This window comes from Rhododendron vialii, chromosome 6a, assembly GCF_030253575.1.
Source record: "Rhododendron vialii isolate Sample 1 chromosome 6a, ASM3025357v1".
NCBI classification, from domain to species: Eukaryota; Viridiplantae; Streptophyta; class Magnoliopsida; order Ericales; family Ericaceae; genus Rhododendron; species Rhododendron vialii.
This window is the reverse complement of record NC_080562.1, coordinates 10,012,499-10,139,780: the sequence shown is the minus strand read 5'-3', so window position 1 is coordinate 10,139,780 and position 127,282 is coordinate 10,012,499. Positions and strand designations below refer to the sequence as shown.

At 43.1% G+C, this 127,282-nt stretch overlaps 3 protein-coding genes and 1 long non-coding RNA gene across 9 annotated transcripts; 1 reads left to right on the top strand and 3 right to left on the bottom strand.

Annotated features, from left to right (window-relative positions):
- Positions 1-18,830: 18,830 nt before the first annotated feature.
- On the bottom strand, positions 18,831-20,762 carry LOC131331349 (uncharacterized). Its single transcript, XR_009201366.1, has 2 exons — positions 20,512-20,762; positions 18,831-19,097 (listed from the first exon to the last, which is right to left on the bottom strand). It is a non-coding gene; the product is annotated as an uncharacterized LOC131331349 (long non-coding RNA).
- Positions 20,763-25,088: 4,326 nt separating this feature from the next.
- LOC131331347 (protein SABRE-like) lies at positions 25,089-89,467 on the bottom strand. Of its 6 annotated transcripts, none has more exons than XM_058365237.1 (23): positions 89,153-89,467; positions 85,753-85,864; positions 76,789-77,049; positions 76,143-76,408; positions 74,451-74,664; positions 72,156-72,326; positions 71,978-72,055; positions 48,799-49,050; positions 42,410-44,521; positions 39,579-41,445; positions 39,196-39,296; positions 35,168-35,524; positions 34,891-35,009; positions 33,955-34,201; positions 32,491-32,715; positions 30,819-30,958; positions 30,182-30,254; positions 28,538-28,639; positions 28,266-28,451; positions 27,483-27,818; positions 26,859-27,026; positions 25,878-26,259; positions 25,089-25,489 (listed from the first exon to the last, which is right to left on the bottom strand). In XM_058365237.1, the coding sequence occupies exons 1-23, from the start codon at positions 89,221-89,223 to the stop codon at positions 25,377-25,379; spliced, it is 7,953 nt and encodes a 2,650-aa protein (XP_058221220.1). In that variant the 5' UTR covers positions 89,224-89,467; the 3' UTR covers positions 25,089-25,376. The 6 variants fall into 6 exon arrangements, 4 of the variants coding, with proteins under 4 accessions (XP_058221220.1, XP_058221223.1, XP_058221221.1 ...); XM_058365240.1 differs by having other exon boundaries at positions 39,196-39,327; positions 39,586-41,445; XM_058365238.1 differs by having other exon boundaries at positions 76,789-76,963.
- Positions 65,970-67,894, bottom strand: LOC131331348 (uncharacterized). The gene is made up of 2 exons (XM_058365241.1): positions 66,299-67,894; positions 65,970-66,149 (listed from the first exon to the last, which is right to left on the bottom strand). Exons 1-2 carry the CDS (start codon positions 66,774-66,776, stop codon positions 66,112-66,114), a joined length of 516 nt encoding a protein of 171 aa, XP_058221224.1. The 5' UTR covers positions 66,777-67,894; the 3' UTR covers positions 65,970-66,111.
- Positions 89,468-91,079: 1,612 nt separating the features above from the next.
- Positions 91,080-93,361, top strand: LOC131328374 (uncharacterized). Its single transcript, XM_058361323.1, has 3 exons — positions 91,080-91,195; positions 91,279-92,147; positions 92,298-93,361. Exons 1-3 carry the CDS (start codon positions 91,080-91,082, stop codon positions 93,359-93,361), a joined length of 2,049 nt encoding a protein of 682 aa, XP_058217306.1.
- Positions 93,362-127,282: the final 33,921 nt, after the last annotated feature.

Here is a 127,282-nt window from a genome sequence, read left to right as displayed (position 1 = left end):
CTATATTTTACCAGTTTAAGGCCAGGACTAGTATTGATTACTAGCCTGGACCTTACTGATTCCCCTCAAGAGTCGAAAACAGAAAGCCACACAAAGGTGGTATACCTTTTTGTGTTGAGGTTTGAAGGTGGTTTTGAGCTTTAACGTTGAAGATGGAGGTTGGATGGTGACTGAATGACAATGGGGTGTATGGGAGTGGACTCCTCTTCTTTCTCTTTCAATGGAGGAGAAGAGATAGAGAGCAAGAGAGGAGAGAAAATGGGTTGGAATCTTTAATGTGGTTAACCCCTTGCAAATGAATGCAATAGGGGTATTTATAGAGGAGAGAGGGACTGAGGAAGGGCCTTAACCAGTTGGGTTAGGGTTGGTTTGGTTAAGGGGAGAGCCTCCCATGCATTAAATGCATGGGACTTGGCTTGATGGAGGGTGTAGGAGAGAGGGGGAACGTCCTTGCCGAGTGTAATCATCAGGGGGACTGTAGCCCACGTCAGGGTGGCACAAAAGTCTCGTCCATGTGGCTGAATAAAGTTGATTTGACTAGGCTTTACTGGCGTGCGCCATGTTTTGACCGGCATGCGCTAGTGATAACTGAGTCAACGGTCGATGATCGACACGTGGCAGTTCACTAGCGCACGCCAAGAAAACACCGGCGTAAGCAAGTAGGGTTCTGCTGGGGCCATCTGGCTCAAAGGGTTTGAGGATGGAATTCGAAAGGGTTTAAATGAGAAATGTCCAAAGCTCAAAGCTCAAGACCTGCCATCGACCTTGGAATGTTCTCGACCTTTAATCATCATTGGGGCAACAAAAGACCATAATATAGGCTTATCCGGATAGTTCAGAATAGGGTGTCTACAGTAGCCCCCCTTTAACGGCACTTGGAGTACCATGGACCTAGTACAAGTAACGTCAAAGGTTTGCTAAACACCTCTCCTCTAGGCTATCTAGAGCAGGAAGCACAGGTCAAGGAAGACATGAACTTTAAAGAACCTGATCGGTTGAGTTCAGCCAAACAGATCATTTGAGATAAACCGTCATTGCTAAGGATACTATAGACAGACGGACTGCCGCTTGATCTGTATCGAAAGGGTAGTACAGGCTACCGTAGGAGGCGAACTTCCCTGGGGGATGATCCTCTGCAAAAGCATCGACTCTGCTTGGGGAAAGAAGAGGAAATTGGACGGATGGATCGTCGTTGATTTGAAATTGGACAGATGGATCGTCGTTGATTTGAAATTGGACGGATGGATCGTAGTTGATTTGAAAATTGGACGGATGGATCGTCGTTGATTTGAAATTGGATAGATGGATCGTCGTTGATTTGAAATTGGACGGACTCTATTTGGGAAACATCTTGCCACGGGCCCCAAATCGTTCCAAAACAAATCGAGCTTCCATTTGAGAAAGAATTTCGGCACATGGCATGAATTGGGCTTGAGGCCCAAAAGTTACTAGCGTACGGCACTATGAGACTGTGCGCCACATTTTGCAAAGATCTGAGCCCAGACCCAGCCCAGATCCGGCCCAATCACTCTCTACGTCGTATAGACTTCTGCAGAAGACGGGAAACCGCCAATCTTTTGGTTTTCGAACTCCCAAACTCTCTCAACTTCTCAATTTCTCACTCAATCCTTCCTTCTCTACCATTATTTGCTCAAATCAGTGCATCCATGGCTGAGCCCAGTGAAGGTGGCGGCAATGGCGGTGGTGGAGAAGAGGAAAGGCAAACAAGGGTTGAAATCGAGACTCCGGGGCCACAAATCGACGATCAACCAGTGGAGGAGGTTGTTTCGGGTACCGGTGTAGGGGTTTCAGGCAGGGATAGCGGCGGCGATGGCCATGCAGCAAAGGTGGGTGGCGGTGTTGAGGGGTGTACGCCAGGAGATGAAGGGTGTACGCCAACTATTGTTGGTACGGGGGGTGCACAGGTTCAACGTTTGGATCCAAGGAGTGGGGTAGAGGGTTTGGTGATCACCGGTTTGGGCTCGGTTAGAGCCGGTGGCAGCAGCAGTGGTGGTGGTGGTGGTGATGATCGACTGAGGACACCACCGAGAGACCCGGCAAGGGGCAAGGATCCCGTGGTTGAGGAGGGGGTATCCGAGGAGGTGCCCATGAAGGAGGTTAAGTTTAGGCCTACAGTGCGGTCTTCGGCACATGTCCCTATTACGCGCGGGGACTTTGCTGAGTTTGTGACAGAGGAGAGGCTTGGCCGTTTGCTCCGAGAGAACCCAGGGGTGGTGGCTGCAGTGCTAGCAGCGCGAGAGGATCAGCTCCGACAGGTTGAGAGAGATTAGGAGGAGAAGTGCTTGAGAGCAGAGACCGAGAGAGCCAGGGCCGAGGAGGAGGCCTTTGCGCATGAGACGAAGGTAGCCGAGGAGGCTCAAAATGAGGTATGGTCCTTTGAGCGTGCAGTGACACTTGCAGAGTCCTTACGGCAGACACCCCGTGCTAGGTTTGTCGCGGATACGTATGTTTTGCCAGAGCCACACTTGTTCATACCGTCCGGGGTTGAGAGCCTCGCACCTCTGCGGGATAACTACGACGCAGAGCTCATACTGAGAGACCCACAGAGACACCTATCTGTGGATTGGGCACAGGTATATTTTTGGACTTACTTTGATATTCATGCTTTGTTATTGTAACAGTATGTAGCTTGAACTAGCGTAGCATAGCTTGCAATGTACATAGGTCAAAACCTTGAACTGTAGCTCGACTTAGAAAGTAGAATTTGGATAGTATGCCTCGACTTTGAAACTTGACTTGACTAATAAAATACTCGACATAGCTGAATCGACGTGCAGAGCACCCATAACCTCGACGAACACTGTTAAGGCCAAGCTTGAATCAATCATAAGCTGTCTCGACTGATAACATAGTCCTTTGAACTTGAATTTGACTAAGTAGATTGCCATGACATGATAAGCGCCAGGATGGCGTGCCCAACAGTTTGAATCGACCGGATGATATACAGAATGCCTTTGAAATCGACTGAGAAGTGTACCTCGGGGGAAATAATGCTTTGTGGCTCGGAACCTGTCTGAGAGACGCCCATGATTTGATTCGACCGATAGCAGAATTGGATAAAATAACACGAGCACCTGTACCTCTGATCGACCTTTATAATGCTTGTTTCGACCGTAGAGTTACTCTTGAAATTCTGAATTCGATTGACTATTTGAATTGCGTTTGCTGATGAACCTCTTTTTGTTGTTTGTCTTTGTATGTAGAGAGGAGCAGCCAGCACTCGGGTCACGGTGGTCCTGCGAGCTCGCTTGAGTTGTATCGAGGGCTGCCGGAGCGAGTCAGGGCTTTAGTAGATGCTGCAGGGTTCCGGCCATTCATCCTTACGTTGACGGCAGTGAAGAGTGACCATGCACTGCTTACTGCACTGGCCGAGAGGTGGTAGGATTTCTCGAATACCTTCCACTTTCCGATCGGGGAGATGACGGTGACTCCGTCAAACTTTGCAGCTCTCACTGGCTTGAGGGTAGGAGGAGAGCCTATCCCATTTGACTCAGAGATTTACAAAGATACCGGGGCACTGGAGTGGTTCTTAGGGCAGGCACCGGCGGGCAAAGCAAAGACCATCCATTATGACCAGTTCAAACGGTATTTGCAGGGGAGGGCACCAGACTTAGAGTAGGAGGTGGAGCAAATGGTGAGGGCCTACTTGTTGTACTTGTTCGGGGCTACGTTGTACCCGAACAAGCGATCCACAGTACACCTGTCTTACTTGCCGGCCCTCCACGACTTACGCACAGCTTCGCGCTTTGACTGGGGAGGAGGAGCTCTGGGAACGTGCTATGGTTTTATGGGGGAGTTCTCGCAGGGGAAGAAGGCGACTGCCGGTTACTGAAGAGTGTGAGAGGTAAGAAACGAAGCTTGCAATTCATTTCCTATTTTTCTTTCTTGCACTTGTCTTTGATATGCATATGAACTGTATCTTGATGCTTTGATTGTCTGAACATTTGTAGCTGTGGGCTTACGAAGTGCTGAAGATGTACCCACCGGAGAATAAGTGTCCAAACTTGAGGATGCTCCCACGTGCTATGATCTGGGGGCCTGTGTACAGTGGTAAGAAGAAATCGAGAGGGAGCCTCCTAGCCTTCAGGTCATACCTTGACGAGCTGTCAGGTACTCAAGTAAGCAACACGTCAAATTGACCATTCTGCCCTTAGAATTGCTTTAATGTTGTCGCTGATGTCCATCTGACTCTGAATCTTTGCACTTGTCTCGCAGGTGGAGTGGGACCCATGGAGTAATGCAGAGCCCGAGCCTGAGTACTTGGCGAGGAGCAGAGTGGTGACAGCGAGTCGGGTTCTATTGGAGTCAGCCTTTGGGTGGCAGTGGTACTTAGGTGACCGGGTGACACGACAATTACTGGGCTTTCTTGAGTACCAGGTTCCTGGGCCACTTCCACCTCATGCTTCACATACGGACAAGTACACTCTGGCTGCGCTGCGACGCTTCACTGTTCCGGCTGGCCTTGCTGCTTTCTTGAGGCTCGAGCGTGACTATGCCGTCTACCGGAGACAACGCCTGGCGAGGCCACTTGGGGTTTTGGAGCACATTGCCGTGCAAGGCGAGGCGCTGGAGGCCGGCGAGGAGAGGCGGAGCCGGGAGAGCAGAGCAACTCGAGAGAGAGAGAGAGAGGAGCGACTACGCCATAACGACTGGGCTACCTCGGCTTTCTTGGACCCTAGCAGTGCGGGACGTGCAGGGAGAGGAGGCCATAGTTCGGTTTGAGCCTGCCAGGGCAGAGCCAGCAGAGATCACAGAACCGGTACGATACTCTTCATCCCTTGTACTTTCCTTACTTTACTTTCGGCATGTATATCTGGCTTGCGTTCTGATTTTGCCAAAACTGTAACACAGGCCCTGATGGAGTGGGTGCGAGAGGCGGTGCGCTTGATGAAGGCCATGGAGAAAGAGTTTCATAAGATAGCCGGCGGCACCTCTTTGTAGTTACACTACCTACCGCCAGCTCCATCTCCTGCTGTGCAGCCTCAGGTATAATTTCCCATTCTGCTCTTAGATAGGATTGCTTTCAAAATTTCCTGCACTTCGCATTTCAATATACACAATATGTACAACGTATGCTAAATGATTTGAATGAACATGTAGGGACGCGCTAGGGCGGCTCCTAGGAGGAAAAGCGTGCGGCCTCCTCCACAAAAAAAGATAGCACCGAGCTCCTCTCGGCCAGCAGCGAGCATACAGAGGGGAGTGCAGATCACTCCAGCTAGCGAGGAGCTCCAGTTCCGCCGAGAACTGAGGGACCTTCACAAAAGAGGAGAAGAGAGGAGGAGGAAGAAGAATAAGATGAGCAAACATCCCTCAGCAGCGGCTCTGACTCCGCGGACGATCCTAGGTTTCGGATGGACCCGCGAGAGATGGAGGAGAGCGAGGAGGACGACGACGACGAGGACCTTTTTGATGACTGAGGGCTATCACCGAGCCTCGGTTTAGTTTGCTGTCCTTTTGACATTTTAAGATAATAGATACTTGGCTTTTGGTATAGGGCCTGCGTGCCTTTTGACTTTTGGGCTAGTGTGCCTTGGTACTTTTTAGTTCTGCCTGGGCCGTTGTGCCGCTTTGATACATTTCTGCCTTTGCTTTTTGGATATGGTAGTATATAATTTATGCATTTTCTGTTTATCGATCTCCCTTGCTGTGATGAGATTTGGTAAAGGAAAAGAACAAACCATCCACTAATATCTAACATGCATTAATGAATGTTCTGAATCGACAAAAAGACACTTGCATATGTGCACAATTGACTTAGCTCGAAGAAAGAGGGACAAAGAAATCCTAGGATACGACATATATCCCAGACACGCGGAGGATATGGGAAATTTGGGCATTAGTAAGTCAAAATCCGACATTCTCCTAAGCGAAAGAAACTGACCCTTTGAAAAGACAACATAGGTGCATAACGACTTGTATGAACTACCAAAACTGGTACAATTGTCCCGGTATGAAGGAAATACCGAAGAAAAGCTAAAAATGCCAAAAAAACGGACATAAGACGCAAAAGATGACTCGATATGGTCCCGGACTGAAACCGACACCCCCGTATAGTCACATAAGTCCTATGTAACATGCACGGTATGATAAAACTTGGCGAAAGCCCCTGAAACGAGATTTGACCTCCCGTATCCTTGTTTTAGCTTGAAACGGGCCGCCGAGGGTCCGAAATCTTCATTGGGCGTGGCTTTTGGAATCCAACGCCTCGCCATAGTCCCAAATGACATTTATGACCTGTAGGAATCAACAATCGGCCAAAGCAAGCCCCGGAATTGAAAACGACCATGCGGAGGAAGTAGCTGCTGCAAACTGGTTTCTGGTGAACCTTACTGGCGTACGCCATAAATTTGGCCCCATACGCTAGTAAGTGGGGGACACGCATACGCCAGTTAGAAACTGGCGTACGCCAGGTTTCTGAGAGCCAGATCCACTTGACTGACCAACTGTCCTTTTTCAGGGGGCACTTTGTTTTTATCTTCACATGGTTTGCACACAGTTTCTGAGCTCTCAGAAGGCAGAGTCCTTTGCTGTGGTGTAATTTGGAGGCTAGTATGTTGTCCAAATGAATCATAGGAAATGGAAAGAATGGCCAAGGCCTATAAAGCTGGGATGCATGCATTGTGGCCTTCACAGCTCCATTGCTTCCCCTTTTCTTCAGCATATTCTGGCATTTTCCATGGATAACCCCCTCCCAACTTTACTTAGGCCTTGGTTGGCGCAATTTCTGAGCGTTGACTGGCTCAATTTCCAATATCACGGTCTTGCTTCGTTCCGTTTTCTTCGACACGTGCCGCTCCGCCTAGCGCTTCTACGGGCTGCCCTCAGATTTTGGGACCCTGACGTCCATGTCTTTCGCTTTGGCGATGACGAGATGTGCCCGACCGTGGAGGAATTCCAGGCATACCTCCGAACCTACTCGTCCCATACACTTGTTGTTCCACCTTGTCAAGTGAGCATGTCCAAACTGCTAGCCAGCTCGCTCAACATCTCCCGGGGTTTGGCGAGCACTATCCTTGAGGGTGGCCAAATGAACATCATGCGGTTGATTGAAATGTACAGTCCAGACGGCGATTTGGATAGCGACGAAGCTCAAGCGCGCCGTCGCTTTGCCTTGGTAATCTGCCTGCTTGCCGCCTACCTGCTCATTCTTGCCCACGGGCAGGTCAGCCCCTCGCTTGTGAGTGTTGCTGCCCAGATGGGGGCACGAAGGAACGTGATCCCTTTGGTCCTGGCCGAGACACTCTTGGGTTTGGATCTAGTATACACGGGCCAGTTAGCTGTCTTCAGCGGGAGCCCGCTTTTGCTTCAGGTAAACTCACTCAGCTCACCTTTTTCTGGCTTTTCACACATTCTCGTTTTACCTCGACGCTCAGCTTAGGCTGCTCCCTAGCTCCTTATTTGTCTTTTCGCTCAGGCTTTATCTGACTTCTTACTTGTCTTTTCGCTCATGTAGCTATGGTTGTCGGACAAACTGAACCTACTGCACTCACCGGTGGCGGGCTGGAATGTTTTTCCAAAGAGGATTTATCAAAGGGAGATGCGGTACCCCGACATGGATATAGAAGGTTGGTACGAATTCATGCAGCAAATGCAGCCTGACGAGATCGTCTGGAGGTGCTCCTGGCTGGACCTCCTGGATATGGCTATTCGCTCCGATGGATTCGATAGGATGGTGATTGCAGGACTGTCGAGCTTTACTTTCTATATTCCCGGCCGTATCCTTCGCCAACTGGGCGCTTCTCAGGAGAATCACCGCATCAGTACTGGGGACTTCCATGTCCCTAATTTCAATGCCCAAACACTTAACGGTTACCAGAGGCGCTGGGGCCTTAGAGCCCTTCAGGCTGAGATGCCAGATTTTGCCACAAGGCTAAGGAATCGCTACAGACAGTGGTTGAGAGTGGATGTAAACTTAAGGGAAAACATTAACTGACTCCGGGCCACTTTGCTATGCTTAGAATAAACTGTGAGCCGTTAGGCTTCTTAAGCATTTTGTTCTGTTTTTCATGCTTTAACTATGTTAAGGCTTTTATGCTCAGCTCATGTATCAAAAGTAGTAATTTGTAATAAAGTTGAAAGACGATGGGTTTCCCCTTTTATGATTTTCTTCAATGCGGCTGTGACTTGTGCTCGACCTTATCAAACTGCGACGTGGACCCGAAAATGTCAACCCTGGATCAAAACTTTGATAGAATATGACTGAATCTCAAGGTGAGATTGCCTACGTATCCCTTTTCAAGGAATCAGGTCAGAACGTAGTTCAGGCAAAGGTTCACTCGTGTTTTTTACCTCTCCTTTTACGCTCTAACTTTTGCCTAGAACCGCCTTTTCAGGTTTTCGGCCTAGCCAGCTTTTGACTTTCGCCTATTTATTTTTGCCTAGAACCGCCTCCTTAGGTTTTCGGTCTAGCAGGCTGCTCTAACTTTTGCTTGGAATTGCCCACTGTTGTGGTTTTCGACCCAACGAGCATCTCTCAGGGATAGTAACGCTTGAGTTGATCCAGGTTGACCAGGGCGTTGAATTCGTTACCGTCGAGGTCGATGAGCTTAGCAGCACCCCTAGATAGGATAGTCTTGATGACGTAAGGCCCAGATCGCTTCGGCCTGAACTTCCCGCGGGGATCAAACACTGGGGCGCGGATTTCCTTTGTGACCATGTCTCCTTTGACTAAACCCCTGGATTTCACCTTTTTGTTGAACGCGTGAGCAATTCGACGCTGATACCCTTGAACATGATTCAAGGCTCGGAGCCTCCTTTCATCAAACAAATCAGTTCGACAAACCTCCCGTTTAACCATTCAGATTCCTCGAGACCACTTTCAACCATGATTCTCAGTGGCAGGACCTCAAGCTCGATAGGAAGCACTGCCTCCATCCCATAGACCAAGGAGAAAGGAGTCGCACCAGTTGAAGTGCAGATAGATGTTCGATACCCCCAAAGGGCGAGAGGCAGCTGCTCATGCCAATCCCTTGCGGACTCGGCAGTTTTCTTGATGATCATCTCAACATTCTTGTTTGCGGCCTCGACCGCTCCATTTGTTTGTGGGCGATAGGTCGTCGAATGATGGATCTCGATGCCGAATTCCTCAAAAAGCTCCAGAACCCTTCCTTTGAAATGACTTCCGTTATCCGACACAAATGCCTGAGGAACTCCGTACCGATAGATGATGTTCTTTCGAATGAATTGAGCAACCTGAATCGTTGTCAGCGTCTTGTAGGATTCAGCTTCAACCCATTTGGTGAAATAGTCTATCGCCACCAGTATGAACTTATGGTCGTTTGAAGCAGACGGCCTGATCATTCCAATAACATCGATGCCCCAGACAGAGAAAGGCCATGGTGAGGTCATGCCATACAATTTAGATGGAGGGACATGCTGCAAATTCGCGTGGATTTGACATTTGTAACAGCGCCGTATGTAGTCGATGCATTGCGATTCCATCGCAGACCAGTAATAACCCTACCTGAGGATCTTCCTAGCGAGCATGACGCCGCTCATATGAGGCCCGCAGACTCCCTCGTGAACCTCCTCCATTATCCTTGTTGCTTCGACACCATTGACACAGAGCTTGTGCATCCCACAATGAAACCTTCGATACAATTTCCCTCCACAGATGATGTGCTGAGAAGCTAACCTTTATAAAGCAATCCGATCCTTCTTCGTGGCCCCGGCAGGAAATTCCCCATGCTCCACAAAGTTCCAAATGTCATGGTACCAGGGTAGGCCATCATTGACATCATCAATGGCGTTGACGTACTCATAAGCAGGCAAATCCCTCTGCTCAATCACAATCGGCCGCAGCTTAACGCCTATTGGAAGTTTGATAATTGAAGCCAAAGTCGCCAAAGCATCGGCGAACTGATTCTTCAAGCGTGGGACATGGGTGAAAGTCACCTTATTGAAGCGAGGAATAAGTTATTCCAAATCTTGGTGATAAGGCTTCAGCTTTTCCTCACGAACTTTCCAATCTGCATTGGCTTGGGAGACCACCAAGTTTGAATCTCCAATTACTTCGAGCTTCTCGACCCCTAAAGCCATAGCAGCTTCCATTCCGACAATGCGGGCCTCGTACTCAGCTTGATTATTGATAACATAGAAATTCAGCTTGAAAGCGAGTGGAATGTGAGTGCCGGCGGGCGTGATCAACAACACTCCGATCCCGAACACCTTTTGGTTAGCAGCTCCATCAAAATAGAGCGTTCATACTTCCTCGACCACCGTCAGCACCTCCTCGTTAGGGAAAGTGAAATCCGCATCTTCTGGGCCGTCGATCGGGTGATCGGCCAAGAATTCGGCCACAGCACGCCCCTTTACAGACTTTCTCATGACGTGTTGGAGTTCGAACTTAGCCAGCAGAAGCAACCAACATGCTAGTTTATGGGTGAGCGCGGGCTTCTCGAACAAATACTTGATAGGATCCATCGAGAAATCAGTCTCACCGAATAGGCTAGCATGTAGTGTCTAAGCTTTTTGGTAGCCCAAACCAGCGCCTAACATGTCTTCTCCAGAGGGGTATAGCGCTCCTCAGACCCCACCATTTTCTTGCTCAGATAGTAAACAGCTTTCTCGACCCCATTGCTCCCCTCCTGCGCTAGTAGACATCCCATGGCTGTTGGAGAGACCGACAGATAAAGAATCAATGGTCGGCCTGGCGCAGGCGGCATTAGTACTGGCGGGCTCTGTAAATACCTCTGAATAGATTCGAAGGCGACCTGGCATTTCTCTGTCCATTCAAACGGGACCCCCTTTTTGAGTAAACGGAATAACGGCTCGCAGGTTAGAGTTAGCTTGGAGATGAATCTACTGATAAACTGGACCTTCCCTAGAAAGCTTCGTACGCCTTTCTCGGACTTTGGTGGCTCCATTTCAAGAATCGCCTTGATTTTGGAAGGATCCACTTCGATTCCCCTTGCGGTGATCAGAAATCCTAACATCTTGCCTGCCGTGACTCTAAATGTGCACTTTTGTGGGTTTAATCGTACGTTGTACCTGCGAAGCCTTTCAAGAAACTGCCTGAGTGAAGGAAGATAGTCCTTTTCCTCCTTTGCCTTCACAATCATGTCGTTGACGTAGATCTCAATGGTCTTATGGATAAAGTCATGAAACAAGGTCGTCTGGGCCCTTTAGAAAGTACATCCGGCGTTCTTCAGCCCAAATGGCATCTTCACATAGCAATAAGTGCCCCATTCTGTGACAAACGTCGTTTTCTCTTGGTCCTCGGGCGCCATAGAGATCTGGTTGTACCCTGAGAATCCGTCGACAAAAGAGAGCAAGGCATGCCCCGCCGTGTTGTCCACAAGCACGTCAATGTGTAGCAAGGGAAAACTGTCTTTGGGGCTTGCCTTGTTTAAGTCCCTAAAGTCGACGTAAACTCGGATTCTCCCATCCTTCTTGGGGACAGGCACGATGTTGGCGACCCATTTGGGGTACTCTGCGACCCTTATGAATCCTGCATCAATCTGCTTGGTAACCTCCTCTTTGATTTTCTGAACCCAATCCGGCCTCATCCTACGGAGCTTCTGTTTGACAGGGACAACCCCGGGCTCTAACGGGATTCGATGCTATACTATTTCGGGATCGATGCTCGGCATATCCTTGTGGGACCACGCGAAAACCTCGGAGAATTCTTTGAGAAGCTCGATTGTTCCAGCGTGATTTTTCGGGGACAGATTTGCACCAATTTGCATCATGCAGGGGTCATCCTCGTCTTTCAAGTTTATTAAAATTACTTCTTCTTTTAGAGGCTGAGCACGCCTTTCGTCTCCCTTTTCAATGAGGGAACGCAACTCAGCCGGGATGTTCCCGTCGAAGTTTGTTCCTTCATCGTCAGGGTCGACATAGTTTATATAGAAGCTAGCAAAGTAGTCAGAAGCAGGATCATGCATTTCATAAAGCCCAGCAGGGTTGCCAAGTACAAACGACTCAAACTCAAAGTAAAAGCTACGACGTGGAAGGTCGGGAGGCACAAACTCCGACTCTGAGCTAGACTTAGATTCGACAGACTCTGTGTCAGATTCAGATACATTGTCAATGCATGTCAGGCGTGGAGTGAAAATGCAGTTATTAATACTTCCCTTCGCCTTCGCGATGAGAGAGGTAGGATCCTCGAGAATATTTGACAAGTCGGGCCCAAGCATCAGCACCTCAGCTTTTTCACCCTTGCCAACCAAACCTACTTGGGAGAACAGCATCTCTAGATTCCCCTGATCGAAAGCCCCCAGCCAGTCAAACTTCTCTTTGGTCCGACCCAGCTGTTTCTTGAATTCCCCCTTAGCGAGCTCCTCTTCAGCCATCTCCTTTTCACCGTCGAACCAGGTATCTGTAGCAAAGATTTCAAAGCCTAGCAGCCAAGTGCAAGTCTTTGGATCCCAAAATGGCTCTATCTGTCTCGAGTAAGCAGAGCCTCCTCCTTCCTGAACAAAATAGCTGTCGAGGTTACCAAAAAGAGTTCGAGGTTTTCCCGTGTCTTTCCTCTTTTTGGCGTCTTTGGCCGGCGGAGTGTAACCCAAACCAAAGCGGCCTTCGGTGAAAGGAAAGACAGGGAATCCAGCGATCCCTTGTTGGTTGATCCTGAGTCCTAGGCCAGGCATGAATGACATTTTCCTCATCATCTCGAGGACAGTTGAACTTATGGTAAAATCATCATCCATGGCAATGGCGAGGACTGAGCCCGACGTGTCAAAAGAGAAACCTCCAAAAGTCTGAGTCTTCCTCCCCGTGCATAATTCCCAAAACAGGCGTTCCATCATTTGAGAGCGGGCGGATTCCAAAATCTCCACAGATCGTCAAAGTCCCAGTAGGGAGCCCCAGCATGACCTTTTGGTGCAGAGTTGAAGGTACCGCCATGATGTCGGCCCTATGAAGCCATGGCCTGCCCAGTAGTAGGTTAAAGGTAACAAGGACATCGACGACATGGAATTCTACGTCCATTTCAAAGCCTTCAGCATCGAGTTTCAGAGTCAGAGTCCCTTCCACCACACAGCGAGTGCTGTCATATGCTTTGACGGCTAGATTGGAGGGTGTTAGGTCATTCTTTGTGAGCCCCAAGCGGTAGGCAACTCTCATCGGGCAAACATTGATGGCAGAACCATTGTCGATTAGCACAGTTGGCACCCAATGCCCCCGGCACTTGACAGTGATGTGCAGCGGGCGGTTATGAGCGGTTCCTTCGATGGGCAAGTCCCTTTCGGTGAACGTGACGAAGTGCTTAGAGAGGAGCGGTAGTACAAGGGCAATCATGGCCTCGGGGGTGATGTCCGTTGGTACCGTGAGCCGGGCCAATGCCGAGGATAGCTTTTCGCGATGCTCCTTTGACGATGATATCAAACCCCAGATAAACACAGCGGTCGGGATTCGTTCGAGCTATTTCAGAATAGCATCTTCTTCGGGAACCCCACTTGGAAAGACCGGATCATTCCTCTGAGCGGCGGGAGCGGTGGTCTTCTGAGCAAGCGGATTGGACGAGCTTCCTGTCTGGAGATTAGACGGCTGGAATACGCGGCCACTCTTTGTGACGTTGGCAACATCCCACCATGAAGACGAGTCAACAAAATCCCACAGATCGGCCGGCATCTCTTCTAACTTGCGCTTTCCTTTGTCTGTTGACGCAACTGTTGCGGTCGAGTCTGGCCCCAGAGCTGAGTCCCATTCCAAATCTTCCATCACTAATCCCTCCCAAAAAGAAGGATCCTGCGCAGCATCTTCCTCAAAGGGTGCCCCCGGGTTGGCGACAAACGGAACGTCCCAAAATCCTCTGTCGACAAGGGCAGTGTTGACAGTCCACACTTCGCTTCCCATGTTCAGATCGACAATATTGTCCACATCCCAAATATCGGCAGGCGGTGGAGTTTTGATGGTTTCCTTCGCATTCCAAAAGTCGGCAGGGGGCGCATCCAGGGCCATGATCGAGCAGTCATCTCCGGGAGCCGAAACAATAGGGCGAGGCTGTTCCACAGAGACAATGTCGAGAGTAGGGTCAAATTCATGGATGCGGCGGTCGACCGTGCCAGCAATCGAATTCACCAAAGGTAACATGGCGCCTAGCGAGCGACGGACGTCGGACACGATTTCCCCTTCTTGATAGTAACCCCAATATTCCTCACTAATATCATTTCAGTCCAAATCAGCCTTGAGACCTTGACCTATTTGTCATTCATCAGGTTGTGGATCCCATACGTATTCTTCAGCCTCTACCTCAACTTGGTCTAACTCAAGCTGGTAGAAGAGTGCGAACAAAGAGAGACCGTCTAGAGGGTCAGCCTGTGCCGCATTCCATTCTCCTTCCCACTGGTTTAGCCACATCTGATTGACTTGAGGGTGTGCGGGGAACCCCATGTTGTATTGCTCGATCCAATCGGTACAAAGCTCTTCCCATTCCCTAGCTTTGTCTTCCATGGCCCATCCGGCTGCCATCATGTTAACACTTGGCTCAGAAGGAAAGGGTACGTCTGGTCTAGGTTTGCTGGTTGAGGTAATATGGTCGGTGGGGTTGAATATGGTGGAGCTGAGAGTTATCTGGTTTACTTGAGGGTTGGGGTCGTGTTTAGGCAAGGAATTGGTAATGACATTGGGTTTAGTAGGTGGAGTTAGAAGGGTACCATTGTCCACCAAATCTTGTATCGCGTGACGAAGGCGATAGCAAGAGTCAGTGTAATGGCCGAGCATCTTGTGGTATGCACAGAAAGCATTGGGGTTATGACTGGGGGGTGGATTTTGAGGAAGCGGAGTTGGGGCTAAAGGCCTAAGGTGTCCGATTTTGACTAGCTTCTCCAATACCGAGGAAAGTGGCGCCTCGAAATTAGCGAAGTTACGGGGTTGGTTGCGGTTTCAGGGTCTCTGAGGGGTTTGAACTTGGTTCACATCGGTGATGTGATTGGAGCTTTGGGTAAAGGCATTGTTAGCAGAAGTTGTGTTGGCATAATTATTGCCACCAAACAGAGCAGTGATGTTTCCAGTGTACACACGGGGTTTTGATTTTGAAGCTGAGGCAGAAGAGGGAACGTCACTTCTGGGTAGAACACCGGTTTGGAGAGCTTCTTCGATGGCCAGCCCGGAGTCGTAGAAAGTCTCGAAGTTCGCTCCTTCAACCAACACGAGGTTTTTAGCGAAGTCCGGCTGTACATTGCGGGAAATGATGCGGATTTGGTCCTTCTCGCTCGGGCGATCGGGCATGAGAGCCGCTTTGGCCCTCCACCTCTAGATAAAGTCTGCGAAAGACTCCTTTGCACTCATCTTAGTTGATTCCAACTCCCGGGTGGTCATCTTGAGCTGGGCATTATAGCTGTACTGAGCGTTGAAGGCAGTGCCGATGTCTTCCCATGTCCGTCTTTTGGAAATTTCGAGTGATAAGAACCATTGGAAGGTGGGGCCAGCAAGGGTTTGCGGAAACAGCTGAGCCGTTGCGTCTTCCTCGACACCATGTAGCTTCATTGCACCATGATAAGCCAATAGGTGAGTTTTCAGGTCTCCGGTCCCGTCGAACTTCGCGAAGTCGGGCATCTTGAATCGATCGGGCAACCTGGCGTTCGGGAATGGGCAAAGGCGATCCATGTCTAGCACTCCTGCCCCTTTCCTTTCGGATTTAGCGACTGCTTCTTCCAATTTCGCCATTTTGGCGATCAAATCTGCCATTTCCTCTTGGCTTGGAGCAGGATTTTCGATCAGAAGGTTCTCTTCGGCAGCGACTTCCCGCTCTCGCCTTTCACCGCCTTCCCCTCCTGCTGCAAGAGGGAGTCGTTCTTCGATTAGGGTGCGGAGATTGGCCATAGAGGCGTCGGCCTGGTCGGCCCTTTGCTACATGATGGCTAGGTTGTGCCGGAGATCCGCCAATACAGTAGCGAGATTCGGGGGTGGGACATCTACCATGGCTAGAAACTCTGTCTTAACAAGTTTTGGCGATGCAGGGGGAGACGGAGTAGACAAAGGGGACTCGTGCGGAGTAGTCGGTGGTGAATCCTCCCACGACAAAGTGCAGGCCAGAGCTTCCGTTGTGACTGGCCGAAAGATGAACCCCAAATCAAACCTTCAAACGGACTCGGCGGATGGCCCCAAGTAGGTTTGGCTCTTGATTTCGGACCCTTGCTTTGATATCGGCATGACTAGACAGCAAAGTACAAGAACTCAGTGATAGCCTGCAATCATTTTACTTGAAAGAATCGAAAAAAATGGAAAATGAGCATGCCACGTCGTCGATGTCCTCCTAGACTCTAGAGCTAGAAAGAGCCTGCCTTGCGACGCTCGGACATTTGCCATAAAATCCTCGGATTTTCTTTTCAACGATGTATCCTTGATTGAATCTACTGTCACTAAGAGATGTCAAAACAACCTAAGCCTTTGACTTCTCCATTCTCGAAGTTTCAAAGTTTGAGTTCGGAACAACTCGGTGTGGATGGCGTGATACAGTAACCGAAGTGGCGTAAGTAGCACTGTGCCGGAGCCTGAGCGGTGTAAGTGATTAGCACTTTTAACCTGAGTGGTGTAAGCATCACGACATTCTCTCCGTTGTTCCTAGTTTTTCAGCTTGAAACCTCGATCGGGCGTTAGCTAAAGACTTAGAAAGTATTGATTTCCCGAAGCCTCAATGATTAAGGACTTGAAAACTTTTGGTAACGTGCAACATCGAGATGCACAACTCGTCATCGGTCCAAGGCAACGTCGAACGGGCGCAAGGCAGACTCGACAAAAGACAATCCTAAAAGCCGCCCTGGCATGTTCCTACGCAAAACTGTCATGAATGTATGTACAGGCATGCGATAAGTAAAACAGTAACATGTAGACAGAATATGGGAGTTAGCTGCAAATAATCCTACCCTGTGGGTTCCTGTCCTAGGTTGGAAAGTTCTAGTGCTTTGTAAGCGTGTAGAGGCCGGTTTTGGCTTAAGGGGTTCCTTTGACTAGAGCCGCGATATACCTCCCATTGCGACGCGTAGAGCAAAGCAATGGTTGAACGGTAGTACGACTCATCATCATCCAAGGTTGTTGGGCGTTCGAGGACCCCGGGCTCCAATGAATTGTGCCGGTTACCCAAAACACCTCAACGGGGCTGACCAACCATCGATGCGAACGGAGAATGCCGAAGAATGATTTGATGAGAGAGAAATGCAATGTTCGAAAAAAAAATGCCTTTTGAAGTTTGGCTCACTTTCATTGATCAATACTTGGAGAAAACTACATAAGTGAACAATAGCAAAAGCCCCAGTTCGGATTGGTCGGATGCTGAGATGCTGTTACGTTACCATTTCGTTCTTCAGCAGCGCGGAGCATACTGTTTTGACAGACTTTAAGAAAATTGTTCATTTATGTATTAATTTCCAAAATATCAATCAATGCAATTCATCCCCAGCGGAGTCGCCACTGTGGGCACACGCCCCGAAAAAATTTTATTATGAAAAATTTGGGTGCGGCCCTTTTTGGAAAAAGCGCGGCGAAACACTTCGATTCAGAGTCACCACTCGGGTTTTAGCGGTGAAAAAACCCAAGGAATCGAACTCAAAAACGTTTGCTACGTTCGTTTGATTTTTGAAAAGGCGTAGACTGGTCCGTCGTCACCTTCGATATCTGAGGTTCGGGAGCCAGGTTACGAGAGGGGAAGGATTTTATGGCACCCCTCTCACCCAATCCGGAGATCGGTCTCTACTCAGGCATTTCATAAATCGTTTGCATTTTTCTCTCATTAATCATTTTTAGCCAGTTAGGGAGGGGGAACAGTTAATGGGGATTAAAACTGTAACAAGTTGCAATTATGTGATAAAATGTTTACGGATGATTTGCTTACAATAATAAACATAGATTGAGAACAAGCACCGAGAGCAGTTTGAATAAGGTGGAGTATGCTGCTCTGAAGGGATGTGAGCAGGTATCGCACCAGTATGCACCGGCCAGGCCACTGCATACTAACGCAACCTGCGCACGCCACCTCATCACTGGCGTACTCCACTTACCATGAACTCACAGTCTTTGTTTGCAACCCTCTGGGCTCTGGAATGGACCAGCGCACACCCAGGACAATCCACGCAGTCAATATATCGGCGGTTATATAATTACAGACAGATGAAATGGCTTTAAGCCATGAAAATAAACGGAACACCCCATAAACAGTGTGGGAACATAAAAGAGGCCAAGACTAAGCTAAGATGCAAGGGTCAGCCACTGGATCTCGGCAGAACTGCCGTACGCCGGTTGTATGAAACCGTACGCCAGTTACACCCCTTATCCAATGCTTGGCTTTGCATCATCTGGGCTCTGGAACATGACCAGAGAGATCCCAAGAGCCCTCCAAAGCAAATAAAAGTAAATATTGAATGCTACATCTAAACAGTTCAAGGATACGGAAAGCTATAAAACTGGTTATTAGCATGCTAAGGTGATGGCAGAAGTGTAAGCAAGTAAAAATGGACGATCAATGATCCCCACGCCAGTAGTGCACATACTACCATGACCGGCTTACGGCATGATTGTACTAGCGTGCACCATTTGTCATCTCACACGATTGCTATATTTTACCAGTTTAAGGCCAGGACTAATATTGATTACTAGCCTGGACCTTACTGATTCCCCTCAGGGGTCGAAAACAGAAAGCCACACAAATGTGGTATACCTTTTTGTGTTGAGGTTTGAAGGTGGTTTTGAGCTTTAAGGTTGAAGATGGAGGTTGGATGGTGACTGAATGACAATGGGGTGTATGGGAGTGGACTCCTCTTCTTTCTCTTTCGATGGAGGAGAAGAGATAGAGAGCAAGAGAGGTGTCACGCCCTGCTTTTTAAACATATCTTCAAAGAAAGATACTAATTAACAAATAAAAACAATACTAATAATATTACCAAAAAGATCCTTTGAGTTTAGCATAAGTTGGAGAAAGTTCAAGTATCAAGGTTAACGGGTGGAAATAACAAAGTTAATTACATTCTTCCAATGTCAAAAGTAAACGTCAAAATACGGTTACAGAGCCATCTACCCAATTCCCAAAAGACTATAAGTGTAGATGTATAAATAACCGTCCAATAAGTTCACAAAAGATGCCTTTTCTTTGCAGGCATACACTCCATGCAACAAGAACTAGTTGCCTTGATTTGTACCTGAAAATGTTAAGGAAGGGTGAGCTCACTAGCTCGTAGAGAAATCTTGAAATGAAAAACACGAAAACATGTTATATTCAATTACCGAACAAGAGGCTCATTGAGGAAGGATAGTAATCCAAGATACAATTCAAAGTCGAATGACAAGCCAAACATTAAATTAACAACTTTATCTCTCTTTTCATTTCTCAAGCAACACAGATCATACGTCTAGCCCAACCAATCAACAATGCGTGATATGTGATGCAAAGCAATGCACCGGGCAATGTTGGGCCCCGTAACCCTCGCCAAGGTCCCACCAAGAAGGTGAACCGAGCTCCGTCCATATTGACGTGAATTCCGGGCGGTGTTGGGTCCCGTAACCCTCGCCAAGGTCCCACCAAGAAGGTGAACCGAGCTCCGTCCATATTGACGTGAATTCTGGGCGGTGTTGGGTCCCGTAACCCTCGCCAAGGTCCCACCAAGAAGGTGAACCGGGCTCCGTCCATATTGACGTGAATTCCGGGCGGTGTTGGGCCCCGTAACCCTCATCGACATCCCACGAAATGGATGCGACTCCACATTCCGGGCAGTGTTAGGCCCCGTAACCCTCGTCGACATCCGAAGTTGGATACGACTTCATCTATTGTCCATATGCTATGACATGCCACACCATGATGCATACAAAATTCGATATCACACGTAGCCATAACACTCGAATCATAGTTCCATAAACATCCTTCATTATGCACAATCCATCCATAATCAATCTCACACCCATTATCGAGTCAAAACGATTATACAACATCATAAAAAATTGCATACTCAATATCTTTCAATGATTTCAACGCCAAAATATCACCAACTTACCAATCTTTAAAACCCATAAGGATCCATAACCAATAGCGTCGTTTAACCATGACCAGCGATGAAAAGAACACAGCTCTATAAGCTGCCCAGATTTTCAAATTTGCAAGACAATCTTCTAAAAATCACTATAAATCAAATTCTTACTACTTTTGAGTGATTCTAGTCCCGATAGTTGCGCAATTGAACGAAGTACAAAAGATACAAAAGAACCCTAGTCAGATTCGCACTCAAAATCTGGCTAAACAAGCATTTACTGAAGCAACACGAATCTGTCGAGTAAAAACGTGACAGATTTGTGACCTGATTTCTAAAATCCACCATTAATTCAATTCTCAACGGTTTTGAGTGATTCTAGCGGCATTAGAACGGGCTTTAAGTCTACTCTATTTCATATGAAGGAACCAAAATTCAATTCTGAGTTTAAGAAGGCGTAAAACCCCAAAAACCGAAGACCCTGTTCTGCAGATTTTCGGAAATGACAGGGATAGCTTCAAACAACGATTTTAAGCACGATTTGTCAACATAATCAACATATAAACACATAACAAGCGTAAGAAATCCCTACCTCAAGGTCGTGTGAACTTCCCCCGAGCCAATCGAGCCCTAGATCTTGAAATACTCCGAAACCGAGGCGAACCAACTCCCACCGAGCTAGACCCACGAAATTAAAGCTTGGAGGAGCAAGGATTGAAGGTTTTTGATGTGAGTTTTGTGGAGGAATTGTGGGAGATGAAGTTTGGAGAAGAGGGGTAAAGAGAGAGAGGGAGACGTGAGAGAGAGGGCGAGAGATGTTTTGATTTTTTTTTGTTTTTGTTTAGATTTCCACCCCACCCCTATACATATATACATATTTTCCCTCTCTTACACATTGGCCCCAACCCCAAACTAATTACACATTACCCCCAATGCCACACGTAATATTGACGTATTTTCCATGAAATAATTATCCGGGTCGCTACAAGAGGAGAGAAAAGGGGTTGGACTCTTTAATGTGGTTAACCCCTTGCAAATGAATGCAAGGGGGGTATTTATAGAGGAGAGAGGGACTGAGGAAGGGCCTTAACCAGTTGGGTTAGGGCTGGTTTGGTTAAGGGGAGAGCCTCCCATGCATTAAATGCATGGGACTTGGCTTGATGGAGGGTGTAGGAGAGAGGGGGAACGTCCCTGCTTAGTATAATCATCAGGGGGACTGTAGCCCATGTCAGGGTGGCACAAAAGTCTCGTCCATGTGGCTGAATAAAGTTGATTTGACTGGGCTTTACTGGCGTGCGCCAGTGATAACTGAGTCAACGGTCGATGACCGACACGTGGCAATTCACTAGCGCACGCCAAGAAAACACTGGCGTAAGCAAGTAGGGTTTTGCTGGGGCCATCTGGCTCGAAGGGTTTGAGGATGGAATTCGAAAGGGTTTAAATGAGAAATGTCCAAAGCTCAAAGCTCAAGACCTGCCATCAACCTTGGAATGTTCTTGACCTTTAATCATCATTGGGGCAACAAAAGACCGTAATATTGGCTTATCCGGATAGTTCAGAATAGGGTGTCTACATCATCTTGCCACATTTAAATTTCCTTCTAAGGTAAAGTGTAACGTAATGAATAATCATAATCACAGATTAAAGTGTTAGGGGAACCACCACTGTAATATGATCAGAAAGAAAGGCAATGTTTAACATGAAGGAAACTTAAAATGAAATCAATAATCACAAAGAGCATGCCTAGCACGTTCTCATACTGAAGCATACTAAAAAGAACAGTTATACAACTACCCCACCAAAGTAATAATATCATATGCCAAGTATAACCTTCAATGGGTAATTGGTTCATGTTGTGCTCCCTCATTGAAGTACTGGAACCTATGTAAGATAATTGCTAAAATCACTCCTCTCTCCCCCAAATTCGTTGGATGTACTCCATTCTCTTGCTGTCGATGTGTCATTTCTGCAATCAGAACACCAAAACTTACATAAGGAAGATGCATCAATCAAGTTCAACACAGATCGGATGAATAGCTAGCGAACGATTTTATTCCCAGTTAAAAATTATTTGGCCAGGAAGGTAACAAATATTATAGTTTCCCCTTAATGACAATCTATTTTTCCATGTGAGGGCATCATTAATTCTTGGACAAGCTCCAAACACGAGTAAACAAAAGTATATTGCATGCTTATATAAAGTATAACAAGCCTTGGAAGCCTTTTATCCAAGGCTATGGGACCTCATCAAGAAACCTTCTTCACCTGAAAAAGTATTCACTGTAATTATTGGAGTTGAGTTCTCTCGTGTATCCAAGGATCTTAGTTAGGCCAAGTTAATTATACATGGCATTATATGTAGCCTTTATTATGACTAGAATAGTATTAGTAGCTAAAGAGTTAAAATTTATTATTTTCGGTAAACTTGGGGCGAGATTTGAAGTCCAAGTCATAGTTGGTCTTCACAAGTTTCAAGTTTTCGAATATGTCTAGTTCCTAAAATATATTCATAGTAGATCTTTTTAGTGTTTGGGAAAGTGATTGCTAGAATTTGTTTATAACAGAGTTGTTGGGAGATGGTGTTTCAAGTGCCTTAACATGTTCCGTATATGTTGCCATTTTTCTAGGGCTTTTCCTTGTTGGAATAGTTGAATTCTTTTCCCTTAATCTAGTTTTAGTGTTGCTCAATGCGCATGATGTGATTGTCACTAGTCTCTAGATCAACGAAAACAAAATAATGGAAGGGTAATTCTATTTGCAACTGCAAATTTACTGTATGGAACATGTTTTAAAATAAATCACTTTTGGACAAAAATGCCTTTTAAAAAAATGGACAAAAATACCCTTAAGATTACTAAACACAACCCATCTATCTTCCTCCCTCCCTCCCACGTTTCTACTATAACCACCACTGGTTCCTCTTTCCATCCCAGTTTTCACCATAACCACTGGTTCCAAGTTCCACATCTCATCTAAACTTGGCCACATTGTATCAAACCTAGTTCGAGAGAGGGAGAAAGGGTTGTTCGATGTCACCCACGTTTATTTGGAACTGCAACAAGAAGGGGTTGTTCAACATCCACCTTCTACAGCTCTGGTCGCCGCCAACTTGGAACTGAAACGAAGATCAATTTCCCCCAAATTTTTTTATAGCTCCTGTGTTTGATCGAACCAAAAAATTACAGATCCTACAAAAATGAAACGAAGAAATTTTCTAAATTTTTCAGCTTTCTGTATCCGAACATGTCGGGATTTTTTTTTGAGGGAGGTGGTGTTAGTGATGGTGGGACGCAACTGATGGTGGTGGTGCGGCAGTTACAGAGGTGGTGGTGCGGCAGTTACGGAGGAAGTGGTGGTGTTGGGCCGTTGGTGTGGCTGTACTGGCGGTAGTGAACGTAGAAGAAGGGGACGAGGAAAGTTAGGGAAAATTACTAGGTTTTGGTGTTGTGTGGTGTGGTGGTGGTGTTGGGTGGTGGTGGAGAAGAGAGAACGGTGAGACAAAGAAAGGGGAAGGGGAAGGGGAAGAGATGGCTGGTGGGGAGGGAATAGTAATTTGGGGAATTCATGGATATTTGTTTTGTTGTATATTGTAAATTGTTCCAAGATTTATGGGTTTGGTTTAACATAGGCTACATATAGTAAATTCGCAGTCGTAAATAGTCGGACCCATGATGCAAATGCACTTCTTGTGTGTGTGAGAGAGGGAGAGAGAATACAAAAGCTGCTAAATAAAGACGAGGGAAATGCCTATGTTGTGGGAGTGTGCGCGCGTGGGAGAGTGGGAGGTGCTAAATAGAGAAAGGATTACAAATGATCTACCAATGCTAAGCATAGCCATAGGTTGCTGTAAAAAATTACAATAAAGAAAAAAATAAGAACTGAGGCACTTAGCCAGGTTTTGGGAGGATAAATGCTTTGAATTCAAATTCTCATGGAGAGGGAGTTGACACCATTGTTAATGGGTTTAAAGGGGTTTGGTTAGCTTAAATACCTAGGTTATTTCCAAGGACACCTCTTTAACTATCACGTTTTATCAACACGACCTCTTCACGTTTAAAACTCATCAACCTCACCCCTTCATCTATCAAAACGCATTAACTACACCCCTTTCCCTTATTTCCGTTAAAAACTTGGGCAGAAACACATGAAAAGACTAAGTTACCATTTTCTTTGGTCTGTGAAAGAAATATGGTTCGGGATTTTAAAAAAAACACACGCCTCCCTCTCCTCTTTCCCATCTCTCTCCTCTGTCTCTCTCTTTGCCCGACATGGATGAAACCTAGAAAATCAAAACCCTAGAACCCAACTAAGGACGTTAAACCCATCACTTTTGAAACCCTAAATCAATTGCTCCAAACCATACAACTTGAACTCATTTGAAACCCTAAATCAATCGCTTTAATTTTGGGGTTTTTTTCACAATCTGGGTTTTTGAAATTCAAATTTAGAGTTTGGGTGGAGTTGGAAAGAAGAATAAGATGGGGTTGGGAGAGAGAACTGAGGGTGGCTGGTTTGGAGGGGTTTGGTGGGTTTTCATTTTTCTGGGTGGGGAAATGGGGAGATGGAGATGGAAAAAAACAATAGAGAGAGGGAGAGGGCAGTAGAGATGGATGAGAGAGAGAGAGAGAGCAATATACGTTTGAGTGAGTATAAAGAGTGATTATAAATAGCCCGAGGATATATTTCCTGCCCAAAGCAAGGGCATTTTAGGCTCAAAATTTGTTTTCCCATCCAACTTAGGTTAAAAAGTTAACATTTCTTAACAGAATTGGATGAAAGGGGTGTGGTTGATGAGTTTTGATAGATGAGGAGGTGAGGTTGATGGGTTTTAAACGTGAGAGGGTTATATTGACATAACGTGATAGTCGAAGGGGTGTTCTTGAAAATAACCCTAAATACTTTTAACGTAGCCCAATTTTTTTTTTTTTTTTGGTAAGTCAACGTACCTCAAATCTTCTTTAAAGAAAAAAAGAACGAAATGAGACATGCAATTCATTTAATCCTTTGTTGATCTTGAACATGGACGATTGTTCATACAAAATTTTCCATGGAACTCTTGAAGAGCCCATATGTTTTATTCGAAGGAGATAATCAATAAAAACCTTGATTTTTCCCAACATTTGACCCAAAAAAAAAATCTTGCGTATATTTGGAGGGGAGAAACCAATCGGAGAAACCAATCTTTGATTCCCAATTCTTATCTTCATAATGCCATAAGATGTTTGGCCTGCTTTTGTTTCGTAGGGCCTGCACCATACCTAAGAACTCCTTTAGCTTGGGCCAACAACGCAACGTTACCCGACCATTAGAAAACTGACTTAATTTGGAAATGTCTTGAATTCTCCAAGCATTACTAATCAACCACCACCGGTTTCTACCCTTTCCAACCCTGGCTGTTAAGGGACTTTCACCTGCACACTTCTTTAACCTATGAAGAATTGGCTTCAGGCAACTCTTCTACTCATGAAAATCCTCATAAGGTGGCGATCCACTAGACGAAGAATCACTTTCAGGTAGTGTGGTCTGCCTTGAGGACGATGGAAGCAATTCTTTATGCTGGGAAGATACACCTGATGCAGTATGAATGATCGAGCAATTACTGATCTCGTAAACCTCAAGTTCAAATCTTCTGGAGCTCAATGTAAGAGAAAAAGGGCAACTGGGTTGAAACTACAAAAGCACCTTGGAGGTTTTTAGAAATGACAAGAAAAAACAGTATGGATGAGAGCCATGAAAATGTGGCTAGATCTCCTTTGCTACATTCTAGGCAAAGGATTTGAATTGGGTCCATAATTGGCTAATTGCAACCTTGAAAACGTGTCATTTTACGTTTTCTGTCTTTTTGAGGTTTTCAGTCCTTGTTAAGAATCTCACAAGGACAGACAGAAGAAGAGGGTGAAATGGAAAAGAAAAAAAAAAGGTCACATGGTTTGAAAAATAGGAGTGAGTGTAACTAACCTTTCTGTCCCTTTGATCCGAACTTCTTCGTGTGCCTTCTAATAAGCTTCTTTGCGTTAGTAATAGTTAGTTGCCTCGCAAAGGGAGAGAATTCTGCATCATTTTCACTCCATTCCCCATTTGACCTATTCTCTGTTTGGGACCTCATTGTCCGTAACACAAGTGCCTTGGCCTTGCGGCGCTGAGAATTGAAAAGGCCCTTAACGGATGTGACAAATCCATCACCTGCTCCATCACTGGAACGCCTAGCCCAAGATATTTGGTATTGACCAGGTTTCTCAACTGAACCTTGATCGCTGTCAGCGAGATTAAGATTGATGTCTGATGCAGCAGCTCTGCTGGACTCCTCCTGAGCATGTCCTTTATATTTAAACTTCTTACCCTGCATGTAAGTTGAAAGGTGAGTGTAGAGCAGAGCTCTCTCACCAAGAAATCGGATCAAGACAATGCAAACAATGGGGAGCAAATGTATTTTTCCCTTTTCAGGTGGTTGGCTGCTAGACATCATACTTTGAATTCACGAGCCCAAAAAATTAATGAAGACCCGGCAGAGGGCTACTAAGCGTGTGGTAACCATTGCTATGGTGGTCACTGTGAATCTTGGGGAGTATATAGAGCTTTCGGAATATTAGCAGAGAAACACAATTACTTGTGGCAAGCTGCATACAGCATACCAAAGGTTACAACAGTCAAGAAAAGCGATAAGATTAATACAGGATGGGGGTGTAAAAAGAGAAACGAATTTAGTAAATCTAATCGATTATATGGCCTTGATAGTTCAGAATGGCGAACAAGGATTCTTGTACCTGACTCTATTTCATTGGGACACAAGGTGTAAGATGGTTTGGTTTTGAAATGATGTTGGAACTGAGCAGATAAAATAGAACAAGGTTGTCAGGAACTCACCGGAGTGGTCATGGTAGATAACATTATATGCAAAAAAAAATGAATGAAGGAGAGATATACGTGCACATAACTTACCTGCATCCCCGTGACCGACTTCAAGACACCCCAAATCACATGCTTCTTAACTCGTGAAAACAGTCGCCCCCAAGTTCCAGTGAAGTCAACAAGGTGAAAAGCATCCATCAGTAACCTCAGCTCGGTGATAGACAATGGAGGCCCTTCATAACTGACAAGTAGTTCAACCTACTCCATTGTGCATAGATAAATAATTAAAAATGCACCACCACACCATGTACGTATAAACCAACAGATTAATTTCAGAAGCGCTCACCTCTAGTTTCCTACTGTCTAGTCTGGTCCATTTTTGGGATGGGCCTACAATGGTGATCGGAATAGTTCAATGCATAGACCCCGCAGAGAAGATCACACATAGCCCATATAAAAACGTTGTTCACATTTGTGCAAGAAAACATTGAAGGACAAATAGGAGGTGATCTTACAAAATTGCAATGTGTTCATGTAGCTATAGATGTTCGATCACGCTGACCTTTTTGCATGAATGATCTGCTCTGCATGGTCTACGAGATGAACAGTTCTGATCACTATTGTCAGCTAAGGCCCAAAATTGAAGTGGATTGGGCAGTAAGAAATTGGAGGTGAGCCTCTTTCTAAAATTTCCGAGCGGATGACTGAAGTAACCTGGCTTATCTTGACATTGTGAAACGTCCTCATTTTACGAGGCTTGGAAAGTTTATCATCTGTCCTCTTTCCTACCTTCTTTGCTTTAAGAGAAGAACGACCAGGTCTAATAGGTTTCATCTCTTTTGACTTATTTTCAGTGAGTTCGTCCGGCTGTTCAAGAGAAAGGGACCCACTTTTAGATGGAGAAATGCCAGATGAATGAACCTGTAATACAAGTTCATTTGCCACAGATTCGGCCACATTTTCTTCCCATGTTCTGTCAAACGAAGAGGTTCGTCTTAGATCAGGAGTTGAACCACCACCTTTATCTTTTCTGTTCTGCAACTTCGATGTCTGCATGATATTAAAGGGTTATATAAGTGGTTACTGTTCAAAGGATAAATAAGTTATTTCTTTAAGGCCCGGCATGTTTGACTGGACTAATAGAGAAGGGTCTCACAAGATACGTAATCCCATTGGACTAATAGGGAGGGGCTCAACAACACAATGTTCCCTATATCTTATATAATACCAAAATTATGGGATTTCATATCTGATAAATCTTCAATTTATAGTCCAATGTGGTGCTTTAATCCAGACAAACAAACAAACGGGGCCTAAGAGTAAGCATTCAACATGAAACCACCCAAAATCCTGAAGATCATTCTGACAAACAGGCCAAAAGGCATTAATTCTTAAATTGCCTCGTACTCAACATTTCTAATTTCCTTACACGTAAAAGACCATCAAAGCCATCCAGAAACAATTATCGAATATGGAATAGGCTCCAAAAAAACTTACTTGCGAGGAATCTGCGTGAAGAGAAGATTTCCTAATCCCAGAAATAAAGGGTACCAAAAATGGGTTTGGTTTCGAGGAAACCTCAGGCTCTTTTGTTGGGGGACTGCTTGATGCAAAAGCTTCAGCCAGAGATGAAACTTTCTTTACACTTTTTGGTCCTGAAGCGGTGGAAACCTTCCAAACTTCCTGATATTACCATATAATTTGACAATTGTATTAGTTCTCAAATAGAAAACCACAAACCAAAAAATTACAAACATGAAAGGACTAACCTGCCGCCTTTGGTAGTCTTGTTGTTCTTCTGGGAAGAGATACCCCCATATCATATGGTACAGTGTCTCGGTCAAGTGTATCTTTAAGGGGTAGATATCTACCTGCAAGCATGGACAGTCCAAGCATAATCGTATGCAGAGTTAATGAACATCCATAAGTTGAATCAAACTTGAAAGTGTAGGACCCAGAGTTTGAGTACAAAAAGTGGGGAGTACTATGTTAAATAAACTCTTTTGGGGGTAACAGTACAAACAGCAGGACATATATTGATCACCCCAGAAACAGACTGTTATATTGTGGATTCCATGAAAAGATTTTATATCTTCAGCTTTATAATCAACGGATAGGGACAGGTATCCCATTTATTTTACTTTTAGTTTTCACTTTGATATGAAACATCATCAAACTTAAACTGTGTATGATGAATACTGTTAGAAGTTGGCTTCCGGACCCACAATGATGTACTATAATGTATTGAAGTACCAACAACGATGAAGCATTGAGCTGCATCTGGTTTCTTCACTTAAGAAGTGTTATTATTTCCACATAGAAAAAAAAAATAACACATTAATAAACCAAACTGAACCTTTAAGTCCCAATTACTTATAAACCAAACTGAACCTTTAAGTCCCAAATACTTTGGGTTCGGCTATAACCATCCATTTTCTACAATGAGCTCTATCAAGAGCATCATTGTTCTGTGATATCCAAACAACTTAGTTTCTGTCGAACTACCACCTCTTAAGTCAATTTTGGTCTATCCCTCTTAGTGCTCAGTGCTAACATCTACCATAATCATATTGCTCCTCCTAACTACTGCATCTACCAATCTACAATAGACATGTCCAAATCACCTTAATCTATTTTCTCTTACCTTCGGTGTTACCCCTACCAATGGGTGAAGGTATTCGTTTCAATTCTATCGTCATTCAAAAAAAAAATTGTTTCAACTCTATCTTGCAAAGTCTTACCACTACACACATATCCATCTCAACATTCTCATTCAACTACACTCATTTTATTCACATATTGTGGATACCCGGCCGTTGCGGCACGGATTCGCACACAGGATGGCCAATCAGCGAAACACTTGACACCCGTTGCCGCGTGTCTGTATCAGAAGTGCCCGTTGCGGCGCACTAATTTGTTTGGAGTTGCTGCTTGGTTTTAGGAACCAAGAAACCATGTTGAGATTCTGTGCTTGGGAACCAAGGGTGCAATGAATAAACCATTCTCCATTTCTTCTAACGAGGCTAAATCAGACTACAAATCCGAATAACTAATTTTGGAAATGAACATAATGCACTACGAGGAAGATAATACATAATTACAAAACCAAGAGGGACTATAATGAAAGAGAAGTACTATGATTTTTTTCACTTAGTAAAAGAGATTAATTCAACACTACAATGCCAAAGGATTAGCGAGTTGACCCTAACTAGCTGATAATTAATTTGAGGCTGGGTAACTTATGACAATCATACTTTCATGGTACATTTTCAGATTGGATCAAGAAAAAGCAACTTGAACGTTATGATGTTTAATTTGATTCTTGACATATACGCTGATAGTCTATAAGAAGGTACCCTTAATCATTGGCCCTCTGATAGTGAAGTAATCAGTTCAGTTGCAAAACTGACTACCTGGAAGTTTTCAAAAGGAGTGTTTCCAACCTTTGGAGCTCCTTGCCTTGCATCTACCTGGAGCATTACTTTTCTGCAAGATAAATTTCATGACATAAAAAGAAAGGACAAAACCTCATAAACCCTTGAAGTACTCTCTTATGTAGGCACTGGAATAATGGAACTGAAGGAGGACAATGGAAAAATATTTAGACTGGAATGTCATATAAAACAATGCTCGTAGTTCCACTTCAAAAATCAGTTTCACTTTGAAAATCAGTGAGACTTGAATTCAAGTTACTGATTATAGCTTGATGTAGGTTCTAGAACCATGTTTATTAGAACCAAGATTGATGGCATTCAACTAAGCATTCAGACTATTTCAAGCAAAAGAAAAAAGTAAGGCATTTAAGGGTTCAATAACTAATGGCCAAAATACGTGTATTCACAAGAGAAAAAAAAAACATATACTATATTCCAAAACAAAAAATCCTATAATTAGAGCCCATGAAAGACATGTGGTTCCATTCTATACCGCCAGAAATGAAGAACTATAAAAGAGAATAAAAGTCTTAAGCAATCGGAGTGCCTTACAACTAGAAGGAAATAAATTACAGCCATTTCTCAGTGCAACAAGAAGGTAGAGAAAAGTGCATACTTTCCCCATTCAGGAGGAGGATTCCATGGTGATAGAAGCATATCAAACTTGGCATTGGGCAAGCAATTTCTCACGACAAAATACTTGATTGTGAATCGAGCTACAGCAATATCTTTGAAGTCCCTGTCAAACTCATATTTCTGTATAGGAACAGGGAATTTATCAGATGTTCTTCAATGAAACCAAAAACTTCTGGAATAAGGATGCATACCTTATATATCAAAATCATCACTAAGGGTTACAATAGCCATCCAACAAGTTCAATATCAATAAAAGGCAGTTAAGGAGAAAAAAACTGAATTCTTGAAATCAAATGAAGTTTTACAGTATTCCATAACATCACTAAGTAAAAACTAAAAGCAAATAAACTACTTAACAGTTGCTGTTAGGGACAAAGAATGCCAATCAAATAGAAGGCGCACATAGGAGGTAATAGTTGCTGGTAGGGACACCAGCTTTGTTCAAGCAAATTGAGCAGGAATCTTCAACATCATTAAAAACTGGAGTAATATTTTAGTTTATGAGAAGGGTAACCAAACTGAATGCATTGTGCTAGTTTATTTCATTTCTACCTACACATATAGTCATCATTAGCGGTAAAACTCACAGTGACGTAGTCACATAAAGATTATACAAACAGCATCTAACATTTGGATGTAAAAAATACTTTTATGGTGCCTGAATAATCAAACTCTATGTTTGCCTTCATCTCAAGCGTAAGGGGCTTGCAATTCTAACTTTAAAATAATCTCGACTCTCACAACAAAGTGTAAGTATCTAGATTTGTTAACGCATCCAACTCAAAACCAATTGGCAATAAGTGGAGAGGCCGCCGAGACTCATTTACTAGTTTGGGAGGTTATAATTAATCAGTGTGGGACAACCTCTAATAGTCCCTTCACATGGAGAGATAAACAAAGGATCCATACTTTGGGATCATAACGAAACAAGGTGCACTTATGGCACAAACAATGGGGAAATCAATCAAGAGAGTCTTGTCCAAAAGCTTCCTAATGCCTAGCTGTGATACCACGTTAAAGTATCCAACTCAAAACCAATTGACAATGAGTGGAGAAGCCGCCCAGACTCATATACTAGTTTTGGAAGTCATAATTAACCAATGTGAGACAAGCTTCCTAATGCCTAGTTGTGATACCATGTTAAAGTATCCAACTCAAAACCAATTGGTAATGAGTGGAGAGGCCGCCCAGACTCATATACTAGTTTTGGAAGTCATAATTAACCAATATGAGACAAGCTTCCTAATGCCTAGCTGTGATACCATGTTAAAGCATCCAACTCAAAACCAATTGGCAATGAGTGGAGAGGCCGCAGGCATACTAGTCTTGACCAAAAGCTTCCTAATGCCTAGCTGTTATACCATGTTAAAGCATCCAACTCAAAACCAATTGGCAATGAGTGGAGAGGCAGGCCGCCTAGGTTCATATACTTGTTTTGAAGGTCATAATTAACCAATGTGAGACAAGCTCTAACAAGATCAGGGTTTTGAAAAGGAAGAAGCAAAGAGAAAAGGAGAAGGAGAAAACAGAAGAAATATGGTACTGATTACAGAGCTTAATGAGATAGTCTAACAGACAAGAAGATCATTACTAGAATACCCTGGCTAAGTCCAAGATAGAAAATAACCAAATATGACACTCTTAACACTTACCATATCATTTATCTCAGCTTCAACAAAACATTTCCCATCCGCAAGCATGCTCCAAATCACTTTGTTAACTTGCACAGAAATACGCATGGCACAGGATGGACTTTTGTTTTTCTCTTTTTCCATAAGTATTAGCTGTGCAGCATTGTGCAGAGCCATTCTTAGTGAAGCAGTGGCAGTTTTTCTCAAATTTTTTGCATTCCCAAGCTCTTTCTTTAGCATGTACACCTGTAGAGATGAAATTTGTAGAGTTGAGAGTCAAAGACAAACCCGTACATTATTGATACAACCCTTCTTTTTTGTTATCTTATCAATAAAACACATTTGGCAAGACTGAAAAGACATATGCAGGAGATGTCTACATGTCTTCATATGGACCTCATGTCATAATAAACTTGAAGATGCAACAGATTCATCAACATTTAGTTAAAGAGAGCAAGGTGAAGAAATGATGAGGCAAAAAAAAAATGCATTAACAGAAGACCTCATGCGTGTGCATCAAAAATCCAAATTTTGTTCCGATGTTATATTTAGATTTAAGTAGAACAACAAAAATCCATTAAAGGAACTCCAAAATTATGAGGTGAACTTCTGCCAAGTGCATGTTTGAAACAAAAAGAGTACCAGCCTTATATGATGGTTTTGTAACAAAATGACCCATCAGCCTAGATAATGAACCTCAAAAATATTTAATGATCTATGTTGAATACACATGAGAAACAAAGTTAAGAGAATTATTATACAGAAGAACCTAAATCACCTCAAACCAAGCTTCCTGCACATCCAAAAGGGAAAACTAATGGGTTCAAAAATGCTAACCATATTCTAAAGATGTAAGTGTTAAAGCATAAAAAGTGGAGTCAGGAAGATTTCAAACGGGTTGGCAGCCCCACCATGGGGTTAAATCACATCTCACTAGAGTTGAATTACGGAAATTGGGGCCACCTTAAAAAGGAGGATCAGAGGAGATTGTATGAGGAACTTTAACTTGAAGACAAACCATTAAGAACTGGAAATGCATGAAAGAATGAAACATTGAAGGTAGAGTCTATAGAAAAAACACAACCATGTTTGGTTTAGAAAATGATCGATCAAATCTATCATGAAGCAATCTAAACCCATAAAAAAAATTCAGTCAACAACAACAATGGAAAAATAATCCACAAAGCACAAAGTTAAACTGCATGAAGTACATAAAAATCTGCCAAAGCTTCATCCGAGTGTGTAATGTGTATGAGTATATAAAGTGTATTTTCTTGTAGTATGGGATTAAAGGCTAGAGGAAATAAAATAGGTTTCCAAAGAATGTCAATTTTGAAGTGTCACAGAAAACGACACTTGAATGACAGATGTAGAACATAATGGCTATGTATTCACATAGAACCAGTGACAACTAAAGAAAAACAATTATGACTACATATTATTAGGGCTTCCAACTACTAAATACTTCATAGATTCATCTCTCACCAATGTCGACCTTCCACCAGTTATCATCCATAGATCACCTTCCTTCTCCAAGCTTTCATCTCCAGACGTATCAGAAGATGAAGACAATTTCCTAATGTCATCTAGAATCATCTTCTGCTCCCGCTCTTTTTGTTCAAGATTGATTCTCGCAAGTTCTACCTCTTCAACACCTTCAGGAACAACCTCATCTGCCTCTTCAATGCCTTCATCATCTTCAGCAAGATATGACAGACTAGTTTTTCGAGGCCTGAATCACAAGCTTTAATCAAACTACTTCTCAAAGTAAGGAAACTATTGCACAAATCAACACACCTTCTCTGACATCCAAATCACATATTCCAGTCAAAGTATGTCTACAAAACTTAATGAATTTCACATCATGATAAAATTCCTAGGCAAAGAGCGATTGGCGATTGCAACCAACCAAGTGACGAAGCAAGCATGCTTTAATTGAATTTTTTCTGAAATAACAGAAGTGTGGAAATAAAATTATGTCTATAAAAATGTGAAAAGGCCCAACTGTGAGCATAAACGGAAATAATGCCTGTGAAAAGGCAGAATAATGTTTATGGTTCACTATCTATCTGCAATGTCAATTAATTACAGCATTTACCCAAATCTACATCAAACCCATAAAGAGATGGAAAAACATAGTAGGCCAAACAGTGGAAGTACCTAAAAATTTATGCCGGGAAAGGTACAAACTACAGCTATATAGACACCTGAACTTTTTTTCCCCCCTTCTTTTGAATAAGTGACACCGGAACTCTTACCACAACATGCCTTCATCTTACCACACTTCTATAAGATTTTTCAAAAGAAAGCAAGAGTTGATGACAATAATTCAATAACCAAGAACAAGCATATTTAAATGGAAAAAGACAGTGGCAATAATTAAAAAGAAAACGACATAAAAAAAGAAAAGACTATCCTTACTTGGGAAGCCGAGCAAAGAGAAGATTAGTCAACACATCAAGCATAACCTGATATTGACGGGATGTCATTGTCGCCGTCAAATTGCGGGAATTGAAAGACAGCTCTTTCAAGGGCTTCATCTACCAAAATTCCATTAGAGAAGAATTAGCAAGTAGCATTCAAAAGACTTGCCATAAAAGACAAGATAAAGAAAAATAAGAGAATATAGCAAATATAAATAACGAGTGGAATTATAGAAACTGTTTATTCAATTTAGAGAATTTTGTATGGTGTCTACCTTTAAGTCTGTTGTACCGCCGTTATGCCTTGTGTAGCGGAAGTACATATCACAAGGCACAAACACTCTTTCAAGTAAAGCACCAGTGCGCTTTCTGTTGGGGGAACTCCTACGGATTTTTGGAAGCCACTGAAGTCCAGCCCCAGGGTCAACATCAGTTGGTGCAACATGAGCCTGCACATGCTCCAACATCACCGAAAATTCCTTGCGGTTCCATGTCATTTCAGGTTGACATTCTGGAACATGTAAATTTCCAGCACCAAGAGCTTGTCCAATTATTTCATAGCCAATGTGAAGAACTGAATGGAATGAACGGGCTAAAACACGACCACTATCAGCAGCAAGCAGAAATCTACCCTGTTGTCAAACAAACAAAAAGTGTACCTAGTACACAAATGTTGTATGGAAAGAACTTCTGAATTTGTAAAGCAGCTTCATTGATTCATATACTTCAAAATGGGAAAGGCAAAGGGAAGTGGAATCAAAATTGCTGCTTCTACATATGCAGCCATTCAAATTGTTAAATCAAAGTTCCAACTACTTGATACAAAGTTCTCTTAGAGATCCTATGTCATCCTAATTTATGAGACCAAAATAGGAATATAACAATGGCCTGTGTTTTTGCGAACATATATTACTATTTTAGGGATTTAAGGTTCTTGTCCTTTAATATATTGTTTTTAAGGGTAGTTTAGTCATACAGTAAAATAGGGTTTTTATATTTAACCTAGTTAGTCTTGTATTCTTTGTAATATTTTCATTATGCAATAGACTTTATGTTGTTCCGCCTTTTGCAAGTTATCATGGTATCAGAGCCCCCAGTGGGGGTAATAATTTGTTTCCACTGCCGCTGTTGTTTGAATTAAAAGTAGATTCTCTCTCTCTCTCTCTCTCTCTCTCTCTCTCTCTCTCTCTCTCTCTCTCTCTCTCTCCATTGATTGTTTATTCACTTTAGCACTTTGTTTCAACACACACTGTTCATCAGAGTTACTGTTCAAGCAACCCAGTTCACGCTACCGTTCACACAAAGAATTGTTCAATCAAGGCACTGTTCACGTGACACATTAAACTTCTTTTGATTAGCAATAATAATCTCTCTTCTTCTTTTGGTACTATTCTGCACTGTTTGGGACTGTTATGCACGGTTCGAGGCTGTTTGGGGTACTGTTTCTCACTGTAGCACACTGTTTCGGACTGTTAGGAATGTTTTGTGCTATAAAGGATTGTTTGGGGCACTCTTGCACTGTTGGGCACTATTTCGGGCTGTTTAGAACTGTTTTGAGCTTTCGGTGCATCTGTGTAACTCTCTTGTGGGTCTTGAATCATTTTTTTGGCTGATAAAATGCAAGCAATCAGTGCTATCCCGTCTGCTCCGCCTAGTTTGTCTTCAGCACTTGCCTACTCCAGTTTCACGTGTGATTGAGGTTATGTGCAAGCCTAAGCCTCGGGTTTCTATAGGCAAGTGTAGTTTATGCCGTCAGAAGTGACATTGGAAAAATGAGTGCCCTCAGCTTTTATTTTTGAGCGGCAAAAAAATTTCATTAGTCTTGAAATGGTTACAAGACTAATAGATGCATGACCTAAGCTTCTGCAACTTAAAGGACGTAATTCTTTTCCTTCGACTACACCATCATATTCTCGGTCACCACCACAGATTTTTTGACCTCCCGCAGCTTTAGCAACTCCTACCACTGGCAGAGTTCCTCCATCCCATCATCTACACAGTATCAATAGTATCATGCATTTTTTGCTGCCACCCAGGAGGATCATTCAAAAGCTTATGCCATGACCACTATCTAGAGTTAGGTTTGCATGGTTCTTATACCACAGGTATCTTACCCACCAAATGGATTGTCGATTCCAGTTCCTCCCATTGTACGACCCCCAATTTGTCTCTCCTTAATAATTGCATTTCCCCTACCTCTCTAGTAGTATTGCCACTACAAATAGTTCCCTTATGCAAGTTGTTTCCATTGGTTCCATTCTCCCTACCTCTGGCTCTCTCTTGTCTATCTCGGATGTGTTATAAGTTACTCAATTGTCTTTAAGTTTGCTTTCTATTATTCAATTATCTGATTCCGGGTTTGATGTCTTATTCTCCTCTTCTGGTAGTTTTGTGCATGATTGGGTGTCCAAGAAATAGATTGGGACCGGGCATAGGGCTGTGATCTCTATATTTTGGAGAGCTTGCACGTTCCTATAGAATCTACCTCCACTGACATGTCGTCTTTTTGCTTAGATCGTAATTCCTCCCTCCTTCATCTTTGGCATTCTAGGTTAGGACATTTGTCTAGTGAGCATTTAAAATTTTTGGTTAAGTCAGGTATGTAGGGAAAATTTCTATTAGTGACATTTATGAGTGCAATGGTAGTAAGTTTGCAAAAATTTCCGCCTTTCCCTATAGTAAAAGCACCTCATTTTATACTTCTCCTTTTTAGGTTGTTCATACCTATTAATGGGGTCCATCTCCGATTTCCACTAAAGGTGGTTCCGTTTATTATCTCTTCTTTGTTGATGATTATAGTTGATCTTGGGTTTATTTATGACGCACAAATCTGATTTTCTTTTAAAATTTATCGTTCTTTTCATCCCAGGGTTTTTTTTTTTTGGTCAAAATGGTAGGAGATTTCATTCATACGAAAACGCATACAACCAAAATGGTAGGAGTTGAAACCCGCTTTCTATTAAAAATCTTTGTTCTAATTTGGGTGGGGAATATTTTCTTTCTGAGTTTGTTGCGATCTTAGATACACATGAGACTATCCATCAATCTTCTTGTTCTGACACTCTTGCCCAAAATGGTAGGGGTGAAAAAAGCATTGTCACCTTCTTGATGATGCAAGGACCTACTGTTGTTGTCCTTTGTACCTTCTCTGTGTTGTGGGAAGAAGTTGTATTCACTGCACCTTATCTTCTGAATCAGATGCCCACTCCTATTCTCTCTAGTAGTTCCCAATATGAGCGGCTCTATGGTCATGTTCTTAACTACTCTCTCCTGTGTTTGGTTCTAGTTGTTTTGTCCTTCTCCCAAAGAAAGATCGTATTAAGCTAAGTACTCGTTGTGTCTTCTTAGGGTATAACACTAATCAAAGGGGCTATCGGTGTTATGATCATGTGACAAAGAAGTTGTATGTGTCTAGGCACGTTACTTTTCTCGAGCGTCTACCCTATTTCTCTCTTCCTCCCAAAACTGCACCTGTAGCTAAGGAAGACTTGGTTAATATTGATCCACTTCCTTCTAATGTACCTACAAAGTACATTTCTACTCTCGAACTTCATGTGGTGTCCTTTGCTCCCCCTCCGTCTACTCTCCTTCTGCCTCCGTACTCATACTTTTGCCGTACTGCAGCTCCTCCCGGCTATACTGCCCCTCCCACTACCTTTTTGGGCCTAGTCTATGTGCTGCAACCAACTCTGGCTCGTTTGACCGCCAATATCCTTCTCACGATTGTCATCCACTGGTAAGACTTGGTTTTACCAATACTTGTCTCTCTTCTTCCTATTGTTCCTTCTTATCTCATCTACATACCTACTTTGAACCTCGTTCTTCCAAAGAAGCTTGTAATGATCCTAACTGGGTGAAGGCCATGAATGATGAGCTCACTGCTCTTCCTAAACCACAAACGTGGGAGTTGGTTCCTCTTTCGGATGGTAGAATCTTATTGGCTGCAAATGGGTCTTCAAAGTTAAGACTCGTTCTAATGGCTCTTTGGAGTGGTATAAAGCCTGCTTAGTTGCCCAGGGGTTCTCTCAGGAATATTTGCAAAGATGACCATCGTCCGTTCTTTGATTTATATTGCTGCTATGCACCATTGATGAATGTTAAGCACCAATACAAAAGTGGTCAGAAAAAAATCAATATAGAAATTTTGCAAGTGGTGTCTAAGGAGAGACGGAAGGACAAAAAAATAAAGTCAGGTACACATATCCCACTTATCCGACCAAAAAACAACTATGAAAAGAGACATGTAACAATCCAAAATTTACACAGATGTCAGCTCTAGTGCTGCGATTTCTATGCAACTTACATTGGAATCTTCTGAGTGAAGATTGAATTGTGGTTCTACTATATTCACCATGAAATGTCGAGTACCCTCCTCCTCAGAATCATGATTGCTTCCGTTATTTGCTGGTGGTAAGGCAAAATGAATCCTCCTTAACTGAAATCTTTTGTAATGCAATGCATTCAAGAAATTAAATCTTTTATAGTCAAATATAGCTACAAATAGGCCTATACTATTGCAATGATGGCATCATGCTGATATTTACTGCGTAAGAGCTTAGTAAACCAGATCAGACGAAAAAGACTCGTTATAAAGAGAAATGCCTTGGCATAAAATTACATAAGTGGACAAAGAAAAAACTAAAATTGAAGTCCAGAGGAATGTTTTTAGGCATGCTTCGAACTTACCAACTGCACCAGATGGAGAGTTCTCTCTTTTAACTTCCTGAGTTAGAGATGAAGGCGATCCTGAAGTCACTACAAGCATTGGAGTAGGGGAACTACCACCTTGATTAATTAAAGGAGGATTTGTTGAATCATCTTGAGGCATTTCAGGTCCATTAACAACCTGTTTGCCCTCATTCAACTTCCTCTGTGCATACAGCCGAGAAGGAGAAAGTTTTGGAGGTTCAAATGCCTTGGATATTACAGCAATCCAGGAACACACAGCATCTCTATTTTCAAAATTCCACAAAAGCTTGAGGCCGTAAACAAAAATGCGTAAACAATTGTCAGCTATTGCCACATTATAATCATCATCACTTGGATCTGATCCAGTGTGGTCATTACTCTTACTCTCGTTTTCAAACTCAGACCTGATGTATGTCATCTCAAGATTTCTTCTTCCTGCTTCCTGCCATGCTGATAACCTTGCAGGATCGGCTTTTGCGGCTTGCCGTCTGATTAGGAAATAATCTGATGATAGCAGAAATCCATCATCACTATTCTTCTCTGTGCAGCTGCTAGTATAGCTACGTTTTTCATTGGTAGCTTTACCCATTGGCACATACGTAGGATTTTTCCTGCTGATTTGGATTGCTTTTGCAACACTCATGCAATCTTCTTTACTTAAACTTGCTTTAAGCATGTTAAGGTCAACACCCAGGTAAACAAGATCAAGAGGATCACGCATGCATTCAAAGGTATATGTTTGCTTACCCCGACCAAAGTAGAGTTCACATTTGAGTTTTGACATCTTAAATTTAAGTCCTTTAGCCGGATCATTATCATCCAAAGGCATATGCCTTATACAGATCGGAGTTACATCAATCCGGAACATGAATTCCGTCATCACCCTTTCTAACGACAGATTGCCCGATCTGGAGACTCTTGGAATTCCAAAACGAGGCCACCGCGAAAAGGTTCTCAACTTATGAGGAGGTATGAAATTCATGTTCCAGAATTTTATTAACCATACTAAATCATGAGCACCAACTACCATGGTTGCTGAATCAGTTGAAACATATTCTGACCTGAATATTTTACCATAAGTAGCACCGCTCACGATAGCATCATCTCGCATGGTGGAGGATAGTGATTGATCCTCACTTGAGGGCAGAGAGGGCCTCAGTGAGAAATCCCACCTCAGGGAGAGAGAAGTAGATCTGAAGGGATCAAAAACTTTTTCACGAGGTACACCTTCATGTGGGAGTGCAAACAAATAGTGATTTATGGGATTGCCTGACTCGCAATCCCATTCCATTGTCACTTCTAGAGTAAAGGATGGGGCCTCTAGGAGAGCATCAGACATGCCAATTGGAAGTTTTAGGTTGCAGTTGTTTAGAAAAGTCTCCAAAGTGCTCAACAAAATCTTAAAATCCTTGACAGAGAGATAAACACGACCATCTGACTGCTGGATTTCCATATGGCAAGAAAGGATTTGAAGCTTGTCACACTTCTCATAAGGATCAGTAGTGGCAAGAAGATTCCATCTGGTCTCAGACATGAACAAAGTTATATTCCCATGAATGTAGTTTCTCATATCATCCCACCATGGTAAGCTTCGTTCCTTTCTTGGTGGTTGAACATCGAAACTATTAGGGTTCCTCATGCTTAGATTAGCCCTACGAAGAGCTACAGTAAAAGCATAGCTGATATCAGCAAAAGCTGGCTCAAAACCCACTCCAAAGGCAACATCTGTTTTCTGAAAATGTATAGGCAAATCTAAGTATGTTTTCATTGGTGGAGTAGTGCCAGTAGCTGAACGAAGCATGCGAACCTTCCTCCATCTCCCAATGAATACATTTTGGTAAATTTGGGGCTGAAAGCATGTTGCCTGCAATAAATTGAGGACCATCCAATCACGAAGGTACTAAGCAAGTAGTCGATAGTCAAGACTAAAATATGATAAAAAAAGACATCATTGTCTCCTCTGAAGATCACCAATCACAAAATGACGTCATCGAGGTAGCATTCCCTACAAAAACAAAAACCAAAAACAGAAAAAGAAAAGCAAACATGGAAGGAGCTCCTACTGCCTGAATACTCTTCCACAGAAAGTTACCTCCATGAGACCAGGCTAAAGCCGTAGAATGGTTTTCCTCAAATCTGCCTTCCTGGAAGCTAGCCCATCATAACTTACCATCCTTCCTACTAAACTGCTGATAACCATAAAGAAGACCAACAAAGTCCGAGACTCCAGTACCCAGTCTTGCAATCCACCTCAAGCTAATACCCCCCAAAAGTAACTTCTCCTTCACCTCTAGGATAATCAGCCATTTAAGCATCCCTATCCACTTTAACTCTGAAGATAAGCGTAAATGCCTCTCCAAAGGTCTCCACCCCACAACACCTCTGGCTCCAAAACACCTCCATCCCAGCTACCCACAAATGGAATGACTCCTTTGAGAAATCATTCCAACCCTATCTGATCCCCTACCAAGGACAACACTTGTGCCATCTTGCGAGGTCCAATTGCACCAAGAAGAATTGCATTTTTCCGCAATCTCCCTCATAAAAGGGCTATAATGAAAATGCCCACCCTCATTACCCCGAGTTTTCAGGTACTTTTGTGGCAACTTAAACAGGGACTGCTGGTCTAGTTAAACTTTCCTTGGGTACTTTTGAGTGTTAGGCTTCCTGCTCTTGCCAAACCTCAGGGGATGTCAGTGCACTTAACTATTTTGTTTTCCTCCAATCCACAACATCCATTCATATATGGAAAATTGTGAATACAGGAACAGCAGAACTGAAGAAAGACAAATGAAGGGAAAAAATGGATAAAGAAATCGAGAACCGACCTGTTGAGCTAGCACAACGCGACCTTCACAGCTGCCAGAAGATCCAGAAAAAAGTGGCAAAGTGTAATTTCTCAACTGAACAACAAGAGAGCACATGCGCAAAAGAACAGTACTCCCGTAAAGTCGAGAAAAGGGTATGTTAAATTCTCGACTGACAGGATCAAGCTGTTGAATAACCTCTAACATCCCATCATCACCACCAATAATGCTTGTCAAGCTAACATCCAACTCTAATGCATAGATAGAAAGGAGAGATGTTCTTGAAGTGCTAGGCTTGAAACCAGATTGAAACCCTCTTTTACAAGCTCCTGATCCATCTGATGGCACAAGATTCTGACATGCCTGGTAATATGACTGGAATGATTGCTTATAAATCTCCTCCTCCTTCTGAACAACTGAAGCATTTCGAACATCAATCTCCTCACCTACAGAAAAAAGTATCTCTCCATCGTGAGCAGAATCCTTTGCTTCAGCAGTTCCAGAACATTGCCTGCTTCTGGAAATAAGTTCATCAAGAAATTTCAATCTGACAGATAATTCAGAAGCCTCATTCTTCATCAACTGATAGTGTTCATCAAGCCAACCCTGTAACGGTTCTTCCTCAATGTCAACAGTTAGTTTATGTATGCATAACTTCACACAACCAAATTTTGTTGAACTAGGCTGCTTAGGTTTTGCACTATCTTTCTTCATTGGAAATACAATTTTGGCTTTAGCAGCAGTGATAAGCTTTAGAGCTCTCAACATCTCCTCAATGGAATCATCAATGGCACGCAACTGCAATCTGTATGGCATGCAAATATGGACATCAAGTCCTTGAATTACCCAATCCCATGAAGTCGCTGCCCCAACTTCAGCATCAGATGAACCAGCAGAGACATTAGGAATTCTAGATATTTGTATCCGACTGCTTTTAAAGACTCTTGCATCATTGAAACTGAGCACAAGTCCTTCAAGAACTACCCCTATAGATGCATTCTCAGTAAAAATTGATTGAACCTGAACCATGGCATCAACCCCATCTCCAACCTCAGCAGATATGCTCAGCATCTCAAGGTCAACAACGAAAATAGATTCCCTTTTCTTCTTTTGCTTTCCATATTGTATTGTTTCGACAGAGGTTTCTTTCTTCTGTTCATTTCCTCTTACACTAGAAGTGTTTTCCATAGGAATTTCATCAAATCCTTGAAACTTGTGATTATGTATGAGTAACTTCACTTGTAGCACAAGCTCAAACAATGCTATATGAACATCTGGCTCCCACCTGATTGCAATATCCGTAGCACTAAACAAATAGCGAATAGTAATCTCTTTAAGACCACCAGATCGCAGAAGTTTTGCATTCTGCATGTCAAACAATGCACAAATTGCACCTGACCTATCATCATCCAAGTACTCCTGATAGATAGATCTTGCTCTTTCAAGCTCCATCTGTGTCGACTGTTTCTCCCTGTCCATGCTCGTACTGAACTGGAAAATGTCAAGAGATATACAATACTTCAATTTCTTGCATTCATCAGAAATGGTGGACATTATGTTTGCACTACGTGGTGCCCCATCAGCTGAGAGAATAACTATAACTCGACCACCTTGAGATCCATAATTCACACGTTTGGGGTCCGCAATAACTGTGTTCTCCAACCCCATCTCACCGCTAAAGTTTATAGAGCACTTATCCAATCTAAATATTAAGCGTTGAATGCCCTTCCCTGATGGTTCAGATGGGTGGCCTCCTCGGTTCGGTGGTGGTTTTGTACTAGAAGCAGAAAACAATTTCAACAAATATTTAAAGGATATTACCGTCGATAGAAGTGATTCAATACGCTTGAAGGTCAAGTAAACACCCACACCAGTCACCTCAACTGAGAGAACCACTTTGCTCTTAGGACCATCTTTTTCAAGTGACTCCATATCTTTTCTGCCCCAATCCAGGCTAGCTGTTGTGATATTCATTATGCAACCTGTATTTGTTTCCACTCCAAAAAGGCTTTCTTTTAAGCAATCTTCATATTCACCAGCTGTGTGTAAATTTAGTTCACCAAGTTCCATGTGCACTGAAGTGCCAGTACTTGAAATATTATTGGCAAACAAATGTGCTGATTGTGAGCAACCCTGCATTTCGAAATCAAAAAGAAAATGCAGTGAGAGGCATATGTTAATGCACACAAAGAATGAAGGGATTACTTGTGGATTACTACTTCATAGAACATGGACACTTCTGAGTCGAAAACTGAAACGCACAATGAGTAAACACTACTTCATAAAATGACAGGATTTATGTTTGATCTCGGTTATCAAAAAGACACATAACCTACACAGAAACACAAAAATATGATTACACAGGTAACGTTAAGAAGACATAATGTCTCATGCTTCACGACCACAAAAATGGAAGTACTACGGTTAAAGGTCCCATAATGATGCACTTGAAATTCTATTAACCATGTGGCACATTTTTCGTCTAAATTACAATTTATTGAAATCTTTTTGAACTATACATGTAACTCAATCCATGATAACAGAAGGCAACTCATCAGCAGGAATGTGTAGGGAACCATCAAAAGCACACTCAAATGGCTGTGGAATGAGAATCACATGAGCTGATATATAGTTCACATGATAATTATACCAACGTATACACTATACATATGTTTGACATAGATATTTTGACAACGAACTGGATCACATCAGATTATATGATCAAGACATCCAAAGTAAATCATAATCAGACCATATGATTAGAGTCCTCATGTGGCTAATTGTAAAATAAAATTAAACGATCTCTAGAACAATCATGATTGTTAATGGACTAAAAAAGCCACTAATCCTAATTATAAATTCATGGAACAATTCACTAATTGAAGCCATCCATGAGCAACTCTTGGCTCCCAGACCAATTTGATGGACTAGTAAGGATTCTTGTGGTTTGAGACTTTATAGGAGCTTTTTCTGTTTAGCATCTTTGTTTTACATGGATGGCAACCCTTGATGCCTTGTTAATAACCCTTTACTAGTCAACATTTGTGAATCATGTATTTTTGGTAAGTGAATGAGACATTGAGCTTGATTTGTGAGCTCATTCGAGACAAACTTTAGCTGGGTAAGCCTAAGCTAGCTCACAAGCAGGAGAGTTAATACCAGAGGTGAGCAAAAACCTGATTTACTCGCTAAACCCAACCGATCCAATCAGCAAAAAAGGGAACACCTAAAAGAACTTGACGTACATTCCTCGGGCACGTGCGAGATACTCGTCTTTCCATGTCCATAACTAGAGAATAAAAATATTTATTCGGACACCGTGTCCGACACCTTTTTAGTGTCCAAGACAAATAATTAACCTTGTAGTGGACACTTCTTAGAGGTTTAGGGGGGCCACTATTTTAGTGGTATTCTGAGAGCAACCACTTTGTGCATATATTGCCAAAGGTTAAGTCTGTTTTCAATCATCCCCTGCCCATACCCCCAATGATTGGGGACTAGATGGGTTATGTTATGTTCTTATGTTGTGGTGGACACTTCTTAGACACTCGCTAACATATGATTATCAAAAAGTACAGAATTTGTCATATTAGAATGATACACAGAGTAGGAAAAATAATAATCGTCACCAATAATCATACTCAAATTTACTTAAAATTTGCATTGAGTTCTTCCATAAAAAATTTCTTCAGGATTCCTAGCCATGCCCTATTTTTTTTCCAGCGATTTCATGAGTTCCATGTCAAATCTAGATTCTTCGTAACTTATTGCCACTGACTATTGACTTTGGACGTTATCTTAAAGTGATATCACATAACAATACGTTTGGATGTATAATTGAAGGTATCCCCAACGTGTTTGTGTCCTACATTTTGGCAATATAACATATTCGTGCGTCCATGTCGTGTCATATTCGTTTCCTGTGTATGTACCTATGCTTCTTACAGTTAAACAAATACAATCAGCCAGCAACTGGTCTGCTGAAGACAAAAATTCAGTTTTTTGGCCGGACTTCAAGTTTGGAAAGAGAACACTGCTGGAACCGATCCGACCGACGTAAATTTAAGTACCAGTTATTTGTCCACAGCACATTCTCATTTGATGGTTATAGTACACCTTCTCCCTTCAGTAGAAACAATTGTCTCTAAAGCAACATGTCCTATTTACAACCTTTGAGAGATAAAGGTCATTGTTCTGAAAGTTCCATACGACCAGAAGTGCCAGAATCGTCATAGGTTGCCAGAGATATCTCCATCACCGGTGAGGAAAACTTCTTGAATCAAACGCGAAGATATACGCCCAAGCACAACGATTGTTAAAGCATCGAACTCAAAATCAATTGGAAATGAATTGAGAGACCGCCCGGGCTTATATACTAGTTTTGGAGATTATTATTAAACAATGTGGACAAGCACTTACACTCTCCTGCACGTGCGACCCTGACCTACACGTGGAGAGGTTAACAAATTATCCATAAGATGAACAACGAATCAAGGTGCTCTTAAGGCACAAACAACAGAGCAATCAATCAAGAGAATCTTGTTGATAACATGTTAAAGCATCTAACTCAAAACCAATTGGCAATGAGTCTAGGCCACCCAAACTCATACACTAGTTTTGGAGGTTATAATTAACCAATGTGGGACTAGCACTAACAACAATGAATGCTTCTCAATCTCACTTCTCTTTGCATGTATCTGTATTTCTGTTTTTCTTCATTCAGATTCAATAGTGGCTCTTTTCCCTTTTCTGTTCTTCATTCTTCACCCGATTCACCCGACCGAAGACTGATATTGAACCAGCAGTCTCGATCCGACGACCTGTGATGTAGCTCAATTGAAATCGGGTGATTAGTTTCCAAAATGAGATGATGGGTTCAGGTGGGGTGTAGAAGCCATACCCAAACAGACAAAACCCATGCATACCCTAGTTAATAATGTTTGTGCAAATTCAAGAGGTGTGAAAGCCATTTATTGAATTTTGTAAGATGAATGATTGCTACTTGATACTTTGTTGAGAAATCCAAAATAGGATTTGAATGAAGTAACACTGCAAAACAAGGCCTCAAATGGAATAGAGAAATAAATTAACCGCAGCAAGATCTAATACACAAAATAAACTTCAGACATTTGAAAAAACAACCGTTCCACAAATTTAACACATGTTTAAAAGTTTGGCAGTATGTTCTTACATCATTTTGACTTAGCAAAGCTGTTTGGCAGTCAAAGAAACGTGCAAGAGGATGTGCTGCACCAGCACATATTAGCAAGATAACAAGCCAAAGCCTTGAACAGCTCATGAGCCAAGTTTGTCTATTGTTGGATAGCTTGTAACTGTTAAACGGTTTTTGGTAGAACTCAGCCCAAAAAGTGAGCTATTGAGGTAAAGGCAGCGTTCTAAAACAAGAAATTAATCGGTGATTAATCGTTGATTTATCGTTGGCGGGGCTATCCAATTAGGTTCGACGAACGATTAATCGCTAATTACTAATTAATATGCACCAATTAATTGCCGATTAATCCGATAAATCACTCGAAGGTGGCCAACTGCCCAACTAGCGCCTAGCAACTTTTAGAACATTGGGTAAAGGTGCCCTAAACACCCTCATGTACTGCACATTATTTTCATACCAGGCAACGTGAGACTTTGCTTCATTAACAATCCCAAGGTGAGTTTGAGTATACGACCAAACCAAGCTGGAAAACCTTGCTGCTCACCTCAGCTCGTGTCCAGCTCTACCCATCAATGTCTTGGCTGATATTATATTAAAGGAATCTCTCCAACATGTCCCCAACCGGTGCTAGCTTTCAAACTTTGAATGTACTCAATCCGACATAAAGGAAACAATCTCTTTCTATGGGAGTATCCAAACCTCCTACCCGATGATCTCTTTTTTCCCAAATGTCAGTAAACTTGTATCTTTGTATTCCTAGTCCTGGTTAAAGTGAAACCCTAGTTATTGTTATTTATCTCACCATTATTTTACTGGACAATAATACCTCCAAACAATTTCCAATTGAAACTTTGCCCCAACATTAAAAAGAAGGGCTCATTGCTGAACCCTGAAGACAAGAAACAGCGAAGCAAATGCTGTGTCTCCACACTGAAACAGTTAAGCACTAATGATGGGATTGTCACTGCATCCATTTTTTTAATCTACAGGTATGTAATTTAAAACAGTCAATTTGACAATTGTAGGCTGGAGTGCCATCGCCCAATCTGAAGTTTTCACTTTAACATTGCAAAAACTGATCTACCATTAGCAAGAGAAGTAATAAGAACAATTCCTTACGGGATCGGAAATATTGACTCCGTTATCCATACTAGTTAAATATTTTGCATATAAAGCTGGGATGTCAAAGAAACCAACACACACACACCAAAAAAAAAAAATTGAAGAAATCACATACAAGATATAGGGGCGAACCACTCAGGCTATAAAGCATAGCAGTCATCTCTGGTGCTGAAACTGTACAACTCCATATGATGCCTTTGGATTCGGTAGAATGCAGCCTTCCAGGGTTAGAACTCCCATCTTGAAGCACCATTTTCTCCCCTTTTGAGGAGCGAAGGCGCATCCATGGCTTTAGTCTGCTCAGTATAATGTTGCACTGTGTATCCCCAAGCTTAACATCACTCTCATATCTGATAGGCAAATCATGCTGGAAAACAAAGCATCATAAACGAGTAAATACATAGATGCACACAAAAAAAAATGCCAGTGCCATTCAAAAGAACAACTCCCTACAGATATGTGTGTATACAATCTGGATACCCCGGTAGAAAAATAGCCGACGTGGAACAAATAAATCATTGAATTGCTGCACAGAGCTGGCTATAATTGCCTTCTATGTGTTGTTAACCTCACAGGAGTGCAGAAATCATCTAGAATAGCTACATCAGAGACCTAATATAGCTACTCGAATAAAATTTAACAATTCATTAATAGTTGCATTTTATAAATGCAACAAAAACACCTACAATTCTACATCTTCATAGATGCGTCATTATTAGCATTCCACCAAGAATAGTAAATGTTCAGATAAAAACAAATCCCACATGAACAGCACAAAAGGCCGGGCAATGAAAATCTGCAAAATCCACTTTAGTCCCAGTGGGAGGGCTGTTGTGCGCATTGCCTCCCTGACTGTAAAATGAGAGATAGAATTGAGAACCCAAAGAATTAGGGTTTATTTTTCATTACATTATACTTATACACATGTAAACAGTAATTATACATATGACCCTTATCACTTAATCTACTTACATAAGAGATTAAATGTAAACTATAATTAATTACATATAAACCCATAACTTAACACTCCCCCTCAAGTTGGTGCAAAGATATCAATCAAGCCCAACTTGAACACAATGGGGTGGAAACTCTTGCTACCAAGCCCTTTTGTGAATATGTCAGCCAGTTGATCTTCAGATCTCACAAAAGGCATACATATCAAACCTGCGCTCAGCTTCTCCTTGATGAAGTGCCTGTCAATCTTTATATGTTTTGTTCTGTCATGTTGAACAGGATTATGAGCAATGTTGATGGCAGCTTTATTGTCACAGTAGAGTTTCATAGGACCATTATCAGTAATTCCTAAATCGCGTAACACGGTTTAGAGCCACAAGAGCTCACAAATGCCATGAGCCATAGCTCTATACTCAGCTTCTGCACTAGACCTGGCGACCACTGATTGCTTCTTACTTCGCCAAGTAACCAAATTTCCCCCAATAAAAGTACAATAGCCAGAAGTAGAGCGTCTATCATCCACAGAACCAACCCAGTCAGCATCAGTAAATGTCTCCAATCGCAGGTGACCATGATTAGAGAACAGAATTCCCTTTCCTAGAGCTGATTTGAGGTACCTCAAGATACGATAAACTGCATCCAGATGCGAAGCACGAGGATCATGCATAAACTGGCTAACAACGCTCACTGCATAAGAAACATCTGGTCGAGTGTGAGCTAAGTATATCAATCGACCCACAAGTCGCTGATAACTCTCCTTGTCAGTGCACTCCCCCATATTGCCACTAAGATGATGATTCGCCTCAATAGGAGAATTTGCAGGTCTACAACCCAACATACCTGTTTCTTCCAAAAGATCAAGTATATACTTCCGTTGGGAGATAAAAATACCTCTATCAGACCTTGCCACTTCCATGCCAAGAAAGTATCTTAGTGATCCTAAATCCTTAATCTCGAATTCTTGAGCCAAACTAGATTTGAGATTAAGAATTTCATTCACATCATTGCCTGTCATTATTATATCATCAACATACACAATAAGGACAGCAATCTTACCAGCGCCTCCCTTGATGAACATAGTATGATCTGCATGGCTCTGTTTGTATCCAAACCCTAACATAGCCTTGGAAAATCTGTCAAACCACGCTCTAGGTGATTGCTTCAACCCATATAGGGCCTTCTTCAATCTACACACCTTCCCTTCAGCCTCAGAGGAAGAGAAACCTGGTGGTACGTCCATATATACCTCCTCTTCTAACTCACCATGGAGGAATGCATTTTTCACATCAAACTGGTGAAGGGGCCAATTCAAATTGGCAGCACAAGAAAGCAGAGCTCGCACAGTGTTCATCTTTGCTACTGGTGCAAACGTCTCCTCATAGTCAATACCATAGGTTTGAGTAAAGCCCTTGGCAACAAGTCTCGCCTTGTATCTCTCAACTGTACCATCAGCATTCTGCTTAACAGTGAAAACCCACTTGCATCCTACTGATTTCTTTCCTCCTGGAAGTGATACTAGCTCCCAAAGTGCCATTCTTTTTCAGAGCTGTCATCTCTTCTACCATAGCTCCTTTCCACTTAGGTATTCTGAATGCATCCTGCCAATTCTGTGGAATACATATAGAAGAAAGAGACGAAACAAAGGCATGGTACGGAGGAGATAAACGATCATAAGAGACAAATTGAGAGATGGGATGTTGAGTACATGACCTAACACCTTTTCGAAGAGCAATAGGAAGATTATCAGACTCGATAAAAGGAGGTTCAATAGGAGAAGATTCATTACCAGATAAGTCAGTTGAGGAATCCGGAACTGGAGCAGGGGATTGTAATTGACAAGGTGGCATTACACATGAGGACTTTCCTTTCTTCCGTCTAATGTAGGTCTTTAGGTTAGACCCTTTCAGTCGATGTGGTAGTTCCTCAATATTGTCACCAATGTCACGAGTTGCTCCTTCAGCAGATATTGGTTCCTCTCTAACCTCTTTCAACCTCTCCCCCTCACTATGATTATAAAAAGAGGTCAACATCTCTTCCTCCCTCATCTCTTCCTACCGATGCTCCCCCTGAAGAGAGGGAGTGGAGGGAGAGTAAAAGGACACTGTTTCCCAAAAAGTAACATCCATAGAGACATAAAACTTTCTAGAGTGAGGATCATAACATTTATAGCCCTTCTGTGTAGGAGAATACCCAATAAAGACACACTTATGGGCTTTAGGACCTAACTTGCCCCCAGAGGGACGAGGGGCATGAACAAAACACACACAACCAAACACCCGCGGTGGGAGAGTGGTGACACGAGAATTGTGAGGAAGACACTCAACAGGAGTTTTGAACTGGAGAACACTAGATGGCATACGGTTGATAAGATAGGTAGCAGTCAAAATCGCCTCTCCCCATAAAAATTTGGGAACATTCATGGTGAATAAAAGAGAGCGAGCTACCTCAGCAAGATGACGATTTTTGCGTTCAGCAACTCCATTTTGTTGTGGAGTGTCAACACAAGTCGTCCGATAAAGAATGCCATTTTCTTCTAGGAATGCCCTAAAGTTTCTATCTATATACTCGGTCCCATTGTCACTACGGAGAATTTTAATATTCGTATCAAATTGAGTGCGTACCATGACATAAAAAGATTTAAAACAAGAAAAAAACGTCACTTTTGGACTTAAGTAAATATACCCAAGTAACACGAGAATAACAGTCAATAAAAGTGACAAACCACCGAAAACCTTTAAGAGAGGTAACAGGGGAAGGACCCCAAACATCAGAATGGATAACTGTAAAAGGAGACGCACTCCGTTTATTAATAGGTGCATAAGATGAATGTTTATGTTTTCCAAGCTCACAGGCTTCACAAAAAAACTGACTCCTAGGACAATGCTTTATTAAATGAGGAAAAAGTTTCTCTAAAATGCCAAAGGATGGATGACCCAATCTACGGTGCCATTGATGTAACATAGTAAGAGTTGGACTCGTATCTGCTTGCAGAGCAAGACAACATGACATGGGCGGACGAGGTGCAGACTCCAAAAAATAGAGGCCACCCAGTGATTTACCACTGCCAATCACCTTCCCTGTATCCAGTTCCTGAAAGACACAATGAGTAGGAAAAAAGGTCACGGAACAATTAGCAGAACGAGTAAGGCTACTAACAGATATAAGATTAGTGGCAAAGTTGGGAATATGTAAAACTGAAGAGAGAGAAATGGAGGGAGAATAGCGAATGGAACCCTTCCCTGAGATAGCAGAGAATGACCCATCTGCTATTCGGACCTTATCCTTACCAGAACAAGTAGAGTAAGAATCAAATACAGAGGAACACCCAGTCATATGATCTGAGGCACCAGAATTGATAATCCAAGGTATAGCAGAAGAGGCAGTAAATGCATTAGCCGAGATACCTGTGTGAGCAAAATAGGATGAAGTAGGAGCTGCTGTGGAAGAGGAAACTATAGTAGATGGAGAATCAGCCTGAGCCATAAGGCGCCTGAGAGTTTGTATCTCCCCCTGAGAGAAACCACCAACTTGATCAGATGACGCTTGAATCCCAGTACTGACCCCAGAATCAAGAAATGTGCCAATTGTAGACTCCGAAACATGAGCCTGGGCCCGAGAACGCACAGGACCATGACCATGGCCACCGCGTCCACCCCCGCGCCCACGAGAGGGCTTACCATGTAGCTTCCAACAGAAATCCCTAGTATGACCAGTGTTGTGGCAACAATCACACTGGAGTGACCCACGATCAGGAGGCCCGCTGATAGTACCAGACTAGGACTTACCACCCTGGAGAATAGGCCCACTATCAGAACCAACAAGACCCCGAGAAGTAGCAACCAGGGCTGAACGATCAGAAATAGGAGGGTGCAACATAGCACCCCTTCTACTCTCCTCCTGTTGAACAATAGAATAGGCCTCACCCAATGATGGAAACGGAATACGACCCAACACCTGTACTCTAATTTGATCAAGCTCCAGATCAAGGCCAGCAAGAAAGTCATAAACACGCTATTTCTCTATCCTTTTGAGCCAATTAGCAGCATCCACAGCACAAACAGCCTGAAAGCCCTGATAATAATCAAATTCCCCCCAAGCTCCACTCAAGTCAGCAAAATACACAGCAACAGAACGATGATTTTGCTCCAACGCACGGAGCCTCTTTCTCAACTCAAAACACGGTGCATCATTACCTTGCTGAGAATAAGTCTGGGCTGCAGTAGTCCAAATTTGATGTGGGGTATCAAGCAGCAGGAAGGTATGGCGAATATCAGCTCTCATAGAGTTAAACAACCAGGTCATGACTAACGATTTCCGAGATTTAAACTTCTTGAGTTCGACCGCCTCAATAGGTGGAGTAACAAGGCCCTCGATGAACTCTAACATCCCTTTGGCCTTAATAGCTAAAGTAAAAGTGCGAGACCAAATCAAATAGTTGGTACCATCCAACTTAATATGGCAAATATCCAGAGAAAAATTATCTAGAGTCCCTGCACGACTCAACTCATCATTTGTACAAGCGGAAGCCTTTTGTTTATTCTCCGACATTTCAACAAACCCAAATTATAACGATAAGATAAATAGGGTTCCGAAAAAAAAACAGATTAGTCTGACCCAAACTCAGTCCAGTGTGAAAAAACTCCTACCAGTGTTAAAAAAAAAAAACTCTTACCCAAGCCAAGCCAACTCCAAGAAACAAAAAAAAACTTGAACTGGAGGTAAACAAGTGTCCTCCAGCGTCAGAAGAGGCTGAATACGTTCGGACAGCGTCGGAATTGGCAGATAGTGCAGATGAACAGCGTCGGAAGTGGCAAATATGGTGTCGGAATTGGCTGTACAGCGTCGAAACTGCTTGGGAGCGACTGGGGTGAAGTCGGAACTGGTCAAGGACTCGTCGGCAGGGCCAGACGACGTCGGAAAAGAGCTGGCGAGTCTCCGGCGAGTATGGGTGTCGTCAAAAAGTGATCGGAACTCAAGATCTGAGTTCGTCGGAGGTTGAAAAAGGTTCGTCGAGCAAGAACCTGGCTTGTCGACGTCGTACGGCAAAAAACGGAGCAGCGTACAGTGTCAACAAGTCATGGCGACAAGTCGTGTGGTGTTGGTAAGCCTTCGACAGTTAAGGGTGCTCGACAGGTAAGAATAGATGAGGGTTTTACTCGTTTGAGACATCGATCAGGATCATAGCTCTGATACCATGTAAAATGAGAGATAGAATTGAGAACCCAAAGAATTAGGGTTTATTTTTCATTACGTTATACTTATACACATGTAAACAGTAATTATACATATGACCCTTATCACTTAATCTACTTACATAAGAGATTAAATGTAAACTATAATTAATTACATATAAACCCATAACTTAACACTGACATTTAAAAATACGCCAATCCTTATGGCTTTGGACTAAAGTGCTACCATTACATTTTCTATCCAAGCAAGTGGAAATTGTGGAACATGCACCAGTCTGAAGAGAGCATGAAAACAAATTCAGCAAAAGTTATGACAAAGGATGCCCAAATCATCTTCATCTTCCACCTTGAAACCCTAACCACTTGAAAACCATAGCCATATTGTTTCCCCTCAGCACCCAACCACCCTTTCTTCCCTCCTCCATCCATCCTGCGACCCCACCAACCTATGAACCACCACCGCCACCCCCACTCCCACATCCCGTCGCCACAAGTTCTCCCATCCCGAAACCCTAGCACGCCTCCCCTCTCGTTATCTGCACCAACTGTATCAATCGACTACATCTACCTGGTAAATCAGCAGTCTTCGGCCCTTATTGTCTCGTCCTTCCATTCGATACATGTCGACACAGTATGTTCAACCCTTGTCATAAATGGACTAGTTCAAAACTAATTTTGACCTGAACACATGTTGCTCTGGGGGATCTTTTACTCATTTGCAACCACTTGATTGATTCCATATTGTCTGGATAAGGGCCTTTGGTTCCTCCCTTCCCCTCCCACGTATGGAACTCAGGAATTTGCATTCATGTACATATCTATATATAGAAGTTAATATAAAGTTAATCTCAGAATTAGATGTACAAGATTGAGATTAGGTCAAAACGTTGGGGGATCAAGTTTTATTTTGGTTTGAGTAAATAACACATGTATAATGAACATTACTCTATTACCAGGAGAGAGAAAGAGGGGAAAGAAAGAAAAAGGACATGAGACCTGTTATGAGAGAGCTAATGAGAATTGCTTAGGGTTTGAGTAACCTAACACACACGTATTGATGTGTATAGTAAGAGAGTGCAAAATAATAAAAGACAAAACTCCTGGCACTCCCCTCAAGCTGGGAAGTAGATACTACATAGACCTAACTTGTTACATAGTACCTCTATGAGTGGCTAGCACAAAGGTTTTGGTGTATATGTGAGATATTTGAGAACCTATGGAAATAATTGGGGTAGCAACTGTTAGAATATAGTGAGGGTATTTACCCCAAAAAAAATATAGTGAGGGCTAGTTAGGTAATTGTATCGTATCACGCTTCACTATATACACTATATACTATATTATGCGAGTCTTAGGGTTAAGTTACAAACCCTAAACACTTCTCTCTCTTTACAGCAACCATAACAATATCCACCGTTTCTCGGACAGGCAAGCAATCTACCTCAATGTGCTTAGTCCTCTCTTGGAAATCAGGATTAGATGCAATGTGATTCGCCGCTTGATTATCACATAACATATTCAAGGGTAATTGCGCACTAATACCTATCTCCTCAAGGAAAAATCACACCCAAACAATTTCACTCTCTATTATGCTTTTGCACTTAAGCTCACAACCACTGTCTACTTCTTGCTCTTCCGACTAACAAGATTTCCAGCAAGGAAGACACCAACTACAGTATCATTTTCCTATCAGATGGTCCTCCTGCCAATTTGAATCAATAATGCCTCAACACGCAAATTTCTACTTGCTCGATAAAGAAAACCACGCCTTGGATGAACCTTGAGATACTTCACAATTCTAAGAACCGCTTCCCAATGTGGAAGTCAAGGTGCAAACATAAACTGACTCACTGTAATAATGGAAAATGAAATATTCAGGCGTGTAATAGTAAGATAGTTCAACTTATAAACCAAGCCGCGAACTGGTCAAGAATAGGAAGCAACTTCTTCTGATCAACATAAAGTTTGACAATTGGAATCCATAGATGTATCCATGAGTCTCTTCCCAGAAACTCAATCTCCCCCAAAATAATCCAAAACATACTTCCTCTGGGATGAACAAATTCCATCCGCAAATCACGCCACCTCAACACACAAGAAATATCTCAATTTGACCCAAGTCCTTGGTATGTATATGGTGTTGTAAGAAGTTCTACAACTCATCAATGCCTTTCTAATCATCGTAGGGAATGATAATGTCGTTCACATAGACAATCAACCACATTTTACCTTGATCGTATATGAGAGAGAAGATGCAATGATCTGAATGACAACGACGCACATCAAATTACATAAATGCATCACTGAACTTGCCAAACCAAGCTGTAGGAGACTCCTTAAGATAGAAGAGCTTTGCAAAGGTGACAGGCCATAGTACTCTCCCCCTAAGTAACAAACACAAATGGTTGCTCCATGTAGAGATTTACACGCAAGAATGCATTATTGGCATCCAACTGAAACAAGGGCCAACAAAGATTGGTAGCAAGAGAAATGAGAAGCCAAACAGAGCCAATCTCGTTAACATGATAGAAAAGTCTCCGCATAATCAACACTTTAAGTCTGTGTGCAGCCTTTTATAATAAGGCGAGTTTTGTAGCACTCAAGAGAGCCATCAGGATGGTATTTACTCATTTAACACTCGCCGACACTGAACAATGATTTTCTCAAAAGGAAGAGGAACCAACTCCTAAGTACCATTCTCATGAACAGCAAATATCTCATCCTCCATAATTGTTCGCCACTCAGTAATAGACAAACCCTCCTGAATACCGGTAGGAACAAACACAGACAAAACAAATGTAACAAAACCACAAAGTGATAGGGACAAGTGATCATACGTGAAGCGAAGTCCCACACCGCTTGGGTACCAAGGTAATATGAAGAATATAGGCATGAGGGCACCCTCACTTCAATAGCTAGCTTTTGGAGTTGAGTTCTACCCAAGACCATGTAACATGGTATCAGAGCCGGGTATGTCAAGGATGGGTAGGGTGCGTGTCCCTGGCCTGCATGCTACAAGTGCTTCTGAGTGAACACGCTGAGCATGAGAGAAGGTGTGAAGCAAAGTCCCACATCTCTTGGGTACCAAGGTAATATGAAGAATATAAGCATGAGGGCACCCTTACTTCAATAGTTAGCTGTTGGGGTTGTGTTCTACCCAAGACTGTGTAACAGACACATATAAGCAATAGGATGAGAAGTACAAGAACAAATACCTTTGCAAAGAGAAATAAGGATGGAGTACTAATGTACTATATCTCGCAATGGTGGAGACGACGGGGTGATTGGCAGAGATGGACTCAGCAAAATCTTGGACTAGTGAGCATACATCTACAACGGCCGCACAATAGGCAGCGGTGGTGATATAACTAAAGAGACCATATAATGAGATAGATCCACATGAGAGGTGTTGGAATACTCGTATACTAGTATATTGCGTTTAGTCCTACATTGCTTAATTACACTGTGTAACGAACTATCTCTTTATATAAATAAATGATTTTGTGTGACGGTTAATTTAACACCCTACACACCTTTTCCTCTCCAAACAACATGGTATCAAAGCGGATTCTTAACCCTAATTATAAATTACCCTTGAAACCCTAAACCCACTATAGACGGCAACCACCCACCACCGCCGACAGCCACCCACCACCTTCGGCCTTTGACAATCCTCCCTTCTACCTCGAAAACCTCGAAAACCTAGACCCCAACCTTCGAAACCTTAGCCCCCACCCTCGCCGCCAACTCTCCCACGGCCGTCGACCCTCGCCGCCCATCCTCACCCGTCTACCAGCCTCCGACGACCTCACCGCTCGTCACCCAGCCCCAGCCGGCCTTCCTCCATCCACCCTCTCATTGCCTCCATCACCCCTGACACCTCTACACCTGCGAACTCCTATCACCCGGCCCACCCGGCCAGCACCCAGCCTTCGGCGACCGTCCCTGCCCGTCGCCCAGTCTCCGGCGACCCTCGCTGCCCGTCGCCCGGTCTCCGGTGACCTTTCTGGTACTGTCCTGGTTGTTTTTTGTGGTCTGATCTGCTCTTGTTCAGCTAATGTGTGGTCTGATCTCTACTCCATGTTGCTGTAAGTTAGGTATTTCCGTTGTGCCTTCATGATTTGGCTCTTATACTCCTGATTTGGGGTTCTGTTGCTGCTGTTATTGTTCGGAATTCTTTGCTACTATCGTTGCTGTTTTTTTCAGCTTCTGTTTGATTTCATGTGCTGGTGTTATCGTACTCTTACTGCTCTTGTTCGCTGGTAATTGTGGTTTGTTGATGTTTGTGGCTGCCTCTGTATTATTGGTCTAGTTCCTGCTTGGTATATTTGCAATGAGCTCTGGCACCGCCTCTGTTTCTAGTTCTAGTACTGTGACTTCGGTTGTTAGTCGTTCTTCTCGGTCTTGTGACAGGTTGTCCATTACCTCTACCTTGTTGAATGGTCGAAATTATGCTGTTTGGGCTAAGGCTGTTGAAGTCTATTATGTCGGGGAATCGGAATACCATTACCTTACTATGATCCTCCCGCGGCGACTGCCGCCTCATATGGTGCTTGGGTTCCTGCAGATGCTAAGATTCGAGTTGAGCTTTGGAATAGTATGGAGGAAAATATTAAGATTACTCTTGTTTTCTTATCTACTGCAAAGAAAGTATGAATGAAGGTTAAGGAGATGTTTTCTGGGGCTAATAATCTACGCCAGACTTATGCTCTTCATCAACAATTCTTTTCTCTTGAACTTGGCAGCTTATCCTTGGAGGAGTATTATGTCAAGTTCTGTGGTGTTTGTGAGGAGCTCAATACTTGTGAGCCCATTTCTTCAGATATTCAGGTTATGGAGCGTCAACGTGAGCGCTTGTAGGTGGCTCGTTTTCTGTTTGGGTTACCTTCGCCGGCCTATGATTCTATCCGGTCTAATCTTTTGGGTGATAGAGATTTACCTTCTCTCAGTGAGGTGTTCAATCACGTCCGCCAAGCCTCTGTTTCTGACCCCAGTGCTGTTGATTTGACTCCTGCTGCCTGCTCGGCTTTGGTTACCACGGTTCCTCGTGGTGGTCCTTCTTCTCGTGGTTTTGACCGTGGTAGTCGAGAGTCAGGGGGAGGCAGTCGTGGTCCCCCTGGCCGAGGATTTGGTCGTGATTCTGGTAGTAGTGGTTCGGTACAGTCTGTTGGTAGCCGTGATTCTAGTAGTGGTGGTCGTAATCGTGATTCTGGTAATAGTAATCGTGCCCGTGGTTGTGGCCCTCGTTCCTGCACCTATTGCCATGGTACTAATCATATGGTTGAGTATTGTTGGATTCTTCATGGCCGCCCATTTGCGCATCAGGTTACCGTTTCTGAGGATGATGGCTCCGTGTTGTCCAGCTCAGTGCCCGGCCCCGCCCCACGTGTTGTTACTATTCCGGCGGATGAGTATCATCGCCTGATTTCCCAACCGCCTTCTCATGCGCCCTCCTCCTCCACTGCTACGTTCGCTCAAACAGGCTCTACCTTTGTTGGCCTGGTCTTTAATAATCCGTGGGTTATTGATTCTGGTGCTACCGATCATATGACAGGCCCCTCCATCCACCTCTCTGGTTCTCGTCCTCTTGTGAAGCCTTCTCGTGTTGCCTTGGCCAACGGTTTCTCTTCCGACATTGCTGGTTTGGGTTCTGTTATTTTACATTCTTCTCTTACCTTAGACTCTGTATTACATGTTCCTCATTTTCCCCATAGTCTTATGTCTGTCAGTAAACTTACCCAATCCTTAAATTGTTCGATTACATTCTTTCCTGGTTATTGTGTTTTTCAGGATCTCCAAACGGGGAAGAAGATTGGTGGCAGGGTTGAGCGTGGTGGTCTATACTATTTAGACACTGGCGAACCTCCTGCTTCCATTGCTCTTCAGACTTCTGTATCTCCCTATGAGCATCACTACCGTCTTGGTCATCCATCTCTTCAGACTCTCAAACAGTTAGTTCCGTTGTGTCGTAGTCTTCAGTCTTTGCCATGTGAGGTCTGTGAGTTCAGTAAACATCATCATGTTTCTTTTCCACCTAGAGTAGAGAGTCGAGTGTCTCGTCCTTTTCATTTAGTTCACTCAGATATTTGGGGTCCTGTGCGTGTTTCTTCACGTGGCGGTTTTCAGTATTTTGTTATTTTTGTGGATGACTATTCTAGGCTTACTTATGTTTATCTCATGAAAAATCGGTCCGACTTGTACTCCATTTTCAAATCTTTTTATATGGAAATAAAACTCAGTTTGATGTTTCTCTTCGTATCTTTCGTTCTGATAATGCTGGTGAATATTTCTATAATGTTTTGTCTGCTTTTTTTGATGAGCATGGTATTCTTCATCAATCTTCGTGTTCTCGCACTCCCCAACAAAATAGGGTTGCCGAACGCAAGATACGCCATTTGACAGAGGTTGCCCGCGCACTTTTAATCCAGATGACGGTTCCCAAATCCTTTTGGGGCGATGCCGTTCTTACTGCCAGATATCTCGTGAATCGTATGCCCTCTCGCGTTCTTGGGGGCCAGATTCCCTATAGTATTTTGCACCCTAGTTGTTCTTTATATTCGTTACCTCTTAAAATTTTTGGGTGCACATGTTATGTTCATGCCCTTGATCCTGGCCGCGATAAACTTGATCCACACTCTATCAAGTGTGTCTTCCTGGGGTACTCTCGGACTCAAAAAGGTTATAAGTGTTATTCTCCCACTCTGCATCGCGAGTTTGTCGGTGCTGATGTTACGTTTCATGAGTCGTTACCCTATCTTCCAACTTCCTCCCACGGGGATCAGTCTGAGTATATGCATATTTTGGTTCCTTCCGGGCGCCCTCACAAGCAACCACCCCCGCTGCAGGTATATGTTCGCCGTGCCAAAGCTGCACCACCACCACCACCTCCGCATGTCGCTGCACCTTCTCCTCCGTTGCGAGATCCAAGTCCTCCTCCTTTGGCCTTTACTTCTTCACCTTCTCCTCCCATTGCTTTTCGTAAAGGTATTCGCACTTGTACTATCTCTCATCCTATTGCTAAATTTGTATCTTATGATCACTTGTCCCCCACTGTTCCTCTGTCTTTATTCCTAAAACTGTTCAGGAGGCCTTGTCTATTTGTGAGTGGCGGACAGCTATGGTGGAGGAGATCTCTGCGCTCCAGGATAATGGAACTTGGGAGTTGGTTCCTTTACCCTTTGGAAAGTCAACTGTGGGGTGCCGCTGGGTATTCACTGTGAAATATCATCCTGATGGGTCTGTTAAGGGTTACAAGGCTCGCCTTGTTGCGAAAGGCTATACCCAGACTTATGGTGTTGACTATGCTGAGACCTTTTCCCCGGTTGCGAAGCTTGGTTCTGTCCGTCTCCTTATTTCTCTTGCCGCCAAGCTTGGCTGGCCCTTATTTCAATTGGATATCAAGAATGCTTTCTTACATGGCGATCTTCTTGAGGAAGTTTATATGGAGCAACCACCCGGGTTCGTTGCTCAAGGGGAGCGTTCTCAGGTATGTCGCCTTCGTAAAGCCCTTTATGGGCTTAAAGGGTCTCCCAGGGCCTGGTTTGGCCAGTTCAGTGATGCAGTTTTGAAATTTGGTATGAGTCGATGTCAGTCCGATCATTCTGTTTTCTCTCTCACATCTACTCAAGGCAAAGTGTTATTGATTGTGTATGTCGATGATATTATTATTACGGGTGACGACCAAAAAGGTATTGATGCATTGAAGGCCTTTCTGCAGAGTCAATTTCATACTAAAGACTTGGGTAGATTGCAATACTTTTTAGGTATTGAGGTGGCACGATCTAAAGATGGTATTAGTTTATCGCAGAGTAAATATGTGCTGGATATCTTAGATGAGACTGGTTTGTTAGGGGCGAAACCTGTCGATACCCCTATGGATCCCAATGTCAAACTATGCATTGATCAGGGGGAAGCACTGTCTAGTCCTGATCAATATCGTCGTTTGGTTGGTAAACTGAATTATCTCACTATTACACGTCCTGATATTTCGTTTGCAGTGAGTATTGTGAGTCAGTTTATGTATGCTCCTCGTTTGCCACATTGGGAGGCCATTCTTAGAATTGTCAAGTATCTTGTTGTTTGAAGAGGAAAAAAGTGTGTAAGGTTACTTTTACCTTCACACATAATCATTTATTTATATAAGGAGATAGTTCATTACATAATGTAAATAAGCAATGTGGGACTAAACACAATATACTAGTATATGAGTATACTAGTGCTTGCCCGTGCCTACGGCACTACCCACTTTATTGGAATTGGAATTTCCTTTTGAATCTTGATAGTGGGGCATTTTTGTAATATATTTGTAAGAATGTGGGTGCTTTCTTAAGAGAGTTGGAGAGCACATATCAGCCATTGGATCAAATCAATCTTAGCTCTTAGATTAACTTATCTTGTGTGGAGGCCCACACCCTTGTGTTTTATAATAGAGACTAGTATTCCAACACTCCCCCTCAAGCTGGGAAATAGATATCACACAAACCCAGCTTGTCACATAACATCTCCAACCGGGGTTTAAACAATGACTTGGTGAATATGTCAGCCAATTGAGCACTTGTAGACACGAAAGGAGTTGCTATAACACCACCAGTCAACTTCTCTCGCACCAGATGACAATCAACTTCGATATGCTTAGTCCGCTCATGAAATACAGGGTTGGATGCAATGTGAATTGCTGCTTGGTTATCACAATACAAATTCATAGGCAATTGCACATGGAATCCTATCTCCTCAAGAAAAGATCGCACCCACACAATCTCACATGTGGTGTGAGCCATGGCTCTATATTCTGCCTCTGCACTAGACCGTGCAACCACGGTCTGTTTCTTACTCTTCCAATTAACAAGATTGCCACCAAGAAAAACACTATATCCAGTGGTTGACCTCCTGTCAGACGGGCCTCCTGCCCAATCAGAATCAGTGAAGGCCTCAATACGCAAATGACCATTAGCTCTATAAAATAGACCACGTCCAGGATGAGACTTGAGATACTTGACAATTCTAAGAACAGCCTCCCAATGTGGCACATGAGGAGCAGACATAAACTGACTCACGATACTCACTGCAAATGAAATATCAGGACGTGTAATAGTGAGATAATTCAATTTACCAACCAAACGGCGATATTGATCAGGACTAAACAGCGCCTCCCCCTAATCAATGCATAGTTTGACATTAGGATCCATAGGGGTATCGACAGGTTTTGTCCCCAACAAACCAGTCTCATCTAAGATATCCAGCACATATTTCCTTTGTGATAAACTAATACCATCTTTAGATCGTGCCACCTCGATACCTAAAAAGTATCGCAATCTACCCAAGTCTTTAGTATGAAATTGACTCTGCAGAAAGACCTTCAACGCATCAATACCTCTCTGGTCATCACCCGTAATAATAATATCATCGACATACACAATCAATAACACTTTGCCTCGAGGAGATGTGAGAGAGAAAACAAAATGATCAGACTGACATCGATGCATACCAAATTTCAAAACTGCATCACTGAACTTTCCAAACCAGGCCCTGGGAGACTGTTTAAGCCCGTAAAGAGCTTTACGAAGACGACATACCTGAGAACGCTCCCCCTGAGCAACAAACCCAGGTGGTTGCTCCATATAAACCTCCTCAAGAAGATCGCCATGTAAAAAAGCATTCTTGACATCCAATTGAAATAAGGGCCAGCCAAGGTTGGCTGCAAGAGAAATAAGGAGACGGACAGAACCAAGCTTTGCAACCAGGGAAAAGGTTTCAGCATAGTCAACACCACAAGTCTGGGTGTAGCCTTTAGCAACAAGGCGAGCTTTGTAACGCTCAACAGACCCATCAGGGTGATATTTCACAGTGAATACCCAGCGGCACCCCACAGTGGATTTGCCAAAGGGTAGAGGAACCAACTCCCAAGTCCCATTATCATGGAGTGCAGAGATCTCTACCTCCATAGCTGTCCGCCACTCAGAAATAGACAAGGCCTCCTGAACAGTTTTAGGAACAAAGCCTCCTGAACAGTTTTAGGAACAAAGACAGAGGAAACAGAGGCAGTAAAAGCACGAAGGGTAGGGGACAGATGATCATAGGATACAAATTTAGCAATAGGATGAAAGATAGTACAAGTGCGAATACCTTTACGAAGAGCGATGGGAGGAGAAGGTGGAGCAATAGGGGCCAAAGGAGGTGGAGGCGAATCTCGCAACGGAGGAGAAGACTCAGCGGTAGGCCGAGGGGGTGGTGGTGCAGCTTTGGCACGGCGAACATATACCTGCATCGGGGGGTGCTGCTTTTGAGGTTGCCCGGAAGGAACCAAAATATGCATATACTCAGACGGATCCGCATGAGGCAAAGACGGAAAATAGGGTAACAACTCATGAAACGTAACATCAGCACAGACAAACTCGCGATGCAGAGTGGGAGAATAACACTTATAACCTTTTTGAGTCCTAGAGTACCCAAGGAATACACACTTAATAGAGCGAGGATCAAGTTTATCGCGGCCGGGATCCAGGGCATGAACATAACACGTGCACCCAAAAATTTTAAGAGGTAAAGAATATAAAGAACAACCAGGGTGCAAAATACTATAGGGAATCTGGCCCCCAAGAACGCGGGAGGGCATGCGATTCACGAGGTAGCCGGCAGTAAGGACGGCGTCGCCCCAAAAGGATTTGGGAACTGTCCGCTGGATTAAAAGGGCTCGGGCAACCTCTGTCAAATGTCGTATCTTATGTTCGGCAACCCCATTCTGTTGGGGAGTGCGAGAACACAAAAATTGATGAAGAATACCATGCTCATAAAAAAAGGCAGACAAAACATTATAGAAATATTCACCAGCATTATCCGAACGAAAGATACGAAGAGAAACATCAAATTGAGTCTTTATTTCCATATAAAAAGATTTGAAAATTGAGTACAAGTCTGACCGGTTTTTCATGAGATAAACATAAGTAAGCCTAGAATAGTCATCCACAAAAATAACAAAATACTGAAAACCACCACGTGATGAAACACGCACTGGACCCCAAATATCGGAGTGAACTAAATGAAAAGGACGAGACACTCGACTCTCTACCCTAGGCGGAAAAGAAACACGACGGTGTTTACTGAACTCACAGACTTCACATGGCAAAGACTGAAGACCACGACACGACGGAACTAACTGCTTGAGAGTCTGAAGGGAGGGATGACCAAGACGGCAATGATGTTCATAAGGAGATACGGAAGCCTGAAAAGCAACAGAGGCAGGAGGTTCGCGTTCGCCAGTGTCAAAATAGTATAGACCACCACGCTCAACACCGCCACCAATCTTCTTCCCCGTCTGGAGATCCTGAAATACACAATAACCAGGAAAAAAGGTAACCGAACAATTTAAGGATTGGGTAAGTTTACTAACAGACATAAGACTATGGGGAAAACGAGGAACATGTAAAACAGAGTCTAATGTAAGAGAAGAATGTAAAATAACAGAACCCAAACTAGCAATGTCAGAAGAGGAACCGTCAGCCAAGGCAACACTAGAAGACTTCACAAGAGGACAAGAACCAGAGAGGTGGATGGAGTGACCTGCCATATGATCGGTAGCTCCAGAATCAATAACCCACGGAGTATTAGAGGCCAGGCCAGCAAAGGTGGAGCCTTTCTGAGCGGACGTAGCAGTGGAAGAGGAGGGCACATAAGGGGGCGGCTGGGAAATCAGGCGATGATACTCATCCTCTGGAATAGTAACAACTCGTGGAATGGAGCTGGGCACAGAAACAGAGCCATCATCCTCAGAAACAGTAACCTGATGAGCAGATGGGCGACCATGAAGAATCCAACAAAAATCAACTGTATGATTAGTACCATGGCAATAGGTGCAGGAACGAGACCCACGACCACGACCACGACCACGACTACGACTAAAATCACGACCACGACCACCACTACCAGAATCACGACTACCAACAGACTGCATCGGACCACTGCTACCAGAATCACGACCATATCCACGGCCAGTAGGACCACGACTGCTTCCCCCACGGTCAAAACCACGAGAAGAAGTACCATCACGAGGAATCGTGGTAACCAAAGCCGAGCGGGCAGCAGGGGTCAAATCAACACTGGAGTCAGGAACAGAGGCCTGACGGACACGACTGAACACCTCACTGAGAGAAGGTAAATCTCTACCACCCAAAAGATTGGACCGGATAGAATCATATGCTGGCGAAGGTAAACCAAACAGAAAACGAGCTACCTGCAGCGCTCACGCTGACGCTCTATAACCTGAATGTCTGAAGAAATGGGCTCACAAGTGTTGAGCTCCTCACACACACCACAGAACTTGGCATAATACTCTTCCAAGGATAAGTTGCCAAGGTCAAGAGAAAAGAACTGTTGATGAAGAGCATAAGTCTGGCGGAGATTATCACCCCAGAGAACATCTCCTTAACCTTCATCCATACTTTTTTCGCAGTAGATAAGAAAACCAGAGTATTCTTAATATTTTCCTCCATACTATTCCAAAGCTCAACACGAATCTTAGCATCTGCAGGAACCCAAGCACCATATGATGCGGCAGTCGCCGCGGGAGGATCATCAGTAAGATAATGATAGTCAGACTCCCCGACATAATAGACTTCAACAGCCTTAGCCCAAACAGCATAATTTCGACCATTCAATAAGGTAGAGGTAACTTGTCACGAGACCGGGAAGAACGACTAACAGCGGAAGTCACAGTACTAGAACTAGAAACAGAGGCAGTGCCAGAGCTCATTGCAAATATACCAACCAGAAACTATGCCAATAACACAGAGGCAGCCACAATCATCAACAAACCGCGATCACCAGCAAACAAGAGCAGTAAAATAACAAGACCAAGAAGAAACGAGAAGTCCAAAATAGCCAGACATAAAGTAGGGCAGCCAAATAAGCCCACAAATAAGAACAGAATAAAATACCAATGGCAAACTCATACTAGAGTGTCAGAAGCAAGCGACAGAAGCATCAAGAGACAGAGATCAGCAATTAGAAGAGGTGCCGGAGGCAGACGAGGGCCGGCGAGGGTCGCCGGTGGCCGGACAAGAGCCGGCAAGAGTCGCCAGCGACTGGGCAGGGCTGGAGAGAGCCAACGAGAGTTGCCGGAGGTCGGTGATGATGAAAGAGAGGTCGCCGAGGGATGGGCAGGGGCCGACGGGGGCTGGGGAGAGCCGACGAGGGCTGGGTGAGGGCCGACGGTGGCTGTCGGGGTTGGAGGAGGACGAACGAGGACTGGTTGTGGGCTGATGGTGGCTGTCGGGACTGGAGGAGGGCCGACAGTGACTGGGTGAGGGCCGACGGTGATTGTCGGGACTAGAGGAGGGCCGACGGTAACTGGTGGGTAGTGGGTGTGGGCCGATGGTGGCTGGTGGCGACTGGGTGTGGGCCGATGGTGGCTGGTGGGTAGTGGGTGGCTATCGTAGTCGGCCAATGGTGGCTGCTATAGTAGGTTTAGGGTTTCAAAGGTGGTTTAAGATTGGGATTGAGAACCCGCTCTGATACCATGTTGTTTGGAGAGGAAAAAAGTGTGTAAGGTTACTTTTACCTTCACACATAATCATTTATTTATATAAGGAGATAGTTCATTACATAATGTAAATAAGCAATGTGGGACTAAACACAATATACTAGTATATGAGTATACTAGTATTCCAACATATCTCAAGTCTCATCCTGGACGTGGTCTATTTTATAGAGCTAATGGTCATTTGCGTATTGAGGCCTTCACTGATTCTGATTAGGCAGGAGGCCCATCTGACAGGAGGTCAACCACTGGATATTGTGTTTTCCTTGGTGGCAATCTTGTTAATTGGAAGAGTAAAAAACAGACCGTGGTTGCACGGTCTAGTGCAGAGGCAAAATATAGAGCCATGGCTCATACCACATGTGAAATTGTGTGGGTGCGATCTTTTCTTGAGGAGATAGGATTCAATGTGCAATTGCCTATGAATTTGTATTGTGATAATCAAGCTGCAATTCACATTGCATCCAACCCTGTATTTCATGAGCGGACTAAGCATATCGAAGTTGATTGTCATCTGGTGCGAGAGAAGTTGACTGGTGGTGTTATAGCAACTCCTTTCGTGTCTACAAGTGCTCAATTGGCTGACATATTCACCAAGTCATTGTTTAAACCCCGGTTGGAGATGTTATGTGACAAGCTGGGTTTGTGTGATATCTATTTCCCAGCTTGAGGGGGAGTGTTGGAATACTAGTATACGAGTATACTAGTATATTGTGTTTAGTCCCACATTGCTTAATTACACTGTGTAACGAACTATCTCTTTATATAAATAAATTATTTTGTGTGAGGGTTAATTTAACACCCTACACACCTTTTCCTCTCCAAACAACAAGAGGAACAGAGGAAAAAGTTAAAAACACATTAATGTAACATCAGAACAGACAAAATAACAACGAACTAATGGTGAGTAACATTTATATCTTTTCTAGGTGCGGAAGTAACTAAAAAACACACACTTGATGGACCAAGGATCAAGTTTATTAAGGGATGGTGATTTCCACGGTCATGTCCCCTCCTCCAACCTCCCCACCCCAATCTGAGAGGGTATTCGACAATCCGATCAGAGAAAGGTGTCGGTATGGTTTTTTTTTCCCCATCCCGTCGTACCCAATCCTCCTCTAGTTATAATAATTAAGATTAAGATTTCTGTATTTTATATCTTTGTAGAGTTCATTTGATTAAATATGATAAGAGTAATAGACCTAATATAATAAGTCACATTTCGTTCCTTTGTTTTCTTTCTTTTTAATCTTTTTAACTCTCATTACTCATTAATATCTTGTTTTCTTGTCAAAACCATAGCAAAAGAACACAGATAGTGCAAATTACGAAGGTGAATGGCGACCCGATTATTCTCCGGACAGCACCTCCCTAATTCCCCCCCCCCCCCCTTACCATCCCTAAGTTTATTACGATCGGAATTAAGGGCATGAACATAATATGAGCACCCAAAAACCTAAGGAGTTAGTGGATGAAGAGGTCGAGCAGGGAAGAATATGACCCCTAAGGACCATGGCATAAGACTAGATAACCTGCCGTAAGAACACCATCACTCCACAAGGATTCGGGTACCTGGATTTGAAATAGGAGGGCACATATGTCCTCTACCAAGTGTCTCAACTTGTGTTTGGCAGCTTCATTTTGTTGGGACATTCGAGCAAAAGAGAATTGATAAATAATACCACGGTTATCAAAGAATGTGGACAATCTATGACAAAAAATATTCATGAGTGTTACAGAGCCAAACACTAAAAATAGAAAACACCAAACCGAGTTTTTATTTTCATAGTTAAAAATGGAGTACTACTCATAACATTCTTTTATAAGATAAGCATAAGTTACTCGAGAGTAATCATCCACAAAGACAACAAAATACTAAAAAATCAAAACGTTAAAGAACATGCATAAGACCCCAAACATCTGAATATACCCTACAAGGAAAAGGAAACATGGTGATGTTTACGAAACTCATATACTTCATGGTAAAACCTTGACACAATTGCATGACGGAACCATCCATTCTAGGTTCTAAAGGGATAAATGGCCAAGACGACAATGGTCCCGGTAGCGTGACACAGAAGATTGAAGTGCAACCATAGTTGCAAAAGGCACATCTTGGCACAAGGCGCATCAAGGCTCACTCTTGGTGCGTGGAGGGGGTCTAAGTGTGGTGACTTGATAAGGCGAGGCCTAGGCGACAAAAGCACGCGCCTTTGGAAAAGGCACAAGGCATGCACTTGGTGAGCCTCTTTCAATTCGCACCAAATTTATTCTTAAGGGCAAAAATGTAACTAAGGTGATAACCTAAGGGCTAAACGATCCTCTCACATTAGTACACCATGCTGATCTCTCATCTCTTAAACAAACGACTGGAACCAAACAATCTCTCTCAACCTCTATTTTAAATAATGGATGATTGTCTTTTAGTGAATTTGACGTTTTAGTTTATCTCTATGCAAGAGCTCAAGCTGCTAGGAAATGGACCCAACAATGTATATCAAGCTATTTAATACCCCCCCTCACGTGCAACCTCGTCTTGTACATCGAGATGAAAATTTCATTGATAAAGCAAAACAAAATATGAAAGGTAGAAGCAAAATGCAACCAAAGAATAAATGCAAACGGAGAGACTTAAACTTAAGGCCTCTCCCAACCAAAGCTCTTATACCATGTTAAGTTACAAGTAATCCCAAAAGGTTAAGCTGTTAGGAAATAAGCCCAACATATATCAAGCTATTTAACAGTGGGATATTTGGGACAAGAACAATAGACTTGGAGAAAAGTTTACAAAATAACCCAAAAAGTATACATGGTTTAGGGGTATTTTTTAACTCAGTGGGTAAGTGACCCCCTACCACACACTACCTCCACCCCTGCAGATAGGTAGAGAGTAGCGGTGGATCACTGCTTTCATACCATGTTATAAGGAAGGTAATGAGAAGTGCTTGAGTAGCCTCTAAACACACGCGTATTATTGAGATATATAGCGGGAGAGTACAAAATACTAAAAGACAAAAGACCCTCACTCACTAATACTAAAACCCTTACTCCCTCTGTCCCAAAATGTTTGTCCGGTCCGCAAAACGGAGTTAAAAATAATATAATTTTTGCAAGAAAAATGCAAAAGTTTTTTAATAACTTACTAGATATCAATGAGTTCTTTTAATTTGTGAAAAAAAAAGTTTAAATTGCATTATTTGAAAGTTATCGTTTTGCGGACCAGACAAACAATTTGGGACGGAGGGAGTAACTCCTAACAAGGCCATATCACAATAATCCACTAGAACTCATCTATCAACAGATATCTCCCGTTTAATGGAACATACTACCCACACCCTTCACATCTCTAAGAAAAAGTATTTCTTGAACAGTTGAACTTATTGCAAGCTGTCTCAAGAAGCAAGTTTCTCTTTCTTCTCTTTGAGGCCATATTGTCAGACATATAATTCTCATTTGAAAAGTTGTATAAAAAATGACGTCAAGTGCCAGTTTGCTACTTTAGAGTGCTGATGAAGCAATTTTATCCATTAGGTGCCCACCAAAGATCAATGGATAAAAGAATAATGTGTAAGCAAGCCCAATAGATTACAATTTGACAACAGATTACGCCCACCAACCTGTGAAGGAATGTAAGCTGAAGAAACAACACCAAGTTTTAGTATCTCCAAGACAGAAATGCTAGCTTCTCTTAAAAGCTGCAATATGATACAAAAATCACCGTGAAAAAAGGACTAAACAAAAATATAAATTATGATACCCAAAAGCTCTAAAAAGCATTGGCAGCTATATACTTACATGAATCTCATTAAAATCCATTCGAATATCAAGGCGTGTACTCTCCCCTACTTCTTCCATAGATCGTTCTTTGATGATTTCAACTTGAATACCCATGATGTTATTTTCAACAACAAGATCATGTCTCCTATGCACAAACTTCACATCCAGCTTGGGTAAATTGAAGTATAGCTATGAAACCCAAAAAAAAAAAAAGATTGTTAACTGTCTCTCACAACAGCCTGAACTTTGGAAATTTCAAATTGAGATTATTTATGTTGTATCCATACAGCCCGTACTCTCACGGGTGGCTCCCCACAACATGAGAGAGGGAATTGTGTGCATCCGGATGCCAAATCACTAGAAGTCCCCAAAAAGCTTTAAGTTGCGAGGTAATTGTGCTAGTAATCTACATCAAGCTATCCAATGCCATACCTCGCATGCAACCTTGTCTAGGACATGCCTATCCAAAAAAAAAACCTTGTCTAGGACATGGAGATGCAAACAACCATACATAAAGTCAACACAATGCAGAGAAGAAGAATGCAAACAGGTAACAAATACAAATAACGAGACTTGAACCCAAGAACGCTTAAAAAATCCAGGCTCTGACACCATGGTTCATCACCAATTGTTTGAAAAGCTTAAGCTGTGAGGAATGGAGCCAATAAATATAAAAGCTATGCAATAATGACCGCTTTTAGGCTGAAGTTTTTAGCTATAAGTTAGAGTTACCAAAAATATAACAGTTCCAAATAAATATACTTCGTAGTAGAAACATAATTCCAAATAGGTTTGATTCAAAATTCTTCCATTGACCTTCCTCCAATTACCTTACGTTTCCTATCATCTTACTAACCCTCAGCTTCTTCAACCACTCTTCTTCATAGAAAACTAGTTCAAGTCAACTCCATATACTCTATTCCTAAATTTTCTTCAACTTTTAAAAATTTGTTAGGGATGTTAATTGAATGGACCGCCAAATGAACTGGTCAATTTTAGTTAGTTTTCTAATTAGAGGTTGGTTTGTTCAGCTTTTAAACACTTAATAAACAAATCAGTTTTCAGTTCGGTTTATGTACAAAGTATTTATCCATCAAATAAAATAGAACTGGATTTCTTTATGTTATCTTTGTCAAATATATTACATTATTAGATTTTACTCTCTCCTTCATGCACTTGATGACTTGTGTTAATGCATCCAACTCAAAAGTAATTGCCGATGAGTGAAGAGACCGCCCACAATCATATACTAATTTGGGAGGTAATAATTAATCAATATGAGACAAGCTCTAATACTCCCCAACAGGTGTGACCCCTAACTCGCACGCTGAGCAGTCAACAAAGGTTCCATAAAATAGGAATAAAAAAGAAACGTGGACTAAACGCCAAACAACGGGGAAATCAACCAAGATAGTCTTGTCCGAAAGCCTCCAAAAATCCTACCTCTACTACCACAGTAAAGCATCCAACTCAAACCCAATTGGTAAAGACCGGAAACGATGCCCAAGGTATATGCTAGCTTGAGAGGTAAAAATTATTGATGTGAGAATAGCTCTAACAACCTGTATGTGAAACATTCTTTCTACCTTTTCTCCATACTACATTTGACATTAGATAAAACTCTCCCATCGCCATCCCTTTCAACAGTTAAGTTTTTCTTGCCCCTTCTAGCATTGTCATTGGACTTAGAGCTTCTATCCCAAGGTAAAAAATTTTGCTCTTGGAGTTGTACCCAACTTTGAGCCCTAAATTGATGGCATTGAACCAAACCGAACTGCTTCAATGCACGATGATTGGTTTGGTTGATTAGAATTACCGGTCGGTTTCAGTTCCTAAAACTACAAAACCGATATAATTGGTTCATGCAAATTGTCTTAAAAACGAAACGCTTACGTCCCTACTATTTTGCAATACTTTTTTTTAAGTAAACTTCATCTTCCTTCCCATTGGTTTAAAACTTCTTATGTTTGCAGTCCAGCACACTCTAGATTAGGATTCATTACTCTGCAACCCTCTTCCATTGTCACCGAGCAAAAGTATCGACAAAAATTCCCTTGCCCTCAAAGAGTAAAGATACAAAAAGATCAGCAATAACCAAGTGTCCAAGTTAAATTCAATTAACAAGTCAAATTATATTTCTTGTGAAGCATGAAGCTCCTAAATGTATCTTTAATACCAAATTTACGCATATATCATAACAAATAGAATCTTATAATTCCTAAAGCAACAAATACAGAGCGACGATGTCAAAATAGAAGGGTAGAAGTTGAAGAGAGAGGAAATAGTATGAATTCACAATTTGAATGTCCTGACCTTCTCTGGAATCATTGAAATACATTTCTTCATCTTCACAGACAAAAGTGCAGCTTGTTTTATCCGTGACTCTTTAGTAGTGCTAGATGCAACTTCAGCAGCATGAGAGCACGTGTCAGATGAAAACTTCTTTCTATGAACCAACTCCTCGGTTAAGTTTAACGTGACTTCTCCACTTAAAATGTCCACATTCTTGATTACTACACCTGCTTCCCTGCAGCCAGAAGTATCAAACTCAAGGAGCTCTGTTGAAAAACAAAGCACTGTTACGACAGTTAAAAGATAAACTTTTTCCTTCTTTATTACTCATTGTTTAATCATGCTTGGGAGGACAATGAGAGGCCATGGACAGATGATCTCAAGATAATTCAGTAATGTCAGGCAAAATAAGAGAGATAAGAAGACGTTTGGCTGAGCTCAATTATAAATAGTGGCATGTTGAACCATTGATGGCTAGGTTTAAGGAGCCTTTCGAAATCCTGGTATACGCTTCAATGAAACGGCTTTTTGAGATTTTTCTACACATGTTCTTTCCTTAAGTTATGTGCAAATTCTCAAATTTTATGAACAGAGAAAGGAAAATGAATTCAATCAAATCCTGCTATACCCATAGTAAAAGCAGTCAAACATGCAGATTCACAGTTTCAAAGTAGACCATTATGTCTAAGTGGACAGATTAACCTTCCTACTTTCTGATCTTTTCATAGGTAAAGTAATCTACTAGTTAGCACAACGGGTGCAACCAATGTACACAAAAAGTATATTGCCAAATATAACTGTCTCAATCCTTGGACTAATTACAACTGAACAAACATACTTTGTATCAACCAATAATATCCAACGCGATTAACCAAAACTGAATCACCACTCATCTAAAAGAATGGCAATTCAAAATAGCCAGTTAAATTTCACAGTTTGAGTACACCGCCAAAGGAATAATGCATGAGCCTGGTCATTCCCATCCAAACATACAGAAACTCAAAGCTCAATAGAAGATCTTAGCGACAAACTAAACCCTGATCAGAGCTAAGTGGAGGAACCCCTCACACCAGGAGAATGAATGAATAGATGACAGATTGATTCTATTTTCTCCTTGCACAAGCAGCCGCAGTCAAGGATAAAGCTCTGTCGTAGAAGCAGGAAGAGTTGAACCAGAAGAAGAATAAGAAAGCACGGAGAGAGAAATAGCAAAAAAAAAACTGGATTAAACATAACAAGAAATTGAAGTTGGGAAATTTTCAGTTCGCATACATATTGTAACAATTATTAACTAGTTTTATGAATGCCGAGTGCTCACTCTATCAGATTTTTGGCATAATTGAAGTTAAATTTCAGAATACCTGATTTTTTCCCCCTCTCTGTGTACTTCTCTCTAATCTATTCTTTTTATTCTATTTTCTATCAGCACCAAAGAAAACTTCGTAATTGAGAACGTGCCGGGGGATACAACCTTGCATTGTGGAAATTCACTTGTTTAGGTTTTCCAGCACATGCAGAAATGAAAAGCACAATGCCATACAGTTATAAATCAACTAGGTAACAACTTATGCAGGAACAAATGCCCAAAGAACATGCCTATTATAATATATCTGGGTTGGAAACTATTCAGAAAAGTAAAAGAGAGAAGAATGATGAGGACTCATGACTCATGTTCACACAAAGAAAAAGTTCGAAAGAAACAACAAAACCTACCCATCATGACGAAATTCAGAAGAAAGAATTAATTCTGTGCAGTAGAAAGGAGCAGGGTTCGTTTCCAACAAGGCAAAGAATGTGGGGCTAGCTGAAGTGTTTCCACCACGGTTAAAGTTGGATGCTTGATCATAATTGACCCATGGCCCTCCCAAGTGACCGAGGATGTGCAAAAGGTGTAGCTTAACAAACAGAGCTGGCTTGGATCCACCATCTTTAGATAGACCGGCTCTGAGTTCTTTAACAGCAATAGTTGCTCTGGGCATCTGCAACATTTAAGCTAATATTAGAAAGGAAACAAATCATCTCAGCATGAAAATATGCAAGCTAATAAGAGATGATCCAGAAAGAATTTCATATAGAAAATAAAATAGACAGCATCGTAGACTTGGAAATTTCCTAAGAAATCCAAAATTATCCACCTAAGTAAATTAGACATTATAATTGCCTGTAAATTCTAATGATTCAATATTTCCAGGATACATAGGCCATTCTGTAACTTTGGAAGCAAAACAGCCATGAAGAACCTTCTTGGCCTTCTTCCATGCAACAGACTGAACTGAAGAAGTACTGGAGGCAGGAATCAACAAAGACAAATACAATAAGAACATTTATGAATAAAAAGACTTCATTAAACAGCACTTACCTTCACAACCAATTCGCTTATAGAAGCTGACAAATATCTTGCCACATTAGCCACAACCCTCCACTTTCCTCTACTTGAAGTGTGAGACTTTCGAGACCTGATTTTCTGTGTGCTTCTACCTGAAGGTCTCAGTACAACTTGTAAATGGCATATTAACACCTGCAGTTTTGGGTCCCTAGAAATAAAACCAACCCCAAGTTTAACCAAGGATTGGCGTAAGCTGAGCCTGATTTCACCAACAGATACAGATTCAACAACACCCTGTGAATCGTCAAACCCAAAACAACATGAAAAAATTGATCCGATATTAAATATTATGTTCCAACTCTTTCCCCAAACGAATCTAGTGATGCTTGATAAAACTCAAGCAAAAAGACCAATAGTGACATGTCCAAAACTCAATCTCATTTACATCCTTTGAAAACCAAAGTTTCTTTCAGGCTTAGTTAAGGAGATCATTAATAATGAAGTTTCATAAATTTTAAGGAACAAATATAACTTAAATATAGCAGCAACAAGAATATGTGACGCAGCTGGAAAGCTTGCAAAACTATAAGAGCCAATGGTACCAGGATTACGAAGCAAGCAAAAGATATGTGCAACAGACGACAGTCATTGCAGGCCATTTGTATGGCCTTCCAAAGAAATTTATTACAGAGACAATATAACAAAAAATTTACAAAAACTTGCAGCCTACAAAGAGCAATGCTGAGGAAAATAATCCACAGAATATAGCTTAATTAAGACTTCAGTTCTGGGTGGCTTTTGGCAAGATTGTAGCTTGCAGGAACAAAGTCCTATATGAAACTAAGTGTTACATTAATTGGGAGCCACCTCTAAAGTTTGTATGCCCATTCAAATGGTTACATTATAGTTGGAGGCTCTTACGTTTGGTACCTCCCTCGGCTTCCACTGTGGCTCTTGTTGGGAATCCGAGTATTGCTGCAGTGCTTTAAAAAAGGCTAAGAAATAAGAGCAATCTCATAAAGTGGTTTTGTTTCAAAGCATCCATACTCAAGGCATCCAATGGTCCATGTTTAAGTTTCAATGGCACTCCTATTCTACATCCCAGTGAGGGTGTTAAATTAGCAGCTGATTTATATAATTATATTATGCTGGTAGTTTCAAGGGTAAGGGAAATTGTTAATTTCAATATTTTGTTTGGTTTGGAAGCACGACCACATGGGGCAGCCAATGGTCCAAGTTTTAGTCTGACTGGGTCCTATCCTACGTTCCTCTGAGCAGTTAAGTACTTAATTTACTTTATGCTAATTATTTTCAAGAGTACGAGAATCTTGCTAATATCCAAAAATTCATTGGGGATGGGCTATAAAGGTGGTGTGGATGATATGATGGATGAATTATTGGGTTTTCATGCATGATGTACAGTTGGATTATGTGATTTCACTGGTGGAAGATTCCAATTTCCAACTAAAAGTCATAGTCCTAGAACCAGAGAAATTTCCAACAGCGTCTGTAAACCTGGGGTTTTTATGTTTAAAGAGGCCACTTGGACAAAACTTCATCACTTGTCTCTGGGGGTTGTGCAATGAATTCTAACCCAAACAATTGGTAAATATTTCATTTCTGCCCCTTTATGTTCTAAACTAAAACCCAACCACCAGATCTTTCTAACCCCTTTCCTAACCTTGACTCCTATAGGGCAAGCCCGACACTTTCTGTGAATATAGAGTAGTATTTTGTGGTTGTTGTCATTTATATTATTCATTTAGGGTAGTTTAGATTTTATGGTTCCTAAGGTTCACTAGGGTTTCTCTATTTGTTGTCATTTATGTTATTCATTAAGCATAGGTTAGACTTCGTGTTTCCTAGGGTTCACTAGGGTTTTTCTATATACCTTAATGGTTAGACTTGTATTCATCTCTCTCTTTTATAAGCAATATACAATATATCTTTTTCTCTCTCTTTCTCTCTTTTGCATTGTTTCCTTGTATCAGAGCATAGGTTACACTGTTTGCACTGGCTGCCTCCACCGGATTCATTGCATTTGCATCTACAACTTCTATTCGGCAGCTGCACATTCTCCAGCAGAACTTTGCAACATCACTGCTATATCTGCAACTTTCGTACCTTCGCCAACCTCTGGTGAACCTTGCCGGAGCACTCCCAGCTTCCGGCCACCTCTGCAGCAAAAAGAACAAAACTGCAGCTTTGCGCGCCCTGTCTTGCAGTTTCTGATACTAAACTGCAGCATCCAACTCACTGGAGCAGCCAAACATCAACCTTTGTTTCAGCGGACTGCAGTTTCTGTGAAGTGAAGTCCCACATCACCTACATCGCTTGAGTACCAAAGTAATACAATGAAGTATCTGAAGTATATAAGCGTGAGGGCACCATCACTTCAATAGCCAGCTTTCGGGGTTGAGTTCTACCCTAGACCGTGTAACATGGTATCAGCTAGGTACCAGCGATGGCTAGGGTGTGTGTCTCTGGCCTGCACGCAGCAGGTGCTGGCAATTGAGCACGCAGCGCGTGAGGGCACCCTCACTTCAATAGCTAGCTTTTGGGGTTGAGTTCTACCCAAGACCGTGTAACAGCTTCAGCACCCGGACTGAAGTTTCCCCACTTCCAACTTGCTGTCTCTGTTCAAATCTGCATTCTTCTCCCTCAAATTCCTGTTTCAACCTTCTGGTTGACAACTGCCAGAGCCATGGTTACTAAAATTGTTGTTCAAGCCTCGGTTAGAGTCATAGTGTGTAACAAGCTAGGACTTAGTGATATTTGTTCCCAAGCTTGATGAGGAGTGTTAGAAGTTATATAATTTAAGTATTAGTGAGAGTGTATTTCAGTCTTGTAATTTGATTTTGAACTCACACATTGTATATATAATAACCTAGGTGTTTTTGGCTTAATTAACACCCTAAACACTTTTCCTTCTTTCTCGACCTACAACATGGATTAAAATTGGAAATTACCGACATTGTTCATGATTATCTTATTAACTGTTGGATTTAACATTGATGAAAATTCACGTCCAGGTAGACAGGTATCACTTTTTCCTTTTCCTTTCAGATAATTAACTTAAATAGTTATGCAACCCATATGTTCCCTCTTCTAATACCTTAATCTAACTACCATGGGATAAATGGACAGATAAGTGGACGACTCCTGCAAGGGAATGTCAAATTGATAAATCTATTAACGTTATGGTTTAATTTCCAACCACACTGTGTTCCCATCTTCTGATACCTTAATGTAACTACTACAGGATAAATACACAGATGCACTGTCACTTGTTACATACGATAAAAAAATCCTGGGAAACACCTGTGTCATATAATGATAACTTAAGGTGTTAAAACTTTACTTTCTAGGAAAAGTAGCACATAATTGATGCATTACCCACTATACAGCTAAAGAAAACTCTCTTTTTTTTTTGAACGGCAAAAAAATTTCATTAATCTTTGATATTGATACAAAACCAAAAGGAACAAGGAGAACGACATCAAAATCTTAACAAAGCTAAGAAAAATCATGTGCCCAATCCGAGACCCAATCCCTCAATTGGCAAGAAACCAATTGAAGAAACCCAAAGGGCAGCTAAAGAAAACTCTGATGAAACATTATATGATCCTGCATCTAATTCTTCTCAGCTTAATAAAATTCCTACAACCCAATCACTGTCTACTCAAAGAAGTATATAGTGTGAATATATATTCTGTATCTAGAATATATATTCTGTATCTTCTTGTAATATGCTATTTTAGGACATGTATCGTAATCAAATCATAGCATAATCATAGGGTAATCATATCGTAATCATATCATAGCGTAATCATAGGGTAATCATATCGTAATCATAGGGTAATCATATCGTAATCAAATCTTGTAATCTTCCTTTCTTAGGCATAGCTTTACTCTATTTAAAGATGTACTCACCTCATTGTAATTCATTCAGAAATAATATCAGTATTTTCCGTCTCTGTTTCTCTGTTTTCTATCATGGTATCAGAGCCGATTCCGAAACCCTAACTTGTTTTCCAATCAGTCTTCTATCCTCAAATCTCTTTCCCTCTGTCAGCTACTATCGTTCCCTATCTCTCTGTTTTTCAGCAACTCAAATCACAAGAAATACCCACAGCAGCCGACACCCATCCCTCCCCAACCGCCGGTGACCTACCCACACTCCGACAACCTCCAGCAGCACTTGCAGGCGCTGCAGTAGCTCCGGCAACCTCTGTTACAACTCCGACGAACCAGTCTAAGGCAGATTGGTACTCTGGTATTCTGTTTTCTTTTTTGACTGCATTTCTCTGTTAGCATCATGTCTGGCGATAAAAATCAGGCTATTAGTGTTCGTTTGACCGGTAACAACTACTCCTATTGGGCTCATGTGATGAAAAATTTTGTTGTTGGTAAAGAAATGTGGGGATATGTAGGCGGTTCTACGCTACCTCCTTCTGATCCAAAAGACCCAGGGTATGCCACTGCCTTGGGAAAATGGAACACAGGGAATGCACAGATTTTGACTTGGTTTCACAACTCCATAGAACCAAGTATTGGCATGAATTTTTCGAAATATAACACAGCAAAGAAAGTTTGGGATTATCTACAAGCTCTGTATCTTGAATCAAATTTTGCTAAACGATATGAGCTTGAAATGTCCATCCGAAACACCACCCAAAACAATAAATCGATTCAAGAATTTTATAACGAAATGACTACTTATTGGGATCAGTTAGCTCTCATGGAACCTTCAGATTTGCAGCTACTTGATAGTTATGTCAGATTTCGTGAGGAACTACGACTTGTTCAGTTTCTCATGGCCCTTCGGCCTCAGTTTGAGCCTCTTCATGGGGCTATCTTGCATCGGTCTCCATTGCCCTCAGTACATGGTGCTGTTCATGAGCTTATCGCTGAGGAAACGCGGTTCAAAGTGGCTAATCTTGCACCTCCCTCACAGTCTGTCTTTGCTGCTCCATTTGCTCCATCTAGCCAATATCCGACACATCACTCGCCCACTCCAGCATCTCATCCTGTCCAATTTGCGGCCAAGCCAAGGCCTCAAATTCCTGAAGATGAGTGTAACTGTTGCCATCAGAAGGGTCATTGGAAGCATCAATGCCCTAACCGTCCCAAGCCAAAGGGACGAAATGTTACTCAGTCAACAGGTCCTCATGCCCCGCATCAGTCTCGGGCACCACAACAGCATTCTCGCCCTCCTGCAGCCTTGGCAGCACCGGCCTCCAGTAGTGCACCTCCAGAGTTTGATTATGAGCAATTTCAACAGTTTCAGGCTTACATGGAAGCCATTCCAGGGGGTTCCCCCAAGCTTCTGTCATGACTACCACTCACTCAGGTTTGCATGGTTCTCCCACCTCAGGTATCCAACCCACCACTTGGATCTTTGATTCTGGCTCTTCTCATCATATGACTCCTGATATGTCTCTTCTTAGTAATTGTGTGCCACCTGCTTTTCCTATTAGTATTGCCACAGCCAATGGTTCTCCCATGCATGTTGCTTCTATTGGCTCCATTCTATCTTCTACTGCACCTTCACTATCTATTCCTAATGTCTTTTATGTTCCTCAGTTGTCTTCGAGCCTACTTTCAATCAGCCAATTATCCGACTCTGGTTTTGATGTTGTTTTCTCTTCCTCTGGTTGTGTTGTGCAGGATCGGGATTCCAAGAAGCAGATTGGGGCAGGCCGTAGAGTTGGTGATCTCTATCTTTTGGAGCACTTGCATCTCCCAATAAAACCTTCTTCCACTGCTGCGCCATCTTTTTGTTTAGATCATAAGTCATCTCCATTTTATCTTTGGCATTCTAGATTAGGACATCTGTCTAGTGAACGTCTAAAACTTTTAGTTAAGTCAGGTCATTTGGGTCATATTTCAGTCAGTAATATTTCAAAATGCAGTGGTTGTAAGTTTGCAAAAATGTCAGCTTTACCTTTTAATAAAAGTACCTCTATTTCTACTTCGCCTTTTCAGCTTGTTCACACTGATTTATGGGGCCCTTCTCCGGTTGCTACTAAAGGTGGTTTTGTCTATTATGTCTCTTTTGTGGATGATTTTAGTCGGTATACTTGGGTTTACTTAATGACACACAAATCTGAGTTCTTTACGATTTATAAGAATTTCCATGCCATGGTTCAAAATCAGTTTTCTACATCGGTTAAAATTCTTCGGTCTGACTTGGGTGGGGAATATTCACTTTCAGAGTTTCATAAATTCCTAGATTCGCTTGGGACTATCCACCAATCGTCTTGCACTGACACTCCTGCCCAAAATGGTAGAGCTGAAAGAAAACATCGTCACATTCTTAATACTGCTCAGTCTCTACTCCTATCTTCCTCCGTCCCGTCCTGTTACTGGGGAGAAGTTGTTCTCACTGCAGCCTATCTCCTGAATCGGATGCCCACCCCTCTTCTTTCTGGTAGCTCTCCTTATGAGCGGCTTTATGGTCAGGTTCCTAATTACTCTCTTCTTCGAGTGTTTGGTTCTACCTGTTTTGTTCTCCTCCCCAAGAAAGACCGCACTAAACTCAGCACCCGCTGTGTCTTAGGTGTGTTTTTAGGGTATGGCATTAATCAAAAAGGGTATCGGTGTTATGATCCTGTGACCAAAAAGCTTTATGTTTCAAGGCACGTTGTCTTCTTAGAGCGTCTTCCCTATTTTACTCTTCCACCTCGCACTGCTCCAGTAGCCAAAGAAGACTTGATCCATATTGACCCATTTCCTATGGATCTGGATGTGCCTCCCGAAGAGTACACCTCCACTCTTCAGGTATCTGATATTTCTACAGCCCCCTCAGCATCACCTCGTCGTGCTCCGATCACCCAGGTCTACACCCGTCGTCCAACTTCTACAGCTGCTCCCCAATCTGCCTCTGCGGATCCTGATCTGCCTGCCCGCCGGTATCCCGTCCGCGACAATCGTCAACCACCTGTAAAATATGGCTTTACTAATACTTGTTTCTCATCCTCTTATCAATCATTCCTTTCCCGCATTCACACTTATTTTGAGCCTAGGTCCTATAAAGAAGCTTGCAATGATCCCAATTGGATGGATGCCATGCAAGCTGAACTTACTGCTCTTGCTCACAATCAAACTTGGTAGTTGGTTTCACTTCCGGATGGTAAGAATCTAATCGGTTGCAAATGGGTCTACAAGGTTAAGACTCATTCTGATGGTTCTTTAGAACGGTATAAAGCCCGCTTAGTTGCTAAAGGGTTTTCTCAGGAGTATGGGATTGATTATGAGGAAACTTTTGCCCCCGTTGCCAAAATGACCATTGTTCGCACCTTGATCTCAGTGGCCGCAGTGCACCAGTGGCCTCTTTCTCAGTTGGATGTAAAGAATGCTTTTCTCAATGGCAATCTCTCTGAAGAGGTTTATATGCGGCCTCCTCATGGCTTCTCTCATCCTTCCGGTATGGTTTGTCGCTTGCGTCGTGCTCTCTATGACTTGAAACAGTCCCCTCGCGCTTGGTATTCACGCTTCCAAGATGTTGTTCTTCAGATTGGCTTCACGCCCAGCATGCATGACTCTGCTCTATTTCTCCGTCGCACCTCTCATGGCCTGGTACTTCTCTTACTTTATGTTGATGACATGATCATCACTGGTTCTGATTCTACTGCTATTGCTGAAGTCAAAAGTCATCTCTTCCGTGAGTTCGAAATGAAAGACTTGGGCCCGCTACGTTATTTTCTTGGTATTGAAGTTGCTTCCTCTCCTCAGGGGTATCTTTTGGGACAGTCCAAGTATGTTACTGATATTCTTCACCGTGCTCGTCTCACGGATACGAAGACTGTTGATACTCCCCTTGAACTCCATGCCAAGTTCTGTGCCTCTGATGGTGTCCCCCTTGAGGATCCTACGGAATATCGCGAATTGGTGGGCTGCTTAGTTTATCTTACTGTTACTCGGCCAGATATTTCTTATGCAGTTCACATTGTTAGTCAGTTTGTCTCTACCCCCCGGACTACGCATTGGGCTGCCTTCTTACGTATTCTCCGTTATCTTCGTGGTACCCTTCATCAGTGCCTTCTGATTTCTTCTACATCAAGCTTAACCCTCCATGCTTATGCTGATGCTGACTGGGCAGGTGATGTCAATGACCGCAAATCTACCTCTGGCCTCTGTGTTTTTCTAGGCGATTCTCTTATCTCTTGGAAAAGCAAAAAGCAATCTGTTGTTGCTCGATCCACCGCGGAAGCTGAATATCGTGCCATGGCCCATGCTACCTCTGAAATCGTCTGGCTTCGCTGGCTTATTTCCGATATGGGGGTCTCTGTTACTACTCCTACGCCTCTTTACTGCGACAATAAGAGTGCTATTCAGCTTGCCCACAACTCGGTCTTCCATGAGCGCACGAAGCACATTGAGATTGATTGTCATTTCATACGTCAGCATCTTCAGTCTGGCACCATTGCTTTACCCTTCGTCTCCTCCACATTGCAGCTGGCTGATTTCTTCACGAAGACCCATACCGCTGCTCGTTTCCGCTTTCTCCTTGACAAACTCTCGATGGTCTCTGCCCTCGCACCTTGAGTTTGAGGGGGGGTGTGAATATATATTCTGTATCTAGAATATATATTCTGTATCTTCTTGTAATATGCTATTTTAGGACATGTATCGTAATCAAATCATAGCATAATCATAGGGTAATCATATCGTAATCATATCATAACGTAATCATAGGGTAATCATATCGTAATCATAGGGTAATCATATCGTAATCAAATCTTGTAATCTTCCTTTCTTAGGCATAGCTTTACTCTATTTAAAGATGTACTCACCTCATTGTAATTCATTCAGAAATAATATCAGTATTTTCCGTCTCTGTTTCTCTGTTTTCTATCATATAGTGGTTCGGAAAAACAGATGAACAGTCACAGCTGTGTTCAGTTATAAGGAATACAAAATGGAAGCACAGAAGCCACAATGCTTACTGTTCAACAATAAGTGGAACCCATTAGCTGAAGCAAAAAAAATAACCTTTTTGAATTTGACAACAACATCTCTTAAACACATCCATCCTCCAATCCGGAATCCAACAGATGCTCCCATAAGCCGGCTTAAGATCCAAGCAAACAACCTCAACGCAAACCTAAAATAGTACGTATAATAAGTGATCTGAAATAAAAATGGGACCAAATGAATTCAAACCACTGTGACATTTATCTATCATCACTTTGATGATCATAAAGATGGCATACATGATCGTAACGATGCATCTAGGATGGTAATGTTAGAAGCACCTACCAATAAGGATGATTGCCACCTATGTTTGCATGGACTCAGATATTGGTATGGTCTAGGTGTTGAATTCATCTAATTTTCATCTCAAGGACATGGGAAAAACTGAAATATTATATTCTTAAACCTATTTCTCTTATTTTGTATGATAACTGGTGTTTAAAAGACCCTCAGGAAGTTCATGCACAACATAGAAGCACTGTTTTTCGGATTACAAAACGTGTTAGCTTGGTAAATCTCCCACTAAACATTTCAGGGATCCCATAAATTTAAATGAGTGTCGAACAAAGATATTTACACATTCAAAAGCATCCATGACCATAGATCACCATTTATCAACCATCTTAGAGACAAACACGCCTTTTCTATCTAAAATAGAACAATAAGGACATCATTTTGAAAGAATTCACCTCAAGAGATGGATGAAGCATAAATACATCAAGTATGCAGCCTTGAATTGCAAGAAGTGTGTCAACATCTATGTCAATAACTTTCCCTACTCATGTCTACCAGTAGTATGGGCTTTGATATATCAACCAGCTCATACCTGTATTAACTATTAACGAACCGCTAACTGCAGAATTTCCTAGTACAAGGGCTGGTGACGGACAAAGTCACTAGAACTCCTGTAATCCATTGAAGTTGTTCAAACAAAAAGCAAAATACTGCAGCACATTCAGATTAAACAAATCCTAGGGCTTCCCATTTCCTCAACGAGTCATCTCTCTCTCTCTCTCTCTCTCTCTCCATGCCTCTTTGTCCCGAAAAAGGGCCTAGAATTACGAGCCAATTCATGCCAACAAATCTTTGTTTAGTTGTGATTCCGAGCACAGGAACCCTACCCCAAAATCATTGGAAAAAGCAAAACTATCATGTAGAATTGTTGCTTTCTCAAACTAGCGATTCATTATATTTGGATTTCGAGTTCTATGGCCATGTTTTCAAAGGTCTTTTCAGTTTTTTAAAGGAAAATGTGCAATGTGAGGCGTTTTATCCCCCATGAGGCAAGGTGTAGGCACTAATGCATCAATACCTATTGAGTTTTGTAAATAAGTAAAGGACATTAAAGATTAAGAAAAAAGAGAGGATAATAACCATGCTAAATAATAGTTGTGAAAGCTTCCTACACCCATATATATGTTAATATAAACAATGCAGTTAAAGCTCATTAGCTAAAGTTATGTCTCTAAGTCAAGTCTGTATGTCAGTTCTCTTTCTACTAGTAACACAAGCACGTTAGGGATACACTGAAATCAGCATATCCCAATTAATGCTTATGCCTATACATTCCCCTAATTTGAAGTCCTGAGTTAAAAAATTCATACAATACATAGGCCATGTGGTTCTAAGGAAGAATAAGCCTCTCATAGAAAGTCGCAGGTGCACTTTGTGCGAACATCCCATACACAAGGCGTATAGTACTGAAGGGTAAAGCATATATTCGAAGGTCTTGAGGCTTTTTTTTTAATAGTTTATCCTCGACACAAATATTGAGATGAGCACAAATTACTTTTGAAAGTATTGGTTCTTTTAGATTGTGGTATCTATGTTGGGTCGTAAAACTTTTGACCACAGGATCACAATTGCATATGTTTTGATGCGTTCACAAAAGACATCAAAAGGCTTCACAAGAAGTTGGACCCCCCATGTTAGTGTTCATCCTCATTCTCCATTTTCTTGTTTCCCTTCCCAAATTTCCTTTCTTCTTCCTTCCATGTCTGGTACCTAGTTATCACGCGAAAATAACAAAACCCAAGGGAAATTAAGAGGAAGTTTAAGTTTCCTCCTCACTTTTGTTTCTTTTCTTTCATCCTTCCTTTCCTCTTTTCCTTAATTGTATTTAGTAGCAAGTACGATGGGTTTTCTTGCAGCTAAGCTATAAGGAACGGAGTCATAAACTATGGACCGAGACTACACTAAGGAACAAGGAAGCTTGACTGAGCAAAGAAGTCAAGGAACGAAGCTTGCAAACCAACAGTGAAAAGTAATCTAAAAAGTTCTCTCTCACAATTGCTTTCCCTTTCCATTTCACATACACCGAATAGGCAAATACAAATTTACTTTGGACCCTAGCGGATGTAACATTGACAGGTATAAAGTAAAACATCGAATCCAACAAATAAAACATGTTTTATATTATGAAACTTAAAATCTAATCCTCACATCTTTGTACTCAACAAAGTAATATGAGCTAAATGCGACCACAGAACACTTAAAACGATAAAGTAAAACATCGAATCCAACAAAGCAACATCTCTAAATTGCAAAAGTGTGATCAAACGCCACAGCATTTAATCAACGAAGGGCCTGTCAGGCACTTCTTTCTATCTGAATTTACTGACATACATACAAATTTACTACTATTATGAAGGGATTCTATTATCTATTACTTTTACCAAGGGAACACTCAACTTGGTGTGAACACTATTTTAATACTGGCTCATACTTTTTTGTTCCAAAATTATCTAGCAAGAATATTATATTTACTTTTTAAAGTGGTAATTACAATCTCCCATACATAACTGCCCCACGCTTATCTACAAATTTTGATTGGTTAACCGCTTCAGTTTTCTATCTTCTTTGAAGGAGACAACTATGCTTCCATAGATATGTATCTTGACAGAGTCAAAAACCCCATATTACCAAATTCCTCTTTCTTTGGTTTTTCAGTTTTCTTCAGTCATTCCATGGTCAGCGGCATGGGCAGCTCCAATGGGGTTTCAGGGGCTCGCTTCGCTTCGAAGAATGCACCAAATTATACATATTTGTGCATATAATTTGATTTTTAGATAATATTGTCTGCACTGGATCATTTGTCCAAGTCCAGAGTAAATACATATTTAAATTTGCCAGTAAATAGATCATACCACTCAATAAAACGAAGTAAACTGGGACTAATAAGTTTTCAATCTAGGTAAATATATTTATTTATACACTATTCTATATAAAATAAATCTCTTCTACATTTTATTCCCCTGAACTAAAATATTCACTCTTCGTTTTTGTTTTAATGGTTTTCTGTTTACTGTTATCCTTCAAAAAATGTGTTGCAATCTATACTGTGATTGTTTCTTCTTTTTTCATCGCCTGTGCCGGAGACGCTAGTACGTAAGTAAAAACGTCGAAACTGATGACTTACATGAACACCAGCCATAAAATGAACGAGGCTAGTAGAAATCCCAATAAGAATTTGACGGGAGAGGCCGCCATTGCCACCAAAAATCGGGTCGATCTCTTGTACTCCGTGTTCTAAGATCCATGCATTGTCCGAAATCAATAATTCAAGCGAAACTCTCATAACTTCGCATTGAGAAAAATAACCCTAGGATCAGTTTTTCGATTGTGAATGTCGCTGGATCTTTTTCCTGAAACTGAAATTGCGAAAACGAGGAGAGAGAGAGAGAGAGAGAGAGAACGTTGATCAGAAGCGGTCGTTTTGGTATTGGTTCTGTGTTTCGTTTTCGGAAAGTGCGGAAACGGCTACAACGGTATAGGACCCATTTTCTCTCGTGAAAATTTTCAAAACAACCCCAGTCGAAAATTTTCAAAACAACCCCAGTCTTTCATCAGAATCACTCATAGACACCTAATATTTTAAATATGTCAAATAAACACTTGTACTGTTGAAAAACCCGTCGTCAACTTCCATCTAAAAACAAACGGAATCTGTGACATAACAACCAGCTACCATTATAGAACGTGGATGTAACATGGCATTTCAGAGGAAAATTGGTGCCTAAATGGTAGCGGATCCACAGGGTAGAACCCGAATGTATTAGCCAATGGTGAAAAGGAAATTAGAGTTCTTAGATGAGTAAGAGAATTCGAGAATTTCACTGATCTTATATGCAACAACCTAATTAGTTATCTAAACTTGAAATCAAATTATTATCATTTTGCATTTTTTTGTATCTATTGACAATGGTGTGGCTTTTGAGGGTGAAGGCTGGCGGACCTCTCCATTATGATACCTTTTTTTACTTTACTTACGAGGAATTCATATTCTCACATAATCCACATGCAAACATAGGGCCTCATTGATTTGTCTTCAAACTTCTCCCCCTTCACACTTGTCCATGAACATCTTCTTCTTCTTCTTCTTCTTTTTATGAAGCCCTACGTATAGTCCTATGAAATGTAGTCTATTTGCTTGTTAATTGTAGTTGATTATTAGACTAAGGTTCACTTGGATTTTCTGATAAACCAAACTAAGGCTTGCATTATATTTAATAAAAAATTGGCCTAGGGTCCACTATAGCCTACTTCTAACCCATTAGGTCCACTGATCAAATTTGTAACCCACTAAGTCCACTAATATGTATTTGATAAGGCATAAAGTCCACTACATTTTAAAAGGGAAATAATGCCTTACAAATTTACCCTCCCATTCAAATCTCTTCCGTTTACCCCATTATCCTACGTTTGAAATCACTCACGCAAAGATCTCGGGAAATAATGGTTACGCTGAATAAAGCGACCGAGAGAAAGAGCAGTCTCGCAAAAATCGATTGATCTCGCATAAATTTCCTCCGGTGATCGTCTGTCGTCTCCCTATATTGATTTGATCCAAGCAGTATCGCCTCCCTCCATCTCGGGTATCTCTCTCACTCACTCTCTCTCTATCTCTATCGTATCTCTCTATTGATGTTGTAGGCACTCTCTCTCTCTTGGGTATCTCTCTCATTCTCTCTATCGTCTCTGTCTCTCTCTATCTCTGTCGTCTCTCTCTCACTCTCTGTCTCTATATACAACGTTATATAAGTATATATAAGTATAACAACGTTATACTTCTATAACGTTATATGACATTCTATATTATCCTTTTCAGATACTATGCATATAACGTTAGTGTTCTTATATAACGTTTTTGAAACTGATATAACGTTATTGATATTATATAACGTTATATGACATTGTATATAGAGTTACAAGTTACATATGACATACGCAAATATATGACCATATATGTTTGAAAGTTTGTCCTCTTTTTGATATATAACATTATTTATCGGTTTTTGTTTTTGTTGTGTATTGTTACGTGTGTAGTTGTTATGGATTCAACAGTCATGTTTATTTGTAAGTATGGGTTGGAGATTTTTCCGGTGAGGTTATCGGGTGGTGGTAGGTTGAAGGATGTCTTAAGCAGCATTTGTAATAGGTGGAAGAATCTGTCGGTAGGGAGGTTTTCTGTTTCATATGCTTATGAGGATGGTTTTTGTGCTCTTCAGAATGAATCTGATTTTGAGAACATGCTTTTCTTGATAGTAATTGTGATCGCATAAATGCCAAGGTTGACGAGAATGAACATAGTAGCCGGTTAATTGTTGGTAGTACTATTGATGAAATGGATGATGTTGATGAAGTTGTTGATGATGAGGTAGAATATGTGGATGGAATGGACCCCGCGGAAAAGTATTGTAAACATACAAAGACTAGGTATTTGACTGAAGCTTGGGCTAATTTGATAGAGGGTGTCGGACAAGAGTTTCCCAAAGGTGTGAAGGAGTTCAGGGCTGTGTTGGCTAAATACGTGATTGAGAATGGCTTCATGTATCGTTTCGTGAAAAATGATTTACTTAGGGTTACGGCTATTTGTGTTATTACAGGGTGTGAATGGAAGGTGCATGCTATTTTAAATAGGACCAATGGTGTATTTCATATTAAAAAGTGTCATAATGAGCATAATTGTGGGTCAACATACCGAACCAATAAGCATAAGCGTGTGTCATCCCGTCTGGTTGCGAATGAGATAGCTGGGATTGTTGAGAAAAAACCCAAGACTTCTCCAATCGACATGCAGGATTGGTTTACGGACAAATATGGTCTTGATTTGTGCTATCATAATGCTTGGTTAGGTGTGGAGAAGGCAAGGGGGGAATTGTATGGAGATTATGAAGGTTCATTCGATAGGCTTCGGTGGTACGTTGAAGCTGCAAGGGCTACGAATCCGGGGAGCGTATTGAGGCTAGAATCTGATCCTGTAACCAAAGAGTTTTCACGGCTATTTGTGTCGTTTGATGCTTGTATCAAGGGTTTCAATTACTGTCGGCCTTTTCTGTGTCTTGATGCCACCCATTTGAAGGGTAGATTCAAAGGAACACTCCTTGCCGCAACAGGGAAAGATACAAATCAATGTATGTTTGTGTTCGTTGTTTATGTTATATCCTTATATATTACATTTCATTTTTACATTTTTTAATATATAACATTGTATGTTCTATTCTATGAAGCTACACATGAAAGAAGTTCGCATATAACGTTATACGTTTATCATTCATGTGCAGGTTTATTCCCTATAGCTTATGCAATTTGTGACGCTGAAAATGATGTTAATTGGACTTGGTTTCTTGGCCTTTTGAGGAGTACATTGTCCACTCGTCCTGTTACCTTTATTACTGATCGTAACACAGGTCTTGTCAACAACATTCCTGTTATGTTTCCCGGTTGTCATCATGCATACTGTCTTTATCACCTACAGTTTAACTTGAAGGATCACTTTCCTGGTCGGTTTAGGAAAGGTTTTCAGAATAGGCTCGTAGAATTGTTCAACAAATGTGCATATGCTTCATCGGTGTCGGTTTACAAAGCTGCGGAGGAAGATTTTTACCAATTTGGTGGGGATAAAGCTAGGACCTTTATTGCGAGTGTCCCTAAAGAGCATTGGAGTAACGCGTATTTTAAAGGTCAACGGTACGGTGAGATGAGCTCTAGTGCTGTGGAGTCGTTTAACAATTGGATTCTTAAAGCTCGGGAAATGCCTGTTTTTTATTTAGTTGATGAACTTCGTCGCAAAATTATGAAGCAAATGGCAGATAGGAGAGTAAAGTCGATGAAATGGAATTCAGTTATTTGTCCGAATATGGATAAGAAGTTAGCTCGATTTATCAAGAAAGGAAGGTCGTGGAGGATCATTATGTCAAAGGGTAGTTTGTACGAGGTGCGTTGTCTTCCCCCTAAGGTAGTGTCTGTTGAGGAAAGGACGTGCTCTTGTGGTAAATGGCAGTCTACCGGTTTCATTTGTAGGCATGCTGCAACGGTTATTATAAAAGCTTGCGGAGGGGAAGGAACTTTGGTGGACCACATGGATCTGTTATACCTTGTCGATGCGTATCGTCGTGCATACGAAGAACCCATATATCCAGTTGTAGAGAGTGACATTCCTGATTTTACAAATGGAGGTGAACGAGTTATAAACCCTCCACGGAACAGGCAGCCAGCAGGTAGGCCCAAAGTTAAACGCATTCGTTCAAGGGGTGAAGAGTCATATACTAGGCCAAATAAATGTGGGAGGTGCCACAAGGCTTCAAAGCACAACCGAAGAACATGCAAAGAGCCAAGCGATATATGAGGCAAGGAGTCAAATATGAGAATAAAGGAGAGATTATGATGAAGAATAGAATAAAGTTGGGGGGGGTTTCCTTATTCATGCTTAAATATTGAAGTTGTTTCGTTTGGATTATGGATAAATAAAGAGTTTAATATTTTGTATACATGAGTTTTGCACAGTTTGTTCTCCTGTTCAGGTACACTGTATATAACGTTATCATAGTTATATAACGTATATAACATTATGTATGGCTGCTTTTTAAAGTTACGTATGTCATACTCAATTATATGACCATATATGTTCGTAATGTTGTCCAGATTTTTGATAACTAAATCATTACCAAGGTTTAAAGGGATGTTTCTTACATGAAAAGTTACGTTCCTGACAATTCATTGCAAAACTTGTGGTTAGTCTTTATCAGTTGTATAGAGATATATCTTTTTTTTGGACAAACCAGCTTGCAAAATCAAATTACACATTCGGTTAATAGCATGACTTGGACAGCATAACAGTAGAGCTTTACATATTCCGCTTTACACATTCTGTTACAAAAGCCTTTGGAACTTCAGATGTGGTTAAATTGGACAGCATAACAGAATCAAAACAGCTGCATAACAGGCCGAAAAACAGCAGCAACCTAGCTTCAGAATACAAAGAAACTGCAGCAGATGATATTGCAGCCATTTAAGACACCATCTTTATTTTAACAAAGTATCCAAGACATAAGACTAGTAATAAACAGGAGCATTAGCAGACTAGTAAGAAACAGGAGCATTAGCAGCTGCAACCCTTCTCGATTATATTAAACTGTTCCAAAACATCAGCAACAGCTGTACAAACATAACTGGACTAACATAACTACAGCAGCAGCATTATTACATCCCAAAAAAGTTTGCTTGGAATGAACCATATAAGATAGGATTTTGTTTACAAGTCAGTGGTCAAGTCAAACTTCGTTTGGAATGAACCGATAAGAGTTTAGTACCATGTAAGTCCAATCTTTCTTCTATCTTTACACAAAAAATAAAACCACATTTGTCCTGAGGACACCATCTCACTCCCCATATCACAAACAATCTCTTCATCATCTCACTATCCATCTCTTGATTGGTCATTGCGATCCCTTCCCCATCCGTCTGGCTTCCCATTTCTTTATTGTCCAGCTTCTACCTTCATCGTTCAAAAATCGAGAGACTAAACTAGCTCTGAACTGATCAATTTCAGACTTCGGCAATGTTTTTGGGATTGGCTCAAGGTGCGCCACTAGTTCCATGAGCATGCATACGATAACCCCACAATCAACCCTGCATAGTTTCGAGGCAAATAAATATGATAAGTTTATTTTGAGTTCTTGACAAACTGCTGTATGTAGTAGTTTTGTGGTGGTTTGAAACTTACGATGTATTTAGTTGTTGTGGAGCATTTTTAGGTGAGCATATTGGAGCATCGAACTTCTGGTCTTCAAATAGAACTTCTGTATCGGTACTTTGGTTATTCAGCTCAGCATGCCTGGCATTCATGTAATTTTCCACGTATTTTTTCTACATTTGGAAAGCACAACATTAGTGGTGTTGATATTGTTTGTGATTGAAAGTATGAGAATTTGTGCATACGGTATTAGTAAGTGTACCACAACGGTAGCGTCTTTCAGAATTGGATCACTGTCGTCTCTCTTCTTCAACGAATTATAGTGCATCCAGTTCTTTTTCCTAACATCAAATAATAGAATGGTCCAATGGTACGGTGTAAATCTTAGCGGTTTGTTCCCGCTGCCATTCATAGGGAATACCAAGTACCGATAGTATTTAGACCCATGTTGCCGGACGTTTTCAAACACACGATGAAGCTTTACGTCTAGCAGAACTGTTCTCATGTCGCTTTTGTCGTTGTGCAGTATAGTCTGATGCATTGGAAAATCTTATAAGGACAGTATATAGATAATCATGCATGTAATTCCAAAAAAAAATATAGCAATAACTTACTTGAGTTAATATGAGTTCAATGCAAATATCATGCAATTCAATATTTCCATATGAGGTTATATTGTATAACGTTATATAAGATTACATTCATAACCCAAGTTTAAAGGGATGCTTCGTAAATGAAAAGTTATGTTACTGACACGTCATTGCAAAACTTGTGTTTGGTTTTTATCAGTTGTACTTTATGACGTTAATGTACTTTACGATTAAGTAAGATTACGAAGTTCAACTGAGTTAAGATGTATAAAACAACAGAACAGCTGTGTGCAAAGAAAAACAAAACATTACATCTGATGCACACAACAGAACAGCAGCAGCATCTTAATTCCAGCAACGTTTATATAACCATATATACGAAGACAAACAGGTGACATTCTAATACAGAGCTGTACGAAATATCATATTCCAGTCGTATAAGACACCATTTTTACTTTAAAACATTAGCCAATACAGAAAACTAGTAATAAACAGGATCAGTAGCAGCTGCAACCCTTCTCAATTAGATTTTAGTACTAAAACTTCTGCAACAACTGGAATAACAGAATTGGACTAACAGAACTACAGCAGCAGCGGAATTACAACCAAATATATTAGACAGATAATCATATATAACCTTAAATAAGCAGGCATTTACGAAGTAAAGTAGATGTTGCTTACCCAGATTGTACATGGGAAATATGCAACGTTACCATGGTTAAGGTTATCTTTATCCAGTTGGATTGTTAACATACGAGCGAGACCGTCGATCATCTGCATTAGTTTCCAAATTTAAGAACAGAATCGACCAATACCCAGTTTGATATGTATTTGCAGTATGATATAAGATATGATTTCCATACCCAGTTTGAGACGTCCCCTCCTTGCAAGAGTTTCATTATGTCTTCCAGAGGTACAACTTCTTTCGTCACATCATTGGTCCAGACAGTACAACTGTTATCACACATGTGTACCAAAAAACTATAAAAAACGTACTTGAGATCATGTGATGCGCAAAAAAATGTGTACCAAAAAAGATTCGTCTCATAGATCATGTTGAAAACAGCAGCAAATATCATGTTATGCAATCTTTCCATATGAGGTTATATTAGTTTAGTATTTTTACTTACGTGATATCAGCCTCAGAACAATCAACAATTTGTTGCAATAGGTTCGCATTGGTATTCGGGAGCAAGTGCATCAACGGTGCTTCACGTGGATTTCACTTTTGTTTCGGTATATTCTTTGCCCCCTTTTTCAAATCAACGTAGACATAATCATCTGACCGCTTCTCCACTCTGGTTAAAGTTTTTTTGACTCCTCTGGTCAGAGACGATGATTTCACTTTTATTTTGGTTCTTCCCCTTTTTCCTTTAGGTGTGTTGCATCCTAGTATACTCGTGTATGCCTCTACAGTCGTACTGTCCACTTTTGCATCTGGCACCATTATTTTCTCTGGCCCACCCTCATCCTGGACAATTTCAAACCCCTTCTCTTCTTCTTTTTCTTCTTCTTCTTCATCCACTTTTTTAGCATTAGATTCTTTCTGACCCACATTTTCAACTGTCTGTTTTCAAAAAACAATCATCACTTAAAATTGTTAACTTACTGCCTACATATATAACCATACATATATAACCTAATATACATGATTAAAAAAAACCATATATATATAACCTAATATATATGAGGTACCTGGTACATTTGTGTAACATTGTGTGTCACAAAATCATCAATGATATCTCCGGCGACTTCCAGTTTTTCTTCAACAATGTCTTTATCTATGATCATGCCACCAATCTCTGTCTGTAAAGTAATGTTTACGTGTTCAAGGTGGTCTTTGTCAAACTGTGCGGAAATGCCTTCGAATCCTAAACCAGCTGTTGTGTTTTGTGGATGATTCGCAATCCTTCTCCTGAGTTCAGAAATTGTGGAATTTTTGTCCTCATTTTCCTTCTGAAGAACAGAAATTATCCGATCCTTTTCCACATTTTCTTCGGTCAACTTTCTGATTATACCTCGGAGGGTTACCACTTCATCCTGCTCATCATCCGTATCCTCATCACTTGTATCCTCCACGACCTCGTCGACCGACTTGTCAACTGCTGTCTTCAACTTACTGGCCTTAACATCAGCATCGTGTTCGGGTACTTGGGAAAACCGATACAACTCTTCCTCCTTGTCGTATGGCTGCAACTCTGAGGAGAATACCTTCAAAAAAATACCATAAACAATGACTTTTATAAATCACATGCAGCACCAAAACTGTTTTATAATTGATCATCTATGTTCCTTAAAAAAACACATAACTCTATCTAATATTTATTGATTGCGGATCAAAAGAGTCCAAGTTGTTTGTACGTAATGCCTTGGTTAGGTCACCAAGCCTCCACTTGATGAACCTTGGTATGATTTGTGGATCTCCTTGTTTAATTATAGACACATGCTCACAGAACCAATACTGTTTTCAAAAGAAGGCACAAATTAGTTTAAAACATAACAAAAAATTGAAAAAACTATAAAAGTTAAAAAGTGGGAAGTTATTGTTACCATAAGCCCCATTACGCATCCTCCTACTTTTGTTGGTAAGGAAGAAGCCCTTTTGTTTAGTTCTTGGATGACATCTTCGGTGATGAATGTTGCCCAATCGTACGAGGTGCTATTATCCAAATATTCCACAAACTCCAAGTAATCCCAACTAACTCTCGCTTGTGTGTTTGCAAAAAATAATGTCCCTATTAACAAAAGGCATAGGACACGTGCCAAGTCCTTCGCATCCTGCAAAGTGTTGCCTTTAACAGCCTTGGTAAAGAATTCCCTTAGTACCGGAATTGTTAATATCCTTTGGCCTTTGGGACCTGGGCAAAGTCGATCAGCAAAGTCTGATTTCGGTACCATTGGAGTTGGATTTAGTACAATCCTTGTAGGACCGGATTGTATTCCAAATATGAGTGTTACCTCTTTCGCCGTTATTCTCACAGACTTGCCACCCAATTTAAACCTCCCACTCGTCCCCTCATATTGCTTTACCAACTTTAAAACGTCAGTATCACTCTTCCGTACGTAGGCCTCATCCAGATTTGCTTCGACAATACCCAGCAGAAGTTCAGCAAATGGTGTCTTCTTGATCTCTTGAACTTGAAGTGGTGTGAATTGCCCAATAGAAATACTCCTTATCAGTTTTACCACAGTGTTTAAAGTTGACCTGCATAAAATACAGAAATTGTTACAGAAGATCACATGCAACCATAGATAATTCAAATTATAACATCATATATTTCAAGTTAGATTAAATATAACATTATATCAAAGTTAATATGCAACAAATAACATTTGTATGCTGTTGCAAATACAATGAAATTGATACAGATTAACATATATAACCATATATATGACAGGTTATAACAATACATATAACCTTTCAATATTATGTACATCATATATAACATTATATCATTGATAATATGGAACATCCAACAATCATATGATGGTGCAATATGATTAAAATGAAACAAAAAATCATATATAACCATATATATTATAGGTTATAAACATATATATCCTTACACATTACCGTATAAAATATATGACATTATATCATTACGTTCATATCCATATTATCATGTGTCCTTACCTGTACTGAATGGCCCTCTTGTGTTCCACTTTTTCCTGCTTTGGACGGCTTTTCGTGCCCTTCATTCCTTTTCTCTTCTGTCCCTTTTTTTCCTTTTCAATTTCTTCTTCATCTCCTTTGTCTTCATCCCATTCCTTTTCTTCTTGACCCCCCTTTACCTTTTGGTTAACATTTGGTTTTCTATTTAAACTTCCACTCTCAGATACTTGATACTTTGGTTTTCGTCTAAACCCTTTGTCCTCCCTTTCTTCTTTGTCCTTACTCCTTTGCATTTTCTTCAATGCCTCAGCAGACCGTGTGACTCTCTTTGTTGGGGTGTTCAGATCTATAACTTCTACATCTCCACTATTTGGCCTTTTCCTCTTTCTCTCATAAACCATTTCAGTGTCTGGCTTCTTTCCATGGTGTTTCCTATTGATTTGAATTGGGGTTGGGGAGGAACTTTGGACAGTTGCTTCTACGGCATCTTCTTTTATTCTTTTCCGTTTCCTTGTGGACACATTCTTCCTGGGGGAGGGGGAGGAAGACTTGACTATCTTAGACTTATGTGCAATGTCTTCATTACTTATGGTCCGTTTCCTTGCGAACACATTCTTTCGGTGGGAGGGGGAGGAAGACTTTATTACCTCAGACTTATGTGCACTGTCTTCAATATTTACGACAGCAGGGTCTGCTGTCCGTTTCCTTGCGTACACCTTTTTCCGGGGGGAGGGGGAGGGAGAGGAAGACTTGTCTACGTCAGATTTTTGTTTACTATTTTCTATACTTATGACAGCAGGGTCTGCTGTCCGTTTCCTTGGTGTTTTCTTCTGCCTCATCTCTTTTGGGGGGTCAATCATAGCTAACGGACGGGCTTCTATAGCGTACGCCGCAGGTACCAACTCTTTCCCTGTTCTTTTTGGTTTAGTCATTGCTGCACATACAATGAACAAATTAAACCCATGGGAACATACAACTTTGTATCTTAGCAAAAGGGATTCAAGATACTGATATTACAAATTATGTTCTAACATGGACCGATCAAAATCACATGTAAATCATAGACGTAAAAAACAAAAACTGATACCTTAATTTAGTCAGTCAAGTTCAAATCTATATATCCGTCAGTCAAGGAAAAAAACTGATAACTTAACCAGATATAACCATAAGCATTATCATATCACTATATAACCATATTTGAAAATCATGTCACACAGAACATCTATTCACACACAGTTTACATAACCATATATTCCATCAATGATATCCCTAACTTAAATCAACAACACCCTTACTGATCAAATATTCATATAACCACATTTACTTTCAATCAAAACCCTAATTTAACTTAACCAACACTTTACCGATCAGAACCATAACTGAGCCAATGATTCATATAACCATATATACAAGAAGAAACATACTTGTAAACCAACATTCAAACAACCAACACTTATATAACTATATATACCATAGATGAAATCCCCAACTTAATTCAACCATACCCTAACGGATCAAATATTGATATAACAACATTTACTTTCAATCAAAACCCTTATTTAACTTAACCAACACTTTACCGTTCAGAACCCTAACTGAGCCAAATGATTCATATAACCATATATACAGGAAGAAACATACCTGTAAACCAACATTCAAACAACCACCCATTCATATAACCACATATACAAAGACAAACATACCTGGTAATCGATTTCGATGTAGGATTTGACGTCATTTGATAAACGAAAGCGAACAACTTCGAAGAGCGGGACGGCGTCCGACTGGAACGAAGGAGAACAACGGCGTAGAACAGCTACTACCACCCAACTACAATGGGCGAAGTATGGCGTCTAGCACCCGACCAGAATGGGCGACTGAAACTGGTCGTAGGACGGCGACGAACGGAGAAGTACGTGCGTATGAAAATATGGAGAAGGCAAGACCGTTGGTGAACGAAGAATGCCGACGACGAAGAAGGCCGACGACGAAATGTCAGGCGACCAATTTCTTCTCACGAACCGTCTAGGGATTTTCACGTTTTTCACGAACAGGGGTTCGTTCTGAGAAATGGAGGGGGGCGGGAAAGAGGGAGAAGGGGGGGGGGGGGAGTGGGGATTCGATTTGTACTGAATTGTGAGAGATTTTCGGGGTTCGAAAATTTCAAATAATTGTTTTCGAAATTGATGGAAAAACGGGGCAAAAACTTTTTTAAAAAACAGGGGTATTTTAGACTAGACAGTGTTATTATATCATTAATAATAGGTTAGTGGACTTAGTGGGTTTTGGAATTTAAAAGTGGATTTAGTGGGTTTGGAAAGTGCTATAGTGGACTTATGAAAAATTCTCCCTATATTTAAACATACTTACGTGAGTACAATGTCATGTTTTCCCTTATTTTGTATAAAGATCTTATCTCTAGTCAATTTACAATAGAGATGGAGATGCATGATGGAGCTTTGTAGGATTGTACATCTCCACCAGAATAATAGGGGGTAGTGTAGCCTATTTTGACTACTGCCATTGTGATGAAATACCCATAATTGAACTTTATAACACGAATTTTAATTGTGATAGAGTTTTGAATAACGGGAGCAGCTCTTTCTAACCCTAAAATAGTCGTCTCACTTCATTTTCTCCTTTCCCTTCCCCTCTCTCCCCCTTGGATTTATACCCAACTTTGGGCGGTGGGAGGGAATGAATCAATTTCTGCTTTTAGATCTGGTTTCCCCTTCCTCTTCTCCATCCAAACCATTTGTCGTTTGCCTGTTGCTCCACTCGCCGCGTGCACCACTTCTGGGTTTGCAGCCGCGTGGTCAACAATGGCTTCTTGAGTCACAGGCTTGAAAGCTTTGATTGGTAAAAGGCTAGGCAAGAGAAGGATTGCTTAGTGACTGAGGGGAGTGTATGTTTTGTTTATTTAGTTTCTATTCGGATTTAGTCCGATTTCTGTCCGAATTTTGTCTGGTAGGTTGTTGATTTCCATCGGTTTTTGATGATGTCTTTGATATGGAGCTCCGCCATCCCGAGGTGTATGATGTCTAGGTACTAGCTCCATGTAAGCCGATCCTTGTTGATAACGGTGTGGAATGAGCAATGACTCTTACTTAGGTGCTAGATATTAGCTTTGTCTATTTGTTTTTCCGGTATATCGTTAACTTTAGGGTTTGTCTATGTATATTGTTAACTTTAAGGTTTGGCTGTGTCTCTATATCTCTGTATTCGGGTGAAAAAATGTAAATATACAGCATGATCTGTATTCCGGTAATAATGTAGATGTCGTATAACTTTTTTAAAGAGACCTGTTATTTGCAAGAAATATTTGCAGGGAACCACGCAAAGAGAAAAATGTGTTTAGGCTCATTTTGGGTCCCACAAAATTTTAGAAAAATATCCATAATTTTTTGCATATTATTTTATGTGGCCCTATAAAAAATCAGCTCTAACGGACATCGATAAGTTTACTTTTGGATTCGTAGGGGCGAGCTAAACAGTTTCACCACTACGAATCCAAAAATAATATTTATCGATGTCCGTTAGAATTGATTTTTTACAGGGTCCCATAAAAAATAATATTTAAAAAATTTATGGATATTTTTTTAGATTTTTGTGGAATCTGGAATGGGTCCAAACACGTTTTTCCTTGCGTGATTCCCTGCAAATCTTCCTTACGATTAAAATTTCCGTAACTACTAGTATTACACTAAGGTTGGTGGTGATTTTAGAGGACTATTTATTATAACGTGCTTTCTGTAATGGATGGAATAATTTTTTCAGCAACTCAAAACTGTGAACGTAGTATTTAGGAGTCATCTAGCAAAATAAGTTAAATGACTTTTTTTTTGTCCTTATTAAAAAAATTCCGCATTTGTTAGTTTTTTGTCGATTTTTTGCTTCTTCATGACAAGACGAATCTAAAAAATATAAATTTATTATTAAACCCAATTTTTTTAAATAAAGACAAAAATAAGACAATTTTTTCGTCTTTATATAAAAAAAAATTGAGTTTCGATTGTAATTTTTTACTTTATAGATTTCTCTCGTCATGATAAAGCAATAATTCTCAAAAAAATTGACAAAGAACTAACAAATTTGAAAAAAAATTGAATAAGAACAAAAAAATGCCATTTGATTTATTAAGCCGAATGAGTACTCAAATTTGAATTTTTTTTTGAATAAACACAAAAAAAGAAGAAGCTTATTTTGCCAAATCACCTCAGGCTTTTGGTTCTTGTTATTTTATAAGAACCTTAATATCGGACCTATCAAAAAATCTCTCTATTTCATACTATAGTCTACAGTAGTATTACTCTTAGAGCAAGTACACCAACTAATAGGTAAAAATGCTAATGAATAGTGTAAATTTTATATGGGAGGCTTAATTATCCATCCTCAAATCTCATCCAACTTAAGTATTCATCATCTATTTTTTGAACAATTATGATTTCATCCCTGTTTTTTTTTAATACCAAAAGTGCCCCTAATATATATTCCAGAAAATAAGACCAAAATATAATCTTTCCCATCCCGTCGCACGATTTCTGTTCAATCCCTAAAATTATGGATCCCAAAAATTCGGGTGGGATTAAATATAAGTAAGCATCTCTCTCTCTCTCTCTCTCTCTCTCTCTCTCTCTCTCTCTCTCTCTCTCTCTCTCTCTCCCCATTCGTCCTCCATAAACAACCGCCGCCATTCACACGTCCTCCGATGGGCGGCTATCCACTCGTCGTCCGACGTCTTCCGCTCTATCGCCGTCGTCTCCCTCCTCCCTCTCGCCGATCAATCATCCTCCGTCGTCATCAATGAAGCCGATAAAAATCTCCCTTCGGTACCGTTGCTGTCGACCGATTCCCTCCTCCCTTTCGCCAATCAATCATCTTCTATCGTCAATGAAGTTTAACGGAGAAGTGGGCGTTATCGTTGTCGCCGGAGCAAATCTTCAAGATGTAGTGATTTGAAGTTTTTTTTTTGTTTATATGGTTTGGGTATTCATGGTTTATTAACCATGAATCGGCGATTGAAAATTCATGTTTTTTTTCTCGTCTTGTTCGTTGATTTTTTTTATTTATGGCTTGTTTGGGTATTCTTACCATAATTATTAATGAAGGTTTTCATGACGATGCACAAATTGAATGGTTTTTTGTTTATTTGAACCATTTATCATGAAATATTTGTTTGAATCATGGGATATTAATCGTGTCCACGTAGTAATCGTCATGGTGTGGGCATGCGCCCCGAAAATCGCTCGATTTTGGGTTCCCTTTTTTTTAAAGACATGGGCGCGGCCCTCTTTTGGAAAAGCGCGGCGAAACGCCTCGATTCAGAGTCGCCACTCGGGTTTTAGCGGTGAAATACCCAAGGAACCGAACTCGAAAACGTTTGCCACGTTTGTTTGATTTTGAAGAAGGCGTGGACCAGTCCGTCGTCACTTTCGATATCTGAGGTTCGGGAGCCAGGTTACGAGAGGGGAAGGGTTTTATGGCACCCCCTCTCGCCCAATCCGGAGATCGGTCTCTACTCGGACATTTTGTAAAAAGCATTTGCATTTTTCTCTCATTTTATCATTTTTTAACCAGTTAGGGCGGGGGAACAATTAATAGGGATCAAAATGGTAACAACTTGCAGTTTATGTGACAAAATGTTTTATGGATGATTTGATTGCAATGCTAAACATAGATTGAGAACAAGCACTGAGCAACCCGAACAAACTGAAGTACGCTGCCACAAAGCGACGTGAACAGATCCTGCCAGCATGCACTGGCCGAGCCACTGCGTGCTGACTTAGACATGCGCACGCCACCCTACAACTGGCGTACTCCACTTGTTTACTCGCAACCCTCTGGGCTCTGGAAAAGGACCAGCGCACACCCAGGACAAACCACGCAGTTTAATATAACAGATTATACGATAACAGGCGGAAGAAATGGCTTTAGGCCATGAAAGAAAACAGAATACCCCAAAACAGTGTGGGGACAAGGAATAGGCCAAGATTAGACTAAGATGCAAGGGCCAACCACTAAATCCAGGCACCAACTGCCGTACGCCAGTGTTATACGGCCGTACGCCACTTTTGCCTTGATTCAGTGCTTGGCTTTGCATCATCTGGGCTCTGGAACATGACCAGAAGGATCCCAGAGGCCTTTTAAACAGATAAAGAGCGAGTATGAATGAAAACGTCTAAGCAGCTCTAAATATACAGAAAGCAGTAGACTGATTATTATCATGCAAGGGTGATTGAATGAAATGAAAGCAAGCTAAAGGGACGATCCATGATCCCCACGCCAGTATTGCACGTGCTACCATTACTGGCGTACGGCCTGATGTTACTGGCGTGCGCCATGTTCTCCTCTCATCCGACTCACGTATTTTACCAGTTTAAGACCAGGACTAGTATTATCTACTAGCCTGGGCCTTTCTGGTCCCCCTCAGGAGCTGAAAACGGAAAAGGACGCAAAGGTGGTATACCTTTTGGTATTGGGTTTGGAGGTGGTATTGAGCCTTAGAGGTGGAAGATGGAGGTTGTATAGTGGCTGAGTATCAGTGGGGTGTATGGAAATGGGTTGCTCTCTTTTCTCTTTCAATGGAAGGAGAGAGATAGAGAGCTTGAAGAAGGGAGAGGGAGAGAGATTGCACTTCTTAATGTAGCTAACCCCTTGCAAATGAATGCAAAGGGGGTATTTATAGAGGAGAGAGGGACTGAGATCAGTTTGGGCAAGGCCATGTTTGGCTGGCCTTAGGTGAAGATGGACCCTCCCATGCATTAAATGCATGGGACTAGTTGATGGGGGGTGTAGGAGAGAGAGGGAGCGCCTCTGCCGAATGTAATCATTAGGGACACTGTGGCCGACGTCAGGGTGGCACAAATGTCTCGTCCATGTGGCTGAATAAAGTTGATTTGACTGGATTTGACTGGCGTGCGCCAGTGAAAGCTGGGTCAACGGTCGATGACTGACACGTGGCCGTCAATTGGGGTGCGCTCCCAAGATACTGGCGTAAGCCAGTTGGATTTTGCTGGGGCTGTTTGGCTCTGGTTTGAAGGGTTTGAAATGGGTTTGAAAGAGATTCGGGACGCTCAAAGCTCAAACGCACCAATGTCCTTTGACCGTTCTCGACTATAATCATCATTGGGGAAATAAAAGATCAACAAATAACGTTATCTGGACAGGCCAGAATGGGGTGTCTACAGAAGCCCCCCTTTGACGGCACTTGATGCGCCATTGACTGGAGACAAGTAACGTCAAAGGTTTCCTAGACACCCTCTTCAAGGCTATCCAGAATGCATGAATTTCTGAAGAACCTGTTCGATTTGAAGCTGGGACGGATAGATCGTCGTTGATTTGACATTGGACGAATGGATCATCGTTGATTTGAATTTGGACGGATAGATCATCGTTGATTTGAATTTGGACGGATAGATCGTCGTTGATTTGATTTTGGACGGATAGATCATCGTTGATTTGAATTTGGACGGATAGATCGTCGTTGATTTGAATTTGGACGACGGATAGATCGTCGTTGATTTGAATTTGGACGGATAGATCGTCGTTGATTTGAATTTGGACGGGCCTCTGCTTGGGGATGGGTCTAAAGCTTCCCAGAACAAGTCGGGCTTTCATTTGAGGACGAATTTCAGCACGGGATATGGATTGGGCCTGAGGCCCAAAGATTACTGGCGTACGCACGAAAAGACTGGCGTGCACCACTTTTCAAAAAGATCCGAGCCCAGACCCGGCCCAGGTTCGGCCCAATTGTTCCATACGTCGTATAACTTCTGCAGAGGCTTGGAAACCGCCATTCTTCGACGTTTGAACTCCAAACACTCCGAAAACTCTCTCAAACCTCCAATCTCTTCCTCAATCCTCCATCCATCTCTCACAATACACTCACCCACGTTCATCCATGGTAGAGTCCGGAGCCGGTAGCGGCAATGGTGGCGATAGGGGCGAGGAACGGCCAAGAGTGGGTAGAGATGAGGCCGAGGGGTTTCGAATCGATGATCAAACAATAGAAGGGGGTTTCGCGGGCGCCGGTGCAACGGTTTCAGGTAGTGGCGGTGGCGACAGCAGTCATGCAGCAGAGGTCGGCGACGGCGACGGGCGGCGTATGCCAGGCGGGGAGGGGCGTACGCCAGGTGTTACTAGGCCAGTGGGTCCACAGGTCCGTCGGTTGGATCCAAGTAGTGGGGTAGAGGGTGTGGTGATTACCGGTTTGGGCTCGGCGGGGGCCGGCGGCAGTGGCAGCCATGGTGGTGGTGATGATGGTGGTCGACCGGAGACACCGGTGAGAGATTCGGCGAGGGGCAAGGGTCCCGTGGTTGAGGAGGGCGCATCCGGAGAGGTACCCGTGGAAGGGGCTGAGTTTCGGCCTGTAGTGGGGTCCTCGGTGCACGTACCCATCACTCGGGGGGACTTTGCCGAGTTTGTGTCCGAGGAGGAACTCGGCCGGTTGCTCCGAGAGAATCCGAGGGTGGTGGCTGCAGTGCTGGCAGCAAGGGAGGATAGAGCTCGGCAAGTAGAGAGAGCGCAGGAGGAGGAGCGCTTGAGGGAGGAGGCCGAGAGGGCCAGGGCCGAGGAGAAGGCCTTTGTGAGCGAGACCGAGGCAGCGGAGGAGGCTCAGGGGGAGGTGTGGTCCTTTGAGCGGGCGGTGACACTCGCAGAGTCCATACGGCTGGCACCCCGCGCTAGGTTCGACGCGGCCACGTACGTTCTGCCCGAGCCACACGTGTTTATCCCGTCGGGGGTTGAGAGCCTTGCACCTTTGAGGGAGAGCTACGACGCAGAGCTGATACTGCGGGACTCACAGAGACACCTGTCCGTGGATTGGGCGCAGGTATTCCTTTGAGCTCACTTTGATGTGCATGCTTTGATACTTGAATCAATATGTAGTTTTGAATTGTGTAGTATAGCTTGTAATGCATGTAGGCTAGAACCTTGAATTGCAACTTGATTGAGAAAGTAGAACTTTGAACAGCATGCCTCGACGTTGAAACTTGATTTGAATGGTAGAACACTTGAGTTAGGCGAATCGACTTGTAGAATGCCCATGATTTCGACAAAACTATTGGTGCTAGACTTGGATCAAACATAGGCTGCCTCGACTGATAAAATACTCCCTTGAACTTGAACCCGACTACGTAGATTGCCATGACATGTTGAATGCCCAAATAGCGTGCCTCATAGTTTGAATCGACCACATTGATAAGCTGAATACTTGCGCAATCGACTGAGAGATGTACCCTGAGAGAAATAAGGCCTTGTGGCTCGAAACTTGACTAAGGGATACCTTTGAATTGATTCGACTGATAGTAGAATTGGGTAGGATAATATAAGTGCCCGGTAGCTTTGTTCGACCTTTATGATACCTGTTTCGACTGTAGAGTTACTTTTTGAAATTTTGAATTCGACTAACTGTTTAGGCTGCAATCACTGATGAAACTCTTTTGTTGTCTGTCTTTGTATGCAAAGAGGAGCAGCTAGTACGCGGGGCCACGGAGGTCCAGCGAGCTCACTTGAGTTGTACAGGAGCTTGCCCAAGCGAGTCAGGGCTCTGGTTGACGCTGCAGGGTTCCGGCCGTTTATTCTCACGCTGACAGCCGTGAAGAGCGACCACGCTCTACTGACAGCACTGGCCGAGAGGTGGTGGGATTCCTCGAATACCTTCCACCTACCGATTGGGGAGATGACGATGACTCCGTCGGACTTTGCAGCGCTCACTGGCCTGAGGGTAGGAGGAGAGCCTATCCTGTTCGACTCAGAGATTCACAGGGATCCCGAGGCTCTGGCGTGGTTTTTGGGGCAGGCGCCAGCGGGCGAGGCAGAGACTGTCCACTATGACCAGTTCAAACGGTACTTGCATGGGAGGGAGCCGGAGTCGGACTTGGAGGCGGAGCAGATGGCGAGGGCCTACTTGGTGTACTTGTTCGGGGCTACCTTGTACCCGAACAAGCGATCCACGGTGCACCTGTCCTACTTGCCGGCCCTCTATGACTTGAGCACAGCGTCGAGGTTTGACTGGGGAGGAGCAGCTCTGGGCACCTGCTATGGTTTTATGGGGGCGTTCTCGCGGGGGAAGAAGGCGACCACCGGCTACTGGAGAGTGTGGGAGGTAAGACATAAAGCTTGTCATTTACTTCCCGCTTTTCCATTTCTTGCACTTGTATTTGATTTGCATATGAACTGTACTCTGATGCTTTGATTGTCTGACCATTTGCAGCTGTGGGCCTATGAGGTGTTGAAGATGTACCCACCAGAGAACAAGTGCCCGAACCTGCGAATGCTCCGTGCAGAGAGGAGCAGCTAGTACGCGGGGCCACGGAGGTCCAGCGAGCTCACTTGAGTTGTACAGGAGCTTGCCCAAGCGAGTCAGGGCTCTAGTTGACGCTGCAGGGTTCCGGCCGTTTATTCTCACGCTGACAGCCGTGAAGGGCGACCACGCTCTGCTGACGGCACTGGCCGAGAGGTGGTGGGATTCCTCGAATACCTTCCACCTGCCGATTGGGGAGATGACGGTGACTCCGTCGGACTTTGCAGCGTTCACTGGCCTGAGGGTAGGAGGAGAGCCTATCCCGTTCGACTCAAAGATTCACAGGGATCCCGAGGCTCTGGCGTGGTTTTTGGGGCAGGCGCCAGCGGGTGAGGCAGAGACTGTCCACTATGACCAGTTCAAACGGTACTTGCATGGGAGGGAGCCGGAGTCGGACTTGGAGGCGGAGCAGATGGCGAGGGCCTACTTGGTGTACTTGTTCAGGGCTACCTTGTACCCGAACAAGCGATGCACGGTGCACCTGTCTTACTTGCCGGCCCTCTATGACTTGAGCACAGCGTCGAGGTTTGACTGGGGAGGAGCAACTCTGGGCACCTGCTATGGTTTTATGGGGGCGTTCTCGCGGGGGAAGAAGGCGACCACCGGCTACTGGAGAGTGTGGGAGGTAAGACATAAAGCTTGTCATTTACTTCCCGCCTTTTCATTTCTTGCACTTGTATTTGATTTGCATATGAACTGTACTCTGATGCTTTGATTGTCTTATCATTTGCAGCTGTGGGCCTATGAGGTGCTGAAGATGTACCCGCCAGAGAACAAGTGCCCGAACCTGCGAATGCTCCCTCGTGCCATGATCTGGGGTCCAATGTACAGCGGCAAGAAAAAGTCAAGAGGGAGCCTCCTAGCCTTTCGTACGTACCTCGACAAGCTGTCCGGCACTCAGGTATGCAACATGTCAAGTTGATTATCCTGCCCTTAGAATTGCTTTAATGCTGTCGCTGATGCTTTACAATCTGTGCCATTGTCTTGCAGGTAGAGTGGAACCCATGGAGCGGCGCCGAGCCTGAGCCTGAGTACCTGGCACAGAGCAGAGTGGTGACAGCGAGTCGGGTGCTGCTGGAGTCGGCCTTTGGGTGGCGATGGTACCTGGGTGACCGGGTGACACGGCAGTCACTAGGCTCTCTTGACTTCCAGGTCCCAGGGCCACTGCCTCCTCATGCTTCTCACACGGACAAGTATACTCTGGCCGAGCTGAGGCGCTTCACTGTTCCGACCGGGCTTGCTGCTTTTCTGAGGCCCGAGCGTGACTATGCTGTCTATCGGAGGCAGCACTTGGCGAGGCCGCTTAGAGTGCTGGAGCATGTCGCCGTGCAGAGCGAGGCGCTTGAGGCTGGCGAGGAGAGGCGGAGCCGGGAGAGCAGGGCAGCTCGCCCGAGAGAGAGGAGTGACTATGCCACCGCGACCGGGCTGCCTCGGCTTTCTTGCACCCTAGCAGTGCGGGACGCCAAAGGGGAGGAGGCCGTAGTTCAGTTCGAGCCTGCCAGGATAGACCCGGCAGAGATCACAGGGCCGGTAAGACATTCCCTATCCCTTTGTAGTTTCTGTACTCTACTTTCAGCATGTATACTTGGCTTGAATTCTGATTTTGCCCAAAATCGTCCCACAGGCTCCGATGGAATGGGTGCGGGAGGCGGCTCGACTGATAAAGGCCATGGAGAAGGAGTTCCACAAGATAGCTAGCGGCGCTTCTTTGCAGTTGCACTACCCACCACCAGCTCCAGCTCCTGCTGTACAGCCTCAGGTATAACTTTCCGTTCTGCTTTTGAATAGGGTTGCTTTCGAAATTTCCTGCACTTAGCATTTCAATATATAAAATATGCACAATGTATGTTAAATGACTTTGAATGACCATGCAGGGACATGCTAGGGTGGCTCCTAGAAGAAAAAGCGTGCGGCCTCCTCCAGCAAAAAAGGCAGCTTCGAGCTCCTCTCAGCCAGCAGCGAGGGTGGAACGGGGAGTGCAGATCACTCCGGCCAGCGAGGAGCTCCAGTTCCGCCGAGAGCTGAGGAAGAGGCCTGCAGAGAAGAAGCTTGCTGAGGGACCCTCACAGAAGAAGAGGAGAGAGGAGGAAGAAGCAGAAGAAAAAGAAGAGGAGGAGACGTCTCTCAGCAGCGGCTCTGACTCAGCGAGCGACCCCAGGTTCCGCATAGACCCTCGAGAGGTGGAGGACAGCGAGGAGGACGACAACGAGGAGGACCTTTTTGACGACTGAGGGCTATCACCGAGCCTTAGTTATTTTGCTGCTACTTGACACTTGATACTCTTGATACAGATACTCTGATACTTGACGTTTTGGATGGGGCCTGCGTGCCTCTTGACTTTTGGGCGAGTGCGCCCTGCTACTTTTAGTTCTGCCCGGGCCGTTGTGCAGTTTGATACTTGATACATTTCCACCGTTACACTTGGACACAGTAGTATATAACATATGCATTTTCTGTTTTATCGTTTTCCATTACTTTGGTGAGACTTGGTAAAGGAAAACAACAAAACATCCGCTAATATCTAACATGCATTGATAAATGCTCTAAATCGACAATAGACACTTTGTATACGTACACAATTGACTTAGCTCAAAGAAAAGATGGACAGAAAAGTCCTAGGATACGACACGTATCCCAGACACGCGGGGGATACGGGAGTTTTGGGCGCCGGTAGGCCGAACTCCGAGATTCTCCCCGGGGAAAGAAACTGACCCTTGTAAAAGGTGACATAGGTGTATAGAGACTTGCACAAACCATCAAAACTGGCAAAATTGCCCCGACGCGAGGAAAATACCAAGAAAAGCTAAAAAATGACGCAAAAATGGACATGAGACGCAAAAGAGGACTCGATATGGTCCTGGACTGAAACCGACACCCCCACACAGTCACATAAGGCTTATGTAACACGCATGGTATGACAAAACTTGGAAAAAGCCCCTGAAACGAGATTTGACCTCCCGTATCCTTGATTTTGGCTTGAAACGGGCCACCGAGGGTCCAAAATGTCCATCGAGCATGGCTTTTGGGATCCGACGCCTTGCCATAGTCTTAAATGAAATTTGTGACTTGTAGGAACCAACAAACGGCCAAAGCCATCCCCGGAATTGAAAACGAACATGCGGAGGCAGTAGCTGCTGCAAACTGATTTCTGGTGAACCCTACTGGCGTACGCCAGACGTTGAGGGCAGTACGCCAGTAGGTGGGGGATACGGACACGCCAGTTATAAACTGGCATACGCCAGGTTCCTAAGTGCCAGATCCACTTGACTGACCAACTGTCCTTTTTCGGGGGCCACTTTGTTTTTACCCCCACACGATTTTCACACGGTTTCTGAGCTCCCAGGAGGCAGTGTCCTTTGCAGGTGCATGGTTTGGAAGCTAGCATGATGCTTTGATGGTTTATTGGTGATGGAATGGCAAGGCCAAGGCCTATAAAGCAGAGGCATTGCTTTGTGGTCTTCAGGACTGCAGTGTTTCCTCTTTTCTCCAATATACCTCAACACCTTTCATGGATAACCCCCTCCCAACTTTACTTAGGCCCTGGTTAGCGCAATTTCAAGCATTGACTGGCTCAATTTCCAATATCACGGCCTTGCCTCGTTCCATTTTCTTCGACATGTGCAGCTCCGCCCAACGCTTCTACGGGCTGCTCTCAGATTCTGGGACCCTAACGTCCATGTCTTTCGCTTTGGAGATGATGAGATGTGCCCGACCGTTGAGGAATTCCAGGCGTACCTCCGAACCTATTCGTCCTCTACACTTGTTGTCCCGCCCTATCAGGCGAGCATGCCCAAACTGCTGGCCAGCTCGCTCGACATCTCTCGGGGTTTGGCGAGCGCTATCCTTGAGGGCGGCCAAATGAACATCATGCGGCCGATTGAGATGTACAGCCCGGATGGCGATTTGGATAACGACAAGGCTCAAGCGCGTCGCCGTTTTGCCTTGGTAATCTGCCTGCTTGCCACCTATCTGCTCGTGCCGGCCCACGGGCGGGTCAGCCCTTCACTTGTGAGCGTTACTGCCCAGATGGGGGCTCAGAGGAACGTGATTCCTTTGGTCCTGGTGGAGACACTCCTGGGTTTGGATTTAGTGTATACGGGCCAGTTGGCCGTTTTTAGCGGAAGTCCGCTTTTGCTTCAGGTAATCTCACTTAGCTCACCTTTTTCCGATTTTTCGCACGTTCTCGTTTTACCTCGACACTCGGCTTAGGCCGCTTCCTAGCTCCTTACTTGTCTTTTCGCTCGGGCTTTATCTAACTTCTTACTTGTCTTTTCGCTCATGCAGTTATGGCTGTCGGACAAGTTGAATCTACTGCATCCACCGGTAGCGGGCTGGAATCTCTTTCCGAAGAGGATTCACCAAAGGGAGATGCGGTACCCTGACATGGACATAGAAGGCTGGTATGAGTTCATGCAACAAATGTAGCCTGATGATGTTGCCTGGAGGTGCCCCTGGCTGGACCTTCCGGACATGGTTGTTTGCTCTGACGGATTCGACAGGATGGTGATTGCAGGACTGTCGAGCTTCACTTTCTACATTCCCGGCCGCGTCCTTCGACAGCTGGGCGCCTCTTAGGAGAATCACCGTATTAGCATTGGGGATTTTCGTGTCCCGAATTTCAAAGCTCAAACACTCAACGGTTACCAGAGGCGCTGGGGCCTTAGAGCCCTCCAGGCTAAGATGCCGGAATTTGCAATAGGGCTAAAGAGCCGCTATAGACAGTGGCTGAGAGCAGATGTGAATGCAAGGGAAAATATTGACTTACTCTGGGCCACTCTGCTATGCTTAGAATAAACTGCGAGCCGTTAGGCTTCTTAAGCATTTTGTTCTGTTTTTCATGCTTCAACTGTTTTTAAGGCTTTTATGCTCAGCTTATGTATTAGAAGTAGTAGTTTGCAATAAAGTTGAAAGACAACGGATTTCCCCTTTCTGATTCACTTTCTGTGCAATCTTGACTTGTGCTCGACCTCCTCAAACTGCGATATGGACCCAAAGATTTCGAACCTGGATCGAAATCTTGATGGAATGTGACCGAATCTCAAAGTGAGATTGCCTACGTATCCCTTTTCAAGGAATCAGGTCAGAACGTAGTTCAGGCCAAGGTTCACTCATGTATTTTATCTCTCCTTTTACGCTCTAACTTTTGCCCAGCGCCGCCTTTTCAGGTTTTCGGCCTAGCGAGCTTTCGACTTATGCCTATTTATTTTTGCCTAGAACCGCCTCCTTAGGTTTTCGGTCTAGCAGGCTGCTCTAACTTTTGCTTGGAATCGCCCACCCTTGTGGTTTTCGATCCAACGAGCATCTCTCAGGGATAGTAACGCTTGAGTTGATCCAGGTTGACCAGGGTGCTGAATTCGTTGCCGTCGAGGTCGATGAGCTTAGCAGCGCCCCCGAATAGGATAGTCTTGATGATGTAAGGCCCGGATCGCTTCGGCCTGAATTTCCCGCGAGGATCAAACACTGGAGCCCGGATCTCCTTTGTAACCATGTCTCCTTCGACTAAGCCCCTGGACTTCACCTTTTTGTTGAACGCCCGAGCAATTCGACGCTGATACCCCTGCACGTGATACAAGGCCCGGAGTCGTCTTTCATCAAACAACATTAGCTCGACAAACCTCCCATTCAACCATTCAGATTCCTCGAGACCACTTTCAACCATGATTCTCAGCGACGGTACCTCAAGCTCGATGGGAAGTACTGCCTCCATCCCATAGACTAAAGAAAATGGGGTTGCACCAGTTGAAGTGCGGATAGATGTTCGGTACCCCCAAAGGGCGAGAGGCAGCTGCTCGTGCCAATCCCTTGCGGACTCGGCGGTTTTCTTGATGATCATCTCGACGTTCTTGTTTGTAGCTTCGACCTCTCCATTTGTTTGTGGACGGTAAGTCGTTGAGTGGTGGATCTCGATACCGAATTCCTCGAAGAGCTCCAGAACCCTTCCTTTGAAATGACTCCCGTTATCTGACACGAATGCCTGAGGAACCCCGTACCGGTAGATGATATTCTTTCGAATGAACTAAGCAACCTGGACCGTTGTCAGTGTCTTGAAAGATTCGGCTTCGACCCATTTGGTGAAGTAGTCTATCGCCACTAGTATGAAATTATGGCCATTTGAAGCAGACCGTCTAATCATCCCAATAACATCGATGCCCCAAACACAGAACGGCCATGGTGAAGTCATGCCATACAACTTAGACGGAGGGACATGTTGCATGTTCGCGTGGATTTGACATTTGTAACAGCGCCGGACGTAGTCGATGCATTGAGATTCCATTGTGGACCAGTAATAGCCCTACCGGAGGATTTTCCTAGAGAGCATGACGCCGCTCATATGAGGCCCGCAGACTCCTTCGTGAACCTCTTCCATTATCCTTGTTGCTTCGACGCCGTTGACACAGAGCTTGTGCATCCCGCAGTGCGACCTTCGATACAGTTTTCCCCCACAGATGATGTACTGAGAAGCCAACCTCTGTAAAGCAATCCGATCCTTTTTCGTGGCCTAGGTAGGAAATTCCCCACGCTCCACAAAGTTCCAAATGTCATGGTACCAGGGTAGGCCATCATCGACATCATCAATGGCGTTGATATACTCGTAAGCAGGCAAGTCCCTCTGTTCAATCACAATTGGCCGCAGCTTGACACCTATTGGAAGTTCGATCATTGAAGCCAAAGTCGCCAAAGCATCGGCGAACTGATTTTTCAAGCGTGGGACATGGGTGAAAGTCACCTTGTTGAAGCGAGGAATCAGTTCTTCCAAGTCTTGGTGATAAGGCTTCAGCTTTTCTTCACGAACCTTCCAATCTCCGTTGGCTTGAGAGACCACCAGGTTCGAATCACCAATTACTTCCAACTTCTCGACCCCTAGAGCAATGGCTGCTTCCATTCCGACGATGCAGGCTTCGTACTCAGCTTGATTGTTGGTAACATCGAAATTCAGCTTGAAAGCGAGCGGAATATGAGCGCCGGCGGGCATGATCAACAACACTCCGATCCCAAATCCCTTCTGGTTAGCAGCCCCATCAAAATAGAGCGTCCATACTTCCTCGACCACAGTTAGGACCTCCTCGTCGGGGAAAGTGAAATCCTCGTCTTCCGGGCCGTCGATCGGGTGATCGGCTAGAAATTCGGCCACAGCTCGCCCCTTTACAGACTTCCTCGTGACATGTTGGAGTTCGAACTGAGCTAGCAGAAGCAACCAACGTGCTAGCTTATGGGTGAGTGCAGGCTTCTCGAACAGATACTTGATAGGGTCCATCCGAGAAATCAGTCTCACCGAATAGGCTAGCCTGTAGTGTCTAAGCTTTCTGGTAGCCTAAACTAGCGCCCAACACGTCTTTTCCAGAGGGGTATAACGTTCCTCAGATCCCACCATCTTCTTGCTCAAATAGTACACAGCCCTCTCGACCCCATTGCTTCCTTCCTGTGCTAGCAGACATCCCATGGCGGTTGAACAAACGGACAGGTAGAGAATCAAAGGTCGACCCAGCGTAGGCGGCATCAGTACCGGTGGGTTCTGCAAATACCCCTGAATAGACTCGAAGGCGGCTTGGCACTTCTTTGTCCACTCGAAAGGGACCCCCTTTTTGAGCAAACGGAATAACGGCTCGCAGGTTAGAGTCAGCTTGGAGATGAACCGGCTGATGAACTGGACCTTCCCCAGAAAACTTCGCACGCCTTTCTCAGACTTAGGCGGCTCCATCTCGAGGATTGCTTTGATTTTGGAGGGATCCACTTCAATTCCCCTTGCGGTGATTAGAAATCCCAACATTTTGCCTGAGGTGACTCCAAATGTGCACTTTTGCGGATTCAGGCGCACGTTGTATTTGTGAAGCCTTTCAAGAAACTGCCTGAGCGAGGGGAGATAGTCCTTTTCCTCCTTTGCCTTTACGATCATGTCATCGACGTAGATCTCAACGGTTTTGTGGATAAAATCATGAAACAAGGTCGTTTGAGCCCGTTGGAAAGTGCAACTGGCGTTCTTCAACCCGAATGGCATCTTCACATAGCAGTAAGTGCCCCATTCCGTGACAAACGTCGTTTTCTCTTGGTCCTCGGGCGCCACAGAGATCTGGTTGTATTCGGAGAATCCGTCGACAAAAGAGAGCAAGGCATGCCCCGCCGTGTTGTCCACAAGCACGTCAATGTGCGGCAAGGGAAAACTATCTTTGGGGCTTGCCTTGTTTAAGTCCCTGAAGTCGACGCAGACTCGGATCTTTCCATCCTTCTTGGGGACAGGCAAGATGTTGGCGACCCATTTGGGATATTCTGCAACCCTTATGAATCCCTCATCGATCTGCTTCGTAACCTCTTCCTTGATCTTCTGAACCCAATCCGGCCTCATCCTGCGGAGTTTCTATTTGATGGGGACAGCCCCGGGCTCCAACGGGATTCGATGCTGCACTATTTCAGGATCAATGCCGGGCATATCCTTATGAGACCACGCGAAAACCTCGGGGAATTCTTTAAGAAGCTCGATTGTTCCAGTGTGATTTTTCGGAGACAGGTTTGCACCAATTTGCATCATACGGGGGTCGTCCTCGTCTTTCAAGTTTACAAAAATTACTTCTTCTTTTAGAGGCTGAGCACACCTTTCGTCTTCCTTTTCGATGAGGGAACGCAACTCGGCCGGGATGTCCCCGTCGAAGTCTGTTCCTTCATCGTCTGGGTCGACATAGTTTATATAGAAGCTAGCAAAGTAGTCAGAAGTAGGATCATGCATTTCATAAAACCCCACGGGGTTGCCAAGTACAACAGACTCGAACTCAAAGTAAAAGCTACGACGTGGAGGGCCAAGAGGCACAAACTCCGACTTTGAGCTAGACTTAGACTTGACAGACTCTGTGTCAGATTCAGACTCATCGTCAATGCATGTTAGACGCGGAGTGAAAATGCAGTTATTGAGACTTCCCTGTGCCTTCACGATGAGAGAGGTAGGATCCTCGAGAGCATTTGAGGAGTCGGGCCCGAGCATCAGCACTTCAGCTTCTTCGCCCTTGCCAACCAAACCTACTTGGGAGAACAGCATCTCTAGACCCCCTTGATCAAAAGCCTTCAGCCAATCAAACTCTTCCTTGGTCTGACCCAGTCGTTTCTCGAATTCCCCTTTGGTAAGCTTCTCTTCGGCCGTCTCCTCATCGGACCAGGTGTCCGCAGCAAAGATTTCAAATCCCGGCAGCCAAGTGGAAGTCTCCGGGTTCCAAAACGGCTCTATTTGTCCCGAATAAGCAGAGCCTCCTCCTTCTCGCACAAAGTAGCTGTCGGGGTTACCAAAAAGGGTTCGAGGTTTTCCTGTGTCTTTCCTCTTTTGGGCGCCTTTGGCCGGCGGAGTGTAACCAAGACCAAAGCGGCCTTCGGTGGAAGGAAAGACAGGGAACTCAGTGATCCCTTGTTGGTTGACCCCGAGTCCTAGGCCCGGCATGAATGACATCTTCCTCATCATTTCGAGGACAGTTGAGCTTATGGTGAAGTCATCATCCATGGCGATAGCGAGGACTGAGCCAGATGTGTCGAAAGAGAATCCCCCGAAGTCCGAGTCTTCTTCCCCGTGCATTATGCCTAAGATAGGTGTACCGTCATCTGTGAGCGGGCGGATCCCAGAGTCCGCGCAGATTGTTAAAGTTCCGGTAGGAAGCCCCAGCATGACTTTCTGGTGCAGGGTTGAAGGTACTACCATGATGTCGGCCCTATGAAGCCATGGCCTGCCCAGCAGCAGGTTAAAGGTGGCAGGGACATCGACTACATGAAACTCCACATCCATCTTGAAGCCCTCGGTGTCCAGTTTCAGCATCAGAGTTCCTTCCACTGCACGGCGAGTGCTGTCGTATGCCTTGACGGCCAGATTAGAAGGTGTCAAATCTTTCTTGGTGAGCCCCAAGCGGTAGGCAACCCTCATCGAGCAAACATTGATGGCGGAGCCATTGTCGATCAGCACGGTTGGCACCCAATGTCCCTGGCACTTGACGGTGATATGGAGCGGGCGATTGTGAGCGGTTCCTTCGACGGGGAGATCCTTCTCGGTGAATGTGACAGAATGCTTAGAGAGGAATGGCAGCACAAGAGCAATCATGGCCTCGGGGGTGATGTCAATTGGTACTGTGAGCCGGGCCAAAGCGGAGGACAGCTTCTCATGATGCTCCTTTGACGACGATATCAGACCCCAGATAGATACGGCGGCCGGAATCCTTTCAAGCTATTTCAGGATGGCGTCTTCTTCGGGAACTCCATTCGGAAAGAGCGGATCGTTCCTTTGAGCAGCGGGAGCGGTGGTTTTGTGAGCAGGCGGGTTGGACGAGCTTCCAGCCTACAGATTAGCTGGCTGAAACACTCGGCCACTTCTTGTAACATTGGCCACATCCCACCAAGAAGACGAGTCAACGGAATCCCACAGATCGGCAGGCACTTCTTCTAGCTTCCTTTGTCCGTTGATGCCACCGTTGCAGACGAGTCTGTCCCTAGAGCTGTGTCCCATTCTAAGTCCTCCACTACCAATCCTTCCCAGAAAGTCGGATCCTGTGCAGCGTCTTCCTCAAATGGTGCCCCCGGGTTAGTGACAAACGGGACGTCCTAGAATCCCCCATCGACAAGAGCAGTGTTGACGGTCCACACTTCGTTTCCCATGTTTAGGTCGACAATGTTGTCCACATCCCAAATGTCCGCGGGCGGCGGAGTCTTAGCGGTTTCTTCTGCGTCCCACAGGTCGGCGGGAGGTGCATCCAAGACCATGATAGAGCAATCATCTCCGGGAATCGAAGCAAAGGGGCGAGGCCGCTCCGTAGAAACGATGTCCCGCGTAGGGTCAAACTCATGGGCGCAGCGGCCGACCATGCCGTCAATTGAATTCACCAACGGTTGCATGGCGCTGAGCGGGCGGCGGATATTGGATACAAGCTCCCCTTCTTGAAAATGGTCCCAGTACTCCTCACTGACATCGTCTTGGTCCAAGTCAGTTTTGAGACCTTGGCCTATTTGCCATTCATCGGGCTGCGGATCCCACACATACTCCTCGGCTTCTTGCTCGACTTGGTTCAGCTCGGATTGGTAAAAGAGTGCGAACAAGGAGAGCCCGTCCGGAGGGTCAGCCTGTGCTGCATTCCACTCTCCTTCCCATTGATTTAACCATAGCTGATTGACTTGGGGGTGCGCAGGGAACCCCATGTTATACTGTTCGACCCAGTCATTGCAAAGCTCCTCCTATTCTTTGGCTTTGTCTTCCATGGCCCAGCCGGCTGCCATCATGTTAATGCTTGGTTTAGAAGGGAAAGGTACGATCGGCTTAGGGCTGTCGGTTTAGGCAATATGGTCGGTGGGGTTGAATATGGTGTAGCTGAGGTTTATCTGGTTCACTTGAGGGTTAAGTTCGTGTCTAGGCAGGGAATTGGAGATGGCGTTGGGCTTGGTAGGTGGAGTTGGAAGGGTACCATTGTCCACCAAATCTTGTATCACATGACGGAGGCGATAGCAAGAGTCAGTGTAATGGCTGGGCATTTGGTGATACGCACAGAAAGCACTGGGGTTATGGCTAGGGGGTGGATTTTGAGGAAGTGGAGTTAGGGCCAGAGGCCTGAGATGCCCGGTTTTGACTAACTTCTCCAATACTGAGGAAAGTGGTGCCTCGAAATTGGCGAAGTTACGGGGTTGGTTGCGGTTTCGGGTCTTTGAGGGGTTTGAACTTGGTTGATGTCGGCGATGTGGTTAGAGTTTTAGGCAGAGGGATTGTTAGCAGAGCTTGCGTTGGCATAGCTGTTGCCACCGAACAAAGCAGTGCTGTTTTCGGTGTATGCACGAGGCTTGGATTTTGAGGCTGAGGTAGAAGAGGAACTGTCACTCCTGGGCAGAACACCAGTTTGGAGGGCTTCTTCGATAGCCAGACCAGAGTCGTAGAACGTTTCAAAGTTTGCCCCTTGAACCAGGACGAGGTTTTTGGCAAAGTCCGGCTACAAGTTACGGGAGATGATGCGGATCTGATCCTTCTCGCTCGGGCGATCGGGCATGAGAGCGGCCTTGGCTCTCCATCTTTGGATAAAGTCCGCAAAGGACTCCTTTGCAGTCATCTTGGTGGATTCCAACTCCCGAGTGGTCATTTTGAGTTGGGCGTTGTAGCTATACTGAGCATTGAAGGCCGTGCCGATGTCCTCCCATGTCCGCCTCTTGGAGATGTCGAGCGACAGGAACCACTGGAAGGCGGGACCGGCAAGAGTTTGCGGAAACAGCTGAGCCATGGCATCCTCCCCGACGCCGTGCAGCTTCATGGCTCCATGATAGGTCAACAGGTGAGTTTTCGGGTCTCCAATACCGTCGAACTTTGCAAAGTCGGGCATTTTGAACCGATCGGGCAACCTGGCATTCAGAAATGGGCAGAGGCGGTCCATGTCTAGTACTCCCGACCCTTTTCTTTCGGATTTGGCAACGGCTTCCTCCAGCTTGGCCATTTTGGCGACTAAGGCTGCCATTTCTGGGCTTGGAGCGGGATTCTCAACTAGCGGCTCCTCTTCGGCAGCGGCTCCTTGTTCACGCCTTTCATCGCCTTCCCCTCCTGCTACAAGGGGAAGTCGCTCCTCGATTAGGGTTTGAAGATTGGCCATAGAGGCGTCGGCCTGGTCGGCTCTTTGTTGCATGATAGCCAGGTTGCGCTGCAGATCGGCTAGGACGGTTGCAAGATTCGGAGGTGGGACATCCACCATGGCTAGTACTTCTGTTTTAACAAGCTTGGGAGATGCTGGCGGAGACGGAGTAGATGGAGGGGACTCGTGCGGAGTAGTCGGCAGCGAATCCTCCCGTGACACAGTGCAGGCCAGAGCTTCCGTTGCGGTCGACCGAGAGACAAACCCCAAATCAAACCCTCAAACGGACTCAACAGACGGCCCCAAGTAGGTTTGGCCCTTGATTTCGGAATTCTGCTTTGACATCGACATGACTAGACAGCAAGGTACAAGAGCTCAGTGACAGCCTACAATCATTTTATTTGAAAGAATCTGTCACGTCCTCGAATTTTAACATAATTATAAATGATTTTCATAATAAAAATACTCACAAATATCCGTACTGTACCCAAAAGATCACTGTGTTCCCATTCCCTCAATTAAGCTTCCAAGTCCATAATGTTCCAACATATTACAACATTGGCTCGATGGCCCCAAATTATCATAAGTAGCGAAGTTCAAAAAAAAAAATTAGTGGTTACAATATTCTGAGTCAAAAGAATTACAATTTTAGTTACAAATACATCTTTCAAAATAAATTTACAAAGATGAATAGGTAACTCCTTCGGTTAACTTTCAAAAAATAATGTCCACACTCCAAGCATGCCAAGCAATGCAAGCTATGGTTCCGGGTTAGCACCTGAAAATAATATAAGGCTTGAGCTACACTAGCCCAGTAGAAAAGTCTACGCAAACTCTATATGCAAATGAGATGAAAGATGTCGATGAAACATAGACTTTCGAATAACAAAGGGAGCATGGATGAGACACAAGTACTATATTAGAAATTTAGAACGTAAACGAACACTTCACTCTTGACAGTTAACCTATCTTTGTCCTTCGAATTCATTTTTACTCATCTTTCGATCTTCACGCATCCACCTCATATGGTTACGTTACAACCGCTTAGTATCTCAGAAGTTCCCTATGGATCCTTGATGGGCACGCAAGAAATCTTTCACATCGTCACATTATGATATCAATCAAAAGACATTCCGGGCATTAGGACCCCGTATACCCAATTTACATTCCGGGTGATCATGACCCCGTACATCCAATTCTCATTCCGGGTTCTCAGGACCCCGTATATCCGATTCTCATTCCGGGTTCTCGGGACCCCGTATATCCGATTTTCATTCCGGGTTCTTTAGGCCCCGTACATTTGATCACATGTTTTGTTCCCAGCTTCAGGTTCAACAGAAATCAATCCTTACATTACATGTTTCTCGTTTCATTGATTAGCTACCGTTTCTGTCATCTTATCATTCACATGTTCTGAAACCGTCATTAATTCCCCTTTAAGCGATCTACTAACCTTTTACTTCAAGTTAAACCCATGACCCACGCATCAACTACTCACTGCGGTTTTCAGTTCAAATTAGGCGGTAGCATATCACATTATATTCGTAATCCATTAAAGTCAATCCGTTGATCCTAGTTTCCGTGATAATTAACTCAATAAGTTCATTCAAGTCCATCGGGCATGTTTTTAGGTATGAAATATGTATTATTCTCCAAACACTAGAAATGATGCGTAAACGAACCCAATAGAGTCAATGAAAAGCTTCGACACGCGAGTTGAAGGATATAGGAAAGCAGCTGAAAGATACTGCAGCAGCTCAAGGAAGCAGCTGAAAGCAGCTCAAACTCCTAGTCTCCTACCGGTAGGCAGGCAAGTCCTACCGGTAGAACTTGAAGACAGAAAGGCCAACATTTCGGTAGAACCTAGACCTACCGGTAGGTGAACAAGTCCTACCGGTAGAAACTCCAATTCACGCAACCTACCGGTAGGCAAGCAAGTCCTACCGGTAGAACTTGGAAACAGAAAGGTCAACATTCGAATTTGTGCTTGACCTACCGGTAGGTATGGAATTCCTACCGGTAGAAGTTCGATACGTTGAGCAGCTTTTGAGCTGCTGCTGTACGTTTGAGCTGGTTACGAAGAAATTTCTCAATTGTTCTACCGGTAGGGAAAAGGCTCCTACCGGTAGGGAATCGATTTTCTGGTAAAGTAACAACGTTCTACCGGTAGAAAGGACGGGCCTACCGGTAGGAATCTAGGAAAAACAGACAATTCTAACAGCAACTACGAATTTTCAATCCAAACTTAAACACGACATTACAAGCACGATTCATGCACCAAATCACCCATAAAACATATAAAGAGAGGTAGAATTCCCTACCTCGAGTATCCAAGCCGAAACCAAAGAGATTATGCAAGCCCTAGCTTCCGGAATCCCAACCGAGCTAAATACACCGAACCGAGCTCTATCCAATGCGATACGAGCCCGATTACACAAGTAGAAAATGGAGTTGAGGTTGATAGTTTTGGGTTTTGAGTTTAGAGGCGAGTTTTTTGGGTGAGAGAGTGAGAGAGATGAAGAGAGCCGGGAGAGGAGAGAGAGAACCGAGAGATGGAGAGGGAGGAGAGAAAATGAATTTTCTCTCCTGGCACACACACACATATACACACATGCACTATATTACACTAACACCCATATTTTCCATATTCTTGCACATTAACCTACAACCACAATCTCCACACTAAACCATCACTTATCCCTTTATAAAATATTAAAATAAAAAAAAATAAGGAAATTTACGGGTCTCTACAGAATCGACAATAATGGAAAAATGATCATGCCAACGTCGTCGGTGTCCTCCTAGACTCTAGAACTAGAGGGAGTCTGCCCTACGACACTCGGACAGTCGCCATAGAATCCTCGGATTTTCTTTTCGACGGTGTATCCTTGATTGAATCGAATGTTACTAAGAGATGCCAAAACAGCCTAAGTCTTTGACTTCCTCCCTTCTCGAAGTTTCAAAGTTTGATTTTGGAACAACTCGGTGTAGATGGCATGATACCGTAACCGAAATGGCGTAAGCAGCACTGTGCCAGAGCCTGGTGTAAGTGATTAGCACTTTTAACCCGAGCGGTGTAAGCATCATGCCATTCTCTCCGTTGTTCCTAGTTTTTGGGCTTGAAACCTCGATCGGGTGCTAGATAAAGACTTAGAAAGCATTGATTTCCCAAAGTCTCATTGATTAAGGACTTGAAGATTTTGGTAACGTGCAACATCGAGATGCACGACTCGTCATCGGTCCAAGGCACTATCGAACAGGCGCGAGACAGACTCGACGAAAGACATCCTAGAAGCCACCCTAGCATGCTCCTACGCAAAACGGTCATGAATGTATGCACAAGCATGCGATATGGAAAGCGGTAACACATAGACAAGATATGGGGTTAGAAGCAAGTAATCCTACCCTGCGGGTTCCTGTCTTAGGTTGAAAGGTTCTAGTGCTTTGTAATCGCTGTAGAGGCCAGTTTTGGCTAAAGGGGGTTCCTCTGACTAGAGCCGCGATATACCTCCCACTGCGATGCGTGGACCAAAGCAAATGGTCGAACGGTAGTACGACTCATCATCGTCCAAGGTTGTTGGGCGTTCGAGGACCCCGGGCTCCAATAAATTGTGCCGGTTACCCAAAACACCTCAACGGGGCTGACCAACCATCGATGCGAACGGAGAAATGAAGAATGATTCGACGAGAGAGAAATGCAACGGTTTTGAAACAAAATGCCCTTTAGAGTTTGGCCCACTTTTGTTAATCAATACTTGGAGAAAACTACACAAGTGAGCAATAGTAAAAAGCCCCAGTTCGGATTGGTCGGATGCTGAGATCCTGTTACGTTACCATTCCATTCTTCAGCAGCGCGAAGCGTACCGTTTTGACAAGCTTTCGAAAATTGTTCAATTATGTATTAATCGCCAAATACCAATTAACGCAATGTCTTCCCCAGCAGAGTCGCCATTGTGGGCACGCGCCCCGAAAATCGCTCGATTTTGGGTTCCCTTTTTTTTTAAAGACATGGGCGCGGCCCTTTTTTGGAAAAGCGTGGCGAAACGCCTCGATTCAGAGTCGCCACTCGGGTTTTAGCGGTGAAATACCCAAGGAACCGAACTCGAAAACGTTTGCCACGTTTGTTTGATTTTGAAGAAGGCGTGGACCGGTCCGTCGTCACCTTCGATATATGAGGTTCGGGAGCCAGGTTACGAGAGGGGAAGGGTTTTATGGCACCCCCTCTCGCCCAATCCGGAGATCGATCTCTACTCGGACATTTTGTAAAAAGCATTTGCATTTTTCTCTCATTTTATCATTTTTTAACCAGTTAGGGCGGGGGAACAATTAATAGGGATCAAAATGGTAACAACTTGCAGTTTATGTGACAAAATGTTTTATGGATGACTTGATTGCAATGCTAAACATAGATTGAGAACAAGCACTGACAACCCGAACAAACTGAAGTACGCTGCCACAAAGCGACGTGAACAGATCCTGCCAGCATGCACTGGCCGAGCCACTGCGTGCTGACTTAGACATGCGCACGCCACCCTACAACTGGCGTACTCCACTTGTTTACTCGCTCAGTCTTTGCTCGCAACCCTCTGGGCTCTGGAAAAGGACCAGCGCACACCCAGGACAAACCACGTAGTTTAATATAACAGATTATACGATAACAGGCGGAAGAAATGGCTTTAGGCCATGAAAGAAAACAGAATACCCCAAAACAGCATGGGGACAAGGAATAGGCCAAGATTAGACTAAGATGCAAGGGCCAGCCACTAAATCCAGGCACCAACTGCCGTACGCCAGTGTTATACGGCCGTACGCCACTTTTGCCTTGATTCAGTGCTTGGCTTTGCATCATCTGGGCTCTGGAACATGACCAGAAGGATCCCAGAGGCCTTTTAAACAGATAAAGAGCGAGTATGAATGAAAACATCTAAGCAGCTCTAAACATACAGAAAGCAGTAGACTGATTATTATCATGCAAGGGTGATTGAATGAAATGAAAGCAAGCTAAAGGGACGATCCATGATCCCTACGCCAGTATTGCACGTGTTACCATTACTGGCGTACGGCATGATGTTACTGGCATGCGCCATGTTCTCCTCTCATCCGACTCACTTATTTTACCAGTTTAAGACCAGGACTAGTATTATCTCCTAGCCTGGGCCTTTCTGGTCCCCCTCAGGAGCTGAAAACGGAAAAGGACGCAAAGGTGGTATACCTTTTGGTATTGTGGTTTGGAGGTGGTATTGAGCCTTAGAGGTGGAAGATGGAGGTTGTATAGTGGCTGAGTATCAGTGGGGTGTATGGAAATGGGTTGCTCTCTTTTCTCTTTCAATGGAAGGAGAGAGATAGAGAGCTTGAAGAAGGGAGAGGGAGAGAGATTGCACTTCTTAATGTAGCTAACCCCTTGCAAATGAATGCAAAGGGGGTATTTATAGAGGAGAGAGGGATTGAATCAGTTTGGGCAAGGCCATGTTTGGCTGGCCTTAGGTGAAGATGGAGCCTCCCATGCAT

Bases quoted from the DNA above. Each gene is read 5' to 3' on its own strand.
- LOC131331348 (XM_058365241.1), bottom strand. From the start codon at position 66,776: ATGCAGTCTGTTGGTAGTCGTGATTCTGGTAGTGGTGGTCGTGGTCGT. The intron at 66,150-66,298 runs GTTTGGGTTCTG...TGTGTATTTCAG, and splicing joins TTCCTCTTCTGACATTGCTA to GATCTCCAGACGGGGAAGAA.
- LOC131331347 (XM_058365240.1), bottom strand. From the start codon at position 89,223: ATGGCGGCCTCTCCCGTCAAATTCTTATTGGGATTTCTACTAGCCTCG. The intron at 74,665-76,142 runs GTAGGTTTTGTT...TTCTGGCTGCAG, and splicing joins TCTGAATTTCGTCATGATGG to GGAAGCAGGTGTAGTAATCA. The intron at 34,202-34,890 runs GTAAGGATAGTC...CTTGTGATTCAG, and splicing joins CTCTTTGCTCGGCTTCCCAA to GCCTCGAAAAACTAGTCTGT.
- LOC131328374 (XM_058361323.1), top strand. From the start codon at position 91,080: ATGTTTATTTGTAAGTATGGGTTGGAGATTTTTCCGGTGAGGTTATCG. The intron at 91,196-91,278 runs GTTTTCTGTTTC...TTTTCTTGATAG, and splicing joins AAGAATCTGTCGGTAGGGAG to TAATTGTGATCGCATAAATG. The intron at 92,148-92,297 runs GTATGTTTGTGT...ATTCATGTGCAG, and splicing joins AGGGAAAGATACAAATCAAT to GTTTATTCCCTATAGCTTAT.